General features: G+C 44.2%; 1 pseudogene; it reads left to right on the plus strand.

The window, feature by feature from the left end:
* The first annotated feature begins 7,246 nt into the window (after window positions 1-7,246).
* On the plus strand, window positions 7,247-87,886 carry LOC134574849 (oocyte zinc finger protein XlCOF7.1-like; annotated as a pseudogene).
* The last annotated feature ends 54,863 nt before the right edge of the window (window positions 87,887-142,749 follow it).

A 142,749-nucleotide genomic window follows, 5' to 3' on the forward strand; every position in this document is an offset into this window, starting at 1 on the left:
GGAGGATATTGCGCATGTTCTCTATGGGTAACATTCAGCGCCTCCATGCAGAGCACTGACACAGATCTCTCTAGTGGCCGTCTGTGACTGTCTCTAGAGGTGTTACTAAGCAGCAATGTAACCACTGCCTTTTCTCTGAAAATCTAGCGGAACTGCACTGGACGTGTGCGTGGCTGTGGCCATGGAAACCCTGTTTAAATCTGTGGCGAAACCAACCTCGCCACTGTCCACTGGAGAAGCCTGGGTGCCCGCCTCCTACCTGCTGACTATGGCCCCTGGTAAATTTGTACTTTTGGAATGCAATATTTGGGCATGTGGTATTTTATATTGCTGCTACTGGCCCTTTAAGGACCATCCGTGGCCATATTATGACTTTTAGGAACAATGCCCCTTTTAAGACTGTGTAGCAGAGTGCATTCAGGCTGTCTTAAATGTTATGTATGCTATTATGTGTTCGGTAAATTGTATATGTGTATGCAGCTGATTGTTCGGTAGAATCACTCCATTCATTATATTCAGTGAAACAACCAGACCACACAGGAATAAGTTTGCTTCCAATTACGGTTCGCAACAATGTTGCAAACAGGTAATTGGCAATGTGTGTTTTGTCCTCTGGGTGGCCGCAATTCGGGAAACGAACACGTGGCGGCGGCCATCTTAAACTCCCGAACAGCGGTGTTTTGCCGTCAAGTGTCTGGAACTAAAATCGGACACTCGACTAGGCAAACACCGCTGAGTCCTCCAGACTTCCAGCAATTCGTGCAGAAACTACCGAACGGCCCGCCTTTCGGTAGATAGAACTCCACGAACAAGGGGATTTATACGAATCCTCTTCAGGCTCCATAACCCAGGCAATTCATATGTTTTCATTCACTTTTCTGTGACCGACCGCAGGGCCAAAGTATATGTAACTATTTTCGGATACTTTGCCTGTGCGGTCGGTCAAAACTTTGAACAGCCATAACTCCCGAACCCCTGGTCTGATCTGGGTGATTTTTGAGTATGTTGCTCACCCAGATTTTTAAAGGTGTACCTACCACATTTGGGGTACATCTGTAACTGATACATTATTGGCTGTTGTACTAATTGTTGTGGATCCCTCCTTTGCATGGGAGAATGTCTTAAAAGGAGGTTGTGTGAATAAATCCAGTTTCTGCTTGATCCTCAAAACAAAGTGTCGTCTCGTTATTGGGGGAATTGGATTGTATGCTGACTGCCAGGAGTGTAAACCTTTCGTATGGTTTTTCCTGTTCGGCTGTTTCCAGGATTTGTGTAGTTTGCAGTTCGGGAGATTGGTGCTTACAGTAGCTGCTTGTCTCTCTGGAAGGGGATTATCGCCTAAACGTTTTTTTACCTCTTGTGTGCAAAACGGTCCGTTACAAGATCATTGGTCACCTAATCATAATAACCCATCATAGGTCCCCGTGGCCATTTCAATCTGCAACACCCACACTGAGTCAACCACACTCTGACAGTACCCAACGTACTACCACTCAAACAAGACACTTCTGCCCTTTCTACAGCCGTCCTGCCGGTGTCCTCCTAGGCCTTATATTATGCAACGTTCTATGAGATGCACCTTCTAGAAGATTACTGAACCAACACCACTGGTACCTAATGTTATCTTACTCTGTCTTTTTCCATCATGTTATTGCTTTGCATTACTTGTATGATTCATAATATTCATTTGTAGCATTCCTACCATACTACGTTCAAATACCATTGGATTTAGTGAAATACCGTGTGATATCTACAATAACTGTATACTTTTATTATTGGTATGAATATGCTGTATTTTGCTGTATCGTGTTGTATATCTTCTCTCTTTACTTTCTGTTAAATCTCGATCAATAAAAAGCAAATTAAACAAGAGAATCATAAAAGCTTTCCCTCCCGGCCCCCTGGTAACCCACCTTGGTCTCCTGCAAGTCATCCAAAAAATATAATAATAATTAGACATTCATCGTAAACTATTCTAGCAACCTACTTATATATCCTACCATTACTTTGTGTCACGTTATCCCACTCCCTGTAGAATGTAAGATCGCTGGAGCACGTCTTCCTGTGCGTCCAATTCACCTGGTTATAAAATCCTGTTTGTTAGTCCACCCATTGTGCAGGGCTGCTGAATATGCTGGTGCTTTATAAATAATAAATTATAATGTATATAAAATGTATAGGAGGTAAATATACAGCCCCAGGTATATGCTGTGTATTTATTGTATCCATTGAAATACACTGTGTATCTGTAATTCAACAAAGGTATGTGAGCGCTCCAAATCAAATATGACCTCTAGAAATTATACTCCAAATTAGCAGCTGTTGAATAGAAAATGTAAATATACACAAAGTATTTATTTATACATATATAAACAATAAAATGAATCAAACCTAAATACAATGAAAATTATTTTTGTTACCACAAAAATATGTCCAGACCAGAGTTCAAAGATACACAGTGTGGGGCCCCCAACACTAATATTGATAGTGTATCAAGAATAAAAATAAAACCAAAGGACTGTGCACATAAAAATTAAAAAATGTAGAACATCAAAAAATGAATATCAGACCCCAAACACATATATCGTTCCTGGGGGAGGGAGCTCTTAAACCCGCCAGACAACTAGGTTAAGGTAGAGGGTGCCGCTGTGAATAATCTCCCAGAGTTGCAAACCCAGGGAGTAAGTCAAAGCAATTTACCCTATTCACCCGACCTTCGTGTAAGGTAAGAGGAGCACGCCAACTCCCTACCACGAGATAGGATGTGTAGGTCCGAATTCAACAGCTGCCGAAAATCCCTCCCGGACCGTAAATGAAGCCGGGTTGGAGATCAGAGGAGACGGAAAACAGATTGTCTACGCGTTTCGTCCCCTTTGTATCTGTAATTACAGAATATTCTAATTCCTGTTCTCAGGCTGCCTGATTGGTTTAATGATGACAACCACAAACCGGAATCAGATGATGGAGAGGATCCTGGATCTGACCCTGGAGGTCAACTACCTGCTGACTGGAGAGGTGAGGGATTCTGGGAATGTCACAGCACCTACACACTTTTATCCTGTGCTTTAACATGGATTTTCTGAGACTTATTATGGAGAAATTTGTGAAGTAGATATTGGGGATAGATTTAATAAACATGTGATTAATAAATCTATTATGGTAGCCAGGTAGACCCTGTGTGAATGTAGAAATAAAACGTATAGGATTGTGGGTCATTAGCGGTGCTGGATTGCAATACTTTTTTTTTTTTTTTTTGTCAATCTTTATTTTATTGAGGCATATCTGAAGGGTACAGAATAGAGAAAGGGAAATGCAAGGGTATAACACAAGATATACGGGTTAATACAGCTTTAACAGTGCCATTTACATTTCCGAAAAAAAAAAAGTGCCTTGTTTTTATTTTTACAAGTCGTTAAACCGAAGCGTATATTGAACATGTTATGTTAAAATGCAATCTAAAACAACTGTTATGTGTTTCACGCTAAGTAGGCTAAACAACGCTTACGTTATGGTTACTGTAGTTAATATTAAGGTTAGGTTACATGCTGGGCAGGGTACAACTGTGAATATCCTGGTCAAATCTGATTGGGAACACGCTAAGTATCACACAGTAGGCCCCTCAGGAAGTTAAATAATCTGCACATGCTAGGTACTCGCTATGACCAAAGCCCTCATAGTAAGTTTTTTTTTTTTTTTTTTTTTTTGTCAATCTTTCTTTTATTGAGGCAGGAGTTAAATGGGGTACAGAATAAAGAAGAGGGGATGCACAGTATTTGTACAAAGTGGGATCGCTTTAACACAGTAGTACATCTCCTTCGAATAACAGCCTCATTTTATATTAAGCAAACTTTTCAATAGGTTAATAGCACGCATAAAGTAACAATAATAAAGGTAGCTGTAACTAAACGATTGTATCATCAAGAGTGAAGCTCACAATTTAAGGCAACACAGGATTTGAAATAGATGCAGGCAAAAGACAGGTTACTTCAATGACCTCGCTAGATATGTGTCAGCATGTCGACGAAATCAATAGGTAAGCTTTAAGTTATTAAGGCATATCTGAGTCTATGTAACGTGAGGAGCCAGCTAAATAACAGTTTTAAGTGCTAGTGCTCTCATGGTGGGTATACGCCGGAACCAAGAATGCCAACCAGCAACGTGGATAAAGATAAACAAACCATATATACTGCAAGGCCTATCAACCGAGCCTAGAAAAACATGCTGAGGAGAAATTAGTGCGTAATACTATGTGCGAACAGACAAAAAAAAACACATAATGCCCAGGAGGGCTGGGTTACTCAGCTGGTCTAGCAGTATGGTATTATGAGGTTAAGAACATATGAACATATTTAACATATTTAATGCGCTTGAAACATATCTGCAGTGTTCCGTAGCGGGGGCCTGCTCAAACTGGGCTTAGCTTAAAACATGTGTCTGTGTTGCGACAAGTAAGGTGTATAAAGGCGTAGTACCACGTGGCCCACTGGTGAGGTTCATGAGTGTCTGGGAAGCAACGTCTTGGTGTACACTTCATGTAGAGTCGTTTTGCTGGTGAGGAACACTTTATATTGTCCACCAAGAGTCCATGGCTGTGTGCGGCCCGTAGTGGGGTTGTGGGCTTGTGGGCCATCTATCAGCCGATACCCCTGCTGGGCAGGTCGGATCCATGAGCCGGGCGGGCTAGCGAGAGACCGGTGAGCCGTTGGTGCAAGGAGGGGGCGATCCAGCCCCAGGCCGGAATGAAGGCAAGCACCTGCTGTCCACAGACTCGTGCTCTCATGAATGAGGCCGGGTCTACCCTCTGTTGGGCGCATGGGGAGCTCGGGTGCTCTGCCGTCGCCTGCGACGGTCGGGCTTCCGGCGGTGTGGTCGGTGCCGTGGAGGTATTCTCCGGGGGGCCTTCAACCCAGGAAGGATTGCAGGGCGGGCTGTGGTTTTAGCCGTGCGTGGTTTGCCCGATGTGGGTCTGGTCCAGCCCCGCACCTCGTCCCTCCTTACCGTTCCCACCGAGCAGGTGATTCCCATCTGCAGCATAGCATCAGTCGCTTCCCGAGCCTCCGAAAGAGCCTGTCCAGTCTTTCAGCGTATTGCTCCTCTGTGTAGTGTCTTTGGCTGCTTTGGTGGTCTGGCTCAGGCTGCTGCCACTGAGTCGCAGCCGCCATCTTGAGTGGCCCACTGGCCGCGTTGTTCAGGCTGCGGGGTAAAGCAGAGGCTTGTGGTATTATTTGCCCTGATTTGGTGGGGACCGGGATGACCCCCGCCGGTCCAAAGGGGGGGGGAACGGGGCCCTAAGTCGAGGTCATAGCTTAAGATAGCCGCAGGAGAGCGGCCGTCTCCCCTGCGGTCCGTTTGTCCCAGAAATTGGTAGGCCTTGCTGCTCCGTTCCGGTTTCCGCGGTCGGAGCTGCATGCTTCGCGTACCGTTAGGTGCCGCTTTAGGTGCTGGTTAACCTCCGCCGTCCGGTAGGCTGTTCCAGGCTCAGCAGGTCGCCGTTAGGGCTCAGATTATGTCTCTTGCCGCCGGCCATCTTGACGGTCAGGCCCCGCCCCCCCTCATAGTAAGTTGAACACAGCAGTATTAAACTTTTAACACCTGCTATCATTTATGCTTTTCTTAGCTAAAGCACAGTACTGACATTTCTTGCTAAATCAAGTGAGCATTATGTGGGCGACGTTGTCTAGGCCAGGATCCCTTGATTGGAGCATAAGTAACACGCTTACAGTGTTGTAGTCTGCAACTGGTGTATGCCATGCTGTAAATTGTAATGTCCGTGTGAGTCTATCTTGCTGTGTCCCACTGCTGTGAGGCAAAGTCCGTTGCAGCTGTAGGGATGTGGTGGCGTGTCAGTAGGCCATCCAGCAGTGGGGTATTAAGAGTCACCCTATGCCTCTAGTTGGCAGAGGCGAGGCTTCAGCCGGTGTGTTCCATAGGCTTCTGCACCAGGGCTCCCAGCATCTATCCCCAACTTTGTAATGCGTGGAGGCCTCCTGTACCATCGCTTGGAGCGCTGCTCCTGTCCCAGGTAGCCTCATGGTGGTCAGCCGGTCAGAGGCACGCTGGGGTTCGTCGCTGGGGCTTCGGGGTTGTCCGGCGTTTACCTTGACGCTTGTGTGTAGGTAGGTGCGTGTGCTCACGTTGGTGCGGTCTGTCTCTCTCCTGTTCGCTTGTCGGCGCTTGTTTGGACGGGCGCCCGCTTGGAACGCCTGCAGTGGGGCGCCATAATGGCGGCGGCGGGTCAGTGGTCGGATCCACATGGCCACCGCTCGTGCTGCTTGTCGGTTGGGCATTCCCGTGCTGCACTGCAGCTCATAGAAGGCTGAGCAGAGCCTGTCGAGGGCCTCCAGGGAGGAGGGCTGTATACAGGCAGTCGTGGTTCCCCTATGTGCACTGTGACTGGCGGCCATCTTGGATGCTCGTCACTGGACTCGTGTTTCTCTCGCTTATGCGTGCCCTAGGGCTAGTCAGCTTGCCTGGGCTGTCCGTCCAGGAGGACCGGGATATCCCCCACCGGTTCAAAGGGGGGGGGGGAGGATTGGAGACCACCCTCGTTGCTGAGGGGATCTGGCGTCGGAGAGAGCGGCCGCCTCTCCCCGGCTCCGGCTTCTGTAGGCCGCGTGGTCCGTTCTACTTGTTTAGCTCTTACGGGCGTCAGAAAAAGACTTTTCGTGTTCAGAGGTGCACCCCTAACTTGGGTAGTGCACCCTGGTGGGTCCTTGGGCAGTTAAGCCCTGGATGATGCCGTTTTTTCTGCCCGTTGAGCAGGAGCTCGTGTCCCCTGCTTCTGCTTAGGTCGACGGCCAGGCTCCGCCCCCCTGGATTGCAATACTGAGATTTGTGGATTTTTTTTCTGTTGGTGTTAAAGTTTGGCCATGGTATAAGTGTGGGGATTGTGATGATTATAAGACATGATTATAAACAGGTAGCCCTAGCATAGCATTTCTCAGCCCTGTGCACTATACAGGACTTTATGATGGAGAAGGCTGGCATCGCACACACAGACAGGGGTAGCAGTGACAGAGGTGGGTGGTAGAAGCACATACTAGCATGATTAAGGTGATTCCCCTTCCAGGAAAAAGATAGTGAAACCGCTTTATAAATGACTCCAAGGGAACAAAGTGACGTTCTGTGTAACGAGTGAAGTATAGGCTTATAGATATTTTAATACTCTTTAATAATAATGTTTCTTTATGTTCAGGATTACATTGTTGTGAAGAGATCTGATGATCCTACAATACAGAGAAGTAGTCCCTGTGTGTTAAGAGGATCCTGCCAGACTCAGAGCTCCAGCACGGTGTGTCCACCTCACTCACTGATACTGGGCGGAAACAATGAGCAGAACATCCTGGAACTGACCAATCAGATCATCCACCTGCTGACTGAAGAGGTGAGGCTGCTGGGAATGGGACATCATAGAGTAAAACCAAGGGATGTGTCTGGATGGTGTCTGGATAAAGATGTTGGGATCTCACTGTCTGTTATTTCTTTTAGGTTTGGAAGCATTTAAAAGGGCAAAAGGAAACTTACAAGGAAGTGATGGAGAGTCACCACCCCCTCATCTCCTTGGGTGAGACGATGTTTAATCAGCAATGTGTTTGGTTATAGAGCAGATATCATTCACTTATATCATCAAACACCTGGTACACAGTGTGAGATCTGTAGTTATTATAGTTTATTATTTTGTAAGCTGCAGGAACAAAATTATTTGGTTTATTATCTTTTATATGAATCACAAAGATGATGTTCTACAAGTCACATGTGGTGGCCACTGAATGTTTGCAATTCCTCCCCTCCAGTTAGGCTGTTCTCTGAAGTCACTGGGAATTCTGATGGATTTAGCTACTAGTTCAGTGATGGGGTATTCTTCCTGGACAGTGCTGCCCGTTTCAGGAAAGTTGGGGCCTACTGGACTAGAAGCCATTCTGGTTTATCCAGCCTCGGCAAGTTCTACTGCGTGTTAGGTAGAAATTCACTTTGCAGATCAATGAAGACTTGCTAAATAGTATGTCACACATAGAAGTATAACTATACTAGTATTTTTTAGCAAAGAGTTAATGCATTTATGAAACAAATCTTTAAAAAGTAAAAACAATCATGTTCATGCAAGACTCAATAGAGATGCACAGCCGCTTACAAGATAAAGTGGTGAGTACTATGGTACATGTACCCGCTACTCACAACCACGCTTAATCACTGAGGAATCTCCCATCAAAATGTTGGCGTTTCTGCGGTCTGCCTTCTCATGTGCAGTCAGGTTGCGGTCCCAGCTCCACCAGCTCTCGCACGGTACTGTTCGTCTTTCCCGGCTGCCTCAGCTGTTTAAGCTCCGCCCACCCGGGTACATATTGCGTAGTGCTTTTTCCATAATGTCATTATAAATACAATCCATTCTGTTGCAACTCTAATAACAGTTATTAAACCGCTCCTAAATAATAGCTGGTAAATTTCATCCAGTATTATTTGTGCTAAAATAAGCACATTAAATATCCATCATACACATTGATCATAATCCTACACAGTAACTGGTAAATTATCTGGAGTTTTGTTGTGCAAAATAAGCACATTAGTAGTCCATCATACAAATCAGTCATAAGTAACATTCATTACACAAGAGTTTACATAATATAAAATTCTTAAGGAAAAAAAGGGAAATAGTAAGGTTAGATACAGCAGTATTATAGAACTTAATCGTATAATCAAATCATAACAATCTTTAGTAATAGTGTGAAGAAACTACCCTCTTATCCGGTATTTCTGCATGTTTCCCTTTGTGTAACAGCATTCGTCTATTTTTTACAATTCGTACGGTAGAAATTCAACAGGTATAAAAACGAACACAAACTACCGAACACCGGACCACCCTGCTATGTAATTAAGTGGTATTTTACCTCCCAGGTCGACACTGGCCATCCGTACGAAAACGCACAAATTCTTTGTTCCAGTTACTAGGTGGCCGCCATTTCGGGACTTTTACACGTGTTCGCGGCCATCTTAGTTCCCGAGCAGCGGTGATTTGCCATCAAGTGTCTGGAACTAAAATCGGACACTCGAGCAGGCGAATACCGCTGAGACATCCATAACACCGAGAATTCGTGCCAAAACTACCGCACACCATGCTGTTCGGTAGAAAGACTTAATAGCCTTTGGGGATTCTAGCGAACATCAAGAAATGCACGGATGGCAAGATTTTCGTGCATTTTCACCACACGAACGAGGACCGACCGCAAGGCCAAAACTTATGGAACTATTTTCGGCTAGTGTGCCTGTGCGGTAGGTCAAAACTTTAAAGCCCCATAACTCCCGAACCTCTTAACCGTATGGGCTGATTTTTATGTATGTTCCCCCAGATTGAGGCTATCTGGGGATACTGGATTTATGGATGTACCCCAAGTATTTGGGGTACATCCAAAACTTGGGTAAAAATGTGTGTGTGATAATTGTGTTAACTAGTTATCTGAGGGGAGGAAATGTGTGGGATGTACCATGTTTGTAATTGGTTACTGTCTTAATTATGTAGGTTCCTCCCTTGCATGGGCAGAATCTCATAAAAGGAGAACCCTTGTCAATAAACCTCAGTTCATCTTGTATCCTGATTCTTGACTTCGACTGTTATTTGGAATTGGTATGCTTTACCAAGGGAATTCTCTTGTAAAGCTATTGCTATTTCGTACAGATTTCGTCTATTGCATCTACCGAACGGAGAGCTATATATTAAACAATACACACGATCCAGCGCACTCTCCTATCTACTAAACAGCAACTTCAATGTTGACAGATTTTATTAGTTTTTAAAAGTTTTTTTAAAAACACCTAATCTAGGCAAAAAAATAATGGGGATTTAGTTACATTATATGATCATACATTGCATAAGCCTGCCACAACGTCAATGTACCCCATCTTTGGCAGGTCCTACTCTCACAGTCTAATGTCTGCTCTTATGAGATTAACCCACTTACTTGGGACAAAATTCCATCTGAGGCTCTCTGCAGTACAAGGCTAAATAGGGACCTGAGATGAGGCACATGTAACAGGGAGGGGTGCAAAACCAAGGAGTTGGCTAGACTCCCAAATATATATATGAAACATGGGGGATGGTTCCACTCACCTGAACATGCTTAAATGGGGTGCTGCTGGGGGCCATATTATACAATAAACAATACACAAGATCCAGCGCACTCTCCTATCTACTAAACAGCAACTTCAATGTTGACAGTTTTTAAAAGTTTATTTTAAGGAGAGCTATATATACTAAGTCCTAGCGGTTCGGGAGGAAACTACCGAATGAGGTTTAAATACACTTGGTTTCCTTACAAATAACACCCGTGGATAAAGTGTCACCATTCAAAAATTCCACCTTTAAAAGGTGTAGAAAAGGCTACAATAAATAAAGTATAAAATTACTATTCAGATCTGAGATGGACATTTGTGACTAATGGATATGCCATTACAGTGAAAAAATTCCATATAAAATCTATAAAAAATATATGCCAAAAGTGCAGAAAAATACACAAGTAAATAAATAGAAGTATAACAATTTAAAACGAATTACGGTAATTTTAAAAATGGCATATTTCAAAATAATTATCCAGTCCATTGGGAATAAGGGTATTTAATTCGAATATCCATCTCATCTCTGGTTTTCCTAACTCCTGTATAAAATTGCCCTCTCTCCAATTCTTTTTTTTTTTTTTGTGCACAAAATTAACAAGTTTTGGTGCGCCACAACAGCGACATCAAATCAGGGTAGTAAACATCATCTGTACAAGTTGTGGTAATCGATAGTCAGGCACTTTTTTCTTTGGTTAGAAAGAGTTAAGTTGCAACAATATTCTCGATTAGCTCAAACATTGGATTAATAAACAAAGTTTTATATAAAGTTTTTGCTCGGTGATGCATCAGTGATAAAGGTAGGGCAAACATGCTAACAGGCCTATCTAGATATGCCATTAAACCATCGACAGTGCTAGCAAATCGTGCATATGAAGTAATAACATACAGTTTTGAGGTACCCCAACGGCAATCCTCGAAGCGAGTATCACGAGGTTCACTTGGGGTATCGGGTGAAGCATGCACAGTTGTATGAGATTAGGGGGTAAGAGTAAACAGGGGTTAAACAGACTTGGTATGATTGTCGATAACAGTCAAGCTCGGATTAAGTGAAGTATTATCATGAGTGTATGGTCAGTGTAGTGATTAAACAAGTGCGGTGCCAGGAGGTTGTCTATATGTGGTGTTGTACTGCATTGCTATTGGTAAGACGGGAGGTCAATACTACTTTTGAGGCCATCATCTGCCGCAGTAGCTAACCCTGATGTATGTGGGCATTTCTCACCGTTATATGTTAGGTGTGTGTCGAGCGAAGGGTAAAGCATAGCGGCATCATTAGCACTGGGGTATATTCAGTCACAGATAGGAATCTGGGGGCTAGTGGCATCAGTGTAATCAACTAAGGCACATCTGGTTTGCGTGTGTTAAAAATAAAAAGGAAATCACTAGGCATAACATTTCTAACAAATATCAGGAACGTGCTAGGTCGTCTATGCTTAATAGCTAAAACAAAAAAACAAACAAAAAAAAACCATCATGCTAGCAAGATATTACTGGCTATTACTGCATAATGTTAAATTAGTGGAACATGCTTATGCAGGGTATGTCAGTGGGATGGGTTAGTATTCTTAGCTTTAAAACTAGGTACATATCCTGACAATTTAGTTATGAGAGACATATGCACTTGCTAGGTAGATACAGTGAAGATTGGCAGCAAATGGATTCAAAGCAAAGCAAAACAAAATAAAAACATTAAAAAAAAGTACAGGAGTCCACCAGATGAATAGTAAGCCAGGAGGAACAGATGTCTTCGGGGCAGTCACTGTAAGCCCCCTGCCTTCTCACCCGATCCCTAGTTTGATTAGAGACTGCTGAGATCTCAGACACCTGGAGGGTAGGCTTATGTTGCTTGGAAGCACGTACGGTGAGCCTTCTGCTGATGTCCCCAGATCCGTGCTAGTACTGGAGCCGCCATTTTGAGGAGTTAGGAGACTGAGTGTCCCTGATCGGCGCCCCCGATCTCTGCGTGCTTTGAGATTGTCCACATGTGGGGTTGTTCCTTGCCCGTCGCGGGTTGCTGGGGTCGTTGAACGTCAGGCAAGTCGGGTGTGTTGGTTGAGGCTTGAGGTCCTGAGCCTTGGCGTCCGAGGTAACCGGCACTGTTTCCCGCCCTGTGGAGCTTTGGCTTTGTTTCCGTATGGAGGCTGTTCTGCTTTTGCGAGGGGGATTTCCCTGTAGGTGGCGCCGGGTAGCCGGGCGGATCCACGCTGCTGCCGCTCTTCTCTCCAGTTTATAGAGCCATATCCGGTCGGTGTGTTTCAACCAGAGGTGGGGGCACAACAGTTCGAAGAACTCTCTCCAATTCTTTTTAACTTTCTGGATTCCTGTGAACTCTAATAGGGATGGATCTGAATTATGGACTAACTTAAAATGAAGAGACACAATGTTGTAAATATTGTATCTGTGATAATAACTCTCCTTCTGATCATCTGCTCGGTGGCATTTACATAGTTGTCTGATACCGGAGAAACTGACGGAAGCGAAGCACAGAGAGATGGACACAGGTTTCTTCAGGAAGGAAGAGATTCTTTATTGGATCACCGATCGGGACTCAGAGGGACTAACGTCACCAAAATACAACAAGTTCTGAGCCCCGGACAATAGTGCAGGCTCCTTATATAGGCACATAACTCCTCCCATATTAGGCTCCACCCGCACATTCTCTTAACCAATCAACACAAATAAGAATTAACTTCCTGTTTGACCGCATGGCCTGTCCAGCACAATGGAGGAGGGGAATACTATATCCTGTATTCTTGCACATGCTCCGTACACTACTGATCGTATCTTGCCTCGTGCAACCAACTGATCGATACGTCAGCATATGCACGTACACATGCCACGTGGTAATCTCGGCCTACTAAATTTATTTTTACCGAGATTCCACCACAGTCTAGGTTGAAAAAATGACTAAAGTCCATCAAGTTCAACCCTGAAGCCAATACTTTTATGCTGTTAATCCAAAAACAAAACAAGTGTAGCCTTTTCAAGTTATGCCACAGAGGGAAAAAAATCCTTCCTGACTCCGTAATGGCAATCCGAATTCTTCTTGGATCAACAACCTGTGTACATACATGTCAATTATATCCTTGAATATTCTGTTCATAAAAAGGAAGCATTCAAGCCATCTATAGAATCTGATAACACAACCTCTTCAGGCTGAGAATCCCATAACTAATGTTTTCCATCCCCCTTACTAGTTTTTTTTTTTGTACGAAAGCATCTTAGTAGCTTATTCCAACGGCAGACATGCATTGCTAGTTTGTGATCTATAATGGTTCATTTAATGTTATCCCTAACTCAACACCATTTAATGTATAAGTTGCTTGGTGGTTCCTTATTCCAAAATGCATAAATAGAAAGGGTTTCTCCAGCCCTTTTTTCCCTTTGAATAATGTACTATTGACATTATTCTTTAACCCCCTTTCCTACACACATGCTAAACGACACTCAAAAGCACATTTTAAAATAGGTTTTACTTAGCTTAGCCTGGGGCTGGATTAAGCTATTTGTGATTTAGGGAGCTCAACCCAAATACCCAGGATATTTATAGTATGGATAACTGTGCAGTTGTAACTTGAGGGCAAACTAAAGTTTTACACCAGGGGAGTCAGTCATATCCTTAAATTACAGAGCAAATTGTCAGAAACAAAAGGTGGCTCGCCCCTGTATTCAATTGCTGTGTGACAGAGCTAAATAAAACTGTAAAATAATGCCAGTGTGTACCAGTATTCGTAGAGGGAGATACCACGACTAGGGATCTCCGCTATTCCTTCCTCGAAGCTGAAAGAAGCACTGTATTAATAAAGACCCTTTCCCCCCCCCAGCAACTAGACGACACATGGTTCTGGAAGTCAACTGATTTTTAATGGGCCAAACTCAGCCTTTTATGCACAGACCCCAGCAGGGGTCTCCATTGTATTGAACACAATCCCCTCCTAAGAATCTCTGGGGCTGGAAGATAATTGCGTTAATGACCTTTACGCTAATTATCTCCCAGGAACAGAAAGCCCAACACAAAATATAAAAACACCCCAAAACATAAAATAACCCCACATATTGTACATCCCCCTGATCTGAGCACCCAAGTTGTCCAAATATAGATCCATGCAGTGTAGGGGAAACACCACCGTGTTAATGTTCTAAATGGCTGCACACGCTGTCCTATGCCCCACATAGTTCCAGGGTGTTTGGTGCTTTTGCCGGTCAACTTTCAAGAGCTCCTGCATCCGCAATATGGGGTCCTCCACCTGGCTCTTAAGTAGCGTTTGTTCCCCTTAGTCTCAGGCACCTTCCCTTCAAAAAGTGCTCTCCTGGCGGCATGCCAAATAGTTTAAAACCCCGGACCAAGTTGTCCAGGAACCGCACAGTCACCTCATGCCGAAAACCGTTCCATAACATTTGCAGCGAAGTACCGCTGAGGACTATTCGTGGGTTTGGTTCATGTGAACGGCCGCCAGGAAGCAAGTGTTCGGTTTTATTTAAATTAAGGGAAAGTGCCATACCAGGAGCACCCAGGGATAGCTGTTAATGGCGGCTGGGCAGGGTAGCTCCCAAGCGGTGTTTCAGACTTGGACCATAGTCGGTAGGCAGGAGGCGAGCTTCCACACTCCTGCAGGAGTTCGTGGCAAACTTACGTGGGAAGGAGCGTTTGTCGCAGCTGCCACATGTTCAAGTTGGCCGAAATAAACTCACGCAGACTGACCAGCATGGAAAAAATTGACAAAAATGGTTCTACCTGTTACGCTAGACAGCCTGGGCAGGAAGAAAATAATACCGGAATGGCAATAACCAATCGCCCGGACACAAAGTAGAAGTAATGGGACACCAGGTGACAAGGCAGAAAAGAAAGTTAAAAAAGTAGGGAAAAACGTCTGAAAGGACAACCAGAGAGGTGTAGAAAGGCAAAGCGCTCAAAACAAATAACACAACCGCAACGGGACACTAAATACGAACAAAGTACACAATGTCTGGGCCCACCCGTGGTTTTCTCATAAGGCAGTCTTTGTTCAAGGAGCACAAAACAGACCGTATTTCGGCACTCTTATGTGCCTTTGTCAAGTCTAAATAACAAGTGTGAGTAGTTCATATTTATATAATCACATCCAAATAAAACCAGTGAAAAAAATCACAACGTCAAGTGCAAACAACTGGTGATCCAATTACAAATACAATTAGTGGATTTAAAACACTTGTCTGTCATCCTAGTTAAACATAGCTATTGGATACTGAATTAATCACTTGGTATTATTGTGTGGTTTCACAAATTCAGGAATAAAGTTAATTGTGAACTTTTATCACTATTTGAACTTCCTATGAAGAAATAAATGCCTGTGCTTAACTGTGTGTGCATGCGCATCGCGTCTCCAATACTCCTCTATTAGAAATATTGTACTGGGTCATTGATGGAGAAGGCCATGCCTCCTCGATGACGAAGCAGAGAGATGAGCAGCGCAGAGTGAGTTTAATCGCTGGAGAAAAGCTTTATTTTATTACATTTATTGGAAAAAGGAGGAGACCTATATATACCAAAAACAGGGGCACTTTATCGTTAGGTTTGTATACCTAATGCTAAAGTGTTCCTTTTTTAAATATCATACTGTGGATGACCTTCCTACAGGCACTTAGTGTTGTCATTGAAGTCCATAAACTATAGCAGCATTTCCTATCTGGGTCGTTTCATTGTTTGGGGAAGTTAATTAGGGTATTGCATATAGGATTTTATTGACTAATACTTGGCTTCTTTATAATCCTCATTCGAATTATAAATGGCCAGAATTGTTTTAATTCAGGGACACTGGTGGGATACCATGTCTCTTTTCTGGTTATAAAACACTCTGGATATTGGCTGAGATATTGCTCCGTCTAATCGATTGTCTGGTTGACCGTCTCACCTAAAATAATATTCTGCAGTAACGGCTGCATATTCTCTGATGGACTATAGGTGGACGTGTCAGCATTTACGCCAGGAGTTGTTGTGAAAGGAGGAATATATATACTTTCCCACAAAAGTGCACTCAGAGGACTTTGTATTTTGTGCAATCAATATTCTTTTATTGTGAAAAGGTGTCATTTATTGTGTAACAGTGGCACACGTTAAGGACAACGTTTCAGTCCCTCATGGACTTTTTTCAAGACAGCCATACATAAACCTAAAGCGAATTATATAGGGTGTTAAACAGGAAGTGATCATGCAACAAAGTTTTATTGATTTGCATAATTAATTGCATGAAAAAACAATTATGCGCAACACCTGAATAGTGTCTGATTCACTAAATATTGCTAAAATGGTAAGAGAAATAGGGCAGAGATAGCCGGAAGGCAAGTGTATTCAGATAACCCAGGGATAGCTAGACAGAGCTAGTGAACCCCTGAGTGAAATACAGAAATAATCCACATGAAGTGCTAACGTTAAATATTGGGGCCGTGACTTAGAGATGAATATTAATCTTTTAATTAATATATAATTAAGCAATAAATAACACTAATATTTTTTTTTATAGTTCTTGGTATTATAGTGGAATATGTGGATAGAAAATACACAAAACGTTGTGATATTAAGTGTATATTAAATATAATAACAAGTAAGCAGATGCTATCCGGATATCAATTTACTACAATAATTATACAAAACAACAAATTGCTTACAAAAGGCTATAATGCTAGATGTAACAATGGATTAATATGGTACAATACAAAACATGTCTATTGATATTTTCTTGTGTCTCTGTTTTGCACTTTGTTATCAAGCATATAACACAGCATTAAAATCCTTTTTCTGCACTAACTATTGGTGTGCTTGGATATTACTTTATTGTAATTATTATTTATATATGTCATATACCAGGTGGGGGAAACAGGTTTTTCCCTGCTAGCACCCTATTTTTCTGAAACTGTATGCCTCACCAAACTAGCCCATGGCAGTAGAGCATTCACTATAACAGGGGTAGGCAACCTTTTAGCAGCACTCTGCCGATATAGGGTTGTGATGTCCCGTAAAGCTCCGATCCAATTTTTTTTAAATTGAGATGTGTATGCTGCCGTATTCTGCATGTGTTATTTGTACTGTAATTCCTTTGTATCGCTGTATTTGTGCGTATATGAGCTATTATATTGTACCCCATTCCAGACCAGGCCTCTAGTCGGTGGGAAGAAGGCTGACCTCTCTAAGTGCCAATGTATCGGAGGATTCGGTTACATATCTAACCTGTGCCTCTGCATGATCCAGGGCTATGCTTGTCTTCAGTTTATATAAGTCCATCAGTTGATATAGTAAAACACAAGTGGAGAGCAAAACATTGCATAACTTAACAATCCGTTACAGAAACAGGACCTGAGAATAACAATGACAACTTTATTATTCCTTAACCATTTATGACAGAATTATTCCATCATGGATGTCCTATGTATTCTGTCATGGATGCCCTAGATCAGGGGTAGGCAACCTACGGCACTAGTGCACTCAAGGTGTCTTTGCACGGCACTCGAGGCTGCTAGAGCCAAACAGGCTCTAGCCTATCAGAAGTCCCAGTGAAACTTCAGATATCTGCTAATACGAAAAGATGGTGAAGGACAATCCTCAATTTATGCATTGCAGCACATAGAGGAAGTGATCACAGCACTTGTGAATGGGAATCCACACTGTAGTAGAGCAGCCTGCAGCTGCTGTTACTGCTCCTTTCTTTGACCTGTGCCTGGTCCCCACTGGAACCCAGGGAAGCCACCCACACTGCTAGATATACACAGAAATGCAGAATAACCCTTCCCTCATACAAATAATACGAACAGCCTACACACAAACATACACACAATCCGCACAAACATAACCCGCTAACAATCCACATACATGCACACAACCCCACATGCAGCCTCTCACATGCAATACTCCAAAAAGCCCACACACACTACTAAACACACAATGTGAAATATCCATCCACACACAATTCCACAAGCAACCCTCATACACAGCCCACATTTATATGTATCATCCACGATACCATAAATTACTAATGAACATATTCAATCTAATAGCTCATATACACACAAATAGAATGATACAAAGCAATTACAGTATAAATAACACAAGCAGAATACGGCAACATACACACCTCAATTAAAAAAAAAAAAAAAAAAAAAATAGGACCGGCACGCTACGGGACATCACAATCCTATATCGGCACAGTGCTGCTAAAAGGTTGCGCACCCCTGCCCTAGATCCTATTTAAATTATAGGGCACCCCACCTGCAATAAAAATTGTTAGAAAAAGTTATACTTCTCTTTTTTCCAGTGTAGAGACTCCCTATGCAGTAGCCTATATATATATAGTTTTAATTTATAAAGCCATAGTTACGTTACACATGTGTAATGTCCTTATTGCATGTTACTGTACCTGCTTTTCATTCACAATGCCATTGTGATGCATTATATTGTCTCAGTAAAATAACATTAATAAAACAAAACAGGAAGAGAGATCACTGCTTAAGTAACCACCTGAAACATAGAAACATAGAATGTGACGGCAGATAAGAACCATTCGGCCCATCTAGTCTGCCCAGTTTTCTAAATACTTTCATTAGTCCCTGTCATTATCTTATAGTTAGGATAGCCTTATGTCTATCCCACGCATGCTTAAACTCCTTTACTGTGTTAACCTCTACCACTTCAGCTGGAAGGCTATTCCATGCATCCACTACCCTCTCAGTAAAGTAATACTTCCTGATATTATTTTTATTTTTTTATAAATTCTTTATTTTGAAAGGTTTGATTGTTTTGGGTTGGGGTACAGAAAGAAAAACGTGGGAAGAGCTTAGTTAGTACATTTGTCATATATCGGACTAGTTTTAACATGACAGTTTAACATACTTGTCAAGTTCATACATCTATCGTCATTTTCTAGGGGTGGGGGTGGGGTACAGAAAGGAAAGGAAAGGGGGTAGGGTACACTATGTAACGAATGCAGTATATTAGTCCACGATATCCGTTGGTATCCTCAGGAAATCCACAGTCAGAGCAGAAAGCACGGCAATATTCCCAATCCTCCCAATAACCGGACGAAACACAGTTTGGGAGTCAACTAACTTGCTTTATTCACAGACTTCCATATTTATGCAGTTCCCCTTGCAAGGGGTTTCCTTACAGATGTTACAGGGGATTTCTCCCATCAGGCATTGTAATTATCCCAACAGGCATTGCTGCACGATAGGGATACTCCCACTAAAATGGACGATTAAGTGGATTATCCCCTCGTGGAGCAGAACCGACAATTTACACAGAAATCCATATTTTATACATTTTTACTCGCTTTTAGACGAATGACCGTTCGGTAGATAGCTGGGGTCGGCGGGCACATTTAGTGAGAATATCGCTCCGATCCCAGCTAAACTAACCGAACGCCGCACAAAATACATTAAAACATTGAGTTCGGTTTAAAAGTACTGAACATCTATGGGGAACATAATGTGCCGAACGCGGAACTCCCGAACGCTCTGGAAGTCCAGCGGTGTTCGGATCATTGAGTAGCCGTTTTTGGTTCCAGGCTCTCGAGGACCGAACACCGCTGCAGAGACAAAGGATCCAAGATGGCCGACCGCCGCATGGTCGGTAGCCGAACGACGGCCACCTAGGAGAGCCCTTAATTACCGATTGCAACATTGTTGCAATCGGTTAATTGGTGCCACACGACTGGTGAGTGGTTGGTCTACCTGGGGAGCCCACATTCGTATGGCGAATGGCCTGGATAGCCGGGTTTCGTCAAACGAAAGGGATTTGTATGCTGGCAGCGTGCGGCTGCCAGCATGCGAACGGCCATGATACGGTACATACACAATTTAAAATATACAATATATATTCAGCCTACGGACAACCTTTAATAATTACAGTCCAGAAGTGGCTAGGTTTGCCACAATGCTCCCCCAGAACCAAGCTGGCATACACAGTCTGATCCCAACGGATCGGCTTGGGGATGTCCGGGGGAGTACTCACAGATCACTTCTCGAGTTCAGTCTGTCTGGATAACCCGTCAGCGTTACCGTTTTGCTTTCCTGGGCGGTAATGGATGGTGAAGTCAAAGGGCTGCAGCGCCAAACTCCAGCGCAGCAGCCTGGCATTGTCCCCAGACACACGGTTCAGCCACACCAACGGGTTGTGATCTGTGAGTAATGAAAAAGGTTGTCCATACAAATACGGCTGTAACTTTTTAAGGGCCCACACCACGGCCAGGCATTCTTTCTCAATGGCGGCGTAGCTCACTTCACGGGGCAACAACTTGCGGCTTAAGTAGGCTACGGGATGCTCTCCGCCATCGGCTCCCACTTGGCTCAGCACTGCCCCCAATCCAAACATTGAAGCGTCTGTGTGGACAAGAAATCTTTTAGTTGGATCAGGAGCAGTTAACACAGGAGCATTAGTCAGAGCTGTCTTGAGTTGTTGGAATGCCTGCTCACACTCTGGGGCCCAGACAACCAGTCGGGGAAGGTTCTTTTTGGTCAGGTCCGTCAGGGGTTTGGCCAGGGTGCTGTAGTCGGAGACAAATTTTCTATAATACCCGGCAGTCCCTAGGAAAGCTAGCACTTGAGTCTTAGTCCTTGGGGTAGGCCATTTAGCTACGGCCTCAATTTTGGCTGGCTCGGGTCTCTGCTGCCCACACCCTACTCGGTGGCCCAGATACTGCACCTCGGCCATACCTATGTGGCACTTACTAGGTTTTAAAGTTAACCCGGCTTCCCCAATACGGTCTAAGATCGCTCCTATATGGCGTAGGTGGTCTTCCCAGGTCTGGCTAAAGATGGCTATGTCATCTAAATAGGCACAGGCATACTCCTGAAAGCCGTCCAGTAGCCGATCTACCATCCGCTGAAAAGTAGCCGGAGCGTTTTTCATTCCGAAGGGCATGACCTTGAACTGGTACAGGCCAAACGGAGTGACAAACGCCGACTTGGGGATGGCGTCATCGGCTAGAGGAATTTGCCAGTATCCCTTACACAAGTCAATGGTAGTGAGATACTGACCCCGTGCCATCTTATCTAGCAGCTCGTCTATCCGAGGCATCGGGTAGGCATCAGACACTGTTTTGTCATTCAGCCTCCGGTAGTCAACGCAGAATCGGGTAGTGCCGTCCTTTTTAGGCACCAGGACTACCGGCGATGCCCAGGGGCTATCTGAGGGTTCGATAACCCCTAGCTGCAACATTTCATCCAACTCTGCCTTCATATGGGTCCGGACTGATTCCGGAACCCTATATGGAGCCTGTCGCATAGGTAGCTGTCCCGGGGTTTCGACTCGGTGGGTGGCTAGCGGAGTGTACCCAGGTAAATTGGAGCTACGATCAGCGCCTGTACCTGGGCACGCTCGTGAGGGCTTAGCCGCTCCCCCAGCTGAACTCCCCGGGAGGGCTCTATCGGTTCTAGTAGGTCAGGTAGGGGCAAGTTCTCCTGATCTTCTAAGGCGGAGGCACAGATTGCCGTCACATCCTCTATCCTCTCATGGTAGGGTTTGAGCATGTTCACGTGGAGCATGCGTCTCTTCCCTACCCCTGAGCAGGGGCCAATCACATAGGTAGTGTCGCATCGCTGCTCTACTACCTGGTATGGGCCTTGCCAGATGGCCTGCAGCTTGTCCGTGCGGACGGGTTTTAAAATTAAAACCTTCTGTCCCACCTGAAAGCTGCGGTCTCTGGCTCCTCTATCGTACCAGCGTCGCTGGCGTTGCTGAGCCGCCTGGAGGTTGGTGTGCACAGCCTGAGTTAGCGCCTCCAGACGGTCTCTGAACTCCAGTACATATGATACGATAGGGGTTTCGTTAGTCGTACTCTCTCCCTCCCAGTGTTCTCTAATCAAGTTCAAGGGTCCCCGCACCCTTCTTCCAAACAATAGTTCAAATGGGGAGAATCCGGTCGACTCTTGGGGGACCTCTCTATACGCAAAGAGTAGGTGAGGCAGGAACCTCTCCCAGTCTTTGTGGGTTTCCCCGAACGTCCGAAGCATCTGCTTCAGCGTCCCATTGAATCTCTCACATAGTCCATTGGACTGGGGGTGGTAGGTGGAATTGACTATTGGCTTAATGCCACATACCTTCCACATATGTTGGGTGACCTCGGCAGTAAATTGGGTGCCCCGGTCCGATATTATTTCTTGGGGGAACCCTACCCTGGAAAACACTTTAATTAAGGCTTCAGCTACGGTTTCAGCATGAATGTTAGTGAGGGCCACAGCCTCGGGGTACCTGGTGGCGTAGTCCACTACGGTTAAAATGTACTTTTTGCCAGAGGGACTGGGTTTTGGCAGGGGCCCTACTATGTCTACAGCTACCCTGCTGAAGGGCTCGGCAATAATGGGTAGGGGACATAACTTGGCCTTGTGGCGATCCCCTCGTTTACCTACTCGCTGGCAAACGTCGCAGGAGGTGCAATACTGTCGCACATCCTGAGAGATTCCGGGCCAGAAAAACGCATGCGTCAGGCGGTATCGGGTGCGGGTCATCCCTAGGTGTCCTGACAAGGGGATATCATGAGCAATTCTAAGCAGCTCCTGCCTATATTTCTGCGGTACCACTAACGGTTTGTTTGTCAAGGTGACAGACCCCCCACGTCCTTGGCCGTGACACGGTATAATAACCCTTTCTCCCACGTGTATCGCTCCCCCTCTAGCCCTGTCTGGTCAGCTTGTGCCCGATCCCTATATACTTGTAAGGTGGGGTCGGTCTGTACTTCGGTCGCAAAGGTGGTCGGGGTATCCCAGGACATGGGAGTCGGGTGGGGGTCATGGTCTCTTACCTGAGCCTCAGAGTGTATCGGTGTAGCCGTGGTGCGAGCCTGTTGCCGTGTAGTTACGGGATGGGCCTCCTGGTATGGAGCCTGGGGGATAAAAGCGGAAGTCATCTGGCCCAAGTCATTCCCCAGTACAACATCTGCGGGTAAACTTTGCATAAGCCCCACTTCCACAGTCCCCTCTCCCACACCCCAATCCAAATGTACCTTGGCAGTGGGTAGCCGGTATACTGCTCCCCCTGCTACCCGCACTGCCACTGATCCGCCAGTGTGGGTTGTGCCTGGTACCAAATGCGGTGCAACCAACGTTAGGGTGGCTCCCGAATCCCGGAGCCCTTGTACCTCCTTCCCCTCCAGGGTCACTAGCTGCCGATGATGTTGTCGGTTGTCGGTGGCTCGGACCGACATTACTTCGTGGAGCACCCCTAGAGGCTCCTCGATTTGAGCGCTCAGCATTTCCTGGGTGGCTGGTGCTACCTGGTAGTGATGCGCAGCAGCCCTTGGTGTTAAATTTTGTCGCACCTGGTTCCAAGCTTGTCGGCTCCGGTTTTGCGTACACTCACGAGAAATATGTCCCCACTGCTTGCAGGTGTGACACTGAATGTTAGCCCGGCCATTGTATCGGGAAGGGGGTGGATTATTCAGTGCTGGCCTGGACAGGGGTACTGTGGGGACGGTAGGAGGAAAAATATTGGGTGGCCCGGTAATCCGAGGGAGAGTCTTACTTTGGAGTCCGTGATGCCTCGTGGCATCAAAATGCTGATCCGCCAATCTAGCGGCTTCGGGTAGGGTGAGTGGTTTACGATCCCTCACCCATTCTTGTGCTTCTGGGGACAAACCATTAAAGAACTGCTCCAACAGCATTAACTGCCGCAATTCTTCCATATTAGTAGCGTTGCTGGCTTGTATCCAGCCTTGTGATGCTTGATCCAGCTTGTGCGCCCACTCTGCATGAGAATCTTTCTCAGGTTTGCGCAAGCCCCTGAACTTGCGCCGGTACGCCTCTGGGGTGATGGCATACCTTTCCAAGATCGCCCTCTTTACTTTAGGGTAATCTTTGCTGTCCTCTCGGGGCACAGCGCAGTAGGCTTCAGCGGCCCTACCCGATAATTTGCCTGCCAGTAGGGGTACCCATACTGCGGGTTCCAAGTCGTGCAAATCACACAGCCTCTCGAAATCTTGTAAATACCCGTCAATTTCGTCCTTTTCTTCACAAAACGCTTTAAATGCGTGATGTGGGACTTTGGGTTTTACCTGTCCGTATATGGAGGCAGTAACAGACTCTGCCCTAGGCGGTGTCTCCGGTGTGCGGTTTGCCATCAGATAATCATGTACATCTGACATCAGCACGGTCATTATTTCCATAGGCACTGGCTGTGGCAGAAAAGCCATCCTGGTTCTTAGCTCTTTCTGGTATGGGGTCTCTTCCATGGCTGGTGGAGGTGTAGCGCTGCGGGCTCTGTCTCCCTCCATCAGCTCAGCGATCAGCACAGCTTTAGATTTGTTGCTGGCTATCTTACCCCTGGCTTCCAGTAGCTCTTTTAAAGTCTGTCGTTTCAGTATGGTATAATCAATCTCCATACAAATTGCCCTTGCTTTCCTTGTTCGGTAGTTCCAGTTTACACGAACACTGCTTTTCGGCTGTAAGGTTCGGATCCCGTCGCTTGCCACCAATTGTAACGGACCGTTTCAGCATATGAGGATAAAACCCAGTTTAGGCGATAATCCCCTTTTCCATAGACCAGCCGCTACTATAAGCACCAATTTCCCGAACTCCCAAACTGCACGGATTCACCAACTCTCGAACAGCAGACACACGAACCCTGGAAGCAGCCGAACAGGAAAAGCGATCCGAACAGCTTACACTCCTGGCAATCGGCATACAGTCCCCTTCCCCCAAGAAAGAGACAACACTTCAGCTTCAGGGTTAAACAGGAACTCTGGACTGGCTCATCCAGCCTGGCTTTTATTTCCAACTCACACATACAGGCCACACCCAGGGGGAGGCATAAAAGAACCAATGACATAGATGTTACATCCCACACATCCCCTCCCCTTAGTGTGACACATAATCCCATTATGCATACAGTTTAAAATATACTTTTACACAACTTTCATAACTTTAAAACCATACATCACATTCACATAAAAATACATATCCACAATCAATCCATTCAGGGGAACAACATATTAAAAAATGGCATGGATCAGACCAGGGGTTCAAAAGTTAGTAAAGTATCTTTTAAAACCCCTAGCTTTCCAGCTTCCTTCTCTGTGCTGGAGAAGTAATCCAATTACCTCCCAGCACAGAGACAGACTCCATTAACCACATGGTTACAGAAAGACATAAAAACACTTTAAAATACAGAAAGTTACTTTTTATCCATAACACACAGACATTTCACATATCCCCAGATAGCTGGTATCTGAGCGCACAAAACTACCGAATAGCGCGCAGATCCTATTCACACAGTACAATTGCCATGGAGCTAAAGTCTTTCCCATAGTCTTTCATTATATGAATAGGCTCCATGGTATAGCTATCTGGGGTATCACATTCCCATAAAGTCTGGTCCATAGTCCAAAGGCAGCAGGCGGGCAACCAGGCTTCTCCAGTTCACAGTGGCGAAGTTGGTTTCGCCACACACTATCACATACATTTCCTTCGTTCCGGGTCTGTTTGTGTCGGTGTGGCCTTGTGGAACGGGGAGTGTATTAGTCTGCGTGGGTATGTGTTGTGGTGTCCTAGTCGGTGGGTTTGTTGCGCTTCTTCTCGGGTGGTGCCCAGGTTTCGTGTTCCTTGGGTGGTGCGGCTCCATCCATTTTTGGTCCCTAGAGTGTGCCTGTATGTGTGCTAGACATTCTGTGTCGACCTGGATTATGAGTTCATTTCGTCCTATAGCTTATCAATTCCCTTGTGTAGCGGTTAGGGGGATATCTATCCAAAGGTCTTCTATTCCCTCGTTTAGGGTCTGTGTCATTGGGTGGGTTATAGTGAGCCCGGTTTGGGGTATGTGTTCGGTCTCCGTTGAGCCTATACGTGTTGTTTGTCTGCGTTGCGGCGGAGTTGTCTTTTCGAGTCCTTGGGGTTGTATCCGTGTGGTTGTGGGCGGGGGAATTGGGGTTGGGGGGATGGGTGGGGTGCCTGTAGAGCTTCTTTGTGCGGGTTGTGTCAACATGTGTTTTAGGTGGGGAGTGGGATTTCGTAGTACCATGGGTCCCATATTCTATGGAAGTGTGTGGTCGTGTCATGGATCAGTGCAGACATTTCGTCCATTTTAATTGCCTCTTTTATCTTGCAGTGGAACGTGTCAAGTGATGGGGTGTCGGGGCTACCCCATTTTTCTGCTATGTTTCTTCTTGTGGCCAGTGCAATTTTGGCTATTAGTTTATTTTGGGCCCTGGGTGTGTTTGCTAGTGGTTTGGATAGAAGCCATGTCCAAGGGTCTAGTGGTATGTTTGTGTGGAGGATTTTCGTTACCATGGAGGCTACTTGCTGCCAGAGTTGTGCGGTGGGGGTGCAGTCCCACCACATGTGGAGGTATGTTCCCTTTTGTCCGCATCCCTTCCAGCATGTGTCCGTGTCTGACCTGCCCATCTGTTTGAGCTTTAGGGGGGTAAGATACCATCTCAACAGCGTCGTATACGCCTGTTCCTTGTGATTGACGCATATTGATATGGAGGCTGTGGCCTCCCAGATTTCGGCCCAGTCGGTTGGATCTGCTGCTGGGCCTATATCCCTCTCCCAAGCCGACACATATGTTAGGGCACCTTCTTTGACGCCTTGGATAATGTGCGTATATAGTGCGGATATTTGGCCTTTTTGTGTTGGGGATTGCATGCTTTTCGAAGGGTGTGAGTGCTTTGGTGCCTGCTTGTTTAATTGTCGGTTTTTCTAGGAAGCTTTTGATCTGGATGTTACAAAACATGTTGAACGTGCGGTATGGAGTGGTCTGTGGGAGTTCTGCGAACGGTATTGGTTGTTGGTTTCTGTAGAAATGATGTATTCGGGTAAGGTCGTTGTAGCGGAGTGTAGTATTCAAATCCACCATCTCCGCTGGTATTATCGGTAAATCCACAGTCAGCGCTGAAAAGTAATGCAATATCCCCAAGCCTCCCAATAACCGGACGAAACAGTCTGGGAGTCAACTGGCAGCTTTATTCAGAACTTCCAGTATTTATACAAGTCCCCATGCAAGGGGTTTCCTTACTGACAAAGCAGGGGTGATACAGTAAGGGACTACATGGGGGACTTAACAGTTGATACATTTCTCCCATCAGGCACCGCTGCACGAGAGGGATACTCCCACTGAAATAGACTGTTAATGTAACGGCTTACCTTGGTGGGAGTCCAGTATGCAGAGATATGCTCACCCTTGCAATTAAACACAGGCCAAGGTGGTCAGGTAAGAACTCACCTGGCCTGTGAGTCTGTGCACGGGGGCTGTGCAGGTTAATGCTCCAAGACGCAGTACAGAAACGGATAAACCAGGAGAATAGTCGTGGGTGAGCCAGAGGTCAGTGGGTGCCAGAAATCAGGATAAGCGAGTAGAGAGCCGAGGTCAGAGGATGCCAGAAGTCAGGGTACAACGAAATAACAATCCAAGGTCAGGAGCACACTGGAACACGACACAGCAATACTTGAACCAGAGTCAATGAACTGACACTGCCCTCAGGGAGAGGCAGTGTCTTATACCTGGCTGATTGGTGATTAGCCACAGGTGTGCTGAGAATGTTGGAGCAGCCACAGAATAACGTCCAGCCCCCAGTGCTGGATACAAGGCAAGATTAACTTCAGGCAATTTCTAGAGCTGTATAGTGGCTCAGAGGCAAGAGAGCAGGTCCAGGATTGCAGAGTACCCAGGTTCAATTCCCTCATCGGGTACTTCTGGAGCGACCTCGTCTGGCTGTCTGGATGTCGCGGTGAGAACTGTGACAGTTAAGTGGATTATCCCCTCGTGCAGCAGAACCGGCAATTCACATTAAAATATATAACTTTAACAATATTCGTCTGATTTGCACGAACCGGTGTTCGGTAGATAGCTGGGGTCTGAGGGTACATTTCGTGTGAATACCGCTCAGATCCCAGCTAAACTAACCGAACGTCGCATGAAATACATTCGTTTAGTTCGTACCGAATACTAATGGGAAAACATAATAGGGGAATACCGGAGCTCCCAAACGGCCTGGAAGTGCAGCGGTGTTCGTGTCGTCGAGCAGCCGTTTTTAGTTCCACGCGCTCGACGACAAAACACCGCTGGGGAACAAAGAATCCAAGATGGCCGACCGCCGCGTGGTCGGTAGCCGAACGACGGCCACCTAGGAATACACTTAATTACCGATTGCAACATTGTTGCAATCGGTTAACGAGCGCCACACGTCTCTTAATGTGTGGTCTATCAGGGGGGCCCATATTCGTTTCACGAACGGCCCAGATAGTCGCCGTTCGTGAAACAAAGTGACTGAATGCTAGCGGCTTACGGCTGCTAGCATACAAATTACAATGGACACATAATACACAGCAGAAGACATATATTTACACAGCATACAAAACAGACAACCTTTATGGCAATTAAAGTCCAGTGTACCAGAAGTGGCTAGGTTTGCCACAGTCGTTGTCTTCAAAGCGGGCGAAGTCTTTGGGTATCATGCTTGGTGGGAATTGTGTGTTGCGGAGTAGCGGGGTTAGCGGTGAAGGTTGTGTTGTGAGACCACTTTTTTTGCGTAGTTTTGTCCCAGATGTTTATGGTGTTTAGTATGGCGGGAGACGTACGGGGCAGCGGAGGTCTCACCGATTTTGGTACACGGATATATAGGGAGGGGAAGTCTCTGCCAAAGATGTCGTGTTCCAGGTCTACCCATCTTTTGACCCCGTATGGGGCATGCCGGTTTTGGCCCTGTGTTAATTGGGCTGCCTGATAGTAATGGGTTAAGTGTGGTAGGCCTAGGCCCCCAGTTCTGTTCGGGACGTATAAAGTTTGCCGTTTTATTCTGGTGCGTCGGTTGGACCAGATGAATTTGTCGATTGTGGTTTGAAGCAATTTGAAGTCGGTTCTCCAGATTGGGATTGGTAGGGTTTGGAACAGGTAAAGACGCCTGGGGAGTACATTCACTTTAACTGATGCTAATCTGCCCAGCCAGGATATCGGCATGTTTTGCCAGGTGGATAGATCATGTGTGATTTTTTTTTTTTTTTGTATTGTGGGTGTGTAATTTAGTGCATAGCTTTGGGAGAGGTCTTACTGGTAGGGTGACTCCCAGGTAATGTATGTGGGTGGAGTTTAGCTTGAGGGGGTACTTGTCTTGGATGGCTGCTGTTGTGGGGGGGTCGATGTGTATAGGTAGGGCCTCCGTTTTGTCAATATGTAATTTGTATCCCGACACGGCAGCATATGTTTCCAGGGCTTGTAACAGGGGTGGTAGGGAGGTTTCTGGGTCGGTGATTGTGATGAGCAGGTCGTCTGCATATGCTGCCGTTTTGTATTCTTCTTCGTGTATTTTGAGGCCGGTGATGTCCGTGTTGAGTCTCAGGGTTTGTAGAAGTGGTTCTAGGGAAAGTGCGAAGAGGACTGGGGATAGTGGGCATCCCTGACGTGTAGCGTTGTGGAACGTGAAAGAGGGGGGTTGGGTAAGCAGGAGTAAGAGGTGGGCTTGTGGTGTGATGTATAGTACTTGTAGGGCGTTCTGGAAGCTTTGCAGGAATCCGAATGGCCGTCTGTTTTTTTCTTATGTATCGTTGCTTGGTTGATCAGGACTCCCCGGATTACTGCCTTATGGGCTGCCCATAGGGATCCTTTGGAGGTGACCGAGTCCGTATTTAGTGTGAAATATTCTGTGATGGCGCGGGCTACGTTTTGTTGAATTAGTGGGTTGTGGAGTAGATTGGGGTTTAAGCGCCATGACCAGGTGTCAGGGTACCTGAAGTCTCTACCTCTGGGAGAGGTAGAGACTTAGACGTCTATCCATCCGGACGGTCTGTTTCCCCTGTTCCTCGCGGTCCACCCGGTCACATAAACGCCGGCCGCATAAACGCCGGCCGCGAGGGAGTCACTTCCTTTTGTAGCATGACGTCCGGAAGTCGACGTCATGACGCCAACCCGGAACGACCTGTCACTCAATTGTGTGGAGACTAATCAGGACTCGTCGGAGGCGTGTCTACCCTTCTGAGCCAGGGTATTTAACAGTGCTTCTCTCATTTGCTCATTGCCCTGTCGTGGTTCTAGCCTGCCTAGTCACACAGTGCTCTGGTATTCTCAGTTATCCCTTTGGTTCCGACCCGGCTTGTTTGACTTACTCTGCTTACCTCTGTTATCCTTGACCCGGCTTGTTCCTCGCTTACCTGTCCTCTCGTTCCCTCGACCTCGGCTTGTCTCTGACCATTCTCTATATTCTCCGTACGTTAGTCCGGCCATTCTAAGGTCCGGTATACGTATCCTGTACCTGTTTGTACTCTGCGTGTTGGATCCCTGTCCCGATCCTGACATTACGACAGGGCCAATGGATCCTGCAAGTACAAACAGTCAGCTTGGCCTCTCTGATCCTAGGTTCGAAGCCATGGAACACAGAATGGATCAAATGGCCCTAGCGCTACAGGCGTTATTATCTCGTGCCAATAATCCACCAGAGGAGACACGTACTACTTCTATCTCTCCTGTAAGTTCTGGCCTAGAGGTAGCCACTGTAGGTGCCTCCTCCCGCATTACCCCACCAGTACGTTATGGTGGTTCACCTGAGAAGTGTCGTGGTTTTTTAAACCAGATTAGTATCCACTTTGAGTTGCAACCTCGTTCCTATCCTACAGATAGGGCAAAGGTTGGATTTATTATCAGCTTACTCATTGAGAAAGCTCTGAGATGGGCCAACCCACTATGGGAGAACGATAACCCGTTAGTATATAATTATAATGCCTTTGTAGCTGCCTTTAGAAGAACTTTTGACCCCCCTGGTAGAAAGGTCAATGCAGCCAGATTACTGTTGCGCCTGAGACAGGAGAACCGAACACTTGTGGATTATGCACTAGAGTTCAGGTCTCTGGCGTCAGAAGTCAAGTGGAATGAGCAGGCTTATATAGATGTATTTTTGAACGGGCTATCAGACATAATCCTTGATGAGGTTACTACTAGAGAACTCCCTAAAAATTTGGAGGATTTAATTTCGTTCATTTCTCGTATTGATGAGCGTTTAAGAGAGAGACAAAACACTCGAGAGAGGAACCTTAGACCTTCCTTTAAATTAGCTCCCGCATTTCAAAGCCCTGATTCCACTACCTCACTGTTTCCTGAACCTATGCAGATAGGCAATACTCGCCTCTCAGAAGAAGAGAGACAGTACAGGAGAAGAGAGGGATTATGCATGTATTGTGGAGTCAGAGGTCACTTACGCCTGAATTGTCCTAATCGCTCGGGAAACGCTCGCACCTAAGTTTCTCTAGAGGACAGGCCTTGGGTGTTTCTATTTTGTCCTCTACTCATAATTATAAAGATCACAGGCTTCTGCTACCAGTTTCTTTAACTTGGGAGAAGGGAGTACTAAAGACTATGGCTTTGATAGATTCCGGAGCTGCTGAGAATTTTATCGACCAAGCCTTTGCTACTAAACACACTATCCCATCCCAGTTAAAGGATACACCCTTGGCCGTTGAGGCCATAGATGGTAGACCTTTACTTGAGCCTGTTATCTTCCGTGAGACCATACCCGTTAACTTAACTGTTGGTATCTTACACGAGGAAAAGTTATCACTTATGCTCATTTCGTCCCCTTCTGTCCCCATAGTCCTGGGGTACCCTTGGTTAAAAAGACATAACCCTATTATCGATTGGGAGTTAGGGGAGATACTCTCATGGGGTCAGGGCTGCCAGGAGAGGTGTTTACGCAGGGTTTCTCCATTGGCTGTAATAAACACACCAGGTACTTCCACTCAGTCTACAGAGAGACAGATACCGTTTCTCTACCAGGACTTAAAAGCAGTATTTGACAAGAAGAATGCTGATACCTTACCTCCACACAGGTCATTTGATTGTAAAATTAAGCTTCTACCTGGTACTATGCCTCCGAGGGGCAATGTATATCCTCTATCCACTCAAGAGAACTCAGTTCTAGAGGAATATATTCGTGAGAATCTATAAAAAGGATTCATTAGGAGATCCTCTTCTCCCGCCGGGGCTGGTTTTTTTTTGTTAAAAAGAAAGATGGTACTCTGAGACCTTGTATTGATTACCGAGGTTTGAATAAGATAACCATCAGAAATGCCTATCCGATTCCTTTGATTACCGAGCTGTTTGATCGTTTAAAGGGCTCTAAAATTTTCACCAAGTTAGATCTCAGAGGGGCGTATAACTTGGTGAGAATCCAGCATGGACACGAGTGGATGACAGCGTTCAATACCCGTTATGGTCACTGTTACGGTTGCCTCCAGGCTGGCTGGAAGTTGGACCGTAGAAAAGGATGCTCCTAGCGCTTACCCAAGGACCATCAGCACCGTAGCCACCATAAGCACTGCGAACTCCACGAACCACCGCTGCTGGGCTGGTATCTCGCCGTCTGCTCTGCGCCCTGGACCTACGACCAGGCTCCAGGTTCCAATAGGTGAACCTCTCCCTTCTGTAGAGCGAAGCAGGATCAGGAACGAGAGCTCTTACAAGAGCTCAACAGCTAAGGGAGTATGAAGAGCATAGCAATCCCTGTAGTGATTATAGCTGTCCCCTACAAACATGAGTCGAGGCTGCAAGTTAGAGGGTCAGAAGAGGTCTGAGGTCTGGAACACCCAGCCTGGCTTTTATTGAGGTTACATGCAAATAGGACACTCCCAGGGGGAGGCATAAAATCACCAATCACACATCTGGTGCAGCCCACACACAGGGCCGGCCTTAGGGGTGTGCGAGCTGTGCGGCCGCACAGGGCGCCATGTAGCAGGGGGCGCCGTGCGGCCGCACCGCCGTTTTAAAAAAAAAAAATTTTTTTTTTTTTTTTTTTTACATTTGCAGCGGGGGCGGAGCTTACCGTGCGGCGGGGGCGGAGCTAAAAGCGCCGGAAAACTGCTACAGGGGAAGCAGGAAGGAGTCCCTGCTTCCCCACCAAACAGTCACCAGGAGCTGCACTGCCTCCACAATTAACTCCACAGGTAACTGTGTGATTGCCAGGTGAGTGTGACTCTCTGCCTGTGTGTATGACTGTCTGCCTCTGTGTGTGTGTGTGTTACTGTCTGTGTCTGTGTGTGTGTGTATGACTGTCTGCCTCTGTGTGTGTGTGTGTGTTACTGTCTGTGTGTGTGTGTGTGTATGACTGTCTGCCTCTGTGTGTCTGTGTGTATGACTGTCTGCCTCTGTGTGTGTGTCTGTGTGTATGACTGTCTGCCTCTGTGTGTATGACTATCTGCCTGTGTGTGTCTGTGTGTGTATGTGTATGACTGTCTGCGTGTGTGTATGACTGTCTGCGTGTGTGTATGACTGTCTGCGTGTGTGTGTGTGTCTGTGTATATGACTGTCTGCCACTGTGTGTCTGTGTGTATTACTGTTTGCCACTGTGTGTCTGTGTGTATTACTGTCTGCCTCTGTGTGTTTGTCTGTGTGTATTACTGTCTGCCTCTGTGTGTGTGACTATCTGCCTGTGTGTTTGTCTGTGTGTGTGTGTGTATGACTGTCTGTGTGTGTGTGTGTGTGTATGACTGTCTGCGTGTGTGTGTGTGTGTATGACTGTCTGCGTGTGTGTGTGTGTATATGACTGTCTGCCACTGTGTGTCTGTGTGTATTACTGTCTGCCTCTGTGTGTTTGTCTGTGTGTATTACTGTCTGCCTCTGTGTGTGTGTGACTGTGTATGACTGCCTCTGTGTGTATGACTGTCTGCCTCTGTGTGTATGACTGTCTGCCTCTGTGTGTATGACTGTCTGCCTCTGTGTGTCTGTGTGTATGACTGACTGTCTGCCTCTGTGTGTATGACTGTGTGTGTGTCTGTGTGTATTACTGTCTGCCTCTGTGTGTGTATTACTGTCTGTGTGTGTCTGTGTGTATGACTGACTGTCTGCTTGTGTGTGTCTGTGTGTATGACTGTCTGCCTTTGTGTGTCTGTGTGTGTGTGTATGACTGTCTGCCTGTGTGTGTGTGTGTATGACTGTCTGCTTGTGTGTGTGTGGATGTCTTCCTGTGTGTGTATGGCCGTCTGACTCTGTGTGTGTGTGTGTGTGTGTCACATACAACCAATACACGCATATCACACACTGTTAATATACCCATTACAAATATCACACATAGCATACATATCACACACAGTCATCACACGTACTATTACATACACAGACATCACAAGCATAACAGCATACATGGATGACGGGAGGGGGGGGGGGGCGCTGTGAAGATTTTTCGCACAGGGCGTCTAAATGCCTAAGGCCGGCCCTGCCCACACATTCCCTCCCCTCAGATAAACAGTTAAACCAATTATTACATACAATAAAAATACAGTTTTTACACACACACTGTAACTTTAAAACCATACATCAATTTCAATAAAAGTTGCATATTCAGACTCAGCACACTTCAAACATAAACCCTTCCAAAAATCAGCCAAATCCCTCCAGTGGATCAAAAGTTAGCTGGAAGTCCTTTATGACCGACCGCAAGCACAATTTCCTGCCCAAAACAGTTCCATAGATTTGGGCTGTGCGGTCGGTCAATTTCATGCGAAAAAACGACTAAGTCCCATTTCGAACGGGACTTAGTCTCTGGAGCTGCAAGTTCCGTATGGGAGAAGGTAAGGGTCAGCGGTGTTCGGCAGAATGTGTAGCCGATTTTAGTTCCACAGAATCTTTAGCATACACCGCTGACCGCATTCGAATGACCAAAATGGCCGCCGCCACGTGTTCGGCTGCCGAATGGCGGCCACCCAGCGCTCGGCAATTAACCTGCAGTAACCTCACAGCTTGGGAGGTAAATTGCCTGCACACTTTAACTTCTGGGTGGTCCGCCTGTGTGGTACTTGGTTCAGTAAGCCCTATTTACTGAACCAAGTGGGGGAAAGCCAGGAACAAGTTATTTTAAAGGTCTGGGGACATAGTCTTAAAGGGGCATTGTTCAGCAAAGTCACAATATGTCCCCAGACGGTTCTTAAAGGGCCATACACACCAATAAAAGTTAATACATTTTCAGGGGCACAATCTTCCAGGGGCCATAGTCATGAGGCAGGAGGCTGGCAAATAGGCTTCTCCACAATCCAGGGAAGCAGGGCAATTTTCCATTTAAAGGGCCAGTTACAAATAACGATTTGTAACAGTCACTATGAATACACGGTTATGCCATTTGGTCTTTGTAATGCTCCGGCAGTATTTCAGGATTTGATTAATGAAGTTCTTAGGGAGTTTCAACATGATTGTGTTATTGTATACCTGGATGACATACTTATACACTCTAGGGACATTGAGACCCACCACAGACAAGTCAGAAAGGTATTGCACAAACTTCTGCAACATGGCTTATACTGTAAATTGGAGAAATGCAGTTTTGACCAGTCTCAGATAGACTTTCTTGGTTACGTGATTTCTGGGGACGGCTTTAAGATGGATCCTGACAAACTCCAATCTATTTTAGATTGGCCATTGCCTAAGGGACTCAAGGCGATTCAGAGGTTTATTGGTTTCTCTAATTATTATAGGCGCTTTATTAAGGGTTACTCTTCTATTATTGCGCCTATTACCAATATGACCAAACAAGGGGCTGATACTAAGACCTGGTCTACTAAGGCCCTTGTTGCTTTCAAGACTCTCAAGGAACTTTTTGCTTCTGCCCCAATTTTAGTCCATCCTGATACGACTCTGCCGTTCCTACTCGAGGTCGATGCCTCTGAGACGGGAGTAGGTGCTGTTCTGTCACAAAGGTTTGGGGTGGACAAACCGTTACACCCTTGTGGTTTTTTCTCTAAGAAACTATCTGGCCCTGAAAGCAGATATGACATCGGTGACAGGGAACTGTTAGCGGTCATTATGGCTCTAAAGGAGTGGAGACATTTATTAGAAGGGACCTTACATCCTGTTACGATTCTAACGGACCACAAGAACTTGTCCTATATTGGGGAGGCTAAGCGCCTATCCGCCAGGCAAGCTCGTTGGTCCTTATTCCTGACTCACTTCAATTATGTGCTTACTTATAGACCTGGTTCTAAGAACTCTAAAGCCGATGCTTTATCTCGCCAATATGAACCGTCCACTATAGCTGAGCCAGTTCTTTCCTCGATAGTTCCTAAATGTAATATCATCGCTAACACGAATCTCAGGATTCATTCTCCGTTGCTTGCTGAGATCATGAAGTTACAACATCTAGCTCCTAAACAGACTCCTGGGGATAGACACTTCGTTCCTCCTGCTCTCCAACTGGAAGTGTTACGGTGTTTCCACAACAGCAAGGTAGCTGGGCATCCTGGCATTCGCAAGACGTATGCTTTAATCTCCAAAGATTTCTGGTGGCCTGCTTTACGTAAGGATGTTAAGGATTTCATCGGTACGTGTGAGGTTTGTACTAAGACTAAGCAACCTCATACGCTCCCATGTGGATTTCTGCATCCCTTAGAGGTTCCAGAGAAGCCATGGTCCTGTTTAGCTATGGACTTCATTGTCGATTTACCTATCTCTAAAAAACAGACTGTTATCCTCACCGTGGTTGACAGATTCACCAAGATGGCTCACTTCGTTCCTCTGCCTAAACTCCCGTCTTCCCCCGAATTGGCAGAGATATTCGCAAGGGAGATTTTTCGTTTACATGGGATACCCTCCCAAATTGTGTCTGACAGAGGTTCCCAATTTGTTTCCCGTTTTTGGAGGTCCTTCTGCTCTCAACTGGGTATCAAATTGAATTTCTCTTCTGCCTATCATCCTCAGTCTAACGGAGTTGCTGAACGCACCAACCAAAAGATTGAACAATATTTACGTTGTTTTGTTTCTGAACACCAGGACGATTGGGTTGGTTTGATTCCTTGGGCGGAGTTTGCACACAACAATCTCATTTGTGATTCTACTCATTCAAGCCCCTTCTTCATGAATTATGGCTTTCATCCATCTATTCTTCCCTCGGCTTCTCCTTCCCAAGGGTTACCGTCGGTTGATGTTCATGTTGCCAATTTGAGGAAGTTGTGGGATCAGACTCGACAAATTCTTCTGCACAATTCTATGCTGGTTAAGAAACACGCTGATAAACGTAGAAGGGCGGCTCCGGTGTTTGTTCCTGGCGATAGAGTATGGTTGAGTACAAGAAACATTCGTTTAAAAGTGCCTTCCATGAAGTTCGCTCCTCGTTATATTGGACCTTACAGGGTGCTGACTCGAATTAACCCAGTTGCGTATCGTCTAGCTCTTCCATCTGCCTTACGCATTCCTAACTCTTTTCATGTTTCATTGCTGAAACCACTAGTCTGTAACAGATTTTCCTCCACGGTCTCCTCCCCTCGCCCTGTTCAGGTGGAGGGTCAGGAGGAGTATGAGGTTAATGCTATCATCGATTCTCGAATCTCCCGGGGGAGAGTACAATATCTGGTCGATTGGAAGGGATATGGTCCTGAGGAGAGGAGTTGGGTGCCTCAAGAGGATGTTCATGCTCCTCGTCTCCGCAGGGCGTTTCACTTCCGCTTCCCATCTCGTCCCGGTTCATTCCGCCCGGTGGGCGTTTCTGAGAGGGGGGGGTACTGTCAGGGTACCTGAAGTCTCTACCTCTGGGAGAGGTAGAGACTTAGACGTCTATCCATCCGGACGGTCTGTTTCCCCTGTTCCTCGCGGTCCACCCGGTCACATAAACGCCGGCCGCGAGGGAGTCACTTCCTTTTGTAGCATGACGTCCGGAAGTCGACGTCATGACGCCAACCCGGAACGACCTGTCACTCAATTGTGTGGAGACTAATCAGGACTCGTCGGAGGCGTGTCTACCCTTCTGAGCCAGGGTATTTAACAGTGCTTCTCTCATTTGCTCATTGCCCTGTCGTGGTTCTAGCCTGCCTAGTCACACAGTGCTCTGGTATTCTCAGTTATCCCTTTGGTTCCGACCCGGCTTGTTTGACTTACTCTGTTTACCTCTGTTATCCTTGACCCGGCTTGTTCCTTGCTTACCTGTCCTCTCGTTCCCTCGACCTCGGCTTGTCTCTGACCATTCTCTATATTCTCCGTACGTTAGTCCGGCCATTCTAAGGTCCGGTATACGTATCCTGTACCTGTTTGTACTCTGCGTGTTGGATCCCTGTCCTGATCCTGACACCAGGGCCTTGTTGTACAAGGCAGGTTTAGTGTCAATGTTACGTCCGCGTGGTCGGACCACGTGATGGGACCTATGTTGGTGTTATTGACCATGGGCGCCAGGGCCGGGGATATAAGAAATAGATCTATATGCGGGAGTGTGATTTGTGTGGGTGCAAGAAGAAGGTATAGTCTAAAGTTGTGGGGTGTTGTGATCTCCACGCGTCAATCATGTGGGTTCTTGAGAAGGCTGCGAGCATCTTGTCCGCTTTGGCTGTTGATTGGTGGCGGCGTGTTTGTGTGCGCGATTGTGTGCGGCGTCTGTCTACCGCTGGTGATGGTGCGGCGTTGAAGTCCCCGCCTAGAATTGAGTGGTGTGAGGGGAAGAGGGCTAGGTGTGCCTGTATTGTTGCCAGAATGCCCCGGAGGGGGTGTTCGGCGCATAGATTGTTGTGATTGCGTAGGGTTGCGTGCCTCTTTTACCGGTTACCGTGAGGTATCTACCTTGTGGGTCGGCTATCGTTCGATGGATGGAGAGGGGGCACGATTTTTGGATGATGATGGCTACTCCATTCTGCTTTTCATGGGGGGAGCTAGCGAAGTGGTTTATTCGGTAGTGTCGGCTCAGGAGAGGGAATTGTTTTGCTTGGGTGAAGTGTGTTTCCTGAAGGAGGAGTATGTCCGCCTTCGATCTGTTTGCCCAACGCATCAGCTGGTGCCTTTTTGCTGGGTTGTTCAGGTCCTTGCAGTTTATCGATAGGCTGGTCAGAGTGGCCGGCATGCTGGTTAGTGCGGTGTCGCGGTGTCGCTCTGTTCGTGTGTTTTTCGTGGCATTGGTGGAGCGGAGGGGGTATGTGCTGTGTACCTAAGGGGGTGGGGGGAGTTGGGGCGCGGGGGGAGATTGAGACAGGGGGGCTGAAAGGGGGAGGGGGGGTTAGGTAGGTGAGATCCTGGTCTTATTTGTCTGTTGCCAGGTGTTGTGTGGGCGGGGGGGGTTTGTGTGTTCTTTGGCGGTTTTGTTCTCTGAATGTAGGTCGGGGGTTCACGATTGTGGTGGTTCGCGTGTGTGTGGGGTGGAGAGTGATCTGTCAACGTACCCGTCGCTCTCCACCCCGGGGTTTTCGGCTGTGTGCGTCTCTGCGGGGTGTGGCGTTAGGGTGTGTCTGCCAGGTCGTGTGTTGGTGCCGCTGCACGGGTGTATGTTTGTACTGCTGTGTGGATGGGGAAGGATGTGTGATCATCTGTTTTTCCTGAAGGGTTGGGTGGGTCTACTTACTTCTCATTTGGTTGCGCCTTTGGAGTTTTTATCTGAAATGTCTTGCGTGACTCAAATCTGATGTTTTGGGGTATGATCTATGTCCGTCAGGTTGTTATGGCCTTGGCGTGTAGCAGGCGTTGTGTGTCGTGTCTGGGATGTGTTAGGGTATGTGGGCTGCCTTGGGTCGTGGCTCATGTCTCCTTAGCGGGGGGGGGGTCCTTCCCTTCTGTTCTTAGGTGTTTGTGTTGGGTGCCTGTCTTTGGTTGGTGCTATGTTTGGGGGTTCCCTTTCTCCCTTTCACTGCGGTTTGTTGGTGAGTGGGTAGGGCTGACGTTTTCCCTGTGCATTCCTGTGTAGGGGGCTGTTTTCCAGGTTCCCCTCGCTGTTGTCGCATATGTGTGCCTTGTGGCTGTCTGGTGTTTGTGTGTTGTTGTGCTGAAGGCTAATGTGTCTGTGGTCTCCGGTTTATTATGGGTTGGTTTCGTCGCTGTTCCTGGCGGGCCGGGGTTGAGTACTAAATACTGCATAGAGCAGATGTGCTGGGGTTTGGTGGGGTATTGTTCCCGGGGCACTTGATGGCAGTTATGCCGCGTATGTGGTCCGGTCGGCCTAGGGCCTGCTGCGGGCTGTTCTGGGGCTAAACCTCTCTGTGCGTGCTTGGGGTTTCGAGTCTCTACCCCCATACCCGGCAGTGTCATCCTGTGTCCATTGCCGCCTTAGTAGCCGGTGGAAGGGTTTGCTTTCCCTCCTCTCTCTATGCGCGGTTCACGGTCTATGGCCGGAGTCAGGTTGTGCTGTCCTTTGCTTTGTGGTGTTTTGTTGGGGCTGGTGTTTCTGAAATAAATTCAGCTGCGGTGAGTCATGGGGTTTTCATCTTTCCCCTATATTCTAGGTTCTCTGCTTATGGCTAATGTCTGCAGTTAACGGTTTCCCTGCACTTGGGGTGGTTGCGGGTCCGGGCTGTACAGTTCTGACCGGAGGGCAAAAGTCCGTGACCAGTGCCCTTTGGCTATGGTCAGCTGTATTATGGTGAGGAGCTGCCGTCTGTCCCCAGTGTGCGTGAGTTGCGGTTTGGGGCGGCTGTCAGTAGTTTACAGGCTCTCTATGCGTAGGGTAGCATACCTTGCATTGCTATATAACATTGCTATGCTGTCTGTACTCTCTGTGTTCAGGGCAGGTATTAAGTCGGAATATGCAGTTCTGACATGGAGACATACTTCTATAACATTTATAACTTTGATAACAGTTTTAGTTAGCCTATCTGGCGTTGCTATAGAACATTGCTCTGCTGACTGTCCTCTCTAAGATCAGGGTAGGTAGTGGGTCGAAAAATGCGGTTCTTACTTGGAGACTTACATTTATAACCTTTGGTACAGGGATCCTAGATTTAGTTTGCATACCTTGAATTGCTATAAAACATTGCTACATTATCTGTCCTCTCTGTGTTCAGGGTAGGTGTTGAGTTGGAGAAAGTGGTTCTAACATGGAGGCATGCATTTATATCATTTGTGACCTGACTAGCGGATTTAGCTAGCCTACATTAGCTGGCTATAGAACATTTCGATGGCATCGGTCTTCTCTGTGCTTGGGGGAAGTGAGGTATCGGAATATGCGGTTCTGACCTGAAGACGTACATTTATAACCTTCGTCACAGGGATCTTAGATTTAGCTGACATTCATTTACTTGCTATAGGATATGGCGCTGCTATCTGTCCTCCCTGTGCTTGGGGTGCAGCCTATGGCTGTGATCTATGACTAGCTGGGTCGCTACGCATGTTGTGCCTGCAGACCAGGGTTTAGCTGTCCCTTCCGCGAAGCGTGCCTCTTTCGCGGGTAACCTCTGATTTCGTGTGGCTGTGAAGTAACGTTGGGATGGGTTCTATCCCTATGGTGCGTGCCTCGCATCTTGTAGCCTCGTTCCGTGGGTCCTGTGCTCTCTGCTCTTTGGGGGCCTGGGAGTCAGGACGTTATGGTCCTTATCTATAGGTGGGCATATCCGAGCTTTGCTCAGCTGTGGGATGACTTTGAGCTTCAGTCTGTCCCCTAAAGTTTTCGGCCGCGGTCTGTTGATAATGGCTATTCTGCTTTTGGAGTGGTTGGGGACCCGGACCGTATGGTCCTTGCTGCAATACATTCATATGCACTAGGTGTCTTGTAGCTGAGGTGAATTGTGAGGGAGCGTGAGGCTACAATTTGACCCCTAGGTGCGCGCAGCGAGGTTTCTTGGCCTCAATCAGTTAATTATGTGCATTTAACCCTCTCTGTGCGCCTGGGGTAATTGGGGGCCTGGGCTCTGTAGCCCTTACAGGTAAGTATTTGTGTAAAACAAGTTTAACAGAATTAACATAACACAATGTAGGGTAATAACTGCTTGATCCAAGGATAAATCTGACTGCCATTCTGGGGTCAAGAAGGATTTTTTTTCCTAGCTTGTTGCAAAATTGGAAGTGCTTCAAACTGGTTTTTTTTTTGCCTTCTTTTGGATCAACAGCACAAAACATATGTGAGGAAGGCTGAACTTGATGGATGCAAGTCTCTTTTCAGCTATGTAACTATGTAACTATGTAACACTATTGAACTGTGGTGTAACGTGGAACATACTACCATATAGTCCATGTTCGTGGTTTGCGACCTTGGGTGGTATGCTGGTTCCCAGTGTGAGCGCTGGAGTGGCGCCGGCATGGCATTTCAGGTGTCTGGGTTTTCCGTTTCTTGTGGTGAAGGTGATGGCCTCCGCTTGGGCTGCGGGCGCGTAGGGAGCGAGCGGTTTCCTCCTTTGCGGTGCATGTTCTCCGTCGGGTTGGGGTTCGAATCCGGTGGCGGATATTGCAGAGATATCCCCAGGTGAGCGGCAAAGTCCTTCATGTCGGGGACCTGATGGAGGGTATAGGTTTGTTCCCCCTTCTTCACCGTTAATTTAAAGGGGTGTCCCCACATATAGCGCCAGCCATTTTCTATCAAAGCCGCGGTGAGAGGTTTTAGTTCCCTGCGTTTCCTCAGCGTGGACGGTGTGAGGTCTTGGGAAAAATTGAATCTGCTGGCCCTGATACGTGGGCGGATGGTGTCTTGTCGCTTGCATAAGCTGTTCCTTGACCGGGAAGTGCAGGAGCTTCGTAATTATATCCCTTGGCGTGTTTGAGTTGTAGGTTGGGGGGCGCAGGGCCCTATGTGCCCGTTCAATATATAGATCTTGTTCTGTAGCGTTAGGCAGGAGGGACTGGAAGATCGCTCTGATAGTGGGGAGTATGGAGTCTGGTAGGACTGACTCCGGTAGTCCCCGGATGCAAATGTTTTGCCTGTGCAACCTATTATTAAGGTCCTCCAAGCCGTCTTCCAGGAACAGTATCTTGTCGTGGAGCATCCCTGTGTCCTTATCGAGGGCCGCGGTCTTCAACAGCGTTTCTTTCAGCAGGCTTTCGTTGTGTTCTGTGCGGGAGGCTAATACCTCCATTTCTTCTTTGAGGCCTGCAATTTGTTTTTCCAGGGCTGCTGCGGTGTATGCTTTGATGTCAGCCGAAGTCTCTCTGAGCATTGCCCGGAGGTCTTCTTTGGTGAGGGGGGTAGCGGGGTGTTGGTCGGCCTCACTCCCCTCGGTTTCCGAGCCGGAATCCGCCTGGCTTTGGGCCCAAGATGGCCGCCGGTCTTCTTTAGCGCGAAACATCGTCGCCACTGAAGGTGTGGAATCCTTCAATTTTTTCGGCCCCCCCATCTGTCCAAGTGGTGGGGAGGTGTTGGAAAGTCTGTGAGTGTGTTTTGGGGGAGAGATGCACCCGATTCGTGGCTGATGGACGCGGATTACTTGCCCGGGGTGAGAGAGCTAAAGGCTTGTGCGTCTTACTCCATTGAAGGTTAGGCTCCGCCCCCCCGTTTCTATCATATCCCCCCTGTCTCGTCTTTCCTCCAAGCTATACATGTTAAGATCCTTTAACTTTTCCTGGTAAGTTTTATCCTGCAATCCATGAACCAGTTTAGTAGCCCTTCTCTGAACTCTCTCTAAGGTATCAATATCCTTCTGAAGATATGGTCTCCAGTACTGTGTACAGTACTCCAAATGAGGTCTCACCAGTGTTCTGTACAATGGCATGAGCACTTCCCTCTTTCTACTGCTAATACCTCTCCCTATACAACCAAGCATTCTGCTAGCATTTCCTGCTGCTCTATTACATTGTCTGCCTACGTTTAAGTCATCAGAAATAATCACCCCTAAATCCCTTTCCTCAGATGTTGAGGTTAGGACTCTATCAAATATTCTGTACTCTGCCCTTGGATTTTTACATCCAAGATGCATTATCTTGCACTTACCCACATTAAATGTCAGTTGCCACAACTCTGACCATTTTTCTAGTTTACTTAAATCATTTGCCATTTGGCTTATCCCTCCTGGAACATCCACCCTGTTACATATCTTAGTATCATCAGCAAAAAGACATACCTTACCATCAAGACCTTCTGCAATATCACTAATAAAAATATTAAAAAGAATGGGTCCAAGTACAGATCCCTGAGGTACCCCACTGGTGACAAGCCCAAGCTTCGAATATACTCAATTGACTACAACCCTCTGTTGCCTGTCACTCAGCCACTGCCTCACCCATTCGACAATATTGGAATCCAAACTTAAAGATTGCAGTTTATTTATAAGCCTTCTATGTGCAACAGTGTCAAAAGCCTTACTGAAATCTAGGTAAGCAATGTCTACTGCACCACCCTGATCTATAATTTTAGTTACCCAATCAAAAAAATCAATAAGATTAGTTTGGCATGATCTCCCTGAAGTAAACTCATGTTGTCTCTGATCTTGAAATCCATGTGTTTTTAGATGTCCTATCCTTTAACAAAGATTTCCATCACTTTCCCCACTACTGAAGTAAGGCTCACTGGCCTATAGTTGCCTGACTCCTCCCTATTACCTTTCTTGTGAATGGGCACAACATTTGCTAACTTCCAATCTTCTGGGACTACTCCTGTTAACAATGATTGGTTAAATAAATCTGTTAATGGTTTTGCTAGTACACCACTAAGCTCTTTTAATATCTTTGGGTGTATTCCATCAGGTCCCATTGACTTATTTGTCTTTACTTTTGACAGTTGAAATAGAACCTCTTCCTCTGTAAACTCACGTGTAATAAATGACTCATTTAAACTTTTTCCTAACTGAGGTCCATTTCCTTCGTTTTCATCTGTAAATACCAAACAAAAATATCTTCTATCTATCTTTGAAAGACAATCTGACAGAATTAAACAGGACTTTATAGATAAAGGCTATGAGGAACTCAAACTGGAAACCACTAGAAAAGAAGTGAAGGGAATAGAAAGGGAAGGCCTTTTGAAATATAGAGAGAAAAAAGAAAATGAGTTAAAAGAAATACCCTTTATATGTAACTACAGCACAGACAACCATAAAGTTAGGAAGATAGTCTCCAAGTTCTGGCCCATCCTTTTGCAAGATCCGACAGCAAAAGAATTTCTCCCAGAAAAACCGCACTTTATCCATAGAGGAGTTAGCAATCTCCGCAGCACCCTTACATCTAGCTTTATAAAAGAATAACAGAACATTCCTAAACACAGATAAAGGCTTTTATGGGTGTGGGAGCTGTTTAGCATGCAGGAGGACAACAAACAAAAAAAGACATATAAAAAGTTTCAAAAATAAAGACGGAATAGAATACCAAATAAAAGACCTTTTAACTTGCTATTCCAACAATTTAATTTATGTAATGATATGCCCTTGTGGATTATACTATATTGGTAAAACCACAAGGGCATTGCACATCCGCATAGAAGAGCATGGTAGAAACATCACTAAAGGCTTTGAGAACCACAGCGTGTCTGCACACTATAAAAGACACCATAACTGGGAAACAAAGAACTCCCAATTTTTAGGTATAAAAAAACTAGAAAGAGATTGGAGAGGAGGGGATTTTAATACCAAGATGAGCCGAAACGAAATGGAATGGATTTTTAAATTAAACACTTTAATCCCCTATGGTCTTAATGCGGATTTTGAGATGTGTCATTTTTTAAAGTAAGAATTTTAGGCTGACAGGTTTTTAAATGATAATCTTCCCTGCTTTTAGTCTTTGATTCTTATATTCTTAGGGTCTTATTGGATAACCGTTTAAATCACTACCCTTTGCTTTTCTTGTTTCTGAAAAACAGCACATCACCATTGCTGAATGTATGGTTTTAAGTATTATATTGTCTAATTAATTAAGTATGGACTGTAACACACTTCTATATCCCTTTTGATTATATATAAATGGTTGTATTGAATTTTTAGGGGTCAGATTACCCCCCACAAGAAACTCTAATCCTTTTTAAATATCAGGGAGCAATATAATAAGGTAAAATATACATAAGGGAGATGTTAGAGTTTAGATTGAACATACCAAATTGAGAAGTGAAAGACAAACCGTTTTATTCAAAAGATATACAAGTAATAAATATGAATACAAAAATTTAATCATATGTTATATTGTGTGTCAATTTCCCCGTTGTCATGTCAACCGACATATACAGAGATCGAGAGTGCCGAGCGCATAGTGATGACGTATCGGCAGGGCCGGACTGGCCCACCGGGATACCGGGAAATTTCCCGGTGGGCCGCGGCACCTGGGGGGCTGGAGGGAGAGAGGGAGCCCTGCTCCCTATATTTTAATAATATTGCGGCCGCCGGCCGCATTGTCGGTGCCGCCGGGTGGCCGGTCCGGCGGCACACTCTGAGGATTTATACTTGCAGCCGGCGGCCCCATCTCCTGTGCTGACAGCTATGCTGCTGTCAGTATCAGTGAGTGTGCCGGGCGGCCGCCTAAGCGATCCGGCGGCACACTCACTGATACTGACAGCAGCATAGCTGTCAGCACAGGAGGACTGAGGGAGGGGGCGGAGCTAACTACCAAGCTCCCTCGCGGTTCCCATAATCCCCAGCTCAGCCACATCATAGAGTAATCACTACTCTATGATGTGTAGATGCTAGGAATTATGGGGACCGCGAGGGAGCTTGGTAGTTGGCTCCGGCCCCTCCCTCAGTCCTCCTGTGACAAGTTAAGCAGGCACACGGAAGGGGGGGCAAATAGAGGGGAAGGAGGAGGGGGGGGCAAATAGAGGGGAAGATAAATAGAGGGGATGGGGGGGGCAAATAGAGGGGAAGGAGGGGGGGGCAAATAGAGGGGAAGGAGGGGGGGCAAATAGAGGGGAAGATAAAGAGAGGGGAGGGGGGGCAAATAGAGGGGAAGGAGGGGGGGCAAATAGAGGGGAAGATAAATAGAGGGGAGGGGGGGCAAATAGAGGGGAAGGAGGGGGGGAAGGGGGGCAAATAGAGGGGGAGGAGGGGGGCAAATAGAGGGGAAGATAAATAGAGGGGAAGGGGGGGCAAATAGAGGGGAAGGAGGGGGGGCAAATAGAGGGGAAGATAAATAGAGGGGAAGGGGGCAAATAGAGGGGAAGGGGGCAAATAGAGGGGAAGGGGGAGACAAATAGAGGGGAAGGGGGGCAAATAGATGAGAAGGGGGGCAAATAGATGAGAAGGGGGGGACAAATAGAGGGGAAGGGTGGGCAAATAGAGGAGAAGGGGGAGACAAATAGAGGGGAAGGGGGGCAAATAGAGGGGAAGGGGGGGAGACACATAGAGGGGAAGGGAGGTAAATAGGGGAGAAGGGGAGAGGCAAATAGAGGGGAAGGGGGAGACAAATAGAGGAATAATAGAAACACAGGGAGAGGGGGGACACAGAGACTGAGGGGTAATAGAGACATAGGGCAAGGGGGGGGACAAAGAGACAGAGGGGTGATAGAGAAACAGAGGATGGGGGGACAAATAGAGGGGTAATAGAGAGACACAGGAGAAGGGGGGACACAGAGACAGATGGGGTAATAGAGAGACACAGGGGATGGGGGTACAAAGAGACAGAGGGGTAAGAGAGAGACACAGGGAGGAGATGGGGAAGAGAGACACATAGAAGGTTTGTTGGGGTGACAAAGAGACATACAGTAGGGAAGGGGGACAAAGTGACACAAGATTTGTGGGAGGCAACGCTGGGCTGGGGAAAAAGAGACAGAGAGTAGCTGGGAGAAGAGAAAGAGGCACACAGAGTATGGAGTTAGAAAGAGACACACAGATGAGATTTGGAAGGGGAGAAAGAGACAAAGTGTCTGGGGCTAAGAACAACACAAAGGGGGCTGGGGGAAAGAGAAATACAGAGGCTGGAGAAGGGTAAAAAGAAACACACATGGACTGGGATAAAGTAAAAGATGCACAAGGGTCGCTGTAAGAGAAAAAAAAGGAGACAATTGGAGACAAGATACACTAAACGAGGAAAAGGTAATAGAAGTAAATTGATGTGATCCTGACAGTAATATACACATAAATATGCATGTATATTATTGTGTGTATTAGTAACATAATTAAGCCTATAATATTTACACATATAGTAATATACATTTATATATGCATAATACACACATAAATGTCATTAATATATGTGTGTGTGTGTGTGTGTGTGTGTGTAATGAGCACGTATTGGCCCAGTCTTGTTGCTAGTTGCATACTCATGCACAATAACATATTCAAAGTGAAGAGCGCACCCATAGAACTTCAAAATTAACCAGATCCCTTCATTTTTTTAGTTGTGCAACTGCAGACATTCAGCATTTCAGTACCATTACTAAAATGTCCTTAATAGGCCAAAGTAGTTGTACTGAAACATTGATTACATGCAAATGTACGTCTACTTAAAATAAAGGCGCTCTTTTGTTTATTTTGAAGCCCTATATGCGTTCCTTCGTTGGAGTAAGCGCTTTCAATTTCAAGTTATTTTTTCACCCTCTATATCAGCACACTATGCTGTCGCGACGCATTATTGGGCTGGTATAGAATTTTTTTCCAGGGCTGATTTTAGTTCCCAGTCCGGCCCTGCGTATCGGCACACAGACGGAAACCGGAAGTGAAGAGTGGATTAGGAAATGAACTGAGAGTGAGGCTTGGAACGCAGGGCATCACGGTTACCATGGTGAACGCCCGCGATTCAACAAGCCGGAAATCAATTACAGTACCCACGAAGAGGTACTTATAGCAGGAGCCAGTCCAAGGAAGAAGCAAAGATTTTTTTCTCCAAACACCAGTTGAAGAAGCCAGATCGTCGAAACGCGTCCTGGGGACCTTGTGAGGAAAGAGACTCTTTCATTGGACTTTTTTAGCCATTTTAGTGGTATTTTATATATAGAATATATCTTATATTATTATTACTTTTTATATATGATACAATAAATTTCTTATTATTTTTTATACCACTTGTGGCATCTCCTGCTATTTTCACAAAGAAGGCTTGTAGTCCTTAACTACATACACCCTCAGACCAGAGCCGATGTGGAAGGCTCTGGGTTTGTAAGTACAAAATTTTACTTGTTTTAATATCACCACTGGAACCCACAATATTGCACCATAGATGTCTGTGTTTTAACCTAAAAAAACCAGTGACAAAAGAACAACTACCCAAGAAGGGATAGGGTCGCCTTCACGGACCCTACAGGCGATCACAGTGAGCTATATATTGTTAGCTCCTGAAAGTGTGAGTGTATATATTTTTTTATATACCACTTATTCATATTACAGTATACACTATGTGTGGTTATTTTGCCTTTTGTTTTTAAGGTACAGCATACCTGCATTAGGACTCCTGTATTAAAATACTCTAAGGTAGAGGTATTGCTATATATTCCGCACTGTATATCACAAGTTATATATGACTAGCGCTTCACCTACACCCCTCTATACCAAACAAAAATATTTGAGGCAGTCAGCTAGACCTGTATCCTCTTCTACATACCTTCCTTCTTTTGTTTTTAATCTAACTAATCCTTGTTTTACTTTTCTTTTCTCATTTATGTATCTAAAAAAAGTTTGTCCCCCTTTTTTACTGACACTATTTTCTCTTCTGTGTGTGATTTGGAAGCTCTTATAACTTTCTTAGCCTCTTTCTGCCTAATCTTATAGATCATTCTGTCTTTCTCACTCTGTTTTTTTTTTTATAATTACTAAATGCTAACTTTTTTTTTTTTAATATTTTGGCTACATCTGTGGAGTACCACAGTGGTTTCTTGAATTTTTTGCTTTTACTGACAAGCCTAATGCAATTTTCTGTTGCCTTCAGTAGTGCGACTTTTAAATAATCCCTAGGACTCCATTTAAATTGCTCCAGTCTGATAATGACTCCTTTACACATCGTCTAATTTTAGAAAAGTCTGTTTTTCTAAAGTCTAAATCTTTTGTTTTTGTGTGGTGTGACTCAGTCACTGTTCTTATATTAAACCACACTGACTGGTGATCGCTGGATCCTAAACTTTCACCTACGGTAATATCTGATACCAAATCTCCATTTGTTAACACTAAATTTAGTATGGCCTCTTTACGAGTTGGCTCCTCAACGACTTGTTTTAGAGACAATCCCAGTAGGGAGTTTAGAATATGTGTGCTTCTGGCACAAGTAGCTATTTTTGTTTTCCTATTCACATCAGGAAGATTAAACCTTTAGTAGTGTGTGTGGAACTGCACTCACTCCCATAAATCTGAGCTAGGGTGCTTACTGAACCGGAATCAAACACCAGATTTCCAAAAATGTATCAAATAATAGAGGTCCAGGCACTCCTTGGTTCAAGACAGGTACTTTATTAAGAACCACAGCAGCAACGTTTCAACCCCAAAAGGTCTTTGACAAAGACCATGACTTGACAAAGACCTTTTGGGGTCGAAATGTTGCTGCTGTGGTTCTTAATAAAGTACCTGTCTTGAACCAAGGAGTGCCTGGACCTCTATTATTTGATCAGGAAGATTAAAGTCACCCATGATGATAACGTCCCCCTTCACTGTCATTTTAGCTATTTCCTCAACTAGTAGATTATCTAACTCTTCAATTTGTCCTGGGGGCCTCTTAATCACACCTACACGAGTTACTGTGTGATTACCAAATTCTAACGTAACCCAAACGGACTCTATGTTCGCCTCACTAACTTGTATTAGGCTAGATTTTATGCTATCCTTCACATACAGGGCCACCCTCCCCCTTTCTTGCCTTCCCTGTCTTTTCTATATAAAGAGTACCCTGGTATTGCTATGTCCCAGTCTTTTTTTTCATTATACCATGTCTCAGTAACAGCGACTAAATCTACACTATCAGTTGCCATTATTGCCACAAGTTCATGGATCTTATTCCCTAAACTGCGAGCATTTGTAGACATGACTCTAAGCTTATCATTTTTTAACACACTTGCTACAGGCACCTTCTGTCCTTGCTAGCCTGTCCTATAGCTAGCCTGGTAAGTCCACTGCAATTAAGACAATTTTCTAATTTTAAGTGTTTTCTTTCCGGTAGATGGTTCCATAAACAGAAATGAAATCAGTGGATTGTACACTTCAGTTTCTTCTCCGGATTATATAATCAAAGATAACGAAATCACAAGTAATCAAAAAATAAACTGTGTGGCAGTCAGTACACCAAGCAGTAAATCTTTGAGTCATGAAACTACAGAATCCGAGAAAGTAAATCTCCGAGACATTAATACGCCCATCGAACATATACAGACTGAAGATCAATCTACTCATATTAAGGAGAAATCAGACTCGTATGAGGAAGGAAATCTCCCAGACACAGACTTCTATACACCCACGGAAGATGCAGAGATAGAATACCCATCTACTCTTATCAAGGAGGAATCAGTCCCATGGCAAGATGGAAATCTTGTTGAAGCTTCCATTTGCACAACCAAGGGAGATGCACAAATGAACTATACAACAAAATGTGAATCCGCATCAAATGAAAAACAAATTCCTATAAACATTGATATTCATACAGGCACAGACCATACAGACACAGAATATCCACCTGACCTTAAGGTAGAATCAGCCTCATGTGAAATCAGCACTCTCTCCAGTATCCAGGTTTATACACCCATAGGAGATAAACAGACGGACTATACATCAAATAATGAATCCGTATCAAACAAAGAAGAAATTCCTGGAAACATAGACATTTATGCACCCACAGAACATACACAGACAGAATATTCATCTACTCTTATTAAGGAGGAATCAGCATCATATGAGGATGGAAATTTCACCACCTTAGACCTTCTTACCCCCACTTGTAATACTGAAATAAAAAACGATTCTGAATGTAGAAAATGCTTCACTGAAACTTCAGATATTAAGAAACATGTAAGGATTCATACAGGAGAAGAAACATCAAAATACAATAAACATATGGAGATTCACATGGGAGATAAATCATTTTCCTGTTCAGAATGCGGAAAATGTTTTGCTTGCATGTCAACTCTTAAGAGACATCAAAGGACTCACACAGGAGAGAAATCCTATTCATGTTCTGAATGTGGGAAATGTTTTTCTCGCATGTCAAATCTTAAGAGACATCAAAGGACTCACACAGGAGAAAAAACATTTTCATGTTCAGAATGTGGGAAATGTTTTGCTGACTTCTCAGCTCTTAAGAGACATCAAAGGACTCACACAGGAGAGAAATCCTCTTCCTATCTTAAGACTCATCTAAAGATTCACACTGGAGAAAAAACATTTTCATGTTCTGAATGTGGGAAATGTTTTGCTTGCATGTCAACTCTTAAGAGACATCAAAGGACTCACACAGGAGAGAAATTATATTCATGTTCTGAATGTGGGAAATGTTTTTCTTGCATGTCAATTCTTGAGAGACATCAAAGGACTCACACAGGAGAGAAACCATTTTCATGTTCAGAATGTGGGAAATGTTTTGCTGACTTCTCAGCTCTTAAGAGACATCAAAGGACTCACACAGGAGAGAAATTATATTCATGTTCTGAATGTGGGAAATGTTTTTCTTGCATGTCAATTCTTGAGAGTCATCAAAGGACTCACACAGGAGAGAAACCATTTTCATGTTCAGAATGTGGAAAACGTTTCAGTGACTCTTCCATTAGATACAGACATCAAAGGATTCACACAGGAGAGAAACCATTTTCATGTTGTGAATGTGGGAAACGCTTCATTCAAATGTCAGTCCTAAAGACACATATGAGGATTCACACAGGAGAGAAACCATTTTCATGTTCAGAATGTGGGAAATGTTTCAGTCAAATGGCAAATCTTAAGACCCATCAGATGATTCACACAAGAGAAAAAACAATTTCTTGTTAAGAATGTCTGAAATGTTTCATTGTTCAATGCTACACTCCAATTAATACATTATTTAGAAATAAGAACCATGCATTACTGCGCCGTGTGCCTGTCCACCTACAAATTTACCCTCAGAAGAGAAGGGGGTAAAACAAAATACCAGGGGTGGCCAAACTTCATACATGTAAGAGCCTCATGGTAAAATTTTGAAATATTCAAGAGCCACATAGAAAAGTTAATGGATTATTCCACATAAAAATTATATTTGAATTATTTTTATTAGTTATACAAAAAAAATAAAGAGAATAAATTAATAAGTGAGAATAAAATCATTAATAGTGTATTTCTTTTATTGTATTTTTGCCAATCTTTCTTTTATTGAGGCATAGTGATTATTCATTTATTGCTTTTGTTCTCACTTATTAATTTTTTGTTGATTTCAGTTTGTTCTATAATAGTGGAATACAATGCAGAAAAAGAGTCACAGCAATAGTACATATGTCACTAATGCAGTAGTTGGAGTACTGAGGTATACTCTTGCATAGGCAGCCTCATTTTTATAATAAACAGGTTAGGCAAGCATGTCTAAGCATGATACAGCCCCCCAGGGTGGCCATGTGTCTCATACCCTCAGTGTCCCCACATGTCTCATAGCTCTAGTATCCTCATGTGTCTCATACCCCTAGTGTGTACATGTTCTCATACCTTTAATGGTCCCTATATATCTCATTCTTCCAGTGTACAAATACATAAAACCGATAACCGCTCCTTTAAACACAGTTATGTCCACAAAGAATTAGAAAAGGTAACACTCTGACAGACGACAAGCGAACACACCAATACACTCGGCTTCCATGCAAGCCCACCTCCCAATGATACTATATGAATAAACGTGACCCACACAGGAGCCACACACAGAAATGCAAAAGAATAACACACACCTAACAAAAGCAAACAACAAATTGCAAATCGCATGGCGAACAAAAACAAATGCCAATGATAAGAGAAATGTGCTGTAAAGCTAAATGCATAAACAGTTTTATTATCTATTACCCTCCCCCTTTTACTTTCCGTACCCTACAAAAACCTGAAAAACTACAGAAAATAAAGAATTTATAAAAAAAAAGTTATGTACAAAAATGAAGTCAAATATAAATCATAATGTACATACTTTTTTGATAAAGGTCTATGAAGTCTTCAGTTGATATACAGTGCATGGTATCTAATAGGGATAAAGGAAAAAGAGAGACAATAATAGTGCAGTATGTCTTTAACACAGTGAAGAAGAGTGCTATAGCAAAAACTCTCACAATTTATAGAGCTACAATGAGCTCTGCTGTGTAGGGCGTAGACGGTACAATCCCCATCACTGGATATATTTTCAGCTTCAGTGGTGGTAGACTTTATCTGTGCCTAGAATATGTGAAGACAACAATTGGAATATCCAGTAGTGCAATATGTATAACAGCCAAAGACTTCATAGACTTTTAACAAAAAAGTATGTACATATGATTTATATTTGACTCCATTTTTGTACATTACTGTGTTTTAAGGTGCAGTTATCTATTTTTTGTATTTGTCTTCTGTCTCTATTCCTACAAGGTTTTGGGGAATCCTTGTACGATTTACTTCTGCTCAAAGTATATAGTTGTAAGAAATGACAAATTAAATGTAAGAAATAGTAGAATATAAATCAAATTAGAATGTAAATCTGTCTGTTTAACCTTTGGGCCTTTAATATCAAAAGAAGATGTCACAAGTGCCATGCAAATCAGGAAAAACAAGGTGGTTTAATTTCCAGGACAAACCGTCTTTGATCTAACTGTTAATGTAGATGGGGCAGTTGGAGTTATTCCAAAATCAAAGGCCTTTTGTCTAACTGTTAACAAAGCATACCTTAGAACAGGATATTGGACCAGTTTTTTCATCCTGAGTTTCGTGTTATCAATAATGTGTTTATGAGTTTTTTTCCCAACTTATATTTAGATAGCAAATAGCCGTTTATTTCCATTGTGAACCACTTACATCAAACAAGAAATAAGGAATTTATTGCTGAGCTTTTGGTCCTACCAAACCCATCACATGCCCCCGAGATAATTTAGGTAGATGGAGGGAAAAACTTCAAAGAGAGAGGCTGTATAAATGTAGGTCCAAAATGGCTAGTGACACGGCAGTTCTGGTAGGAACTTCAAGGAGTGACTACCAAGCAGAGGTCCAGGGGAGACTTCAATATACAGATCTACACTCTGTTGGTAACTATCTTTGACTGTGATACTTGGTTGATGCAAGTAATTAATCAATATATGCATTGTGGTTGCTATAATTGATTGATATTTGAGATATTGTATTTGTGGCAAGTGTTGTGATTATTCCATCCTTCTGTGATACACTGTGACTTGTATGTTATCAATTGTTGATGTTTCTATTTTTAATACTCTTTTATTAAACCTGATGTATTATCAGTGAATTTATTATCTTTACACCTAATACATTTATTTTATTACACTTGTTCGTGTGTTTTATTTGTTGCACTTTCCTCAAAGAACAGGGATCCTGTGTGGAAGGGTATACTGTAATTTCTTACATAGTGAGCACCTAATTTGTGTTTTTATTATAAGATCATTCTCCCAGTGTGCCCATGTGTTTCATTCTCCCTAGCACCTCCATCCATGTGTTTCATTCCCCCAGTGTCCCAATGTGTCTCATACCTACAGTGTCCCCACGAGTCTCATAGCTCCAGTGCCCTCATGTGTCTCATACCCCCAGTGTGTGCATGTTTTTCATACCTTCCTGGGTCCCCATATGTCTCATTCCTCCAGTGTCCCCATGTGTTTCATTCCCTCTAGCACCTTCTTCCATGTCTCTCCTTCCCCCACCACCTCCATTCATGTGTCTCATACCCAGGGCTGCCATCAGAAATTTTGGGGCCCCTGACAAAGCACAAGGTCTGGGCCCCCCCGACCCCTCCCTCCCGGGCCCGCCCACGCCCTACCTAGTCCGCTGACAATGATGCGGGACTGAATGTGGTGTGTATAGTGGAAGTGAATTAGAATGTGTGTAATGGATGTGGTGTTTGTGTGTATTAGATACTGTTTGTGCAGTGAATGCAGAGTGTGTATAGTGAACGCAGAGTGTGTTTGAGTAGTGGATGTAGTGTGTTTGTGTAGTGGATGTAGTATTTGTATGCACTAGATGAAATGTGTTTAGTGGATGCAGTGTCTGTAGTTGATGTAGTGTGTGTATTAGACGCAGTGTCTGTGTATAGTGAATGCAGAGTGTTTCAATTTGTGGTGGATGTAGTGTGTGTACTGTGAATACAGGATGTTTGTGTAGTGGATGCTGTGTGTACAGTTAATGCAGAGTGTGTGTCAGTATAGTGAATGCAGAGTGTGTGTTAGTGTGTAATGAATGTAGTGTGTGTGTTAGTGCAGTGAATGCAGAGTGTGTGTTAATGTGTAGTGAATGCAGAGTGTGTGTTAATGTGTAGTGAATGCAGAGTGTGTGTTAATGTGTAGTGAATGCAGAGGGTGTGTTAGTGTGTAGCGGATGCAGAGTGTGTGTTAGTGTAGTGAATGCAGAGTGTTAATGTGTAGTGAATGCAGAGAGTGTTTGAGTAGTGGATGTAGTGTGTGTACAGTGATGTAGTGTGTGTTTGTGTAGTGGATGTAGTGTTTGTATGTACTAGATGAAATGTGTTTAGTGGATGCAGTGTCTGTAGTGGATGTAGTGTGTGTATTAGACACAGTGTCTGTGTATAGTGAATGCAGAATGTTTCAATTTGTGGTGGATGTAGTGTGTGTACTGTGAATACAGGATGTTTGTGTAGTGGATGCTGTGTGTACAGTTGATGCAGAGTGTATGTTAGTGTAGTGAATGCAGAGTGTGTGTCAGTATAGTGAATCCAGAGTGTGTGCATAGTTTGGTGAATGCAGAGTGTGTGTTAGTGTGTAATAAATGCAGAGTGTGTGTTAGGGTGTAGTGGATGCAGAGTGTGTCAGTGTAATGAATGTAGTGTGTGTGTAAATTTGTAGTGAATGCAGAGTGTGTGTTAATGTGTAGTGAATGCAGAGTGTGTGTTAATGTGTAGTGAATGCAGAGAGTGTCTTAGTGTAGTGAATGCAGAGAGTGTGTTAATGTGTAGTGAATGCAGAGAGTGTGTTAGTGTGTAGTGAATGCAGAGAGTGTGTTAGTGTGTAGCGGATGCAGAGAGTGTGTTAGTGTGTAGCGGATGCAGAGTCTGTGTTAGTGTAGTGAATGCAGAGTGTGTTAATGTGTAGTGAATGCAGAGAGTGTGTTAGTGTGTAGCGGATGCAGAGTGTGTGTTAGTGTAGTGAATGCAGAGTGTGTTAGTGTGTAGCGGATGCAGAGTGTGTGTTAGTGTAGTGAATGCAGAGTGTGGTAATGTGTAGCGAATGCAGAGTGTGTGTCAGTATAGTGGATGCAGTGAGTGTGTTAGTGTGTAGTGTATGCAGAGTGCATGTTGTATTAGTGAATGCAGTGTGTGTATTGTATTAGTGTATGCACTGTGTGTTGTATTAGTGTATGCAGTGTGTGTGTTTGTGTATGCAGTGTGTGTGTTTGTTTGTGTATGCAGTGTATGCAGTGTATGCAGTGTGTGTTGTGTTGGTGTATGCAGTGTGTGTTGTATTAGTGTATGCAGTGTGTGTTGTGGTAGTGTATGCAGTGTGTGTTGTAGTAGTGTATGCAGTGTGTGTTGTATTAGTGTATGCAGTGTGTGTTGTGGTAGTGTATGCAGTGTGTGTTGTGGTAGTGTATGCAGTGTGTGTTGTGGTAGTGTATGCAGTGTGTGTTGTGGTAGTGTATGCAGTGTGTGTTGTGTCAGTGTATGTAGTGTGTGTGTGTGTTTTGTCAGTGTATGTAGTGTGTGTGTGTTTTGTGTTAGTGTATGTAGTGTGTGTGTGTGTTGTGTTAGTGTATGTAGTGTGTGTGTGTGTTGTGTCAGTGTATGTAGTGTGTGTGTGTGTGTTGTGTCAGTGTATGTAGTGTGTGTGTGTAAATGTCCAATGAGGAGGGGGGGCATTTTAACATTATTTAAAAAAAAAAAAAAATTAATTAACTCAATTGTTTCTCCCCCCTCCCTGCTTGCCTGTGTCTAGGGAGGGGGGAGATTCCATCCCCGGTGGTCCGGTGGCATGGTGGGGCCCCCCGGCTTCCGGTTACCGCAGAGGGGGCCCAGGCAGCACACAGCTTCTCCTCTTCTCTCCTCCAATAACTCTCGCGAGACCCGCGGAGCGTTGCCATGGCAACCGGGTCTCGTGAGAGTTATTAGCAGGGAGGAGAAGAGGAGAACAGGAAGTGTGCTGCCTGGGCCCCCTCTGCGGTAACAGGGAGCCGGGGGGCCCACGGCTGCACACATAGATAGCGATATTCGCTATCTATGTGTGCAGGGAGGGAAAGTGGGGCCCAGGACTGCCAGAGCAGTCCGGGCCCCACAGGGCCGCGACAACTGTCACGGTTGTCACCCCCTGATGGCGGCCCTGCTCATACCCCCAGTGTGTGCATGTTTCTCATACCTTCCAGGGTCCCCATATGTCTCATTCCCCCAGTGTCCCCATGTGTTTCCCTCTAGCACCTTCTTCCATGTCTCTCATTCTCGCACCACCTCCATTCATGTGTCTCATACGCCCCGTGTCCCCATGTGTCTCATACCCCCAGTGTCTCATTCTCCCAGTGTGTCCATATTTCTCATGTCAGTCTACTAATATACCCTGCCTCTTTAATTGATGACCACACCCCCAAAACATCCTGGTTTGAGTTTTCCGGCGGGTCGTGACGTCTTGACGTTGACGAGGTTGCGCCGTGTCATAAAAGGGGGCGGAGCTATCGCGGCCGGCGTTCAATATGCCGAAATTGCTGATGGAGGCATGAGTGACAGGTACCATGACACTGATGATCCTTTGGTGAGTGCTAGGAGCATCCTTTCTAAGGTCCAACTTCCAGCCAGCCTGGATGCAACCGTAACACTGTCTCAATGGCAACAGGCCCCCCCAAAATATCACTTGTTAATTTTACAAGCCGAAAGGGCATCTAATATATTCGGACCAGTGACTTACCAAAAAAAAACCTGAAAAACTGGTATGTGGGGTACTGTTATAGTCAGGAGACAATGTTAAATCATAAAACTGAGACTTTTGTTGGACAGATTCATATCAGGAATATGAAATGTCCTGGGAAAATTGAGTTCATATGTGAAAGCACAAATAAAACTATAACCACTATATGGGCTCTGCATCTGATGAAGTGGCTAGACCAAACATCTCAAATCGCCCCATTTGGAATACTCTGGGTTGCCTTCTATTTGAAATGGTATGCCATAATGGTGGAAATGTTATTACCCAAGCTGCCATACATATTTAACCGTGTAACCTTCCAAAACCCGATACATCCTGTACATGGGCGGTACTCATAGAAACAGAGTGCGACAGCAGATAACCATTCGGCCCATCTAGACTGCCTAATTTTTTAAAATACTTTCATTAGTCCCTGGCCTTATCTTATAGTTTGGATGGCCTTATGTCTATCCCAAGCATGCTTAAACTCCTTTACTGTGTTAACCTCTACCACTTCAGCTGGAAGGCTATTCCATGCATCCACTACCCTCTCAGTAAAGTAATAATTCCTGATATAATTTTTAAACCTTTGGCCCTCTAATTAAGACTATGTCCTCTTGTTGTAGTAGATTTTCCTCTATCAAATATAGTCTCCACCTTTACTGTGTTGATTCCCTTTATGTATTTACCGGTAAATGTTTCTATCATATCCCCCCTGTCTCGTCTTTCCTCCAAGCTATACATGTTAAGTTCCTTTAACCTTTCCTGGTAAGTTTTCTCCTGCAATCCATGAACCAGTTTAGTAGCCCTTCTCTGAACTCTCCAAAGTATCAATATCCTTCTGGAGATACGGTCTCCAGTACTGCGTACAATACTCCAGTTGAGGTCTCACCAGTGTTCTGTATAATGGCATGTGCACTTCCCTCTTTCTACTACTAACACCTCTCACTATACAACCAAGCATTCTGCTAGCATTTCCAGCTGCTCTATTACATTGTCTGCCTACCTTTAAAGGACCACTATAGTGGCAGGAAAACATACTCGTTTTCCTGGCACTATAGGGACTTTTGTCCCCTACCACCCTCATGGCCAGGCTCTAGGGGGTGGAAGGGGTTAAACACTCACCTTTTTTCCAGCACCGGGCTCCCTTGGCGCTGGGAACTCTCCTCCTCCTTTCCCCGTCATCGACTGAATGCGCATGCACGGCATGAACCGCGCGCGGATTCAGCCAGTTCACAGGAAAGCATTCTCAATGCTTTCCTATGGATGCTGGCATCTTCTCACTGTGAAAATCACAGTGAGAAACGTGGAAGCGCCTCTAGCTGCTGTCAATGAGACAACCACTAGAGTATGTGGCGAAAGTGACCTCGCCACTGTTTTTTGGAGGGGCCTGTTTGCCAGCCTCCTGCCCAGCGACTCTTAGGCAAATCCTGCAGCTCTGAAGCCCGCAGAGAGCCCAACAGCCACGCACACGGTGGTGGATAAGGTGGCGGAACCCGAGATCAGGAGTTTTGGGACTCTGAAGAGTTGAATAAAACTTTGGGGACTGCGGCCTACTCGAGAGGGGAGTGAGGTGGATGGCCGCTGCCCTGCCTCCCCTTGCGGCAACCACACGCCGACTATCCGAGACGCCTTGGGAGGAGTGGAGACTGAGAGGCACAGTGTCACAGAGGGCAGTCCGAAGACCGGGACCCAGTATGCCTGATGATCAGAGTAGGAGTAACAGCATGGAAGTGGATTATCAGGGCATGGTGCAGGGCAACCACACGCACTCTGCTGTTGAGTACCAGCGTTTGCGCGGCCACATACCAGAACCCTGATGAAGCTTCAGCGGATCCCAGGAACTAGGAGCTTGATATGCAGACCTCCCGGAACTGGATAGGGGAGCTCTGCTGCAGACATGTATCCAGTACAGAAACAAGGCAAGACTAGAACAGGCACCAAACATGAAAACAAGACAGAACTAGTAGAACCCAGAACCAGAGAAGGGTAGGAAGCTAAACCCAGAACATGTACACAATACATAAGGGAACATTAACTAAACAGGGGCAGGACAGGACTGTACATGGACTGGGATTACAAAATGAAACAAGACAAGATATAATAGGCAAAACAAGAGGAGACATAACTAAGCACTATATATGTAAAGTATGGGGATTTAGTTACATTATATGATCATACATTGCATAAGCCTGCCACATCGCCAATGTACCCCATATTCGGCAGGTCCTACACTGCCTAATGTTCGCTAAAAGAACCATACTAAACAACAATAGCACATACCTGCAAGAAAAGGCAGAGACTTGAAACACTGCTGCAGGTCCAGACTGAAACAAAAGGAAAATGGAAAACATTTAAAGGAAACCTGGACACTGGGAATTCCAGGGATGGATTACAGGAAAGAACCCAGAAAAACCCAGCTTAAAGAAAACCAGACATAGAATAGAAAACCAGAAAAACCAAGAAAAACTAAACAAGAAATGTAAAAAGAGTACTGGATACCAGAAGCCAAAGCCAGACATCTCCGCAGAACATGGCATGATGTGACACACAGGAGTCCTACAACCTACCTTCCAAGATGGCGGCAGCGTGAAGCCCGACAGCAACGGCTCCTGCCTCAAGCAGCCCCAGAGGGGAGAAGTCGCACTGCTCACCAACCCGCATGACCGCAAAGCCAGCCCAGCGGTGAACCTACAGTTAACCCCTGATGGCTCAGCAAGGAAAAAGCCAAAGGCCTAAACAGCATAGACAGCCAGTGAGCTTCCCAAAATGCCTCACAACCGTGAAGGGGACTGTGACGGCACCCCCAGACATAAAAGGGGTTAACAGCAGTTTAGGAGATATTACCTTCCAGATTTACAGGCAGCTACTATAGACACCAATCCACCAAACCGGAGAAGCATTGAATGCTCTCAAACATACGAATGCTGTAAACAGCCGAATAGGAAAAACCATACGAATAGGTTTACACTCCTAGCAGTCGAACTGGAACAGCATACAATAAATCCCCCGCCACCCCCCCCTCTGTTTTGAGGGTCAAGCAGGAACATACAGAGCTGTGGGCTTATTGTTCTTATATACACATTCTTACACATTAGTACCACCCACAGGGTTTTGGAAAACAACCAATAAACACGTACAATACACTCAGACACTCCCACACAAAATCCTCCCCTCTGCCTGTAATACAATTACCTTACACAATTGGTAATGTAATTATCACAGGCAGAGAAATACAGTTTTTACCACATTATTCATAACTTTAAAAGTATGCATCACATTCACATAAAACTTACATTTTCAGAATCAGCATACTCCAAACATATGTCAAAATCATCCAAATTGGTGCATTGGTTCAAAAGATAGATCGAAGTCCTTTGTGACCAAATGAAGCATGGCTTTTCTGCCCAAAACCAGTTCCACAGAGTCTTCTATCCTGGAGATAATTGAGAAGTAATCCAATTATCTCCAAGGACAGAGGCAAAACTCCATTAGCCACATGGTAGCAAAATACAGTAAAATACAATAAAATACACAAGGTTACATTTATTACAAAAAATACAGACATGGAACATGATAGCTTAGGTCTGAGCACACATTATTACTGAATGGCGCTCAGACCACACACATACAGTTCAATTGCCATGGAGCCAAAGTCTTTTATTACAGGATAACAAACACAAGTGGCATAAAACAAACCGTTCTTTTAAGTAAGAAAAGTAATCAATGACTGTAGCGGAATGCAGTAAGCCTGTCCTGTAACATGCCTGTGTGATTGTATTCGGTATATTTTTCCTGTGTTAATTTTCCTATTCGTAAGTTTTCTGTGTGAATTGTATGCTATTCGGTAGTTTCCATCCGTACCATATGCATATGGAAACTACCGAACGGAGGGACCACCCCAGAGAGAAGTGTGTTAGCAATTAAGGTTCACATATTTCCTAAACCGCAAGTTAACAAGCTCGTTAGGATTGTATCTGGGTGGCCGCCATTCGTCATGCGTACACGTGGTGGCGGCCATCTTACGCATGAAAATCTCAGCGGTGTTTGGTCGTCGAGTGTCTGGAACTCAAATCGGACACTCAAACAACCGAACACCGCTGAGACCTCCAGAGCTCCGTAACTACCGAACGGAGAGTCCTAACGAATCCCCATTCGGTAGAAACAAAGTACCGAATGAGGGAACCAATATCTAGGCGGATGGAAGTATGGATGGCAATTGTAAGAGTATGTTTTAACTGCCGAACGGAGACCGACCGCAGGGCCCAATCTTATGGAACCCTTTTCGGATACCAACTCGTGTGCGGTCGGTCAAACTTCACCTCCTCGTAACTACCGAACCACTGGTCCGATCTGGGTGAATTTTGGATATAATAGTCACCCAGATCAGGGCTACCTAGCGGTACCCTAATATTAATGTTATGTGATGGTTTAGGGGTACATCCAGGTTTGGGGTAAATTACTGTGCAAGTTAAGGGGATTATGAGTCACTCTGAGGGGAGGAGATGTGTGGGAGGTAACAAGCACTGTATTGGTTACTGTCCTAATTAATGTGAATCCCTCCCTTGCATGGGAGCAGGCTTTATAAGAAACCCTGGAATAAACGATTGTCAGTTCTACTCCTGAAACTGTGTGTCGTCCAGTTATTGGGAGTGCTGTGGGGATATTGCTGTACCTTTTTACCTGCTGGAAACTCTGCTGTGGATTTACTAATGACTTGTTCCTGAGCCTCCCTAGGATCTTAAGTGGAGAATAGCTGCGAGAAATCAGCTCTCCGCTACAATGACTCACAGTTCAGCTGTGGAAGGGGCCGTCATTCCTGCTTCCCGGGCGAGTGAGCGAGTTTTCACGCAATCAGTATCATATTCATCTCATTAATTCTTCCCATATGGGCCAAGAATCACCATAGTGATCAGGACCTGGATCGCTCGATCAGAACCAGTGTCCTGTCTGATGTACTTCCTGGAAATCAGCATTCTCCGTTCCCTAGGAGACACTGGCGCATGCGTAATGGAACTGCTAGCTTGTATCTTTGATACGACATGATAAGAACAGATCCCGAGAGAGGGAGAGAAGAGGAATCGATTGGGGAAAGGTAAATTCGGCATGATGTATGGGGGGTTAAATTGAGTCCCATCGAGGTTTTATATTTCTTCTGAATGTGATACCACGTTTAGCCTAAATCTCATCTAAGTACCCACTATAGAAATGCAGACAATAAAAGATTGAAATTGATCTAAAACACCCCTAATATTTACCTTTTCATCACTGGGTGTAGGGGAGGGGGGGAGGGGGGTGCTGAAACCACTCCTCGCCAAGGGTAATAATTAATGCTCTTTGAAAGGAACATACATAGATTGGGGATGGCAGGTACACTCTAAAGCCATGTCCAACTCAATGCAGAAAGCTAATCCCACATCCAACCTGGGAGACAGTATAGTCATTAATATGCTCCTCTTACACTATTTACATATTATATTCACATATACACAGGGAATTATTCTCACACATTATGTCCTAAATTATCTCATTACTTTTCCCTCTAATAATCCCATGACACATGGATCTGCCCTCACTTTATATCAGGATTAATGGGAGATTTGCCCTAAACAAAGATGGCCGCCAGTGATCGGTCGTCTGGTGACGTCATATTAAAGCGCACGCTGACATTTTAGTTCCATGCACTCGGGCCTAGAACTTTGAGCAGCTGCTGTGTGTTTATCCTGAGAAGCCCCATTACTGTGAGATCGTGCAGAGGTAGTGGATACAGTGCTGGGAAACACAGGGAGGAGCTGCCAGTCAGGTGACTATTGTTATATGATGAGCTTCCTATACAGTTACACAAAGGAAATGTTCAAATATAATGTTCTATGTATCTAATGTGAGATCAATGGGAACTACCTGTAATGTATGTGGGAAATATATATATAATGTATGGGGTAAATATACACCCCCTGTATATACTGTGTATATAATGTATGGGGTAAATATACACCCCCTGTATATACTGTGTATATAATGTATGGGGAAAATATACACCCCCTGTATATACTGTGTATATAATGTATGGGGTAAATATACACCCCCTGTATATACTGTGTATATAATGTATGGGGTAAATATACACCCCCTGTATATACTGTGTATATAATGTATGGGGTAAATATACACCCCCTGTATATACTGTGTATATAATGTATGGGGGTAAATATACACCCCCTGTATATACTGTGTATATAATGTATGGGGTAAATATACACCCCCTGTATATACTGTGTATATAATGTATGGGGTAAATATACACCCCCTGTATATACTGTGTATATAATGTATGGGGTAAATATACACCCCCTGTATATACTGTGTATATAATGTATGGGGTAAATATACACCCCCTGTATATACTGTGTATATAATGTATGGGGTAAATATACACCCCCTGTATATACTGTGTATATAATGTATGGGGTAAATATACACCCCCTGTATATACTGTGTATATAATGTATGGGGGTAAATATACACCCCCTGTATATACTGTGTATATAATGTATGGGGGTAAATATACACCCCCTGTATATACTGTGTATATAATGTATGGGGGTAAATATACACCCCCTGTATATACTGTGTATATAATGTATGGGGGTAAATATACACCCCCTGTATATACTGTGTATATAATGTATGGGGTAAATATACACCCCCTGTATATACTGTGTATAGAATGTATGGGGTAGTGGATACAGTGCTGGGAAACACAGGGAGGAGCTGCCAGTCATGTGACTATTGTTATATGATGAGCTTCCTATACAGTTACACAAAGGAAATGTTCAAATGTAATGTTCTATGTATCTAATGTGAGATCAATGGGAACTACCTGTAATGTATGTGGGAAATATATATATATATAATGTATGGGGTAAATATACACCCCCTGTATATACTGTGTATGTAATGTATGGGGTAAATATACACCCCCTGTATATACTGTGTATATAATGTATGGGGTAAATATACACCCCCTGTATATACTGTGTATATAATGTATGGGGTAAATATACACCCCCTGTATATACTGTGTATATAATGTATGGGGTAAATATACACCCCCTGTATATACTGTGTATATAATGTATGGGGTAAATAGACACCCCCTGTATATACTGTGTATATAATGTATGGGGTAAATAGACACCCCCTGTATATACTGTGTATATAATGTATGGGGTAAATATACACCCCCTGTGTATACTGTGTATATAATGTATGGGGTAAATATACACCCCCTGTATATACTGTGTATATAATGTATGGGGTAAATATACACCCCCTGTATATACTGTGTATATAATGTATGGGTAGTGGATACAGTGCTGGGAAACACAGGGAGGAGCTGCAAGTCAGGTGACTTTTGTTATATGATGAGCTTCCTATACAGTTACACAAAGGAAATGTTCAAATATAATGTTCTATGTATCTAATGTGAGATCAATGGGAACTACCTGTAATGTATGTGGGAAATATATATATAATGTATGGGGTAAATATACACCCCCTGTATATACTGTGTATATAATGTATGGGGTAAATATACACCCCCTGTATATACTGTGTATATAATGTATGGGGTAAATATACACCCCCTGTATATACTGTGTATATAATGTATGGGGGTAAATATACACCCCCTGTATATACTGTGTATATAATGTATGGGGGTAAATATACACCCCCTGTATATACTGTGTATATAATGTATGGGGTAAATATACACCCCCTGTATATACTGTGTATATAATGTATGGGGTCAATATACACCCCCTGTATATACTGTGTATATAATGTATGGGGGTAAATATACACCCCCTGTATATACTGTGTATATAATGTATGGGGTAAATATACACCCCCTGTATATACTGTGTGTATAATGTATGGGGGTAAATACACACCCCCTGTATATACTGTGTATATAATGTATGGGGTAAATATACACCCCCTGTATATACTGTGTATATAATGTATGGGGGTAAATATACACCCCCTGTATATACTGTGTATATAATGTATGGGTAAATATACACCCCCTGTATATACTGTGTATATAATGTATGGGGTAAATATACACCCCCTGTGTATACTGTGTATATAATGTATGGGGTAAATATACACCCCCTGTATATACTGTGTATATAATGTATGGGGGGTAAATATACACCCCCTGTATATACTGTGTATATAATGTATGGGGGGTAAATATACACCCCCTGTATATACTGTGTATATAATGTATGGGGGGTAAATATACACCCCCTGTATATACTGTGTATATAATGTATGGGGGTAAATATACACCCCCTGTATATACTGTGTATATAATGTATGGGGTAAATATACACCCCCTGTATATACTGTGTATATAATGTATGGGGTAAATATACACCCCCTGTATATACTGTGTATATAATGTATGGGGTAAATATACACCCCCTGTATATACTGTGTATATAATGTATGGGGTAAATATACACCCCCTGTATATACTGTGTATATAATGTATGGGGTAAATATACACCCCCTGTATATACTGTGTATATAATGTATGGGGGTAAATATACACCCCCTGTATATACTGTGTATATAATGTATGGGGTAAATATACACCCCCTGTATATACTGTGTGTATAATGTATGGGGCAAATATACACCCCCTGTATATACTGTGTATATAATGTATGGGGTAAATATACACCCCCTGTATATACTGTGTATATAATGTATGGGGTAAATATACACCCCCTGTATATACTGTGTATATAATGTATGGGGTAAATATACACCCCCTGTATATACTGTGTGTATAATGTATGGGGTAAATATACACCCCCTGTATATAATGTGTGTATAATGTATGGGGTAAATATACACCCCCTGTATATACTGTGTGTATAATGTCTGGGGGTAAATATACACCCCCTGTATATACTGTGTATATAATGTATGGGGTAAATAGACACCCCCTGTATATACTGTGTATATAATGTATGGGGTAAATAGACACCCCCTGTATATACTGTGTATATAATGTATGGGGTAGTGGATACAGTGCTGGGAAACACAGGGAGGAGCTGCCAGTCAGGTGACTATTGTTATATGATGAGCTTCCTATACAGTTACACAAAGGAAATGTTCAAATATAATGTTCTATGTATCTAATGTGAGATCAATGGGAACTACCTGTAATGTATGTGGGAAATATATATATATATATAATGTATGGGGTAAATATACACCCCATGTATATACTGTGTATATAATGTATGGGGTAAATATACACCCCCTGTATATACTGTGTATATAATGTATGGGATAAATATACACCCCCTGTATATACTGTGTATGTAATGGATGGGGTAAATATACACCCCCTGTATATACTGTGTATGTAATGGATGGGGTAAATATACACCCCCTGTATATACTGTGTATGTAATGGATGGGGTAAATATGCACCCCCTGTATATACTGTGTATGTAATGGATGGGGTAAATATGCACCCCCTGTATATACTGTGTATGTAATGGATGGGGTAAATATGCACCCCCTGTATATACTGTGTATGTAATGGATGGGGTAAATATACACCCCCTGTATATACTGTGTATATAATGGATGGGGTAAATATACACCCCCTGTATATACTGTGTATATAATGGATGGGGTAACTATACACCCCCTGTATATACTGTGTATATAATGTATGGGGTAAATATACACCCCCTGTATATACTGTGTATATAATGTATGGGGTAAATATACACCCCCTGTATATACTGTGTATATAATGTATGGGGTAAATATACACCCCCTGTATATACTGTGTATATAATGTATGGGGGTAAATATACACCCCCTGTATATACTGTGTATATAATGTATGGGGTAAATATACACCCCCTGTATATACTGTGTGTATAATGTATGGGGCAAATATACACCCCCTGTATATACTGTGTATATAATGTATGGGGTAAATATACACCCCCTGTATATACTGTGTATATAATGTATGGGGTAAATATACACCCCCTGTATATACTGTGTGTATAATGTATGGGGTAAATATACACCCCCTGTATATACTGTGTGTATAATGTATGGGGTAAATATACACCCCCTGTATATACTGTGTATATAATGTCTGGGGGTAAATATACACCCCCTGTATATACTGTGTATATAATGTATGGGGTAAATAGACACCCCCTGTATATACTGTGTATATAATGTATGGGGTAAATAGACACCCCCTGTATATACTGTGTATATAATGTATGGGGTAGTGGATACAGTGCTGGGAAACACAGGGAGGAGCTGCCAGTCAGGTGACTATTGTTATATGATGAGCTTCCTATACAGTTACACAAAGGAAATGTTCAAATATAATGTTCTATGTATCTAATGTGAGATCAATGGGAACTACCTGTAATGTATGTGGGAAATATATATATATAATGTATGGGGTAAATATACACCCCATGTATATACTGTGTATATAATGTATGGGGTAAATATACACCCCCTGTATATACTGTGTATATAATGTATGGGATAAATATACACCCCCTGTATATACTGTGTATGTAATGGATGGGGTAAATATACACCCCCTGTATATACTGTGTATGTAATGGATGGGGTAAATATACACCCCCTGTATATACTGTGTATGTAATGGATGGGGTAAATATGCACCCCCTGTATATACTGTGTATGTAATGGATGGGGTAAATATGCACCCCCTGTATATACTGTGTATGTAATGGATGGGGTAAATATGCACCCCCTGTATATACTGTGTATGTAATGGATGGGGTAAATATACACCCCCTGTATATACTGTGTATATAATGGATGGGGTAAATATACACCCCCTGTATATACTGTGTATATAATGGATGGGGTAAATATACACCCCCTGTATATACTGTGTATATAATGGATGGGGTAAATATACACCCCTGTATATACTGTGTATATAATGGATGGGGTAAATATACACCCCCTGTATATACTGTGTATATAATGGATGGGGTAACTATACACCCCCTGTATATACTGTGTATATAATGGATGGGGTAAATATTTTTGCCCCTGGCTGTTGGAGCCTGATTGCCAGCCTCCTGCCTCATGACTATGGCCCTGGCTTGTATGGCCTGTAACAAAATCCCTGTTTGAATAGACTCAGAGAAACAGCATTTCGTCTAATTATTCGTATGTCGGGCTATTTCGTGCAGTTACAAAGAACCGAACAAACTACTGAATCACCCGACCTCCCACTGAGGTCGTGTGCAGCTTATTTACCACCCAGACCTTGCGGTTAACCGCAAGGTAATTGATGAAAGGCTGGGTGGCCCACGTTCGTTTGCCAAACACGTGGCGGTCGCCATTTTAAAAGCCGTCGAACGCTCAGCGGTAGATAGGCATTGATCCTCTGGAACTGTTTTCGGACACTTATAACCACACACCGCTGACACGTACCAAGTCCCCGTTCATTCGGGTAATAACTACCGAACACTTTAAACACTTTGCCGTTCGGGACTTTTCTACTCTATAAGATAGACCGACCCCATGTAGCTGCAGTTATGGAACCCTTTTCGGATGCAATTTCCCAAACCACTGGTGAACTTAAAACTTTACTCAACGATATAGGGAACTGTGTTCGTGGGATCTAAGCGATATTTGGCTATATTATGCGCTCAGACCCAAGCTATCTGGGGGTATGTGAAACATAGAGAATACGTTCTGTGAAATACAAGTCATGGATTTTAATACAGTTTTGTAAAATATAAAAAGGACATGTTTTTCTTTACCTGGAGATAATTAGGTTCTCTTCAACCACTTAAGTTAATTATCTCCAGGATACAGAGGAGGGGTTACACTCTTCCTGTGGGTGTGTATAAGAATTGTACTGTATACTGATTGGTTCTGTATATTTTGTCACAGTCTTCCACAAGGTCCCATGTGGGAGTTCCCTTGCTGAGAGACCATCATAAAAGGGCTGAGTTTGGCCATCAATAAAGCAGATCATCTTGTACCTTCATGAAGTTTCGGCTCATGTTTGGGGGATTGGAGAACTACACTCGGGGGATTGCTATAATCACTATACTCCCCAGGGCATAATCACTAAGCTCTGCTAAGAGCTTGTTCCTGTTCCTGCTCTCTGGAATTCGGAGAGGTCGACCTACTGGAAGCTGGACCCTGGTCTTGGGTCCAGAGTGGGTGGAGACGGCGAGACCCCAACCAAGCTGCGGCGGTTCGTGGGAGTCTACAGTGGTTATGGTATCTGGCGTAGTGCTTGGAGTCCTCGGAAAGCACTAGGAGCATCTATCAACGGAGGATACCCGGTCGGGGTGCCAGCAGTTCCGTTACAATAATGTATGGGGGTGAATCAGGGCTCCCCAAATCCCGGGCGACAGGTCGCCATGGCGATTAAAAATTCCGCCCTGGCGTCTGGAATTTGCAGCCCTTTAGCTAAAGAGGCCGATGGGGGAACTTTGGAGCCAGCCGGTTGCCATGGGGACATGGAAGCGGCCAGTTCAGGGAGCATGTAGCTCAGGGATCGTGAAGGCGGCCGCCCTGGGCTGTATGAAGGCGGCCGCCCTGGGCTGTATGAAGGCGGCCGGCTCAGGGATCGTGAAGGCGGCTGCCATGGACAGCATTGAGGTGGCCGCCCTGGGGAGAATGGAAGCGACAGGCAGGGGCACCATGCGAGGAAGCATTGATCTCAGTGCAGCTCCTCTCTGCTCCCTCCCGCTGTCTAGTGATGCATATGTCTGTCTGTGTGTATGTGTATGTCAAAGTGTGTATGTGTCCATGTCAGTGCTTGTGTGAGTATGTGAGAAAATGTGTATCTGTTTAGGTATCTGCACCCCTCCGATCACATGAGAGGTGTTTTTACTCCCCCTTTTTCCTTACACTGTGCCGATTTCGCTGCGGCTTGTCCTGCCTCCATGGCTGAGATTATTAGTCTTTATGATCTCCGCTAAACCAATGCTTTCCCATAGGAATGCATTGGGAGGATATTGCGCATGTTCTCTATGGGTAACATTCAGCGCCTCCATGCAGAGCACTGACACAGATCTCTCTAGTGGCCGTCTGTGACTGTCGCTCGAGGTGTTACTAGGCAGCAATGTAGACACTGCCTTTTCTCTGAAAATCTAGCGGAACTGCACTGGACGTGTGGGTGGCTGTGGCCATGGAAACCCTGTTTAGATCATTGGTCACCTAATCGTAATAATAACCCATCATAGGTCCCCGTGGCCATTTCAATCTGCAACACCCACACTGAGTCAACCATACTCTGACAGCACCCAACGTACTACCGCTCAAACAAGATGCTTCTGCCCTATCTACAGCGCTACTGCCGGTCTCATCCTAGGCCTTATATTATGCAACGTTCTATGAGATGCACCTTCTAGGAGATTACTGAACCAACACGACTGGTACCTAATGTTATCTAACTCTGTCTTTTTCCATCATGTTATTGCTTTGCATTACTTGTATGATTCATAATATTCATTTGTAGCATTCCTACCATACTACGTTCAAATACCATTGGATTTAGTGAAATACCGTGTAATGTCTACAATAACTGTATACTTTTATTATTGGTATGAATATGCTGTATTTTGCTGTAGCATGTATATCTTCTCTTTTTACTTTCTGTTAAATCTCGATCAATAAAAAACAAATTAAACAAAAGAATCATAAAAGCTCTCCCTCCCGGCCCCTTGGTAACCCACCTTGGTCTCCTGCAAGTCATCCAAAAAATATAATAATAATTAGACATTCATCGTAAACTATTCTAGCAACCTACTTATATATCCTACCATTACTTTGTGTCACGTTATCCCACTCCCTGTAGAATGTAAGATCGCTGGGGCAGGTCTTCCTGTGCGTCCAAGTCACCTGGTTATAAAATCCTGTTTGTTAGTCCACCCATTGTGCAGGGCTGCTGAATATGCTGGTGCTTTATAAATAATAAATTATAATGTATATAAAATGTATAGGAGGTAAATATACAGCCCCAGGTATATGCTGAGTATATAATGTATTTATTGTATCCATTGAAATACACTATGTATCTGTAATTACAGAATATTCTAATTCCTGTTCTCAGCCTGCCTGATTGGCTTAATGATGACAAACACAAACAGGAATCAGATGACGGGGGGGATCCTGGATCTGACCCTGGAGGTCAACTACCTGCTGACTGGAGAGGTGAGGGATTCTGGGAATGTCACAGCAACTACACACTTTTATCCTGTGCTTTAACATGGATATTCTGAGACTTATTATGGATACATTTGTGAAGTAGATACTGGGTAGATATTTAAATAAACATGTGATTAATAAATCTATTATAGTAGCCAGGTAGACCCTGTGGGAATGTAGAAATAAAACGTATAGGATTGTGGGTCATTAGCGGTGCTGGATTGCAATACTGAGATTTGTGGAATTTTTTTCTGTTGGTGTTAAAGTTTGGCCATGGTATAAGTGTGGGGATTGTGATGATTATAATACATGATTATAAACAGGTAGCCCTAGCATAGCATTTCTCAGCCCTGTGCACTATACACGACTTTATGATGGAGAAGGGCGGCATTGCACACACAGACAGGGGTAGCAGTGACAGAGGTGGGTGGTAGAAGCACATACTAGCAGGATTAATGTGATTCCCCTTCCAGGAAAAAGATAATAAAACAACATTATAAATAACTCCAAGGTAGCAAAGTGACGTTCTGTGTAACCAGTGAAGTATAGGCTTATAGGAGAGAGATTTTGATACATGTTTCTTTATGTGCAGGATTACATTGTTGTGAAGAGATCTGATGATCCTACAATACAGAGAAGCAGTCCCGGTGTGTTAAGAGGATCCTGCAAGACCCAGGGCTCCAGCACGGTGTGTTCACCTCACTCACTGATACATGAGGGGAACAATGAGCTGAACATCCTGGAACTGACCAATCAGATCATCCACCTGCTGACTGGAGAGGTGAGGCTGCTGGGAATGGGACATCATAGAGTAAAACCAAGGGATGTGTCTGGATGGTGACTGGATAAAGATGTTGGGATCTCACTGTCTGTTATTTCTTGTAGGTTTGGAAGCATTTAAAAGGGAAAAAGGAAACTTACAAGGAAGTGATGATGGAGAGTCACCACCCCCTCATCTCATTGGGTGAGACAAAGTTTTATAAACATTCTGTTTGATGATATAGGTGAATGATATCTGCTCTACAACCAAACACCTGGTACACAGTGAGATCTGTAGTTATTACAATTATTATTTTGTAAGCTGCAGGAACAAAATGATTTGGTTTATTATCTTTTATATGGATCACAGAGATGATGTTCTACAAGTCGCATGTGGTGGCCACTGAATGTTTGCAATTCCTCCCCTCCAGTTAGGTTGTTCTCTGAAGTCACTGGGAATTCTGATGGATTTAGCTACTGGTTCAGTCATGGGGTATTCTTCCTGGACAGTGCTGCCCGTTTCAGGAAAGTTTAGGCCTATTGGACTAGAAGCCATCCTGGTTTATCAGGCCTCGGCAAGTTCTTCTGCGTGCTAGGTAGAAATTCACTTGGAAAATCAATGAAGACTTGCTAAATAGTATGTCACACATAGAAGTATAACTATACCAGTATTTTTAGCAAAGAGTTAATGCATTTATTAAACAAATCTTTAAAAAGTAAAAAACAAATCATATGTTCATGTAAGACTCAATAGAGATGCACAGCCGCTTACAAGATAAAGTGGTGAGTACTACGGTTCATGTACCCGCTACTCACAACCACGCTTAATCACTGAGGAATCTCCCATCAAAGTGTTTGCGTCTCTGCGGTCTGCCTTCTCATGTGCAGTCAGGTTGCGGTCCCAGCTCTACCAGCTCTCGCACCATACTGTTCGTCTTTCCCGGCTGCCACAGCTGTTTAAGCTCCGCCCACCCGGGTACGTATTGCGTAGTGCTTTTTCCATAATGTCATTATATATACAGTCCATCCTGTTGCAACTCTAATAACAGTTATTAAACCGCTCCTAAATAATAGCTGGTAAATTTCATCCAGTATTGTTTGTGCTAAAATAAGCACATTAAATATCCATCATACACATTGATGATAATCATACACAGTAACTGGTAAATTATATGGAGTTTTGTTTGTGCAAAATAAGCCTATTAGTAGTCCATCATACAAATCAGTCATAAGTAACATTCATTACACAAGAGTTTCCATAATATAACATTCATAAGGGAAATAGTAAGGTTAGATACAGCATTATTATAGAACTTAATCATATAATCAAATCATAACAATCTTTAGTAATAGCACCCGTGGATAATAAAGTGTCACCATTCAAAAATCCCACCTTTAAAAAGTGTAGAAAAGGCTTCAATAAATACAGTATAAAATTACTAATCAGATCGGAGATGGACATTTGTGACTAATGGATATGCCATTACAGTGAAAAAATTCCATATAAAATCTATAAAAAATATATGCCAAAAGTGCAGAAAAATACACAACAAGTAAATAAATAGAAGTATAACAATTTAAAACAAATTAATTTTAAAAATGGCATATCTCAAAATCATTATCCAGTCCATTGGCAATAAGGGTATTTAATTTGAATATCCATCTCATCTCTGTTTTCCTAACTCCTGTATAAAATTGCCCTCTCTCCAATTCTTTTTAACTTGCTGGATTCCTGTGAACTCTAATAGGGATGGATCTGAATTATGGACTTCCTTAAAATGCAGAGACACTTGATGTTGTAAATATTGTCTCTGTGATAAGAACTCTCCTTCTGATCATCTGCTCGGTGGCATTTACATAGTTGTCTAGGTTGAAAAAATGACTAACGTCCATCAGGTTCAACTTAAGCCCATACCTTTATGCTGTTGATCCAAATTAAGGCAAAAAACAAAACAAGTGTAGCCTTTTCCAGTTATGCAACAAAGAGGGGAAAAAAAATCCTTCCTGACTCCGTAATGGCAATCAGAATTCTACTTGGATCAACAACCTGTTTACATACATGTCAATTATATCCTTGAATTTTCTGTTAATAAAAAGGAAGCATTCAAGCCATCTATAGAATCTGATAACACAACCTCTTCAGGCTGAGAATCCCATAACTAATGTTTTCTGTGGCGAAACCAACCTCGCCACATGTCCTTGGAGGGGGCTGATTGCCCGCCTCTTGCCTTTGGACTATGGACCAGACTTTATGGGAATGTGATACCCCAGATAGCCATACCATGGAGCCTATTCATATAATGAAAGACTATGGGAAAGACTTTAGCTCCATGGCAATTGTACTGTGTGAGTAGGATCTGCGCGCTATTCGGTAGTTTTGTGCGCGCAGATCCCAGCTATCTGGGGATAGGTGAAATGTCTGTGTGTTATGTGTAAATGTGACTTTATGTATTTTAAAGTGTTTTATGTAGTTTTGCAACCATGTGGTTAATGGAGTCTGCCTCTAGTCCTGGATAATTGGATTACTTCTCCAATTAACTCCAGGGCAGAAGGGAGGAAGCCGGGATGCATTGTGGGGGATGTTTTTCTGCCAGCCAGGAGGGACAAAAGATACTTTTAGTAACTTTTGAACCCCTGGTCGGATTCATGCCATTTTTTAATATGTTGTTCCCCTGAATGGATTGATTGTGGATATGTATTTTTATGTGAATGTGATGTATGGTTTTAAAGTTATGAAAGTTGTGTAAAAGTATATTTTACACTGTATGCATAATGGGATTATGTGTCACACTAAGGGGAGGGGATGTGTGGGAGGTAACATCTATGTCATTGGTTCTTTTATGCCTCCCCCTGGGTGTGGCCTGTATGTGTGAGTTGGAAATAAAAGCCAGGCTGGATGAGCCAGTCCAGAGTTCCTGTTTTACCCTCAAAGTGAAGTGTCGTCTCATTATTGGGGGAAGGATTTATTGCATGCTGTTCCAGTTGACTGCTAGGAGTGTAAGCCTATTCGTATGGTTCCTATTCAACGTTCTACAGCATTCAGAGGCTTGAGAAGATTCATATGCTGCATCGGTTCGGTGATTGTGGTGTCTGCCAGAGTGCTTGGAGTCCTCGGGAAGCGCTAGGAGCATCCATTAACGGAGGTACCCGGTCGGGGTGCCAGGCGATCCGTTACATTTTCCATCCCCCTTACTAGTTTTTTTTTTTTGTACGAAAGCACCTTAGTAGCTTATGCAATGGCAGAAATGCATTGCTAGTTTGTGATCTATAATGGTTCCCACCATTTAATGTATAAGTGGCTTGGTGGTTCCTTATTCCAAAATGCATAAATAGAAAGGGTTTCTCCAGCCCTTTTTTCCCTTTGTAAATCTTTCTTTTATTATGGCATATGCGTCATGGGGTACAGAAGAGAAAGAGGAGGCATTGTGGGGTAACATGAAGTAATAATATCAAGATGGTGTGCTATGCACCTCAAAGAAAGATTGCCATTGTGTTTTTTTGTGAGACAATCATGTAAACAGAGTGATACAAGCTTGGTTGAGAAACAAAAGTAATAGAAGTAGTAAAGATATGCTTCATATACAGGTCTGGTGTTCATAGCTAAACAAGATATGACAAATTGGTCTTAAGTGTGATAATGCTTATGCCTATATTTTAAATTGAAGACTAGGTAGACAAGGCTATGGCATATTATCAATAAGAGACATTTGCTTCGGTCACCGTGCAGTAGTTAAACTAAATATGCATGTTAGAGTTGCAAATATGCTTAATCTTTAAGAGGTACGATTAATATGACAGGTCACGTTTAGTGTATTGAGTCTATCATACCAAATACGCCCTTATGCTTGTGTGTGTAAGTAGTTAGATTAGCCACATCTATACCATTGGTGTGGGACTTGAGTCGGGAAGTCAAAATGGCCGCCCTACCCCCACATGACATTCTCGTTTTTGAAAAACACAGAGGCAGACACTCCGAAGGAGATAAAGTGTTGGTTGGCGAAAGGCTCCCATTGCAAGGCCTTCAGTGTTTTAATACCCATGCATGCTATATACGTGTATGACGTGACTAATTATGCTTACGTTTTATGGCATTGCGTTTCTGTCAGAGAAGTATGCTGTGAAGCTTAACTTGGTATTAGCGCGTTCTTTAGTTAAGAGAGTGAGCCAGCGTGTGTTGCTGCATTATTTTGTGCTGACAAGTGATCGAACTAAGGCAAAAACTCTGTAGAAATTACAGTAAAGTAAAATAACAGCAGGTTAAGCCCAGGTTAAGGGCTACAATTGTACTTGTAACTAGCATGTAAAATGCAGGTGTTGTGTGTTAAAGCATGGTAAGGAAGTCCCGTTGTAGCGAGATATATGCCTTGTTCATCCATTCTCCCCTGAGTACCTATTATAGTCCCTGGGATCTGTTGTCTCAGTGGGCTTTACTTGAAGGGTCCTCCCGGCCCGCTGCCTCGGCGTTGCCGTCCAGGAGTGTCTCATTGCCATGTTCAGGGGCTCGGAGGGGTCCGCGGGTTTAGTGCGGGAATAGAGCAGGCATAGTGAGGCTTGTCGGGACTGCCTGGGTGGTCTTGAGGCCCGTGCTGTGCTGTAAAGCGGGTGTTTTGCACCAACCGAGTCCGGGTGTGCCTTGTGGCTGATGGCAGGATTAGTTCCTGTCGACTGAATAAGCCTGCGTAGGGGCTTCTCCATGATGCCTTGGGTGGTCTGGTTCCGTGCCGTTTCTGTCGGTCGGCTGTCCTCTTGTGTGCTTCTCCTCACATGGGCTCGGGCATCGCCGCGGTTGTGAGCTGGCGAGCACCGGAGTAGTGTGCCATGAAGATTCCACCCGACAGGCTGCTTTGTACAGTTACTTGACAACTGCCCTGTGTGTGCCAGAGCCTTAGTCTTCGAGTGGGGGTAAGTGGCGTGCTGTTCATTGCAGGCTGGGGCGTCCGCATTTGCCGCCATTTTGGTGGAGCCGCGATGTTTGGGTAGTGCGGTATCTGGTGTGGTACGGTTTGCAGGGTGTGGGCCGGGATAACCCCCGCCGGCCCAGGGGGGGGGAGGGAGGGGAACGGAGCCCTGTTTGCACATCCATGGGGGTCCAGCGTGACAACGTCGGGCAGGATAGCGGGGCGGCGGCCGTCCACCCCGCTCACCGCCTGAGTAGGCCTCATCCCGTAGGGACGATTGGATCGTCTTCGAGGGACTAAAACAACGAGTTGCAAGCCTCTCCTCTCTGCTAGTGCACCCCTGTGCATCGGACCACGGCTGTTGGTCGTCGATCGGGTGTGAAAATTTCTTTTTTAGAGGCTTAAAGTTCGAGTAATGCAGGAGCTGTTGGTGAATGCGACCGTTCAGTTAGGTGGTCAGGCCCCGCCCCCCTTTTTTCCCTTTGAATAATGTACTAATGACATTATTCTTTAACCCCCTTTCCTACCCACATGCTAAACACTCAAAAGCACATTTTAAAATAAGTTTTACTTAGCTTAGCCTGGGGCTGGATTAAGCTATTTGTGATTTAGGGGGCTCAACCCAAATACCCAGGATATTTATAGTATGGATAACTGTGCAGTAGTAACTTAAGGGCAAACTAAAGTTTTACACCAGGGGGGTCACACATATCCTTAAATTACAGAGCAAATTGTCAGAAACAAAAAGTGGCTCACCCCTGTATTCAATGGCTGTGTGACAGAGCTAAATAAAACTGTAAAATAATGCCAGTGTGTAGCAGTATTTGTAGAGGGAGATACCACGACTAGGGATCTCCGCTATTCCTTCCTCAAAGCTGACAGAAGCACTGTATTAATAAAGACCCTTTCCCCCCAGCAACTAGACGACACAGTTCTGGGAGTCAACTGATTTTAATGGGCCAAACTCAGCCTTTTATGCACAGACCCCAGCAGGGGTCTCCATTGTATTGAACACAATCCCCTCCTAAGAATCTCTGGGGCTGGAAGATAATTGAGTTAAAGACCTGTAAGCTAATTATCTCCCAGGAACAGAGCCCAACACAAAATATAAAAACACCCCAAAACATAATAAAAACATAAAATAACCCCACATATTATACATCCCCAAATAGCCCTGATCTGAGCGCCCAAGTTGTCCAAATAGCGCTCAGATCCATGCAGTGTAGGGGAAACGCCACCATGTTAATGTTCTAAATGGCCGCACACGTTGTCCTATGCCGCAAATAGTTCCAGGACATTCTGTGCTTTTGCCGGTCAACTTTCAAGAGCTCCTGCGTCTCCAATATGGGGTCCTCCACCTGGCTCTTTGGTAGCGCTTGTTCCCTTTAGTCTCAGGCACCTTCCCTCCAAAAAGTGCTCTCCTGGCTGAATTCAATGTAGTTTAAAACCCCGGAACAAGTTGTCCAGGAACTGCACGGTCACCTTATGCCGAAGAAGGTTCCATAACATCTGCGGCTAAGTCCCACTGAGGTGACCGTGGGCCCACGAAGTCCTCGTGCCAAAATTAGTTCCATAGTGTTCGCGGCTAAGTACCGCTGAGTACTATTCGTGGGTTTAGTTCATGTGAAGGGCCGCCAAGGAGCAAGTGTTCGGTTCCATATGAATGAAGAGAAAGTGTCATACATGGGGCACCTAGGGATAGCTGTTAATGGTGGCTGTGCAGGGTAGCTCCCAAACGGTGTTTCAGTCTTGGACCATAGTCGGTGGGCAGGATGCGAGCTTCCACACTCCTGCAGGAGTTTGTGGAAAACGTACGTGGGAAGGACCGTTTGGACCGTTTGCTGGCACGTGTTCAAGTTGGCCGGAAAAAAACTCACGCAGACTGACCAGCATGGAAAAATATAGAAAAAAATTGTTCTACCTGTTCCACTAGACAGCCTGGGCAGGAAGAAAAGAATACCGGAATGGCAATAACCAATCGCGCGGACACAAAGTGAAGTAATGAGACATCAGGTGACAAGGCAGAAAAGAAAGTAAAAAAAGTAGGGAAACAATGGCTGAAAGGACAACCAGAGAGGTGTAGAAAGGCAAAGAGCTCAAAACAAATAACACAACTGCAACGGGACACTGAATACGAACAAAGTATACAATGTCTGGGCCCACCCGTGGTTTTCTCATAAGGCAGTCTTTATTGAAGGAGCCCAAAACAGACCGTGTCCCAGCACTCTTATGTGCCTTTGTCAAGTCTAAATAACAAGTGTGAGTAGTTCATATTTATATAATCACATCCAAATAAAACCAGTGAAAAAAATCACAACGTCAAGTGCAAACAACTGGTGATCCAATTACAAATACAATTAGTGGATTTAAAACACTTGTCTGCCATCCTAGTTAAACATAGCTATTGGATACTGAATTAATCACTTGGTATTATTGTGTGGTTTCACAAATTCAGGAATAAAGTTAATTGTGAACTTTTATCACTATTTTAACTTCCTATGAAGAAATATATGCTTGTGTGTAACTCTGGGCATGCACATCGCGTCTCCAATACTCCTCTATTAGAAATATTGTACTGGGTCATTGCTGGAGAAGGCCATGCCTCCTCGATGACCAAGCAGAGAGATGAGCAGCGCAGAGTGAGTTTAATCGCTGGAGAAAAGCTTTATTTTATTAAATTTATTGGAAAAAGGAGGAGACCTATATATACCAAAAAACAGGGGCACTTTATCGTTAGGTTTGTATACCTAATGCTATAGTGTTCCTTTTTAAATATCATACTGCGGATGACCTTCCTACAGGCACTTAGTGTTGTCATTGAAGTCCATAAACTATAGCAGCATTTCATATCTGGGTCGTTTCATTGTTTGGGGAAATTAATTAGGGTATTGCATATAGGATTTTATTGACTAATACTTGGCTTCTTTATAATCCTCATTCGAATTGTAAATGGCCAGAATTGTTTTAATTCAGGGACACTGGTGGGATACCATGTCTCTTTTCTGGTTATAAAACACTCTGGATATTGGCTGAGATATTGCTCCGTCTAATCGATTGTCTGGTTGAGTCTCACCTAAAATATTATTCTGCAGTAACGGCTGCATATTCTCTGTTGGACTATAGGTGGACGTGTCAGCATGTTCGCCAGGAGTTGTTGTGAAAGGAGGAATATATATACTTTCTCAGAAAATGCACTCAGATGACTTTGTATTTTGTGCAATCAATATTCTTTTATTGTGAAAAGGTGTCATTTATTGTGTAACAGTGGCACACGTTAAGGACAACGTTTCAGTCCCTCATCGACTTTTTTCAAGACAGCCATACATAAACATAAAGCAAATTATATAGGGTGTAAAACAGGAAGTGATCATGCAACAAAGTTTCATAGATTTGCATAACTAATTGCATGAAATTATGCGCAACAGCTGAATAGTGTCTGGTTCACTAAATATTGCTAAAATGGTTAGAGAAATAGGGCAGAGATAGATGTATACAAAACAAATTGCTTACAAAAGGCTATAATGCTAGATGTAACAATGGATTAATATGGTACAATACAAAACATGTCTATTGATACTTTCTTGTGTCTCTGTTTTGCACTTTGTTATCAAGCATATAACAGCATTAAAATCCCTTTTCTGCACTAACTATTGGTGTGCTTGGATATTACTTTATGTCATATACCAGGTGGGGGAAACGGGTTTTTCCCTGCTAGCACCCTATTTTTGTAAAACTGCATGCCTCACCAAACTAGCCCATGGCAGTAGTGCATTCACTATAACATTGTGTGCACAATACAGAACCTGAACAAACTTACACAGGCTCCAGCCTGTGGGGCTGGGGCTAAACATTCCGCTACTACATTCTTAGGCAGTCATGGGGAGAGCAAAAGAGAGACTGAATCCCTCCTACATCTGGTTTTTCAATTCTTTATTTTTTTTGCGTGCATAAGGTAACAATGATGCATTCTTGGCCACAACGGTCCATATTCATCGTGTCAAGTGACATTTATAACATATATGGCTGTTATAACATTGCACAGTTTTATAATGTAAGGTTAACTCTAACAAAGAAAAATCTGTGTTGGTATCATTAGTGCCCTTTGTGAGGGTGAAGTGTGCGCGGTGTTGCCCTCTATGTGTCTGCCCTTGAGGGCTACCCCCTTTGCTTTTGTTCGAGATAGTCGCTCTCTAAGTGGTCCGCAGTGTGTCGGCAGGGGGGGGGGGTGAGGATGTCGTAGTGTAATGCGGGCTGGTGATGGCGTTGCTAGACGGGCTTCTGCCGCCCTGTGTGAGTATTCGTGGTATGTCATGGCGGTTTGCTCAGTCTAATTGTGTCAGCCACTAGGTGTTGCGGGTTGTACGGAGGTAGCATTATTGGGTTCACTATGTGTGAGCATTATAGAAAACACAGAAGAGAATGCTAAAGAAATTATCAAAGAAACCATTAAAAAAAAAAAACATTAATAGACAACATTATAAAGAGGTTTTGGTGGTTCTGCTGGTATTGAGTCTCTGACTGTATGAGACGTTCCGTCTGCATGGATGGTGGAATGTAAAGCAAAGGAAAGTCACTATTGGTTGGCTCGTTGGTGTTTCATCAAGTGGGGGATCCTCCTGGGGAGGCCCTGGCGGGGTTCCGTGGGGTAAAGTCCCGGATGGTATCTGGGTTCAGTTGGGCTATGCTCCGTCTGGACGCAGGTGCTGCTTGAAGAATACCTGTGGCTTTTAGGTGAGTTTCCAGCTCCTGTTTGTCTTGCGCCTTATATGTGGTCCCGTTGAGGGTGAATGATACGGCACGAGGAGTGCTCCATCTGTATGGGATGTCCTTGGCCCGAAGCTGGTGCAAGAGGGGTTGTAGGGCTTTTCGCCAGGCTATTGTGTTCCTGGTCAGATCTGGGAATGCTGTCAGAGATGCCCCTTCAAACATAAGGGGGGTTTTACCCCGCAGTGCCGTCGCGAGCGAGTTCTTGTCAGCCAGGGTTTGGAACCGCAGTATGAGGTCCGGCGTTGCCGCTGGCGGTGCTCGGGGTGATTTCGGCAGCCTAAACATGCCATCGATTTTTATGGTTTTGACCCGCTTCGGCGGTAGTAGGACTTCGAGTAGGCGCCTGATGTAGTGGGGTAAGTCATCCAGGCCTACCGACTCCGGTATCCCCCTCAGCTTTAAATTGTATCGTCTCCTTTGGTCCTCTATGGCATCAAGCCTGTCATTGGTAGCGGTTTGCCATTTGACCAGGTCTGTGACTGTCTGTTCGAGCCCATGAAGCCTCGTGTCTTGGGTGCTTGAGCTGGCCTCTAGCTGTGTGATTTTTGTCGTGGCGCCTTCAATGGCCTTTCTATAGTGGGCCATGTCAGCCGCCAAATCTTTGCGGAGTTCCGCCAGCATAGTCTTGATTTGTTCGGCAGTGACTGGGTCCCCGGGTTTTGGGGGTACCTGTCTGTTGTCCGGTGGTGGCCTGTAGGATGCACCTTCCAGGATTTCGGAGGTGAAATCCTCCGATGAGTAGGAGGAGAGGTCATCTTGCTGCGCCATTTTGGGCCACGCGGCCTGTTGCGAGAGCCGAAGCATCTCGCCAATGTCCCTCCCGTGGGGGCTTTTTTCGGCTTTTGCCTTCTTAGATTTCCTGCCCATGTTCTTTCAGCCCGTGTTTGGGTTGTGTGTGGGGAGGTTTTGGGCTCGATTTCCACCATAAATCTCTGATTTTATATAAGTCCTACATCTGGTTTTTATTCATTGTATTCTTTAAGTAGGCTGGCCTGTGACGTCACTGCCAGAAGCACATGGCTTAAGGAAACCATAGAATGGCCTACACACTACCCCTAGTGGTGCCTCTAAAGCATTAACCTCATTATGCTTTATTTTACATCATAAATCATTCATTTAATATCATTACATAAATTAAAAAAAGGGAATAAAAGTCTTTACAGGCTGCAAAGTTATAGAAAATAAACTGTGGAAAGACTAAAGCATAGCCCTGGATCATGCAGACGCACAGGTTACATATATATAAAGCAGAAACCCAGTTTGAAGCACGAAGGTACATGAAAAGTTGTGACCCTATAAAAACATAAAATGTAACATACAAAAAGGGTCACAACTTTTCATGTACCTTCCTTCATACTTCAAACTGGGGTTCTGCTGAAAATGTATCTTGTGATTGAGCTCCCCTACTCTGACCAATACCTTCGCCAGGTTCGCTTCCTTGCTGCTGCAGGGGACCCTGGAACGTTTCAGCCCCTGTTGCTGAAGCTTGATTGCGCTCTCTTCCACATGACCAGACTGCAGCGCTCTTCTTTCAGGCAGGTATTGTCCCCTCTGCCTCTTCAGTTCCACAAGCCGGTATCAACAGCTCTGCTTATAGTGTTTGCTCCTGACTTTACAAAGATACTTGCGGTCCTCAGGTCTAGTTCTCTTTTTTTACTTGTCCCAGGCCGGAGGGATCGTGCAGCCAGCCAACAGGTCCGAAGACTCTGTTACTGGAATCCCTAAAAATCCACATGGGACACTCCATTCCTTTTGGAACGAACATACAATCATTTATATTGAACTAGGAATAGCTTTTGGGAATTGGCCCTTAAACATGTGATGACAACCATAAAAATATAAACATACATAAAGTGAAGAAAAAGAAACATCATTTCTCAAATATATAACAATTAAAATTTTCCAAATTACTGGGTGGGATGGGGACAGAAGTGGGACAAAAAAACTTTTTTGCACTTTCCTAATTTGCATATTGTAATTCTACAAATAATTTAATTTCCCAGTTTCCACCAACAGAGGGCAACGGAGAAAAAAAATCACCTTTTAAAACAAGGATATCCCAACTTGAAAACCCAAACCAGGGAGGAATTAGCCCAAATGGCCCCCATGTACCTGCGTCCCCAAAGCAGAACCCCATTCCAGACCAGCTCTCTAGTCGGTGGGAAAAAGGCCAATGTATCGGAGGGTTCCGTTACATATCTAACTTGTGCCTCTGCATGATCCAGGGCTATGCTTGTCTTCACTTTATATAAGTCTATCAGTTGATATAGTAAAACACAAGTGGAGAGCAAAACATCGCATAACTTAACAATCCGTTACAGGACCTGGGATAACAATGACAACTTTATTATTCCTTAACCATTTATGACGGAATTATTCCATCATGGATGTCCTATGTATTCTGTCATGGATGCCCTAGATCCTATTTAAATTGTACGGCACCCCACCTGCAATAAAGATTGTTAGAGAAAAAAAAAAAAGTATTTTTTTTCCAGTGGAGACCCCCCTATGCAGTACCCTTTTCTATCTATCCAGTCTTAGATTAGAAAGTTACGTTACACATGTGTAATGTCCTTATTGCATGTTATTGTACCTGCTTTTCATTCAAAATGCCGTTGTGATGCATTATATTGTCGCAGTAAAATAACATTAAAACAAAACAGGAAGAGAGATCACTGCTTTAGTAACCACCTGAGTCATCTATAGCTAGCCTGGTAAGTCCACTGCAATTAAGAAAATGTTCTAATCTAAAGTGTTTTCTTTCCAGTAGATGGTTCCATAAACAGAAATGAAATCAGTGGATTGTACACTTCAGTTTCTTCTCTGGATTATGTAACCAAAGATAACGATTTCTGTCGTGAAACTACAGAATCCGAGGAAGTAAATCTCGGAGACATTAATACGCCCATAGAACATATACAGACTGAAGATCCATCTACTCATATTAAGGAGGAATCAGTCTCATGGGAAGAAGTAACTCTCACAGACGTCTATACACCCACAGAAGATGCAGAGATAGACTATACATCTACTCATATTAAGGAGGAATCGGTCTCATGGCAAGATGGAAATCTTGTTGAAGCTTCCATTTGCACAACCAAGGGAGATGCACAAATGAACTATACAACAAAATGTGAATCTGCATCAAATGAAAAACAAATTCCTATAAACACTGCTATTTATACAGGCACAGACCATAGACAGACAGAATATCCACCTGACCTTATTAAGGTAGAATCAGCCTCATGTGAAATCAGCACTCTCTCCAGTATCCAGGTTTATACACCCATAGGAGATAAACAGACGGACTATACATCAAATAATGAATCTGTATCAAACAAAGAAGAAATTCCTGGAAACATAGACATTTATGCACCCACAGAACATACACAGACAGAATATTCATCTACTCTTATTAAGGAGGAATCAGCATCATATGAGGATGGAAATTTCACCACCTTAGACCTTCTTACCCCTACTTGTCATACTGAAATACAAAACTCTTCTGAATGTAGACAATGCTTCACTGAAACTTCAGATATTAAGAAACATGTAAGGATTCATACAGGAGAAGAAACCTCAAATCACAAACTTATGAAGATTCACACGGGAGATAAATCGTTTTCCTGTTCAGAATGCGGAAAAAGTTTCAGTCGCTCTTATAGTCTTAAGTCTCATCTAAAGATTCACACCGGAGAGAAATCCTATTCATGTTCTGAATGTGGGAAATGTTTTGCTCACTTGTCGGCTCTTAAGAGGCATCAAAGGACTCACACCGGAGATAAATCATATTCATGTTCTGAATGTGGGAAATGTTTAACTCACTTGTCAGCTCTTAAGACTCATCAAAGGACTCACACAGGAGAGAAACCATTTTCATGTTCTGAATGTGGGAAATGTTTTTCTCAAATGGTAAATCTTAAGTCACATCAAAGGATTCACACAGGAGAGAAATTATTTTCATGTGCAGAATGTGGAAAATGTTTCAGGCACTCTTCCGCTCTTAACAAACATCAAAGGACTCACACACGAGAGAAATTATTTTCATGTTCAGAATGTGGAAAACGTTTCAGAGACTCTTCCACTCGTAACACACATCAAAGGATTCACACCGGAGAGAAATCATATTCATGTTCTGAATGTGGGAAATGTTTTGCTGACTTGTCAGCTCTTAAGAAACATCAAAGGACTCACACAAGAGAGAAATCATATTCATGTTCTGAATGTGGGAAATGTTTGGCTCACTTGTCAGCTCTTAAGACACATCAAAGGATTCACACAGGAGAGAAATCATATTCATGTTCTGAATGTGGGAAATGTTTTGCTCACTTGTCAGCTCTTAAGACTCATCAAAGGATTCACACTGGAGAGAAACCATTTTCATGTTCAGAATGTGGAAAACGTTTCCGTGACTCTTCAGCTCATATTGCACATCAAAGGATTCACACAGGAGAGAAACCATTTTCATGTTCAGAATGTGGGAAATGTTTCAGTCAATTGATAAATCTTAAGACACATCAGAGGATTCACACAAGAGAAAAAACTATTTCTTGTTAAGAATGTGTGAAATGTTTCATTGTTCTATGCTACACTCCAATTAATACATTATTTGGAAATAAGAACCATTGAATGCTACCCTGCACTACTGCGCCGTGTGCCTGTCCACCTACAAATTTGCTTTTGGAAGAGCAGGGGGTAAAACAAAATACCAGGGATGACCAAACTTCATACCTGTAAGAGCCTCATGGTAAAATTTAGAAATATTCAAGAGCCACATAGAAAGTTTAATGGATTATTCCACATAAAAATTATATTTGAATTACAATTTTCTTAATATGATTTACTACCGTATATACTCGAGTATAAGTCGACCCGAATATAAGCCGAGGCCCCTAATTTTACCACAAATAACTGGGAAAACTTATTGACTCGAGTATAAGCCTAGGGTGGGAAATGAAGCAGCTACTGGTAAATTTCTAAATAAAATTAGATCCTAATAAAATTACATTAATTGAATATTTATTTACAGTGTGTGTATATAATGAATGCAGTTTGTGTGTGAATGCAGTGTGTTTGTATGCGTGTGTGTGTATATATTGCACTCATACAAACACACACTCTGCATTATATGCACACACACACTCTGTGTATATAATGCAGAGTGTGTGTTTGTGTAGTGTGTAGTGTGTGTGAACTGGGTGGGGGGAGGGCATTTTTATATATTTTTTTCATCATTTGAATATTTTTATTATTATATTTTTTTTAATTCCTTCTCCCTGCCTGATACCTGGCCAGAGAGGGGGGCTGTAATATTCCCTGGTCGTCCAGTGGCATGGGCTGTGCAGGGGGGGCTGGCAGCAAGCGGCTCCGGTCAGCTCCCTTCACCTCCCCTGTTCAGCTCACAGTGTTAGTCTCGCGGTCTCCGTGGCAACCCTCTGGCGGCCGCTGGTGTCGCAAGACTTGCACTGTGAGCTGAACGGAGCTGCAACAAAGGTAAGTAACAGCTTGCTCCTGGCTTATGAGCCCGACATTCCTGGTCAGTATTATGGTAATGTTAGTTGCCATAATACAAACACTGACTCGTGTATAAGTCGAGGGGGGCTTATTCAGCACTAAAAATTTGTCGAAAAACTCGGCTTATACTGTAGTATATACAGTATACAAAAAAAATCAAGAGAATAAATTAATAAGTGAGAATAAAATCATTAAACGTGTATTTTTTTTTTTTTATTGTACTTTTGCCAATCTTTCTTTTGAGGCATTGTGATTATTTATTTATTGCTTTTATTCTCACTTATTAATTTTGTTTTGTTGATTTCAATTTGTTCTAGAATAGTGGAATAAAATGCAGAAAAAGGAGTCACAGCAATACTACATATGTCACTAATGCAGTAGTTGGAGTACTGAGGTATACTCTTGCATAGGCAACCTCATTTTTATAATACACAGGTTAGGCAAGCATGATACAGCCCCCCAGGGTGGCCACGTGTCTTATACCCTCTGTGTCACCACGTGTCTCATACCCCTAGTGTGTGCATGTTTCTCATACCTTCAATGGTCCCTATATGTCTCATTCTCCCAGTGTACAAATACATAAAACCGATAACCGCGCCTTAAAACACAGTAATGTACAAAAATGAAGTTAAATATAAATCATATGTACATACTTTTTTGATAAGTCTATGAAGTCTTCAGTTGATATACAGTGCATGGTATCTCATAGAAAAAGGAAAAGGAGACAATAATAGTGCAGTATGTCTTTAACACAGTGAAGAAGAGTGCTATAGCAAAAACTCACAATTTATAGAGCTACAAAGAGCTCTGCTGTGTAGGGCATAGACGGTACAATCCCCATCACTGGATATATTTTCAGCTTCAGTGGTGGTAGACTTTATCTGTGTCTCGAATATGTGAAGACAACAATTGGAATATCCACTAGTGCAATATGTATATGTGTAACAGCCAAAGACTTCATAGACTTTTAACAAAAATGTCTGTACATATGATTTATATTTGAGTCCATTTTTGTACATTACTGTGTTTTAAGGCGCGGTTATCTATTTTTTGTATTTGTCTTCTGTCTCTCTATTCCTACAAGGTTTTGGGGAATCCTTGTACGATTTACTGCTGCCTTAAAGTATATAGTTGTAAGAAATTACAAATTAAATGTAAGAAATAGTAGAATATAAATCAAATTAGAAGGTAAATCAAATGTAAGAAATAGAATGTAAATCTGTCTGTTTAACCTTTGGGCCTTTAATATCAAAAGGAGATGTCACAAGTGCCATGCGAATCAGGAAAAACAAGGTGGTTTAATTTCCAGGACAAACCGTCTTTGATCTAACTGTTAATTTAGATGGGGCAGTTGGGGTTATTCCAAAATCAAAGGCCTTTTGTCTAACTGTTAACAAAGCATACCTTAGAACAGGATATTGGACCCGTTTTTTCATCCGGAGTTTCGTTTTATCAATAATGTGTTTATGAGTTTTCCCAACTTATATTTAGAAAGCAAATAGCCGTTTACTTCCATTGTGAACCACTTACATCAAACAAGAAATAAGGAATTTATTGCTGAGGTTTTGATCCTCCCAAGCCCATCACATGCCCCCTAGATAATTTGGTACATGGAGGGAATAACTTAAAAGAGAAAAGCTGTATAAATGTAGGTCCAAAATGGCTAGAGACCGGGCAGTTCTGGTAGGAACTTCAAGGAGTGACTACCAAGCAGAGGTCCAGGGGAGACTTCAATATACAGATCTCCACTCTGTTGGTAACTATATTTGACTGTGATACTTGGTTGATTCCTGTGATAGTTGAGGTGCTATATTGTTTTTATATCATTGTGTGTTTGGTTTAACCTATATTTGTTATGTATTACACTATAGAGCAGATAGTTAATGCATTTACTGCTATATGTCTATGACTGGTATTTGTTTTGTAGCTTGTATAGTGAAAAAAAGCAAAGAACATAAAGTTCAATGTCTCTGCGTGTACACCTGTACAAACAACCCCAAGGTGACCCAAGGGGATAGTGCCAGATGCCTACTCAGAGACTGATGTACCAATTTGAGACTCCAGATGTCTCAGGAAGGGGCTTAACCCCATATATACAAAAAGCCAAACAACAAAGTGCAAAATGTGGTCAGATTCAAAGGTAACTTGAAACTAACCGCATCTCTGGAAATATCTATAGCGGTAGTGTCTAAAATTACAATCCTGGCTGACACGGTTGTGGGTGTCACTGTGAATTTAAAGTTCGCCACTTTTTCAATTGCCAATCTAAGGGTCTTGTATACCTACTCTCATGTTCATGCAATAAACTATACGTGGGAAAAACTTCCCGTATGTTTAAACTGAGAATAAGGGAGCATGTGACCTCAATTAACCCTAAAAGACAAATCGACACCCCAGTTTCAAAACATTTGAAACTACATCATGGGGGATCATCTGAAGGGATAAGATTTTGTGGCATTGAAAGTGTCACTCTTGGACCAAGAAGGGGAGATCTAGACAAAAGATTACTCCAAAGAGAGAGCTTCTGGATTTACAAGCTCAAAACATTGTCACCATCCGGACTCAATGAGGGTTTTTCGTATACACCCTTCATTGAAGACTAAGGGAACCAGGCTGGACACAGTGTCTCTGCACCTATACGTGTCCTTGGCATATTCGTAATATATATGTTAGACATATATATTTAGTCCTTGTAAATAAGCTTATTATGCCTGATACACTTGTAAATTTTGTAATATAGCGTGTGTAGTGTTTAGTGTAGATATATATATATATATATATATATATATATATATATTCATTTAATTTCTTTATCCTTATTTATTATTTTTTCTTCTTGTTTTACTTTGGTGACATGAATACCTTCTACATGACCATAGGTATGGAGAACTAAGATGATCAGGTCCTGACACATCGGACCACCCACTTACTGCATTTTATATTTATATTTATTATCTATTTTTATTTCTATACATACTTCAGTGTATTTATATATATATACAATATATGTCACTGGAGAGGCATTAGGGCTATTGGGGATACCTTAGGGCTGTCATACAAACGTGTAGGCATCAATGGGAGCCCATCCTGTTGTAAACCCTATATTGAATTTTCACTTTTACAGACACCAGCCCATTTCGTCATATGCCCGCCCAGCGGTCCCAGATGGGCGGGGTCTACCGACAAGGCATGGGTGTTCCTTTGCATATCGGGTCCAGCCTCTATGACGAATGGCCGGATGGATCGCGTGACTCGTGACACGCAGAGTCTTGTGACCGGCATTAAGTGCTTTCCCCCTGCATACATAGCGGCTGTGTCCGCTCGGACGTGCACCCGCCCATCTAATTTTGATGAGCAGATTGCACTCACACAATATGAAAAACTGGCATACAAGCCCTATCATTGGCCTAGCCCACACCACGTGGGGCCGGTCACATCACGTGTCCTGCGATATGCCGGACCACGTGACCGACATTAAGCCCCGCCTCCAGGTACATCTCGTGGTTTACACTGATGATTTGATAGAACACACTGCAGTACAGCTGACACCACACTCCCCCAATTCCTATTGGTCTAAGGTACTCATGCTTCCTGGCATACAGCATATATAAGAGACTCACTAACAGTCTAATGTTGGCCCCTGACGAAGGTGCTCCTCTCTAGCACCGAAACGTACGTTGGGCATTTTTTCCTCTCATATCATGTGTATGAGCACTGGGCACTGGTGGTTTTAGCACCATGATAATTACCTAAATTTATCTTCTATTTCTTTTTCTTTTCTATGCCTGTCTAGCTAGATTAACAGGGAGAGAGGCTTCTTAAATTTAAACTTGCAGTCGGAATTTGACTGCTATTAACACTTTATATTTTCCTCGATCTCCCTCTACCTTTGTACTAGCTCCATTTGGAGCCCCTTTTCAACTTTGTACCTATTACTGACCTTCTCTAGGAGGTATCTATAGTAGGGACTTAGGGATTTAAGCTCATCTCCTTATAGTGCATTATATTAAAGCTGATAATTAGGGGTGAGTTTTGATGACATATGGCATAATTTATCCCTACCTATATATACCCCTTCTTGGACGGGCATGGAACTCTAGTATCACTTGTATATACTTTATTTATGTATTTAGCAGCATTATTATTATTTTTTCTGTTTATGGGTCTATAGTGACACTTACAGTGGTTCACAGTGACACCCACAACCGTGTCAGCCAGGATTGTAATTTTAGACACTACCGATATAGATATTTTCAGAGATGCGGTTAGTTTCAAGTTACCTTTAAATCTGACCACATTTTGCACTTTGTTGTTTGGCTTAGCTTGTATAGTGAACTGTTTATTATTCTGATGCAAGTGATTAATCAATATATGCATTGTGGTTGCTTTAAATGACCACTTTAGTGCCCTGAGGGTGCCCCCACCCTCAGGGACCCCCTCCCTCCGCGCTGGATGGAGAGGAAGGGGTTAAACGTACCTCTTTTTCTCCAGCGCCGGGCGGGGAGCTCTCCTCCTCCTCCTCTCCTCCTCTTCGGCTGAATGCGCATGCGCGGCAGGAGCCGCGCGCGTATTCAGCCAGCCCATAGGAAAGCATTCACGATGCTTTCCTATGGACGCGGTGTCTGCTCACTGAAAATCACAGTGAGAAGCGCGGAAGCGCCTCTAGTGGTTGTCAATGAGACAGCCACTAGAGGCTGGATTAACCCTACGGTAATATAAACTTAGCAGTTTCTCTGAAACTGCTATGTTTATAAAAAAAAAAAAAAGGGGGTTAACCCTAGCTGGACCAGGCACCCAGACCACCTCATTAAGCTGAAGTGGTCTGGGTGCCTATAATGGTCCTTTGATTGATTGATATTTGAGATTTTGTATTTGTGGCAAGTGTTGTGATTATTCCATCCTTCTGTGATACACTGTGACTTGTATGTTATCAATTGTTGATGTTTCTATGTTTAATACTATTTTATTAAACCTGATGTATTATCAGTGAATTTATTATCTTTACACCTAATCCATTTCTTTTATTACACTTGTTAGTGTGTTTTTATTTGTTGCACCTTCCTCAAAGAACAGGGACCTTGTGTGGAAAGGTAAACTGTAATTTCTTACATAGTGAGCACCTAATTTTTGTGTTTTTATTATAAGATCATTCTCCCAGTGTGCCCATGTGTTTCATTCCCCCTAGCACCTGCATCCATGTGTCTCATTCCCCCAGAGTGCCCATGTGTCTAATACCTACAGTGTCCCCACGAGTCCCATAGCTCCAGTGCCCTCATGTGTCTCATACCCCTAGTGTGTGCATGTTTCTCATACCTTCAAGTGTCCCCATGTGTTTCATTCCCCCAGTGTCCCCATGTGTTTCCCTCTAGCACCTTCTTCCATGTCTCTCATTCCCCCACCACCTCCATTCATGTGTCTCGTGTGCCTATATTTCTCATGTCAGTCTACTATGACTGTGGCAAACCTAGCCACTTCTGGACAATAATGTAGAAAGGTTGTCTGTAGGCTGTATTATGTGCTGTGTGTATTTTGCTGTGTGTATACTGTACTATGGTGGTTCGCATGCTGGCAGCCGTAAGCTACCAGCATGCAAGTACTTCGTTCGACGAACAGCGGCTATCCGTGCTGTTCGTGGAACGAATGCGGGCTCCCCTGATAGACCACACACTTAGAGGTGTGTGGCGCTTGTTAACCGATTGCAACAATGTTGCAATCGGTAATTAGAGGCTCTCCTAGGTGGCCGTCGTTCGGCTACCGACCATGCGGTGGTCGGCCATCTTGGATCGTCTATTCTTCAGCGGTGTTTGGTCGTCGAGCGCCTGGAACCGAAATCGGCTACTCGATGACACGAACACCGCTGGACTTCCAGACCGTTCGGGAGCCCGGTGTTCGGTAGGATCGTTCCCCTAAGTGCAATCGGCAGATTGAGGGGAACTTCCATATATAACTGTATTTGTTGCGGCGTTCGGTCAGTTCAGCTGGGAACTGAGCGGTATTCCCTCAAAAGATGCGCTCAGTCCCCAGCTATCTACCGAACGTTTGGTTATTTAAATGTACCGTATAAAGCTTATAAAAAGGATTTTAATGTGAATTGTCAGTTTTGCTACACGAGGGGATAATCCACTTAATTGTCCATTTTAGTGGGAGTATCCCTCTCGTGTAGCAATGCACCCTGGTAGAATTACACTGCATTGTGGGAGAAATCCCCTGAAACTTCTGTCAGGAAACCCCTTGCATGGGGAACTGTATAAATATACAAGCCTGTGAATAAAGCCAGTTAGTTGACTCCCAAACTGTGTTTCGTCCGGTTATTGGGAGGATTGGGATATTGCCTTACTTTTCAGCGCTGACTGTGGATTTACCTGTGATACCTGCGGAGATCGTGGATTTTAATATTGCCCTCCGCTACAATGACCATTTGATTTTGGTCAGAATGGCTCAATTAAGTTTTGATTTAATTTGTTGTTGACAGACATCTGTTCCCGATCATTCTTAACGTGATTATAGCGTTAAGGAAGCAGAGATCCCATTTGCAAGTTAGTTATTAGAAACTACAAAGGAGGAGTAGGAATGCAAAATGAAAGATAAACAATTCTAAGGTGCAGATATAAAAATGTATACAACCTTATAATGATGAAGTGAGCGATATCTATATAAAAATAAATAAATCACATATAGTGTATTACAGAACCAAAATGTTATAACACGCAAGATGATTGTGGGAACTCACAAGATTGTAATGTAAAACAGGCCCATCATCCTCAGTCAGGCAGGATCTTCAGTATATATGAAGTAACAGACTCTTCTATAGACTTGGAATAAAAGAAACCAAATGATAGTGCAGACAGAAATTATATAGAATCAATTTAATATACAAATGCACTTACAAAAGGATCCAAGTAAAACAGCATAAAAACCACACTAAGGTGGTATCAACAGCATCAAAGTAAGTCCCCAAGTGATGTAATCCGACGCGTTTCGTCTAGTCGACTTCCTCAGGGATTGTGATCGTTCCATTCTGGGGTCGCCATTTAAATCTGCCGCCGAAAATGCCGGGATGTGATGCACCTGTGTGTGTTCTTCTTCCTGTGCGTCTCAGCCTGGAAGCCTGGAGTATGTCCGGCGTCGTTTCCGGTTCCGGTTTAGCGATAGAGAAAAACTTCTATGCGTTTCATGCTGGAACGCATTGGCGAAAATGGGAACCCCTCGGGAAAAGAGCCACTACATAGTAATATTAAAGTGTCCCAAAATGAAAGGGTACATACTTCTAAGTATAATTATACATATGGAATGAAAAAAATAGAGAAATATAAAAAAAATATATAAAAAAGGGGGAATAAAAATAGAATTACCGTATATACTCGAGTATAAGCTGAGTTTTTCAGCCCATTTTTTGGGCTGAAAAACCCCAACTCGGCTTATACTCGAGTCAGAGTCTGTATTATGGCAATTTGCATTGCCATAATACAGACTGGGGGGAGAGGGGGGCTGGCAGAGCTGTACTTACCTTTCCTGCAGCTCCTGTCAGCTCTCTCCTCCTCCGCGCCGTCCGTTCAGCACCTCGGTCAGCTCCCAGTGTAAGTCTCGCGAGAGCCGCGGCTCTCGCGAGACTTACACTGGGAGCTGACAGAGGGAGCTGCACAGACCGCGCGGAGGAGGAGAGAGCTGACAGGAGCTGCAGGAAAGGTAAGTACAGCTCTGCCAGCCCCCCTCTCCCCCCCACTGAACTACCAATGCTGGACCACCAGGGAAGGAGAGCCCCCCTCCCTGCCATATATCAAGCAGGGAGGGGGGACGAAAAAAAAAATATAAATAAAATAATAAAAAAAAATTAATAATAAAAAAAAAGGGGTATAAGGACCACTATGGGAGGGGGGGGGGTATAAGGACCACTATGGGAGGGGGGGGGGGTATAAGGACCACTATGGGAGGGGGGGGGGGGTATAAGGACCACTATGGGAGGGAGGGGGTGGGTTAAGGACCACTATGGGAGGGGGGGGGGTGTAAGGACCACTATGGGAGGGAGGGGGTGGGTTAAGGACCACTATGGGAGGGAGGGGGTGGGTTAAGGACCACTATGGGAGGGAGGGGGGGGATAAGGACCACTATGGGAGGGAGGGGGGTATAAGGACCACTATGGGAGGGAGGGGGGATAAGGACCACTATGGGAGGGAGGGGGGGTATAAGGACCACTATGGGAGGGAGGGGGGGGGGTATAAGGACCACTATGGGAGGGAGGGGGGGGGGGTATAAGGACCACTATGGGAGGGAGGGGGGGGGTAAGGACCACTATGGGAGGGAGGGGGGGGGGGTAAGGACCACTATGGGAGGGAGGGGGGGGGGGTAAGGACCACTATGGGAGGGAGGGGGGTATAAGGACCACTATGGGAGGGAGGGGGGTATAAGGACCACTATGGGAGGGAGGGGGGGATAAGGACCACTATGGGAGGGAGGGGGATAAGGACCACTATTGGAGGGAGGGGGGTATAAGGACCACTATGGGAGGGAGGGGGGGTATAAGGACCACTATGGGAGGGGGTGGGATAAGGACCACTATGGGAGGGAGGGGGGTATAAGGACCATTATGGGAGGGAGGGGGGGGGTATATGGACCACTATGGGAGGGATGGGGGGGATAAGGAACACTATGGGAGGGAGAAGGGGGATAAGGACCACTATGAGAGGGAGGGGGTGGGATAAGGACCACTATGGGAGGGGAGGGGGAAGTAAGGACCACTATGGGAGGGGAGGGGGAAGTAAGGACCACTAGGGGAGGGGAGGGTAAGGACCACTAGGGGAGGGGTGAGTCAGGACCACTGGGGGGGGGGAGTGAAGGAACACGGGGGTGGGGAGGTAAGGACCACTGAGGGAGGAGGAGGGGAAGTCAGGACATATGGGGGGGGAGGGGGCGGCAAAAAATGTTTTGCCTACGGCGGCAAATATCCTTGCACCGGCACTGCATTCATGCACACACACACTGCATTCATGCACACACACGCTGCACTCATACACACACGCTGCACTCATACACACACACATACGCACACACTGCATTCATTATACACACACTGTAAATAAATATTCAATTAATATATTTTTTTTAGGATCTAATTTTATTTAGAAATTTACCAGTAGCTGCTGCATTTCCCACCCTAGTCTTATACTCGAGTCAATAAGTTTTCCCAGTTTTTTGGGATAAAATTAGGGGCCTCGGCTTATATTCGGGTCGGCTTATACTCGAGTATATACGGTATATAATAATAAAAATAAATAAATAAAGATAAGGATGAGCAAATTTAATAGAAATCTAATATATGTATATACCCAAATAATACTGGGACACTTTTTCCAGCTGTGTAACATGAATACATATTTTGATGTTGTTGTAAAACAAAATAGTATAAAATACTGAATTGGTAATTCATAATACTCCAGTAAACAAAACAAAACAGTATAAAATTCAAAATTCATAATTCATAATACTCCAGTAAAACAGGACAATGATTAGTACTCCCAAAGGGTTTCTGAAAACTTAAAAAACAAGAATTAGACATTGCAAAAAACTAAAAATATATCAGTTATGCTAAACAGAATTGTACATAAAAAATATATACAAGTGATATACAAAAGAAAGAAGATGTATTGTGAACCAGTATTCTGTCTGCACTATCATTTGGTTTCTTTTATTCCAAGTCTATAGAAGAGTCTGTTACTTCATATATACTGAAGATCCTGCCTGACTGAGGATGATGGGTCTGTTTTACATTACAATCTTGTGAGTTCCCACAATCATCTTGCGTGTTATAACATTTTGGTTCTGTAATACACTATATGCGATTTATTTATTTGTATATAGATATCGCTCACTTCATCATTATAAGGTTGTATACATTTTTATATCTGCACCTTAGAATTGTTTATCTTTCATTTTGCATTCCTACTCCTCCTTTGTATTTATACTATTGTATTGGTGTTTGTAGAGGGCACACTGTTTAGTAGGTTTGCTATTTGCTGTTGTGTTCTTTAGTGGTTGGGTACTTTTTTGCCTTATCTCCGTTATTAGAAACTGTTTTAAAGGAAAACTCCAGTGCCAGGAAAACGATCCGTTTTCCTGGCACTGGAGGGTCCCTCTCCCTCCCACCTCCCACTCCCCGGTTACTGAAGGGGTGAAAACCCCTTCAGTGACTTACCTGAGGCAGCGGCGATGTCCCTCGCCGCCGTCTCCTCCTCCACGATGCTCCTCCTATCCATTACGTCGGCCGGTGATCTCGCCCACCGGCCGAGGAGACCTAATGCGCATGCGCGGCAATGCAGCGCATGCGCATTACGTCTCCCCATAGGAAAGCATTGAAAAATAATTTCAATGCTTTCCTATGGGGTTTTGAGCGACGCTGGAGGTCCTCACACAGCGTGAGGACGTCCAGCGACGCTCTAGCACAGGTTTCCTGTGCTAGAAACCAGGAAGTGACTTCTAGTGGCTGTCTAATAGACAGCCACTAGAGGTGGAGTTAACCCTGCAAGGTAATTATTGCAGTTTTTGAAAAACTGCAATAATTACACTTGCAGGGTTAGGAGTAGTGGGAGTTGGCACCCAGACCACTCCAATGGGCAGAAGTGGTCTGGGTGCCTGGAGTGTCCCTTTAATAAATATTTTTTGTTGATAACTTGACTATCACTAATATAATTCAGTGCCCAAAATAAATATAAAAATATCGTACTAAATAAAAGGATGACCCAAAATTAATATAAAAACACGTGTATTGAATGAATACTACAGAAAGAAAAATAACAGGTTAATAATATTACTAAGCTAAATTATGTGAAGAATGACTGCAGGATGTGTGTAGTATGGATGAATGGTGAGGTCTGACTGTAATAGTTATATACGCTTTCCTTTCTCCCAAAAAGGCTCTCGCATGCTCCCTGTTATATGATGTATTGTATGGTATAAAGCTGCAGTCAGCAGACACTTCTATTGTTATTTCAATAAAAAACTGTGGAGCGCTTGTAAAGGATTTTCATGTACTTACCTGTGTGCCTTCGGTTATATCCTCTCCCTGCTGTTTAAATGCTTGTAATCGGTTTGTTTTTTCTATGTATTTGAACAATGTATTTGTCTACCGAACAGAGACCACCCTGGGTAGCAATTAGAACTTGGAACGTTGAGAAACCGCAACTTAATTGCTCCTAGGTGGCCGCCATTTGGCATACGAACACGTGGCGAGAACAAAGGATGGCGGCCATCTTACATCTCACGAATGCGGTCAGCGGGACTTACGCATGAATTGCCTGGAACTGTTTTCGGCATGGCAACCACGCGAACGTCCGGTCATCATGGAAGTCCCGGCTGACTACTTTCCACTCCACGAATCAAACTGGCATTCGGGAGATGGAATCTACCGAACAAGGGAAGCATTTCCATATAACAAACTGCAACGTTCGTATGGTAGTTTTCATGTAATTAGGTGCGAACGGAGACCGGCTGTAGGGGACTGGACCCTGTACCAGAGTCTGCCCAAGTTTCCTGGAGGGGACTGCTTGCTCGCCTCCTGCCCAGTGATTATGGTCGCGGGAAGATGGGACCCTTTAAACACCTTGACTGGACATAAGGGATTGTGTATGACCTTACTGGCCCTTTAAGAACCGGCCAGGGAAATACTATGACTTTTTGGGAACAATACCCCTTTAAGACTTTGTAGCAGATTACAGTAAGGATGTCTTTTATATTATATATGTTTCTGTGTGTTCGGTTAAATTGTATATGTGTATGCAGCATTCACCTGATTGTTCGGTAGAATCACTCCATTCATTATATTGAGTGAAACTACCGAACAACCAGACCACCCAGGAAAAAGTGTGCCTCCAATTACCGTTTGCAACAATGTTGCTAACGGGTAATTGGCAATCTATGTAATGTGTTCTTTGTCCTCTGGGTGGCCGCCATTCAGGAAACGAACACGTGGCGGCGGCCATCTTAAACTCCCGAACAGCGGTGTTTTGCAGTTGAGTGTCTGGAACTAAAATCGGACACGCGACTAGGCAAACACCGCTGAGACCTCCAGACTTCCAGCAATTTGTGCAGAAACTACCCAACGGCCCGCCGTTCGGTAGAAAGGATCCCACGAACAAGGGGATTCATATGAATCCTCCCCAAGCTCCATAACCCAGTCAATTTGTGTGTTTTCATTCCCTTTTCTGTGACCGACCGCAGGGACAAAATGCATGGAACTATTTTCGGATACTTTACCCATGCGGTCGGTCAAATCTTTACCTGCCCATAACTCCCGAACCCCTGGTCTGATCTGGGGGAATTTTGGATATGTTCCTCACCCAGATCAGGGCTACCAGGAGGTACCATATTTAAAGGTGTACCCCCCCCCCCAAGAATTGGGGAGAAGTGTGTACTGTATAATTATGTTAAGTGTTAATCTAAGGGGAGGAGATGTGTGGGAGGTAACATCTGCGGGATTGGCTATTGTAATAATTATTGTAAATCCCTCCCTTGCATGGGAGAATGTCTTAAAAGGAGGTGGTGTGAATAAATATGCAGATTCTGCTTAACCCTCAAAACGAAGTGTTGTCTAGTTATTGGGGGAATTGGATTGTATGCTGACTGCCAGGAGTGTAACCCTTTTGTATGGTTTTCCTGTTAGGCTTTTTCCAGGATTCATAGAGTTTGCAGTTCGGGAGATTGGTGCTTACAGTAGCTGTCGGTGTATCTGGAAAGGGGAATATCGCCTAAACGGTTTTTAGCCTCTTGTGTGCAAAACGGTCCGTTACACCGGCTCTTGCTGCTGATTTCATAGAACTGTAAATCTGATACCACCACATGGTGAGTCGGTCAAACTTCCACACGATGCGACACGGAAACTACCGAACGGAATTTCTTGAGATTTGGATATGTGACTCCCAGTATCCTCAGCTACCCAGGGATGTGATTGTTATATTTGTATGTGATATAGAACGTACTTTTCTAATAATGTTGAAAATTGTAATGTTTCTGGCCAGCAGATAATTGAGTTTAGTATGTTGCTGAAACTCCATTTTATGTCAAGACACGGAGGCTCATATTGCTTAACCCTTTCTTTACTGTCCACCAATAGCAGCAAAGTATATTAACAGTAAGAATAAACGGTAACCATAGAGATAGGACCAGGGCCGGATTAAGAGCACAGTGGGCCTGGTGCTGACAATTATGGTGGGCCTAATTACGGAATCTTATCGACCAAAAATACTAAAACAGTCATACCTCCCAAGTGTCATGTATCTGATGGAGATGTTGTTGGAGGGAAACTCAAAGGATACAGCTATACGAAAACACATACATTAGAGTGCTAATATCTCTCTAATTTATGCTTTCATCTTTCAAGTAAATCCATACCCCCTAACAGCAGTGTCCATTGAAGCAGGAAGTCAATGGACAGGGTAAAAGGGTGTGTCACTGGCGCGAATCACGTGACCAGACCTGCCAAAAGGGGGTGAACATGCCCAAAAACATAGACATGGAGACATAGACATAGACATGGAGACACTGGGACATATAGGGACACTGGGACACATGGGGACACTAGGCACACTGAGCGACATTGGACACAGACACTGGGAGACTTGCGGACACTAGGGACACTGGCTGGGGGACATGGGGACACTGGGAGACATGGGGACATAGTGTCTCCGTGTCCCAATGTCTCAGTGTCTCCCAATGTCCCTATGTCTCACAGCATCCCCATGTGTCCCAGTGTCCCCATGTTTTCCACTGTCCCCAAGTGTCTGTGTTCCCAGGTCTCCCAGTGTCTGTGTCCTAGTGTCTCTGTGTCCCCTAGTGTCTGTGTCCCCTAGTGTCTGTGTCCCCTAGTGTCTGTGTCCCCTAGTGTCTGTGTCCCCTAGTGTCTGTGTCCCCTAGTGTCTGTGTCCCCTAGTGTCTGTGTCCCCTAGTGTCTGTGTCCCCTAGTGTCTGTGTCCCCTAGTGTCTCCATATGTCCCCTAGTGTCTCCATATGTCCCCTAGTGTCTCCATATGTCCCCTAGTGTCTCCATATGTCCCCTAGTGTCTCCATATGTCCCCTAGTGTCTCAGTGTCCCCATGTGTCTCAGTGTCCCCATGTGTCTCAGTGTCCCCATGTGTCCCCTAGTGTCCCTGCTGCCTCCCCTCCCCCCCCCATCCCTCACTTATCTGAGCTGTAGAGCTGCTGTCTGGACTCTGTGCTGTGTTGCTGCTCCCCCACGGATCAGTGAGTAGTAGAGAGAGGCAGGGATATGCTGTAACCTCCTATCCCTGCATCTCTCCACACACAGTGACCCCTACTGGCTGGTGCTGGTATTGCAGAGTAATCTCCATTTACGCTGAGAAAAATACCTGCATGTATATTGCCGGTATTACTGCAATACCAGCACGGCCAGGCAGCCTAAAATACCGGCTGTGCCAGTAAAATACCAGTCAGGTGGCAAACCTAAGAGTAGTGTGTAAAAAAAAAAAAAAATGTAAAAAAAAAATTTTTTTTTTTTTTTTTAAATGGGCCTATTCCATGGGCCTGGGCCTGGAGCTGCAGCTCCATCAGCCCCTATGTTAATCCGGCCCTGGATAGGACACTCCTATATCCAGTCCCAGTATAATAGGCAGCACCTCCTCCTCCAATTCCTCTTTCTTTGCTGCTACCAGACAGATAAGTACCTCACTAATTACTTTTCTCTGCTGACATTTTGTACACATTCACTGGTTAATGTATGATTGCATTTTGTATTTATTTGACCTTCTGTTGTATACCTTGTTGAGCCCAGGGTCCCAGACCTTCCCTGTCCGGCTTTATCCTGCTCTACCTTCTCTGATTCCCTTGGTATCGCTCTAAACTTTCCCTCCATTACTCTGCCGGTCTGCCTGTCTTCTCTCCTATTGCTGCATTCAAATTTTTCATGTGAACGCTGCATTCACCTGTTTGATGTGAACCGGTCTGCCTGCCTATTCTCTTATTGCTGCATTCAAATTTTTCATTCGAACGCTGGATTCACCTGTTTTATGTGTTCCCCTGTGACTCTATATACATTCGCCTTTTTCTGGCGAACGTTCAGCTCTTTCACCCTTTTCTCTTGGTATTCCGCCGCGAATCTCGCGAGATTGCCGGCGGCCATTTTCTATCAGTCACTTTGGCGCTCTTTTTCCCTCCGTTCTCCTTATCTGCCGGTCTGGACCCGTGTGAGCTCCCTCCTTTTTCCTCTGTTTACACTGCCTAGCCTGGGGTGATTAACTCCTGCTAGTTGCATCCTCCACATCTTTAGCAGCTCTATTTACTATTCAACTACTCAGTATATTTTGGTTGTCTCCCTATATATTATACTGCATATTCCCTGCATATATATATATATATATATATATATATTTTATTTGGACCTGACCTTAGCCTCATTTAATATTATTATGCCTAAACCTAAGGGGCCTGTCTCCCCTCTTTCCCCTGAGGATAGGGATATACCCCAAGCGCTGGCTGACCCTATCTCTGCCAGCTCTGGCCCCCCTTCTTCTGCGGGCGACCCTATGTCGGTGCCGGATGATGCCCAGGCCTTAGCACTGCAACGTTCAGTTACAGACGCCATTATGGCCGCCATGGGCTCAATGTCCGCAACCCTGTCTCAGACTATTTCTCAGGCTTTATTGGCACAACCTGTACCCGCAGAAGCATCTGCCATACCTACACGCTTAGCGCATTCCTCTGTAAACCGCCCAGGGGGCGACTCTAGAAAGGCTAAGGCCAAATCTAAACACCTGATCCCTCGCCTCCAGAACCACCAAGACTGGTGTGAAAATAGCCACCCAAGATAGCGTGCCTGTGTCACGCAAAAGAGCCTTTCCGCGCCAGGCAGAACGGGCGCGGCACTGGAAATGTGCCAGAGCACTTACAGAGAGCGACTCCGACTCAGAAATCGGATCTTGTGAGGAGGCTATTGATGAGTCCGGGGATGACTCTAAGAACGAGTCGGACGGGCAGGACACTGACCCATTTGCCCCTACCAGGTTTGGTAATTAGTGACTCTAGCAGTGACTCTCCCGCTACCGCGGGTTCGACTCTCATGGACCCGGCTGGAGAACCTATGTTTGACCGGGATGCTCTCCATCACCCGAGGTCGGCAGAATGGCTCCCAGCCGACCATGTAGCAAAATATCTTGAGAACTGGGTTAGGCGCCCTCTTAGCAAGACGGCGCGCAACAAGCTCAGGGCAGAATGCCCTAGACCCCTTATCCCTAATAAAGTCTGTGAGACACCTATTGTAGACCCTAAAATGACGCAGTTTCTTGCAAAGATGGGTTGGAATCCCCGTAAGGGTCTGGAATCTGCACTAAAGTCATGCCAGGACAAACACCTGGACATTTTTGGTCCCTTAGCAAAATTATTTGACCTGGCCGAGATGGCCAGAACTGAGAATAGACAGGTTGACCCCGAAGAACTCCGTGGTTGGGTGCAGAGGGCAATCTGCATAGCCGGTAGTGTGAACACTTCCCTGTCTATAGAACGGCGTAAAGCCATCCTCTTTAAAATCGAGCCCAAACTGGCCAACCTCGCCCTCACTGAGGCGGGCAAAGACGCTCAGGGCCAGCTGTTCGGAGACTCCTTTATCAAGGATCTGGGGCGCTTTGTAGGTGCTTTCACAGCCTTAGACAAGGCTCAGTCCTCCATGAGGAGAGTGTTTCAGGGACAGGTCTCTTCCAGGGCCGGCAGATTCAGGAGCCGTTTGTCCGGCCGATCTAATTTTAACTCCCGAGGATCGGGACGAGGCTCTTATAACCAGAGGCCACCTTATCAGGACACGAGACACCAGTCTCCCTTCTTCCCATCTCGTGGAAGACCATGGCGCTCCAGAAGCTTCAGAGGGAACCCCGGTTCCAGACGCCCTTACGGTAAGACCACACCTAATTCATGCTTTTTCCAATATCTGTGTAGGGGGCAGACTCCGTCATTTTTTACATGCCTGGTTAGAGATCACTTCAGATGCCTGGGTTGTGAACACGGTAAAGGGGTTCCACTTAGAATTAGTAGACTCCCCGGGTCGCATTCCTCCCCCTCACCCTATGGTAATGTCAAAGGCAAACCGCGCCTTAATAGACAAGGAACTATTGTCACTCCACATGAAAGGAGCGATAGAACGGGCACCACTGAACCATGCTGGGGTTATCAGCAACATTTTCCTGGTGGAAAAGAAAGGCGGCCAGATGCGCCCAGTTATAAACCTTCGGGCCCTAAACTCCATAGTGCGCTACCGACACTTCAAAATGGAGGGAATCCACCTCCTTCGGGACTTACTCCTACGTGGAGACTGGATGGCAAAGTTAGACCTCAAAGATTCCTACCTAACGGTCCCGGTGACAGAGTCATCCAGGGACCTACTGAGGTTCCTCTGGAAAGGCGGAACATGGCGATTCACATGCCTCCCGTTCGGACTCTCGTCTGCTCCGTGGTGCTTCACCAAATTGATGCGACCAGCCATGGCTTGGCTGCGCAGTCGCGGGGTAAGGCTGATAGTCGATCTGGACGATATCCTCCTCATGGCACAAGATCGGGGAGTCCTCTTAGAACACCTTCAATGGACAATGGATCTCCTACGTCGCCTGGGTTTCTTGCTCAACGGGGAGAAGTCCTGCCTATCCCCGACTCGACACATGGAGTTCCTGGGGTTCACGGAAGCGGAGTCTCTCAGTCTCCCTCCAACCAAAATAGGCTTAATCCGCAAGGAACTACGACAAGCCCTCACGAGACACCAGCTGTCGTTGCGACACCTGGCACGACTCATTGGACTACTGACCTCGTCCATCCAGGCGGTGTTCCCGGCTCCGCTCCACTACCGAACTCTTCAACGCCTGAACATAGCACACCTTCGCAAAGGGGCCTCGTATGCAGATTTGGTCCCCCTGGACTCTGAATCCCGAGACGAGATGACCTGGTGGATCCACAACCTATCCGCCTGGAATGGCAAGGCCATCTTCGGCTCTCAGCCAGAGTTCACGGTGGACTCAGATGCGAGTCTCCACGGCTGGGGCGCACACTGCAACGGGGTGACCACTGGGAGTCGATGGACAGACGCAGAGTCCCGACTCCACATCAATGCCCTAGAACTATTGGCTGGTTCCTTCGCGATCAAGAGCTTTGCGAACGGCACGGCCAGTGCATGCATCAGACTGCGTATGGACAACATCTCAGCGGTCCGGTATGTCAACCACCTGGGCGGCACACGCTCAGCGATGTTGGCCCGCTTAGCGAAAGATTTCTGGACCTATTGTCTAGCCAGGAACCTGACGGTCCAGGCGGAATACCTTCCTGGCCTTCACAATACCCATGCGGATTGGAGCTCACGCTATCTCGCAGACACCAGCGATTGGAAATTGGATACAGAGGTGTTCTCCACTATCTCGTCTCCCTTTGGGGGCCTTTCTCTATAGACCTCTTCGCTTCCAGACTCAACGCCCAACCTACCCAGGTTCTACAGCTGGCGCCCGGACCCAGCCGCGGAGGCAGTGGGACGCGTTCCTACAGGAATGGCCCGACTCACGCCTTTACGCTTTCCCGCCATTTGCCATGCTCCCCCGAGTGCTACTCCAGGTACGGCACCAGATGGCGGATATGGTCCTGCTAACCCCATTCTGGGGTACCCAGTCGTGGTTCCCTCAACTCCTGGAACTGGCAATAGACTTTCCCGCTCTTCTGCCGCCCAACTGGGACCTTCTGCTGAACCCGATGGGCCAACAACACCCCCTCCTACTGGACGGATCATTACGGTTACTGGCATGGAGAATTTTGGGGTACCCTGGGAAGTCCCAGGAGTTTCGGACACAACTCGACGCCTCTTGGCTGACGCATGGGCTCCTGGCACTAGACGCTCATACGGGACCGCTTGGAGAGCTTGGGCTGGTTGGTGCCTGGCTAGGGACCTGGATCCCGTGGCGGCTCCTGTGACGGCGATACTCCAGTTCCTCACATCCTTATTTGATGCGAGTCGTGCATATCGCACGATCAACCTATACAGATCGGCCATCTCCTCAGCTCATCATGGTTTCAACGGCTGCCCAGCGGGCCAGCACCCCCTGGTATGCCGCTTACTCAAAGGTTCTCGCCTCTTGCGTCCCCCCAGACCTCGAAACTCAGCCACATGGGATGTCACCTGCGTCCTATCACTGTTTTCCTCCTGGCCACCCAACTCGGACCTCACCTTGCAACAACTCTCTGCCAAATTGGTATGCCTGTTCTGCCTCATTTCATGTAAACGAGTCTCGGAGGTACGTGCCCTGGACCATGATGCGAGATCCTTCACCCCGGATGGGGTGACATTCAATATCTCCAGAAGGACGAAGACGGCCATACGCTCAGTCTCGTACCCGAGTTTTCCGTCTAACCCACTGTTGTGCCCAGTGACCTGTTTGAAGGAATACAAACTTCGGACGAAGGCCCATAGGTCGGACCCAACGCCTCAACTTTTCCCCGCGACCCGTCGACCATTCACCCCTGTATCCAGCACGACTCTGGCTCGTTGGGTGAAGTGGATTATGCCGCAAGTGGGGGTGGATACATCCATCTCGTGGGGCGTCAGCCACATCCATGGCCTCTTCGGGGCCACGCCTGGAAGACCTTATGAGGATGGCGGACTGGTCCAGAGAATCCACCTTCAGGGAATTCTACTTCCGACCTCAACCACACGTTTTCTCGTCGGTCATTGCTCAGCTTTAAACTAGCAATATGAGCCTCCGTGTCTTGACATAAAATACATGATTTTGCTATTTCGGGCGGTAAGTATAACATTGCCTTCCATGAATGTATGACTTATATACATCTGACTCATGACACTTCACATACATGGGGACTCTTGACTCAGGTACGAATGGGGGTACACTAACGGGTGGCTTGGTTTCCAATGTATCGTATCTTGACATGGGCAAATAGTGTTAGTACCGATTTAACCTTTGGGCTCCTGTCATTATATCTTCACAGGTTGATCCACTTCTAAGCGCATTGCATGAAGGACGTCTCTATGCTCAGGACTTCCACAAGTTAGCTGAAGTTCAAGAGTTGACAAAGAGATGGACTCCCTATGGTTAAAACTTCACCATTCGTTCCCGGTTTTGCCTATGTTCGAGGGCATCCCCTGTTCCTACATCAACAAGGACTCTGGGCCGTGGCCCTTCTAGTGCTGGACTGTTTCCTGACTTCCGGTTAGCTGTTGGCGGGTAGCATCTCCAAAGAAAGAGGAATTGGAGGAGGAGGTGCTGCCTATTATACTGGGACTGGATATGGGAGTGTCCTATCTCTATGGTTACTGTTTTTTCTTACTGTTAATATACTTTGCTGCTCTTGGTGGACAGTAAAGAAAGGGTTAAGCAATACTCGCCTCCGTGTCTTTTATAAAATCATGACTTTTCGTCATGAAATAGCAAAATCATGTAATTATCTAGCCTGGCCCAGAAGAGGAGTCTGCTATTGTATAAATTGAATGTCTGTTGCTTCCAGTCAGTCTTGTTCCAGCATTAAGCTTTGGCTCATGTGTGGATTATTTGGCGATACCAGCGATATTTATTCCTGTGAATTATTGGGAATGTGCTACTATTGGGAAAAAGGGAATATTGGACGGTGATAGAGATTACTACCGTCACAGCGCTATCTACCTTTAACCCCTTAGTGACCAGGCTGTTTTTCAAAATTCTTGCCGTTGGGACCAAGGCTCTTTTTACATTTCTGTGGTGTTTGTGTTTAGCTTTAATTTTCTTCTTGCTCATTTACTGTACCCACACATATTGTATACTGGTTTTCTCGCCATTAAATGGTCTTTCTAAAGATACCATTATTTTCCCTTCAGATTAGAGGCAGTGCTTTACATCTGGGATCTCTGATCTGGAGGGAAAAAACAGGCCGGCAAACTCCCAAACTTTTTAAGAACCTCCCCCAATTAACCTTTGGTCCAATAAATTGCCTCTTACCTAGGACAGCCCCAGTTCTTTGCCTGCCTTCGGCAGAGGAGGGTGTCAGGTTTGCTCCCCAGGAGTATGGTGAGAGGGCTGAGGCTCGGGAGGCTCTGCTTCTTCTAACATTTTCGAGATCTCCCAGGGATGAGCACACCGGATGTCTGCATCTTCCCTGTTTGTATTTCTTCCGTCTATACCGGGCTAGATGCTGGACAGACGATGGTGCACATGCATGCGCTAGCTGGGAAGTCCTGGCGGTGGAACACACGTACAGGTTGCGATGCTTTCCACCGTGGAATCGTGGCATGCATGACACATGCGCAATGCCATTTCAAAATCAGGTGCCAATATCTTTTATTTATTTATTTTCCTCTCTCTCTCCGTGTTTCAAGATGTTGGTTTCCAGGACTTAGAGAGGCTGTTTTCCCAGCAGCAACTAACTGTTTGCCAGGTGCACTCAGAATCGGTTGCAAGTGTGTTCTCACCTTTCCTCCAACACACTTTGAGCCCATTTAAGGTAAGACTTTTTTTGCTTTTATCTTAAATGAGTCTAGCCTGAATTGTTAATTTAACCCAGTTAAGATGGTTAAGCAATAAGCACATATGATACTAAGTTTTATGGTACAAACTATAAGTTATTAGCTGCTTATCACATATATAGTGCATTGAAAGTGTAAGCAATTAGTAGATCGGTCCCAGTGGTTTCTTCTACTGGTATATAGGCTATATTGGGGTAGAGTCTATGTGTATGTGCTCCCTTCCCCAGTAGGGTGCAGGATAGATAAGAGGGTATTAGAGAGAAGTTGTATAAATTCTAATTACTTTAGGTTTAGAAAATCAAGTATGCGTTACTATTGCTTTAAATAGCTGCTACACAGTGATGGGCGGCGCTTGACTACTGAAGCGACTGGTCGCATGGCTGAAGAGCTCCAGGCCACTACAACCAAAAACTGCGTTTTTAACCCTTATTATCGGGTTAATCTATCCCCGTAGGGACCCCAAAGCATACCGGCACCTAAATGGGGCGAAAAACAAAAAAACTTAAACCGGACAAACCCAGACTGGACTTACAGATCGACGAAATCTGGCGGAAGGCCCAGGGCGCAACTAGCTCCAGAATGGCGTCCATGCATGGAGGATGCTCGGATTTTTACGAGGAAACTTCAGATGAAGCGGAGGAGATGACCCCTCCGGCCCGGCCACATCAGACACCGGATCGGAAACAGCCCCAGCCAACCGCGGTAAAACCCACGCCGGTAAGCATGGAGGCAATCAGAGATCTGATGGCGGAACACCATCAAAAAATCTCGGCCGATGTGGCATCACTCAGGGAGGCCTTGCAGGGCCTAGACGGCAGGCTAAGGGTGGCGGACACTACCTTAGAAACCCACGGCGGCCAAATCAAGGAACTGCAGCAGGCTGTTGCAGAGCTTAGACAGCAAAACGAAAAGACTGAGTTGAAACTCGCCACGATGGAAAATAACCGCCGCCTGAAACATTTGAAGATCAGAGGCGTTAAAGATGATATACCTGATGCTGAACTGCCCCACTTCGCACGCAGGCTCCTCTCAGCACTGCTGACCCCGAAGTCTGCTAAGGCAGTGACGCTGGAAGGCCTATTCCGCATCCCAAAGCCTGCAACAGCCCCGGCCACAGCTACTAAAGATGTGATCCTTCAATTCCAAACCCAGAGGGACAGGACCGCAGTCCAGACAGCTGCCAGAGAACACCCAACTTACCTTTTTGAGGACATGAACCTTGAGTTCTATGCGGATCTCTCTGGGGCCACCCTGGCTTGGAGGAGAGCCCTGCGGCCATTTACTGCTCACTTGCGCACACACCACGTGAAGTACCGCTGGGGCCCTGCGCACACCCTGCAGGTTAACAAAGGCGAATCCACGCACACCATTAGGTCCCTGCAGGAAGCAACGATGGCCCTGAGGCACCTAGGCTTACCCCTGGACATGCCTAACTTGTCTAAGCCTCCGACGAGTCTCCAACACCCTCCACGCTGGGCAACTGCTACCGCCCCGGAATTTGTCCCCAGGCGGCCATCGGACTTACCGGCAGATGCGGCCACAACCTGAACTTCAACGAAGACTGAAGGTGCCATAACCCAGGGCTCCGGCCCGTACCCACAGGAACTCTAACCCGAACAACTACCTGCATTTCCGAGACTCTTATGTTCCCTGTCCCGAAGGTTCATGTGACTGCCTATGGACGACCACTACCAGGGCAATTACCGCCCTATCATATACTTAGCTCCTCAGGACAGTTGGCTATCAGCACCCGGTGCTCCCAAACACGACACCCATCATGCTGAGCCACGGATGGACCTATCTACCTAAGCGAGCGGATGACATCAGGAGACGGCTTGCAGCTCCTTTTATTTTTATTTTTACTCTTATTTTTATTATTGTACCAGCGCCCGTCCGGGCGAGAGAGCGGGACTTATTAAGTGCATATGTAGTTTTTTATACGCTGCATACCTAGCGATGGATATGCTCCCTTATATTAGTCCTAGCTGTAGAACAGCCTGCCACCACACATCTCACACTACCCCCTTGCTTGGGAAGCCAGAGGTACCTCATGCACTTAACACTGCAGGCCCAATCCTTACACGCCATAACCTGGCTATTGCTTATCCCGTCCTAGGCTAACGCTTCTCACGAGCTTATTGTAAATACCTTTCACTACATTACTAGCCTAGCTGACCGATCCCCGGACGTCATAGCCTAGTTAACGTCAGCTTGCTTATGTCATATAAACACACAAAGCTTCTCATGCAGTTGCTCCACTGCCAAAGACCATCCGGCAACACTTGCACCTGTCTTACTAACATGCTTGACATGCCATCTACCCTCTTCCTCACTCTCCCAGACAGGGCACAGCAACACTAGAGTTAACAGCACGACTCACTACCCGGGTTCAGACGTTCGCATCCACCTACACTGTATTTGAGCATTGTGATAGCTGCCCTTACTACTATTATTTTACTAATTTTCTTACCCATTACGAATTGTATATATGCTTTTCTTTAACTTCTGTGTATAACCATTCAACGCTTATGTATTGACTGTTTACCTCTCAATTTACAAAAAAAAAGTGCTAGTATTTAATTGCCTGTGAATTGCTGTAATACTTTACGACTTGCAAATGCTATCGTGACATGGTGAGTTGCTATGTTTATGTTAGCACACAAAAATAAAGAACTTAAAAAAAAAAAAAATAGCTGCTACACAGTAATAAGTGATGATCGGTTCCAATAATCACTAATTGCTGCAACAGATTGGGTCATTTAAAAGTTTTTGTCCTTTTTTTTTAAATTCCAAGTCCTATATTGTCAGTTAAAAATACTGGATTGGGGGGCGTGGCTTGAGCGCCAAGCGGAATGGCGGCGTGAACCAGGAGCTCCCTGCAGGCTACGATAAAAAACCCGTCTCACCAGCCTTAACACGCAAAAATGGGGAAAAACAACCGGTCCCAACACGCTACCACGACCACCGACACCCCGAGGGGGGCACAGACGACAAATATGCGCAGATTCCTCACGGCCCAAGCAGACCAGGCCGCTCGGGCCTCAGGGGAAACGGAAGCCTCAGGCACAATCCTCACGGCCTTGCCATGCGGCGGACACCACGAGCAGGTACCTATACCACCCGACCGGCCCCCTTCCCAGCTGGACTGGGCGACTATACTAAGCAACCTGCCCACGAAATCTGACTTCAAAGAGGCCAATGATGCCCTCCATAAATCAATCACCGGGGAACTACACGCCCTGAGGGAGGACATGCAGGGGATACACAGCAAACTGGCACAGCTAGAAGCAGACTGCGACCATGTCACATCAGCGCAGAATGCAACCGCAGGCACCCTAAAAAGACAAGAAACACAGCTCCGCCAAATGGCCCTTCATATGGAAGACCTAGATAATAGGGGGCGAAGACAGAACCTCAGAATCCGGGGCTTACCCGAAGAACTGGACCAGACCACGCCGATCCGTGAAACTCTCACGGAAATATTTAATGCCCTCTTGCTGAGGCCGCCCAATACGCCCGTAGAGTTCGTCAGGGCACACAGGGCACTTAGGCCCAGAGGTCCGCCGGAGTCCCCCCCACGGGACGTCATCTGTTGCTTACTACACTTCCAAGTTAAGGAAGACATCTTGAAAACCGCCAGGGACCAACGGCAAATCCTACACAAGGGTGCAGAAATACAACTTTACCCTGATTTATCTCCGGCGACCCTAGCATACCGCAGGGCCATGCGCCCCCTCACGAGAGTACTACAGGCCAACAAAATTAGATACCGCTGGAGCTTCCCTAACGGATTACAAATTACTACGAATACAGGCCCTTTCACGGTGAAGAACGAAGAAGATCTTAGAGACATTATACGGGAACTCCAACTGCCACAGATACAACTGCCTTGGCCAGACCCGATGGCCTTTTACACCTTCTCACCCGAGCTACAGAACAGGCCGCAGCAAACACCGAGGCCACGGAGAACGAGACAACAAACCACGCGCCCCTCAGGCGCCAACATGTAAAGAGCCGAGCACATTGGGCCCCCCAACCTGAGGTCCCCCACCGGCACCACTGACGAACTGAGCACTCGATTCCATCACCGACCCGAGAAATCAGAGACTTTGGACACACCGAATAGACCCCGCTACACTGTAACTAACCACTCCAGAGAGAGACTCGATCCCCTACGGTGGCAAAGAAGCTACGGAGACCGAGCACACAACACGGGCTCCATAATGCAGTGGAGCAGGGTAACCTAACGGACTAAAAGGGCACCGAAGGGGCTCCCACTTGGAGGGAGGGGGGTTGCGGGATGGGAACGTAATCACTGTAATGCCTCATAATTCCAAATGTTATGTTTATGAGGAGCTGAGAGGGGTCCTCCGCTCCGGCTGGGCCCGGCCGCTGTCACCCGCCTGCCCTGTGACGAACTCCGGGGAGCGGGCGGTGGCGCCGGCGGGGCCCACCTGGGGCGGGGACCCCAGCCAACAGATGAGCCAGAGGGATAATAGCCAGGACGAAACCACTCAGCCCGGACCGCCAGCAAGGGGGAAGCCACGGGGCACAGGGGAGGCGGGAACCTGGGCCCTAGGGGGTCCGCAGCCTTAGCTACACCCAAAACGCTCGCAGCGAGCCTAACAGCTTCAAGGGGAATAGGATCGACTCAGGACTGACCCCAACTTAGGGGGCCCTAGCACTTAAACAGGATCTATGCACGCTGTCCAGAGGAATGGGGTATTAGGCACAACTCACCAGTTAGCTTAGCCGGGGAGACCAAGGGGGAGGGGGGTTGCGACACACTTGATGTTTTTCCTTTTTTACAAAAATGTTTGAACTGCCAGTTAATTGTTTATACATGTTGTGATGAATGATTTACTGTTAATACCGTTGTTTATGCCACACCTAACAGTAGCGACCGGACATACTACGTACGTGAGTTGACCAACACGCACAAACCCATGGAATGAAACCCCTCGAGACGGGGAAGTCAAACACATCCCATTATGCCACCTCTTAAGAGCCGCACAGGGACACCAGGGGACATGTCACTGAGACGCCGACACTGACGCCCGGACACCCGACCTACGCCTAGTAGGAGAGACGCCGACCAAACGGTGAGCAACCCACGTGCACCACAGGTGGTGCCGCGGACTGTGACTCCCTGACGTCTACACCTAGCGGTCGCGAGACCGAGACATACCCTATACCATACCCTACCCCCCCCCCCCCCCGTATACCCTACTACCACCCTTACTAGACACCGGACACCCCCACCGACCACGACACACGAACTGCTATAGCACCTCCCATACAGTAGAGACTAGGAACTAGAAGTGACGCCCACCCAAGACACACAGGACGAGAGACATGGCCCTGACACCTGCTCCCCTACACGTTATCACCATCAACGCAAAGGGACTAAACAAACCGGAGAAAAGATCCGGGGCGCTGAGGGACTTTCACGAGCAGAGGGCCTCAGTAGTTATGATACAGGAAACACATTTTAAAAAAGGAGCTAGACCCAAACTGACTAACCACCGCTACACACAAGGCTACTACAGTGACTACCACGGGGGTAAGGCTAGGGGAACAGCGATATTACTTCACAAGAGCGTGCCGTTCCAGGGGGGAGAATGCATGACGGATGACGAAGGCAGATACTTGTTCCTCAAGGGGAAAATAGCTGAGCGCCAATACACGTTCGCGACAGTTTATACCCCCAACACACGACACTACCGCTTCCTCAAACAAACTCTCCGCAAACTCATGGAGTTTAGGGAGGGGACCCTCATACTAGGAGGGGACTTCAACATGGCACTAGACCCAACATGGGACACATCATCAGGCACCTCCCATATTCCCACGCAGCAACGGCAAAACATTAAAACCTTGCTCCGCAGTCACCGCTTGGTTGACTGTTGGAGAGCCCATCACCCTGATACAAGAGATTTCACCTTCTTTTCCCACCCACACAACTCATACTCCCGAATAGACCATATATACACCACACACTACGACCTCTCACTAGTCACCGAAGCCACGATTGGAACGGCGACATGGTCAGACCACGCGCCAGTCACCCTCAAATTAAAATCGCCACTTTTTCGCCCCACGACCCCGAAATGGAGATTAAACGAATACCTACTCACCAACCCAGAGGCCGTAACCCAAATAGGCGACAAAATCAGGGACTACCTATCCCTCAATACCGCCGAACACACATCCCCGACAGTACGATGGGAAGCGCACAAATCCGTAATAAGGGGACATTACATTCAACAAGGGGCGATCATAAAGAAACAAACTGAACTGAGACAGGCAAGCCTCCTCGAGGAAATCCACAACACAGATGACCAAAACAAACTAGACCCAGACCACACACTCCAATCCCGACTCTTACAATTGAGAAGGGATTTAGCTACGTTAATCCACTCTAAACACCACAGAGACGCTGCTAGACATAAAGCATTCTTTACCCTACACGGGAATAAGAGCGGCAAGCTTCTGGCAGCAATGCTGCGGAAACGGAGGCAACACACATATATAGACAAGATCAGGGACAAAGGGTACCCTACACCGCCTCCCATCGGACATTATGAACGCAATCCGCGCATACTATACGGAGCTATACACACTCCCGCAACCACAGACCGAACCAGCGAAGACCCGCCTTCGCCACTCGATCCAAACCTACTTGACGAAGTACCCAATGCCGACTCTAGACACAGAAATCGCCGACGTGCTAGACGAGCCCATCACAATAGAGGAACTGTCGATAGCAGTCAAGAACACCAAACCCGGTAAAAGCCCAGGGCCAGACGGCCTGCCGGTGAAATATTATAAGACGTACGCAGAGGAGCTACTCCCACCAATGGTGGAGGCGTTCAACGCAGTACGGGACGGGGAACATATCCCCAAGCAAGCCCTGACAGCCCACATAACTATCATACCCAAAGATGGCAAAGACAGGGAATATTGTGGGAACTACAGACCAATCTCGTTAATTAACTGCGACGTTAAGCTCCTAGCTAAGGTCCTAGCAGCGCGCCTCACGAAGCACATCCCATCTCTGATCCACCCTGATCAGGTGGGGTTTGTGACGGGGCGTGAGGCCCGGGACAACACCATCAGGGCGCTTACCCTCATGCACGGCGGCGGGAAGGCCGTTGGAGGCCTTCTCCTGCTGTCCACAGACGCGGAGAAGGCCTTCGACAGGGTACGTTGGGAGTACCTCTTTGAAACGCTCGCCCACATGGGACTGGGCCCCCACTTAAGACAATGGATAGAGGCACTATATCGAGAACCTACTGCCCAGGTACTAGTTAATGGGGCGCTGACTGACGCCTTCACCATCCACAATGGCACCAGGCAGGGGTGCCCCCTGTCGCCGCTCCTATTCGCTCTGGCCCTGGAGCCGTTCCTCACACACATCAGACACAACGCAGACGTGACAGGCCTGACGACAGGCCCAGTACACCATAAGGTAGCGGCATACGCTGACGACCTGCTTTTTGTGGTGACCAATCCAGTGATTACCCTACCGAACATAATGAGAGAACTACAGACATTTGGGGACTTATCAAATATGAAAATAAACTACGGAAAATCGTACATCCTAAACGTTAGCGTACCCCACACGAGAGCGGAATCCCTGAGACGCAGCTTCCCCTTTCAATGGGCCGAAAACAAGATTAAATATTTAGGAATTTGGCTGACCAAACACACAGGAGACCTGTTTAGGGACAACTTTGCGGTCATTCTACAGACGTTTCAGAGAGACATGCGGGAATGGTCATATCCCCATATCTCGTGGCTAGGGCGAGTACAGGTCATAAAAATGAACCTCCTCCCGCGCCTCTTGTACCTTCTTCAGGCCATCCCCATAGAAATTCCGAGACCCTTCTTTATCACGCTCAGGAAAGAGATGACCAGATACATATGGGGCGGAGGGAAACCTAGAGCAAAATTCTCCACACTGACCAGACCTAAGGACAAAGGGGGATTAGCCCTCCCAGATTTTCAACTATATTATGTGGCCACGCATCTACAGAGGGTTGTAGAATGGTCTAAGGACGGGGTATACAAACTGTGGAAAACGGTAGAGTAGACGGAGGCAGGTAGACCGATCGCGGGACTCCCATGGAGTCGCGACTCGACGGAAGGACACGACATGTCCATATATACGAAAAACACCCTGGGAGTATGGCGGAAGGCCAAGCGACAGGGGAACTTGTCACCCTACCCCTCCCCCCTTATGCCACTGACACATAATGAGGACTAGACCCACGAGCCCTCAGAAACATCATCCCGAACGCATCCCCACGTCTACATCACACTCTCCAGGGAGGGACCTGCAAACAGCTAACAGATATGCTAGAGGAAACGCCCCCCACATTTATGCATCGCTTTCGTTATGCCCAACTTATAAACTACATACACACCCTACCACAGGGACTAGCGCTCGGCAGGGAATGGACCACAATAGAGAGGATCAGCGCACAACCGGACCCACTCCCACACGGGATATCCTCCCTGTACTCCATGTTGCAGTCGGAACTCCCGACTGAGCCGCCCCGTTTCATGGGTAAATGGGAAGCAGCCCTAGGCATCACACTCACGGGAGGGGAATGGGAATCGATATGCTACCTCACACACCACTGCTCCACACACAGTAAAATGCAGGAAACTGCCTACAAACTCCTGACGCACTGGTACAAGACGCCACATCTCCTACACCAAATGAACCCAAGCCTATCCAGTCTGTGCTGGAGATGCGAAAGGGAGGAAGGCACATTGAAACATATCTGGTGGGACTGCGCACTGATCACCCCATACTGGCGGGGAATACACAAAATGCTAGGGAAGTTCACAGAACGACCACCCCCCCTGGAACCGGCTGCGATGCTCTTACACCATACACCAGTTCCCCACTCAAAATATAAAAAATCTATGACTATCAGAATACTAAATGTAGCCAAACGAGTACTCCCTCAATTCTGGAAGAAACCTGTGACACCATCAATGCTGTCCTGGTTCAACCAAATGGAGGAACTAAGGACAATAGAAGAACTGACAATGATGACAAACACTACCCCGACGACATACACCGACATATGGACATACTGGATCCTAGAGACGGCGAAGCCGAAATTCCAACAAGACCTTAGGACACTCACAGACGCTCACCCCCAGAACCCTAATTAGAACACGGAAACCGAACACCCAAGGCGACAGAGGACTACCGACAGACGACTAACCTGACCACCCCACCCCTACCTGCCTACCCTTCCCCAATTCCCAAAGAGAAAACACCGACAGACCCCACTCAACTGTATAAACATACAGTAGGTCAATGTTACCCGTAACAAAGACACCCTAGAGGCCACTTGCAATGCCGTGGACACTTTGAGACCGCACCCTTAGAGACCTAGAGAAAGGGTCAGGTGACTACCCCGGACGAACTACAGGCCCGACCTGGCGGAGATACAACACACCACCACAAGACGGGGAACCCAACCTCCCATACTCAGGCACACCCCCGCAAAAACGAGACAAACTACCGACACAGGGAACTACAATAGCCCGACGAGAGCACTATCACACACACCCAAGATAGGGGGCCGTATGGCACACTTAAAGGTACATACCAGCGGAGGGTCTCATACATACTACGGCTCACAATGAAGACGCAGACCACCAACGCCACACAACCATGGCAGGGTGGAAACATCCACCAACCACCAAGATACAGCTGAAAACACACAAAACGCACGCTAGAGACAACGGAAAGAGACACACACCATACAAACAAATAGGGACCCACAAGTCCGTCATTGAAGTGGACCTGCGAACACGAATTAAGGGTATGACAGAGTGGAACCCACCTAGTTTAACCAGCTGGGACATGACCTACCTAACACAACATTCTACTATTACTGAGAGAGGGGGTAGAATCTTAGAATTTTAGGATTTATTAAAAAAAAAAAAATAATAATTTTTACCATTGAAAGTTAAAGGTGAACATCCATGACATCAGTCGAGAGCCACATGGCTCTTGATCACTATACATACTTGAAGTCGTTAATGACACCAATTGGATCTGCGTATCCACGAACTACCAAAAAACAGAGACCTGCGAGTCTCACCTTCACGACAGTTATTGAAAAATGACTACAAGAAACACACTGACAACAAGAAAAAGCGCGACATGCGAGTCTATATCGTTTATTGAGGCCTGTGAGCCCACCGGCAATTATTATTTGTTACTGCTCCCAGGGACCTGCGAGTCCCATTCCTTCTTGCTTATCTCTTATTGAAATGACATTGAAAATACGTTAATAAAAATCAAATTTACAAAAAAAAAAAAAATACTGGATTGTGCTAAACTGTTTGTTGGAATTGCTAAATTTAAAGAAATGCTTCCTAAATTTTGGTTCCGGCAGAGTTTGCATCAAACAGGTTTTGAAATGCAGTCTGTAACCATTCTGTCTGCTCAAGCCTCTGCTTCCCAAATACGGCTAAGGAAAGCCTCTATCATGGGTATTGCCTTACGCAGGCTCTGTATCTAGTCTCTCTTCGGCCACTATAGATGGTAACCTGTATGACCTAGCCTCCATGGAAAAACCTTTATTCCTCACGTTACTGGGCTTGACTTCGATGTCTGGTACGGCTGCAAGCCTATTGATCGTGGGACATTTCCACCATATTCATTTTGTCCCCTCACTGCCATAGATACGGTATGACAGGGTTTGTGTGACTACCTAGGTTTGTTTGCCGTTTTCCTTTTAACAAAGAGCTTATATGGCAATAGCTGCTTGAGATTCTCTCACTATGCAGAATGTTCCCATCCGTGAATTGGTTGATTTTCTATAAAACTGCTGGCTAATGGGCACCAGCCCCTAAAGGTGAGGGTGTTTTGTTTTTTTCTACTACCTAAACAAATATGCTAATGAATCTTCTGCTGAAGAATTCCCTTTACCTTGCTTGACAAGGAACAGCTCAGGTGTAAACATTTTTTTTATTACTAGGTTTTTTTTTTTTCTGTTTGCATTCTCATTGAAGGTTTTAATTCTCAGGGAATGTTAGTTCCCATGAATATATATATATTTTTATTTTTTTCTCTCTCATATCTTATCACCTGAAATCTCTCTTCTACTTCTTTAGACGAGATGCTAGGGAAATTCATTTTTCTTTTCTCCCCTTCTTTAATGAAACTGTTTGTATCTTCAGCTTCTCTATGCAGGGCCGCCATCAGGGGGGTGACAACCATAACGGTTGTCACGGCTGGGGGGCCGGCCGCCCGGGAACCCACGTGTAGCGCACGCTGATGGGGCCTATCGGGTGGCCCACTCACTTAGGGCCACCCAATGGGCCCTGTATCTTCAGGGGCACGGTAGCGCGACCGGGCCCCTTTAAAATAGCGCGACCGGGCCCCTTTAAAAAACATCACAGCAGCAAAGTACTGCTGGGAGGAAGTGGCCGTCACTTCCTCCCAGCTCCCTCCCCTCGACGCCGCGCAGGAGGGAAGAAAAACAGGCCGCTGGAGCCACGCCGACTCCCATCAGCCACAGCCTTCCACCTGCAAAAAAAGGTAAGAAAAATTAGCTGTATTTGTGTATGTTAGTATGTATTTGGCTTTTTTGGGGGCTGAAAAAAGAAGATTTTAGAAGAAAGAAAACCTTGAATGGTAAGTTTTATTTTTTTTACAGGTACTTAGTTAAAGGTCCCCCCCTCATTATTTTTAGGGTGAGGGGGTAGGTAGGGGGTTAAATTTTTTTTTGGGGGGAGGGGGTGACTAGGGGTTTGGGGACCCCTAGTTACCTGGGGGGTAACATTTTTAATTAGGGCCCCCACCCGCCGCTCAGGGGTAGGGGCCGGGGGGGGGAGAACAATAGGTCCACCCCTTATTGGTATTTAGGGCCCCCACCCGCCGCTTAGAGGTGGGGGGCAGGGGGGGAGGACATTAGGTCCCCCCCTTATTCTACTGTAGGGCCCCCACCCGCCGCTCAGAGGTGGGGGGCAGGGGGGGAGGACATTAGGTCCCCCCCTTATTCTACTGTAGGGCCCCCACCCGCTGCTCAGGGTCCCCCCTTATTAGTATTTAGGGCCCCCACCCACCGCTCAGAGGTGGGGGGCAGGAGGGGAGGACATCAGCCCCCCCCCCCCCATGATTTTACTTTAGGGCCCCCACCCACTTTTTTTTTTTTTTTAATTTTAACAATGAGCAGCCACAGGCTAATTATGTGGGGATATTTATGGGATAATAATTGTAAACAGTTGAGAAATTGCCCACTAATTCAATTCTCAGATCCCAAAGAACGTTATCGTGTTAAGTGAAATGTATACCATATAAATAAAATCACAAATTGTTATTTTTAACAATTTAAATAATAATAATGAGTAACATGCGTGACAATAATCAATGAATATTCAGTATAAAATGATATGCAATACAAAATGGCAATTTACACTTCCACTGGTTAATACAGTATAGAATCTACAGCATTAGCTGTCAAGAAGATTTATGACAGAGAGAAAGAAAAAGTTTCACACACAGAACAGAATTCCTCAGAGTGCAGCGTAAAGTCGTAAAAGTTTTAGCTGGCAGTAAGAATAACCCTTTCAATGCTGGCTAGACCTCCTAGGTAATTAAGTGTTCTTGCATAGCAAGACCACTTACTGTTATCTCACATATATATTATTATTATTATTAAGTGTTCTTGCATAGCAAGACCACTTAATGTTATCTCACATATATTATTATTATTATTATTAAGTGTTCTTGCATAGCAAGACCACTTAATGTTATCTCACATATATATTATTATTATTATTAAGTGTTCTTGCAAAGCAAGACCACTTAATGTTATCTCACATATATATTATTAAGTGTTCTTGCATAGCAAGACCACTTAATGTTATCTCACATATATATTATTATTATTATTATTATAGCCAAATTTGCCACCCTAACTCCTCCCACAGTTTTTACACTACATAGACAAAAATATACCAAAACGTGCAGATTGTTCCCGATCGGATTGCTATTACTTTGTGGAACGTTTCGGCGAATGGTTCTCGGAATATCGTCGTTCTTGTGGCAAAATTTGTCCCATAGGAATGAATAGCAAAGCTAGAGTGGGAGCTGGCAAAAGCTGAAAAATCAGGACATGATTTCTAAACTGCCACCACTCCCTCATTTTCAGGCCCACCTACACAAATCTTATATCAAAACGTTCAGCTATCCCTGCTGCCACTAAAAATGTCCACAGCTAAGTCATAGTCTTTATAGTTTTTACAATGTGACCATTTGTTTGCAACTCATGCAGTCCATTGACATTCATTGAAACTCCACTCTGCAAAGCTCACATTTGAAGGGCAATTTCTAAACTGCGACTGTGCCTTCATTGTTAATATCTCAGAGACATACTATACATGAAAATGTAGGTCTGGGTCTTGTGATTCTCACAATATAAAGCTCTTCACTGTAGGATTTATAGTTTTTAAAATACGACCGTTTGAAGATGGCAACCGCAAAAATACTCTCACCTGTGCCAGGCTGCAGCAGCAAGTGATGTCATAAACAGGGCCTTTTGCACCTGCTAATGTTTTTATAACTGTATGTTTTAATTTAACTGTGAAGCACTTTGGGCAACAAAGTTGCAATTAAATGTGCTATATAAATAAATAATAACAGTTACTCCGCCCACTCCAGTTGTAGACTACTGGTGGAGGCAAGAACACTTCACACAATTTCCCCAGAAATTGTAGCTTTTCTAGTTAAGTGTTCTTGCATAGCAAGACCACTTAATGTTATCTCACATATATATTATTAAGTGTTCTTGCATAGCAAGACCACTTAATGTTATCTCACATATATATTATTATTATTATTATTATTCTTATTATAGCCAAATTTGCCACCCTAACTCCTCCCACAGTTTTTACACTACATAGCCGAAAATTTACCAAAACGTGCAGATTGTTCCCGATCGGATTGCTATTACTTTGTAGAACATTTCGCCGAATGGTTCACGGAATATCGTCGTTCTTGTGGCAAAATTTGTTCCATAGGAATGAATGACAAGGCTAGAGTGGGAGCTGGCAAAAGCTGAAAAATCAGGACATGATTTCTAAACTGCCACCACTCCCTCATTTTCAGGCCCACCTACACAAATCGTATATCAAAACGTTCAGCTATCCCTGCTGCCACTAAAAATGTCCACAGCTAAGTCGTATTCCTTATAGTTTTCACAATATGACCATTTGTTTGCAACTCACGCAGTCCATTGACATTCATTGAAACTCCACTCTGCAAAGCTCACATTTGAAGGGCAATTTCTAAACTGCGACTGTGCCTTCATTGTTAATATCTCAGAGACATACTATACATCAAAATGTAGGTCTGGGTCTTGTGATTCTCACAATATAAAGCTCTTCAATGTAGGATTTATAGTTTTTAAAATACGACCGTTTGAAGATGGCAACCGCAAAAATACTCTGACCTGTGCAAGGCTGCAGCAGCAAGTGATGTCATAGACATGCACCTGCTAATGGTTTCTATAACTGTATGTTTTAATGTAACTGTGAAGCACCTTGGGCAACAACGTTGCAATTAAATGTGCTATATAAATAAATAATAACAGTTACTCCGCCCACTCCAGTTGTAGACTACTGGTGGAGGCAAGAACACTTCACAATTTCCCCAGAAATTGTAGCTTTTCTAGTTATTAAGTGTTCTTGCATAGCAAGACCACTTAATGTTATCTCACATATATATTATTATTATTATTATTATTATTCTTATTCTTATTATAGCCAAATTTGCCACCCTAACTCCTCCCACAGTTTTTACACTACATAGACAAAAATTTACCAAAACGTGCAGATTGTTCCCGATCGCGTTGCTATTACTTTGTGGAACATTTCGCTGAATGGTTCTCGGAATATCGTCGTTCTTGTGGCGAAATTTGTCCCATAGGAATGAATGGCAAAGCTAGAGTGGGAGCTGGCAAAAGCTGAAAAATCAGGACATGATTTCTAAACTGCCACTACTCCCTCATTTTCAAGCCCACCTACACAAATCTTATATCAAAACGTTCAGCTATCCCTGCTGCCACTAAAAATGTCCACGGCTAAGCCATAGTCCTGATTGTTTTCGCAATATGACCATTTGTTTGCAACTCACGCAGTCCATTGACATTCATTGAAACGCCACTCTGCAAAGCTCACATTTGAAGGGCAATTTCTAAACTGCGCCTGTGCCTTCCTTGTTAATATCTCAGAGACATAGTATACATCAAAATGTAGGTCTGGGTCTTGTGATTCTCACAATATAAAGCTCTTCACTGTAGGATTTATAGTTTTTAAAATACGACCGTTTGAAGATGGCAACCGCAAAAATACTCTGACCTGTGCAAGGCTGCAGCAGCAAGTGATGTCATAGACAGGGCCATTTGCACCTGCTAATGTTTTTATAACTGTATGTTTTAATGTAACTGTGCAACAACGTTGCAATTAAATGTGCTATATAAATAAATAATAACCGTTACTCCGCCCACTCCAGTTGTATACTACTGGTGGAGGCAAGAACACTTCACAATTTCCCCAGAAATTGTAGCTTTTCTAGTTATTCTTATTATTCTTATTATAGCCAAATTTGCCACCCTAACTCCTCCCACAGTTTTTACACTACATAGACAAAAATATACCAAAACGTGCAGATTGTTCCCGATCGGATTGCTATTACTTTGTGGAACGTTTCGCCGAATGGTTCACGGAATATCGTCGTTCTTGTGGCAAAATTTGTCCCATAGGAATGAATGGCAAAGCTAGAGTGGGAGCTGTCAAAAGCTGAAAAATCAGGACATGATTTCTAAACTGCCACCACTCCCTCATTTTCAGGCCCACTTACACAAATCTTATATCAAAACGTTCAGCTATCCCTGCTGCCACTAGAAATGTCCACGGCTAAGCCATAGTCCTGATAGTTTTCACAATATGACCATTTGTTTGCAACTCACGCCTTCCATTGACATTCATTGAAACTCCACTCTGCAAAGCTCACATTTGAAGGGCAATTTCTAAACTGCGACTGTGCCTTCATTGTTAATATCTCAGAGACATACTATGCATCAAAATGTAGGTCTGGGTCTTGTGATTCTCACAATATAAAGCTCTTCACTGTAGGATTTATAGTTTTTAAAATACGACCGTTTGAAGATGGCAACCGCCAAAATACTCTGACCTGTGCAAGGCTGCAGCAGCAAGTGATGTCATAGACAAAGCCTTTTGTACACCTGCTAGAGTTTTTATAAATGTATGGTTTAATGCATGGGTCGTCAACCTGGTCCCTACCGCCCACTAGTGGGCGTTTTAGGATTTCAGGTGGGCGGTAGGGATTTCCAGGTTTTGACGACCGGGCGGGCGGGCGGGTGCGAGCCGGCGGTACCCCTGCGACTGGGTACCGCCGTGACAAATTGCGGCTTCGGCCCGCGCGGCAAACTGCCGGGGCTGCATATGGAGGGGTCCATCGGGTGGCCCATGCTGTCAGGGCCACCCGATGGATGTGGATTGTGAGGGGGCCCGGTCAGCGCTGGGCGCTTTAACAGCGCGACCGGGCCCCCTGTGATGACATCGCAGAGCTGGGAGGAAGTGACTGCACATCACTCCTCCCAGCTAACCCTGAGAGCCGCGCGGGAGGAAGACCAGGGAGTCAGAGTGGGAACTCTGACTCCCATCCACCTGAGCCACCACTGGACCCCAGGGAAAGTCACCCTCCTGAATCTAAAAGGTAGGAAACAGGAGGGTGACTTAAATATAATGTGTGTGTGTGTGTGTGTGTCTTTGTATGTATGTCTTGTGTGTGTGTGTCTGTATATATGTGTGTCTTGTGTGTGTGTATGTATGTGTGACTGTCTGTTGGTATGTATGTGTCTTGTGTGTGTCTGTATGTATGTGTCGTGTGTGTGTATGTATGTCTGTGTGTGTCGTGTGTATGTATGTGTGTCGTGTGTGTCTGTATGTGTCGTGTGTGTGTGTGTTTATTTGTGTCTGTATGTGTGTTGTGTGTGTGTTTATTTGTGTCTGTATGTGTGTGTATGTGTCGTGTGTGTGTATGTATGTGTGTGTGTATGCATGTATGTGTGTCGTGTGTGTGTTGTGTGTCTGTATGTGTCGTGTATGTATGTGTCGTGTGTGTGTGTGTATGTATGTGTCGTGTGTGTGTGTATGTATGTGTCGTGTGTGTGTGTGTGTATGTATGTGTCGTGTGTGTGTGTGTATGTATGTGTCGTGTGTGTGTGTGTATGTATGTGTCGTGTGTGTGTGTGTATGTATGTGTCGTGTGTGTGTGTGTATGTATGTGTCGTGTGTGTGTGTGTATGTATGTGTCGTGTGTGTGTGTGTATGTATGTGTCGTGTGTGTGTGTATGTATGTGTCGTGTGTGTGTGTATGTATGTGTCGTGTGTGTGTGTATGTATGTGTCGTGTGTGTGTGTATGTATGTGTCGTGTATGTGTCGTGTGTGTGTGTGTATGTATGTGTCGTGTGTGTGTGTGTGTGTATGTATGTGTCGTGTGTGTGTGTGTGTGTGTATGTATGTGTCGTGTGTGTGTGTGTATGTATGTGTCGTGTGTGTGTGTGTATGTATGTGTCGTGTGTGTGTGTGTATGTATGTGTCGTGTGTGTGTGTGTGTGTGTATGTATGTGTCGTGTGTGTGTGTGTGTGTGTATGTATGTGTCGTGTGTGTGTGTGTGTGTGTATGTATGTGTCGTGTGTGTGTGTATCTGTGTATCTGTGTCTGTATGTGTGTTGTGTGTGTGTGTGTGTGTGTGTGTGTGTGTATGTGTGTGTGTGTGTGTGTGTGTATGTATGTGTCGTGTGTGTGTATGTATGTGTCGTGTGTGTGTATGTATATGTATGTGTCGTGTATGTATGTGTCGTGTGTGTGTATGTATGTGTCGTGTGTGTGTATGTATGTGTCGTGTGTGTATGTATGTGTATGTGTGTGTGTATGTATGTGTGTCTGTATGTGTGTCTTGTACGTGTGTCTGTCTGTTATAGTGGACTATATAGTAAGTGGGCTACCTAGCCCAGCCTTCCTACTGGGCATTGCTACAAGGAAGGTTAAAAAATAGAAAAAAGGGGGAAAAAAAGGTGGGGAGGGGAATTGAGGAGGGAGAGGAGATGAGCTGACGCACAAGAAAAATCATAGAGAGATAATATGAGAAATCATATTATGCGCAAACAGAGAAGTCGTCTGAATATCACTGAAAGAGACCTTCGTTTGTTCCTTACGAAAATCGAACCAGATATCAAATATTTAGTCTCGCAGCATCAACCTCAAGGATCTCATTAATCACTAGTAAAGGTAATTTCAATTTACTTTATTGTTTTCTCATTAAACTTTATAAAGTTAAACACCTTATAAACCTGCATTAAGTAGAAATAAAAAGATAAATGTACGTACATTTATTTTTTGTAAAATACCCTCCTTTCTAAAAAATATTCCGCATTTGCGCGAAAACTGGTGGGCGGTAAGGAAATTTTTTCAACCAAAAAGTTGCATTAGTGGGCGGTAGGTAAAAAAAGGTTGACTACCACTGGTTTAATGTAACTGTGCAGCAAAGATGCAATTAAATGTGCTATATAAATGATAACAGTTACTGCGCCCACTCCAGTTGTAGACTACTGGTGGAGGCAAGAACACTTCACACAATTTCCCCAGAAATTGTAGCTTTTCTAGTTAAGTGTTCTTGCATAGCAAGACCACTTAATATTATCTCACATATATATTATTAAGTGTTCTTGCATAGCAAGACCACTTAATGTTATCTCACATATATATTATTATTATTATTCTTATTATTCTTATTATAGCCAAATTTGCCACCCTAACTCCTCCCACAGTTTTTACACTACATAGACAAAAATATACCAAAACGTGCAGATTGTTCCCGATCGGATTGCTATTACTTTGTGGAACGTTTCGCCGAATGGTTCACGGAATATCGTCGTTCTTCTGGCGAAATTTGTCCCATAGGAATGAATGGCAAAGCTAGAGTGGGAGCTGTCAAAAGCTGAAAAATCAGGACATGATTTCTAAACTGCCACCACTCCCTCATTTTCAGGCCCACCTACACAAATCTTATATCAAAACGTTCAGCTATCCCTGCTGCCACTAGAAATGTCCACGGCTAAGCCATAGTCCTGATAGTTTTCACAATATGACCATTTGTTTGCAACTCACGCCTTCCATTGACATTCATTGAAACGCCACTCTGCAAAGCTCACATTTGAAGGGCAATTTCTAAACTGCGACTGTGCCTTCCTTGTTAATATCTCAGAGACATACTATACATCAAAATGTAGGTCTGGGTCTTGTGATTCTCACAATATAAAGCTCTTCACTGTAGGATTTATAGTTTTTAAAATACGACCGTTTGAACATGGCAACCGCAAAAATACTCTGACCTGTGCAAGGCTGCAGCAGCAAGTGATGTCATAGACAGGGCCATTTGCACCTGCTAATGTTTTTATAACTGTATGTTTTAATGTAACTGTGCAACAACGTTGCAATTAAATGTGCTATATAAATAAATAACAGTTACTCCGCCCACTCCAGTTGTATACTACTGGTGGAGGCAAGAACACTTCACACAATTTCCCCAGAAATTGTAGCTTTTCTAGTTGTGTTCTTGCATAGCAAGACCACTTAATGTTATCTCACATATATATTATTATTATTATTATTCTTATTATTCTTATTATAGCCAAATTTGCCACCCTAACTCCTCCCACAGTTTTTACACTACATAGACAAAAATATACCAAAACGTGCAGATTGTTCCCGATCGGATTGCTATTACTTTGTGGAACGTTTCGCCGAATGGTTCACGGAATATCGTCGTTCTTGTGGCGAAATTTGTCCCATAGGAATGAATGGCAAAGCTAGAGTGGGAGCTGGCAAAAGCTGAAAAATCAGGACATGATTTCTAAACTGCCACCACTCCCTCATTTTCAGGCCCACCTACACAAATCTTATATCAAAACGTTCAGCTATCCCTGCTGCCACTAGAAATGTCCACGGCTAAGCCATAGTCCTGATAGTTTTCACAATATGACCATTTGTTTGCAACTCACGCCTTCCATTGACATTCATTGAAACTCTACTCTGCAAAGCTCACATTTGAAGGGCATTTTCTAAACTGCGACTGTGCCTTCATTGTTAATATCTCAGAGACATACTATACATCAAAATGTAGGTCTGGGTCTTGTGATTCTCACAATATAAAGCTCTTCACTGTAGGATTTATAGTTTTAGAAATATGACCGTTTGAAGATGGCAACCGCAAAAATACTCTGACCTGTGCCAGGCTGCAGCAGCAAGTGATGTCATAGACAAAGCATTTTACACCTGCTCATTTTTTTATAACTATGTTTTAATGTAACTGTGAAGCACTTTGGGCAACAACATTGATATTAAATGTGCTATATAAATAAATAATAACAGTTACTCCGCCCACTCCAGTTGTAGACTACTGGTGGAGGCAAGAACACTTCCCACAATTTCCCCAGAAATTGTAGCTTTTCTAGTTATTAAGTGTTCTTGCATAGCAAGACCACTTAATGTTATCTCACATATATATTATTATTAAGTGTTCTTGCATAGCAAGACCACTTAATGTTATCTCACATATATATTATTATTATTATTCTTATTATTCTTATTATAGACAAATTTGCCACCCTAACTCCTCCCACAGTTTTTACACTACATAGACAAAAATATACCAAAACGTGCAGATTGTTCCCGATCGGATTGCTATTACTTTGTGGAACGTTTCGCCGAATGGTTCACGGAATATCGTCGTTCTTGTGGCGAAATTTGTCCCATAGGAATGAATGGCAAAGCTAGAGTGGGAGCTGGCAAAAGCTGAAAAATCAGGACATGATTTCTAAACTGCCACCACTCCCTCATTTTCAGGACCACCTACACAAATCTTATATCAAAACGTTCAGCTATCCCTGCTGCCACTAGAAATGTCCACGGCTAAGCCATAGTCCTGATAGTTTTCACAATATGACCATTTGTTTGCAACTCACGCCTTCCATTGACATTCATTGAAACTCCACTCTGCAAAGCTCACATTTGAAGGGCAATTTCTAAACTGCGACTGTGCCTTCATTGTTAATATCTCAGAGACATACTATACATCAAAATGTAGGTCTGGGTCTTGTGATTCTCACAATATAAAGCTCTTCACTGTAGGAATTATAGTTTTTAAAATACGACCGTTTGAAGATGGCAACCGCCAAAATACTCTGACCTGTGCAAGGCTGCAGCAGCAAGTGATGTCATAGACAAAGCCTTTTACACCTGCTAATTTTTTATAATTGTATGTTTTAATGTAACTGTGAAGCACTTTGGGCAACAACATTGCAATTAAATGTGCTATATAAATAAATACTAACAGTTACTCCGCCCACTCTAGTTGTAGACTACTGATGGAGGCAAGAACACTTCACACAATTTCCCCAGAAATTGTAGCTTTTCTAGTTCTTATTATTCTTATTATAGCCAAATTTGCCACCCTAACTCCTCCCACAGTTTTTACACTACATAGACAAAAATATACCAAAACGTGCAGATTGTTCCCGATCGGATTGCTATTACTTTGTGGAACGTTTCGCCGAATGGTTCACGGAATATCGTCGTTCTTGTGGCGAAATTTGTCCCATAGGAATGAATGGCAAAGCTAGAGTGGGAGCTGGCAAAAGCTGAGAAATCAGGACATGATTTCTAAACTGCCACCACTCCCTCATTTTCAGGCCCACCTACACAAATCTTATATCAAAACGTTCAGCTATCCCTGCTGCCACTAGAAATGTCCACGGCTAAGCCATAGTCCTGATAGTTTTCACAATATGACCATTTGTTGCAACTCACACCTTCCATTGACATTCATTGAAACTCCACTCTGCAAAGCTCACATTTGAAGGGCAATTTCTAAACTGCGACTGTGCCTTCATTGTCAATATCTCAGAGACAAACTATACATCAAAATGTAGGTCTGGGTCTTGTGATTCTCACAATATAAAGCTCTGCGCTGTAGGATTTATAGTTTTTAAAATACGACCGTTTGAAGATGGCAACCGCCAAAATTCTCTGACCTGTGCAAGGCTGCAGCAGCAAGTGATGTCATAGACAGGGCCTTTTGCACATCTGCTAATGTTTTTATAAATGTATGGTTTAACCCCTTAAGGACCGGACTTTTTTTGCGATGTTGTACATTTGCGACCAGGCATCTTTTTACACTTTTGTGGTGTTTGTGTTTAGCTGTAATTTTCCGCTCTCTCATTTACTGTTCCCATACAAATTATATATAGTTTTTTTCAGGACAAAAGGGGCTTTCTTTACATACCATTATTTATATAATCTCATGTAATTTAATTTTTAAAAAATTAAAAAATATGATGAAAAATTGAAAAAAATACATGTTTTTTTGACTTTTATGTGAAAAATCTTTTATTCGTCTACAAAAGCGAATGAAAAAACTGCTAAATAGATTCAAAATTTTGTCCTGAGTTTAAAAATACCCAGTGTTTACGTGCTTTTTGCTATTTTTTTGCATGTTATAGGGCTATAAGTACAAGTAGGATATTGCGGTTTCAAAACATACATTTTTAAATGTATCAATAGTGACATTGTAACACTATTATCTGTCATAAATCGCTGAATAACACCCCACATGTACATATTTTTTTTAAAGTAGACAACCCAGGGTATTCAATATGGGGTATGTCCAGACTTTTTTAGTAGCCAGTTAGTCGCAAACACTGGCCAAAGTTATCGTTCATATTTGTTTGTGTGTGAAAAAAGTAAAAAACTAAATTGAACGCTAATTTTGGCCAGTGTTTGTGACTAAGTGGTTGCTAAAAAAGACTGGACATACCCCATTTGCAATACCTTGGGTTGTCTTCTTTTGCAAATGGTATGCCATCATGGGGGTAATTCTCATTCCTGGGCTACCATACGCTCTCAAAGGCACGTAACCAACCTGGCCATTTTCAATGTAAAAATATTTGACCCATATATTTGACCCTGTAACTTTCAAAAACGCTATAAAACCTGTACATGGGGGGTACTGTTATACTCAGGAGACTTTGCTGAACACAAATATTAGTGTTTCAAAACTGGAAAATGTATCACAACAATTATATCATCAGTAAAAGTGCTGTTTGTGTGTGAAAAATGCAAAAAAAGTCACTTTCACTGACAATATCATCGCTGTGATATGTTTTACTGTTTTGAATCACTAATATTTGTGTTCAGCGAAGTCTCCCGAGTAAAACAGTACCCCCCATGTACAGGTTTTAGGGTGTCGTAGAACGTTACAGGGTAAAATACAGTGATAGCAAATTAAATTCTCTGGACTTTCGGGCTGGGTTGGCAGGCAGGTCCCTTAAATTGCAATCAATAAAATAACTTCATTATGTAAAAATATTACATAAATACGCACGTAGAATTTAAATATATATGCATATTTATATATTTGAAGTCTACGTGTATATTTATATAATTATTTATGTAATTTTTTATATGGACATATGAATAGTTCGTATTCTTTTTATTTATTTATATATACATAGATATATATACAATTTCATTCTAAGTGTATTTTGATATAAATATATATATATTAATATCAAAATACAGTTAGAATAAAATTTCGTATAGATATAAATTTTTTTTAATTTTTTATTATTATTTTTAATTTTTTTAATTTAATTTACTTATTATTTGTATTTTATAATAATATATATATACAATATATATAGTTATTATATATATTATATATATATATACGTGTGTAATTTAATTATAAGTGTATTTTTATATTAATATATGTACATATTAATATAAAAATACACTTAGCATGACATTATATATATGATATATAGACATATATTATATAGGTATAATATATGTCTATATATCATATATATATATATACACATATATAATAATAAAAACATTTTTTATTAACATTGACTTTAACTTTAAATTTTTTTCATGATTTTACAGCAGCAGGGAGACTGCCTGTCAGCACAGACAGTCCCCCTGCAGGCAGACACTAGGACACCTATTGTGACCATGTGGTCGCCCTGTTGGGTGATCACATGGCCACAGGGGTCCTAATTCGCCATGGGGAGACTGTCTGGGCTGCAGGCAGTCTCCCCACACCGGGACCAACGCCGATCGCCGCCGGGGGAACGACGGCAATCGGGTAAGTACATTTTAAATTAAGGACGGTTCAGGACCGTCGTCGGTCGGCAATGGGAAAATGCCGATGACGGTCCTGAACCGTCCCGCGTCCTTAAGGGGTTAATGTAACTGTGCAACAACGTTGCAATTAAATGTGCTATATAAATGATAACAGTTACTCCGCCCTCCAGTTGTAGACTACTGGTGGAGGCAAGAACACTTCACACAATTTCCCCAGAAATTGTAGCTTTTCTAGTTATTATTATTATTATTATAGCCAAATTTGCCACCCTAACTCCTCCCACAGTTTTTACACTACATAGACGAAAATTTACCAATACGTGCAGATTGTTCCCGATCGGATTGCTATTACTTTGTGGAACGTTTCGCCAAATGGTTCACGGAATATCGTCGTTCTTGTGGCGCAATTTGTCCCATAGGAATGAATGGCAAAGCTAGAGTGGGAGCTGGCAAAAGCTGAAAAATCAGGACATGATTTCTAAACTGCCACCACTCCCTCATTTTCAGGCCCACCTACACAAATCTTATATCAAAACATTCAGCTATCCCTGCTGCCACTAAAAATGTCCACAGCTAAGCCATAGTCCTTATAGTTTTCACAATATGACCATTTGTTTGCAACTCACGCAGTCCATTGACATTCATTGAAACTCCCCTCTGCAAAGCTCACATTTAAAGGGCACTTTCTAAACTGCGACTGTGCCTTCATTGTTAATATCTCAGAGACATACTATACATCAAAATGTAGGCCTGGGTCTTGTGATTTTTACAGTATAAAGCTCTTCACTGTAGGATTTATAGTTTTTAAGATACGACCGTTTAAAGATGGCAACCGCAAAAATACTCTGACCTGTGCAAGGCTGCAGCAGCAAGTGATGTCATAGACAAAGCCTTTTACACCTGCTAATGTTTTTATAACTGTATGGTTTAATGTAACTGTGCAACAACATTGCAATTAAATGTGCTATATAAATGATAACAGTTACTCCGCCCACTCCAGTTGTAGACTAATGGTGGAGGCAAGAACACTTCACACAATTTCCCCAGAAATTGTACCTTTTCTAGTTGTGTTCTTGCATAGCAAGACCACTTAATGTTATCTCACATATATATTATTATTATTATTCTTATTATAGCCAAATTTGCCACCCTAACTCCTCCCACAGTTTTTACACTACATAGACAAAAATATACCAAAACGTGCAGATTGTTCCCGATCGGATTGCTATTACTTTGTGGAACGTTTCGGCGAATGGTTCTCGGAATATCGTCGTTCTTGTGGCGAAATTTGTCCCATAGGAATGAATGGCAAAGCTAGAGTGGGAGCTGGCAAAAGCTGAAAAATCAGGACATGATTTCTAAACTGCCACCACTCCCTCATTTTCAGGCCCACCTACACAAATCTATTATCAAAACGTTCAGCTATCCCTGCTGCCACTAGAAATGTCCACGGCTAAGCCATAGTCCTGATAGTTTTCACAATATGACCATTTGTTTGCAACTCACGCCTTCCATTGACATTCATTGAAACTCCACTCTGCAAAGCTCACATTTGAAGGGCAATTTCGAAACTGCGACTTTGCCTTCATTGTTAAAATTGCATAGACATACTACACATCAAAATGTAGGCGTGGGTCTTGTGATTCTCACAATATAAAGCTCTTCACTGTAGCATTTATAGTTTTTAAAATACGACCGTTTGAAGATGGCAACTGCAAAAATACTCTGACCTGTGCAAGGCTGCAGCAGCAAGTGATGTCATAGACAGGGCCATTTGCACCTGCTAATGTTTTTATAACTGTATGTTTTAATGTTACTGTGAAGCACTTTGGGCAACAAGGTTGCAATTTAATGTGCTATATAAATAAATAATAACAGTTACTCCGCCCACTCCAGTTGTAGACTACTGGTGGAGGCAAGAACACTTCACACAATTTCCCCAGAAATTGTAGCTTTTCTAGTTATTATTATTATTATTCTTATTATTCTTTTTATAGCCAAATTTGCCACCCTAACTCCTCCCACAGTTTTTACACTACATAGACAAAAATATACCAAAACGTGCAGATTGTTCCCGATCGGATTGCTATTACTTTGTGGAACGTTTCGCCGAATGGTTCACGGAATATCGTCGTTCTTGTGGCGAAATTTGTCCCATAGGAATGAATGGCAAAGCTAGAGTGGGAGCTGGCAAAAGCTGAAAAATCAGGACATGATTTCTAAACTGCCACCACTCCCTCATTTTCAGGCCCACCTACACAAATCTATTATCAAAACGTTCAGCTATCCCTGCTGCCACTAGAAATGTCCACGGCTAAGCCATAGTCCTGATAGTTTTCACAATATGACCATTTGTTTGCAACTCACGCCTTCCATTGACATTCATTGAAACTCCACTCTGCAAAGCTCACATTTGAAGGGCAATTTCGAAACTGCGACTGTGCCTTCATTGTTAATATCTCAGAGACATACTATACATCAAAATGTAGGTCTGGGTCTTGTGATTCTCACAATATAAAGCTCTTCACTGTAGGATTTATAGTTTTTAAAATACGACCGTTTGAAGATGGCAACCGCCAAAATACTCTGACCTGTGCAAGGCTGCAGCAGCAAGTGATGTCATAGACAAAGCCTTTTACACCTGCTAATTTTTTATAACTGTATGTTTTAATGTAACTGTGAAGCACTTTGGGCAACAACATTGCAATTAAATGTGCTATATAAATAAATACTAACAGTTACTCCGCCCACTCTAGTTGTAGACTACTGATGGAGGCAAGAACACTTCACACAATTTCCCCAGAAATTGTAGCTTTTCTAGTTATTATTATTATTATAGCCAAATTTGCCACCCTAACTCCTCCCACAGTTTTTACACTACATAGACAAAAATTTACCAAAACGTGCAGATTGTTCCCGATCGGATTGCTATTACTTTGTGGAAAATTTTGCCGAATGGTTCACGGAATATCGTTGTTCTTGTGGCGAGATTTGTCCCATAGGAATGAGTGGCAAAGCTAGAGTGGGAGCTGGCAAAAGCTGAAAAATCAGGACATGATTTCTAAACTGCTACCACTCCCTCATTTTCAGGCCCACCTACACAAATCTTATATCAAAACGTTCAGCTATCCCTGCTGCCACTAAAAATGCCCACAGCTAAGCCATAGTCCTGATAGTTTTCACAATATGACCATTAGTTTGCAACTCACGCCGTCCATTGACATTCATTGAAACTCCACTCTGCAAAGCTCACATTTGAAGGGCAATTTCTAAACTGCGACTGTGCCTTCATCGTTAATATTGCAGAGACGTACTATGCATCAAAATGTAGGTCTGGGTTTTGTGATTCTCAATATAAAGCTCTTCGCTGTAGGATTTATAGTTTTTCAAATACGACTGTTTGAAGATGGCAACCGTCAAAACACTCTGACCTGTGCCAGGCTGCAGCAGCAAGTGATGTCATAGACAGGGCCTTTAACCCCTTAAATCCGGAGGACGTACTATTACGCCCTGCAGGAACCGGCTCTAAACGCCGGCGGGCGTAATAGTACGTCCTCGCCATAATGGCCGCCCACGTGGCCGGCGCTAATCGCCCGCTGCAGATCGCGGTCGGGGGGGATGCCTGGCCCCCCAGGCAACCCCCCCTGTGGCCGGTGACCGCGATCTGCAGTCTCTGATCGCAGTGACAGGCTGTCACTGCGACCAGTATTAAGCATGTGTCAGCCGATTTCAAATCGGCTGACACATGCGGCCGGCGGCTTTCCCCTTCTGCAGATCGCGGTCGGGGGACTTACCTGGCCCCCCAGGCAGTCCCCCTGGGGTCAGTGACCGCGATCTGCTAGGTCTGAGATCGCAGTGACAGGCTGTCACTGCGATCTCAGAGCGCTCTGATCGCAGTGACAGCCTGTCACTGCGATCAGTGTTACATGTGTCAGCCTATTGGCTGACACATGTAACTGGCACAGTGATCCCCCTGCAGATTGGAAGGGGGGAGTGCTTGTACCACCCAGGCACTCCCCCCTGTGGTCAATTACCCAATCTGCAGGAGGTGATCACAGTGACAGGCAGTCACTGTGATCACTGATCCTGTGTGTCAGCCAGTGATGTGACATCACTGGCTGACACTGTCTCTGCCCCCTGTCCTGTAAAAAAAATAAAATATTAGTTAAAAAAAGAAATAAAAAAAATGACAGTTACAAATAAAATATACTTAGATCATATATATTATATATATATGATCTAAGTATATATATATATATATATACACATACACACACATTTACACATACACGACGTGTATTTAAATATTAATATATATATATATATATATATATATTAATATCAAATTACACGTAGACTGATACTGATTAAATATATATATAATTATTGTTATATATATATTTATAAATAATATAAAAAAAATAAATATGTAAATACGTAAAAAAAATAAAATAAAATAAATAATTAAAAATAAAATATTAAAAAATATATAGATGTGTTTTATTTCGTTCTAACTGTATTGTGATATTAATATATATATATTTATATCAAAATACACGTAGAACGAAATAATATATATATCTATATACATAAATATATACGTATATATCACTATATATATACCTATATATAAATAAAAATATTAAAAAAAAAATATATATATATATACGTATATATACACATATGTGTATATATATACATATATTAATTCTACACATATATTTATGTAATAATTTTACATAATTAGGTATCCTAATTAATTACAATTAGCGGGACCTGCCTGACCACCCATGCCGAAAGTATAGGGAATTTAATTTGCTAGCACTATATTTAACCCTATAACTTTCCAAGACACCATAAAACCTGTACATGGGGGGTACTGTTTTACTCGGGAGACTTCGCTGAACACAAATATTAGTGTTTCAAAACAGTAAAATGTATTACAACCATGATATCGCCAGTAAAAGTGACGTTTTTTGCATTTTTCACGCACAAACAGCACTTACAGGGACGATATTATTGCTGCAATACTTTTTACTGTTTTGAAACACAAATATTTGTGTTCAGCGAAGTCTCCTGAGTACAACAGTACCCCTCATGTACAGGTTTTATGGTGTTTTCAAAAATTACAGCGTCAAATATAATGCTTGTGTTTAATTTTTTTCACATTAAAATTCGCCAGATTGCTTACGTTGCCTTTATGACCCTATGGTAGCCCAAGAATGAAAATTACCCCTATGATGGCATACCATTTGCAATAGTAGACAACCAAAGGTATTGCAAATGGGGTATGTCCAGTCTTTTTTAGTAGCCACTTAGTCACAAACACTGGCCAAAATTGGCGTTTTTTGCATTTTTCACACACAAACAAATACGAACGCTAACTTTGGCCAGTGTTTGTGACCAAATGGCTACTAAAAAAGACTGGACATCGCTTATTTGCAATACCTTGGGTCGTCTACTATTGCAAATGGTATGCCATTATGGGTGTAAATTTATTTCCTGGGCTACTATACAGTCTCAAAGGCAACGTAACCAATCTGGCGAATTTCAATTTCAAATGTAACACGCTATATTTGACCCTGTAACTTCCCAAAACACCATAAAACCTGTACATAGGGGGTACTGTTTTACACGTGAGACTTTGCTGAATACAAATATGTGTATTTTATTGCAGTAAAAGCAAACAGTATTATGACATTAACAGTTAAAATGTCATGTAGAACGAAAAAAATCAAAAAAAATCTTATTTTCTCCCATTTTTTTCATATTAAATTATGTTTCATAGCTAAATATTTGATATTAAATGAAAGCCCTGTTTCCCCTGAATAAAATGATATATAATAAGGGGGGGTGCATTTAATATGAAAGAGGTGAATTACGGTTGGACAGACATATAGCGCAAATGCCAGGTTTTGTTTACGTTTTGTTTCGTTCACAACTTGTACATTTGGCTGCGGTGTTAAGGGGTTAAGAGTTAGGTGAGTATAAGGGAGAGTTGATAGTTTCTTGAGTTGTGTTCAAGAGAGTTTAAGAGTTGAGTGTTAGTCTCAGATTGTCTCCATGTGTGGATGTGTGTCCATCTGGATCTGAATCTCCGTCCTGGATCTCTTTCCCATGTGCCCATCTGAATGTCTCTCTTTGTTCTCACTTTTATAAAGGGCCAGACTCTCTGTACGTCAGTAGTTGATCGGACCTATTGGGCATTGAAGGTGTGGCTAATTCACAGACCACCATCTAGATTTTGGACAGTAGATGGGGCCCTTACATCACCAAAATTTTGAGTTAACTAATTTTGACAACGATTTCGACATAATTTTGGCTTATCTAAATGGCCAATATAACTCAAATTTGCTGTCAGTTCAACGCGTTTTCACCAGTCTTTGACACCTAACCTTAATTTCAACCTATTCTTACAATGGGACCTTGTAAGATTTAGAAAGTAAAATTAATTACTTAGACACAAGTGACATAGAAGACTATGTTTAAAATTATTTCTATTCCATTAACAGAGCATTCCATCCCCATGCTTGTGTGAGACTTCATTTCTTATCACTTGGCTTGTTTACATAACGCATTCCTAAGCTCCGGCTAGTGGCTAGTGTTGTGGACCGTTTTGCTCACAAGAGGATAAAAAACGTTTAGGCGATAATCCCCTTACCCATAGACCAGCAGCTACTGCAATCACCAATCTCCCGAACTCCAAACTGCACGAATTCACTAACTCCCAAACTGGAAACACACGAACCCTGGAATAGCTGAACAGGAAAAGCATACAATCCGCTTACACTCCTGGCAGTCAGCATACAATCCAATTCCCCCACAAACGAGACGACACATCGGTTTGAGGGTCAAGCAGAATCTGAGGCTGGCACTCCCAGCCTGGTTTTTATTACAGTGGTTGAGAATACAGGACCGCCCACAGGCAGGGACAAAACAACCAATAGCATAATGGTTACAACCCCCAGGTTCCCTCCCCTCAGATAACCAGTTAACATAATTATTACAGCCATGAAAACTACAGTTTTTATACATGTGCTATAACTTTAAAACCGTACCTCCAATACATATTTAGAATCAGCACACTTTAAACATAAACCCTTCCAAAAATCAGACAAATCCCTCCAGTGGATCAAAAGTTAGGTGGAAGTCCTTTTTGACCAACCGCAAGCCCAATTTCCTGCCCAAAACAGTTCCATAGATTTGGGCTGTGCGGTCGGTCAATTTCGTGCAGAAAAACGACTAAGTCCCATCTTCGAACGGGACTTAGCCTCTGGAGCTGCAAGTTCAGTATGGAAGAAGGTAAGGGTCAGCGGTGTTCGTGTATTTGCGCATCCGATTTTAGTTCCACAGAATCTTTAGTATACACCGCTGACCGCGTTTGAATGAACAAAGATGGCCGCCGCCACGTGTTCGACTGTCGAATGGCGGCCACCCAGCGGTCGGCAATTAACCTGCAGTAACCTCACAACCTGGGAGGTAAATTGCCTGCACACTTTAACTTCTGGGTGGTCCGCCTGTGTGGTACTTGGTTCAGTAAGCCCTATTTACTGAACCAAGAGGGAGAAAGCCAGGGGCAAGTTATTTTACAGGTCTGGGGACATAGTCTTAAAGGAGCATTGTTCACCAAAGTTACAAGATGTCCCCAGACGGTTCTTAAAGGGCCATACACACCCAATAAAAGTCCATAAGCCCAAATGCAGTTCTAAAGGGTCAGCAGTCACACAATAAAATACAATATGCCCAAATATAGTTTTTAAAGGGCAATACATTCCAGGGCCATAGTCAGCAGGTAAGAGGTGGGCAACCCGGCTTCTCCAGTTCATAGTGGCGAGGTTGGTTTCGCCACAGCTAGTTTTACAGACAGCAAGAAATTAAGTGTCCTTCTTAGCCTGAAGATACCAAAATGCAGTCCGCGCTATTCTGAGTGACTCTGGCAATATACACTTTTTTTTTTTAATTTAAATTCTTTATTTTTGTAGTGCATAGGACGGAACATAAGCAGAGAATGACATTGACAGTTAATGTGACAAAGGAAATTGCAGGTACACAACGGTCATGTTGAGAGACTTGCACTTTTTTTTTTTTATATATATATCATTCTAGAAGCATGAAATCCTGACATGAACTAGACATTAAACATAGATAGTTATAAGCATGGATTGTGCATGTCAAGAAGTATATTCAGCTTGTTAGTATGCTAGACAGGAGTATGTTGCCGCTTATAC

This window comes from Pelobates fuscus, chromosome 10, assembly GCF_036172605.1.
Source record: "Pelobates fuscus isolate aPelFus1 chromosome 10, aPelFus1.pri, whole genome shotgun sequence".
In the NCBI taxonomy this organism is placed as follows: domain Eukaryota; kingdom Metazoa; phylum Chordata; class Amphibia; order Anura; family Pelobatidae; genus Pelobates; species Pelobates fuscus.